The 108141-nt window shown below is 38.8% G+C and overlaps 1 protein-coding gene across 1 annotated transcript; it reads left to right on the top strand.

Annotated features, from left to right (window-relative positions):
* The first annotated feature begins 10159 nt into the window (after positions 1 to 10159).
* On the top strand, positions 10160 to 104612 carry LOC130558741 (uncharacterized). The gene is made up of 4 exons (XM_057341342.1): positions 10160 to 10499; positions 16117 to 16299; positions 99364 to 99441; positions 104047 to 104612. Exons 1-4 carry the CDS (start codon positions 10160 to 10162, stop codon positions 104304 to 104306), a joined length of 861 nt encoding a protein of 286 aa, XP_057197325.1. The 3' UTR covers positions 104307 to 104612.
* Positions 104613 to 108141: the final 3529 nt, after the last annotated feature.

Raw genomic sequence — 108141 nt, 5'->3', positions numbered from 1 at the left:
ACTACTAGCCATTAGCTCCGAGACGTCTGAAGTGTGAGGGAGAATCTCGACTGCTGGTCATCCATTCAGAGGTGTACGACAGACAGAGGCCATCTGGTTCATAACTGGGGCTACCCATCCCTATAATAATGTCCTCTGTGTTTAGATGAATGAATGTGAGACGGAGTGCTCCGTATACATTAACTGTTGACACGAACTATCTGTTCTCAGTAAAAGTGAGCGGGGGTTTGCATAAGCATTGCGGACCTTGTTTTGGTTTGACGTACTTTTTGTACAAGGATGCGTGGACTGTTTGTACCTTCCCTTTAGTTGGATTGGCAAAGAAGTATTTTATCTGAATTTTAAGTTACTTAAAGGTGCTGTGTGTAATATTTAGGAGGATCTGCTGACAGAAATGCAATATAATATACATAACTAGGTCTTCAGAGGTGTATAAAGACCTTACATCATGACGCATTATGTTTTTATTACCTTAGAATGAGCTATTTCTATCTACATACACTGTAAAAAGGAGATGTTCTAGATGTTAGATCTACTCAATAAAATTATGGCAACAGATTACAAGCAATTTTTTAAATTAAATACAAATTATTAGAAATGAGTAAATTTCAATCAATTTTATTGCTTAAAAGTTACACAATAAAATTGAGTAAATGCAAATTGTGACATAATAAAATTGACTTAAGGTTCCAAGGTCTACTTGATTAAATATTAATAAAAAATAATCAAAAAGAATAATTAAACTTTAAATATTATTCAGAGAAGGTAGAATTTACCTAAAAATGATCAGACACAACAGGTTCTGAGGTGAATTTATCTTGGTCAAAACTTTTGGAAGAAAAAGTCAATTTTATTATGTCACAATTTGCATTTACTCAATTTTATTGTGTCACTTTTAAGCAATAAAATTGATTGAAATTTACTAATTTCTAATAAATTGTATTTAATTTAAAAAATTGCTTGTAATCTGTTGCCATAAGTTTATTGAGTAGATCTAAGGTATTACTTTTTACAGTGTACGCCTTGTATGGAATTCACCATGTTTTTTTCTACAGTTGCCCTAAACTGACAAACTGCTCTAGAGAGCGTTTCGTAAATGTGTTATCTCCTTTGGCAAAGAAGCAAAAACGCAATGTCATCTTTGTCCTGTGAGAGCCGCGTAGTGCTTTGAAAGGGAGGGGTGGAGTGAGCTGTTGGTTGCAATTCGCAACATCACCGCTAGATGCCGCTGAAACCTCCACATTGCTCCTTCAATATTAACTTATAAAAAAGAAATATCACACCTACATGTGTGCAGTTATACGAATATCTGACCATCTCCAATCACCTTCAGACAAATCACAGCTTGCTACATTAACAGTGAGTGTGATTTTTTTTTATTAAAACTCAGTTTCATGTACAGATGGAACAAATGGATGGCATTAGTCTGTGTACAGTGGCATTGTCCATTCACTCAGTTACAGCTTTGCAACACTGGAATGCAATTTGGTTTAAATAAAAACAGAAAGTCTAAAAGATGACTAGATCTCGCACAGATGTGAGCACACAGTTAGAGGACTGTAAATGCTTTAAATCATAGACTTAGTCACTTTGGGCCAAAAGAGACATAAATCATATGTTACACAAGGAGCGAGTTTAGCAGGCACCAAGGACAAGGTTTACCAAGCTCCGAGTGGAAAGAACATTAGAAAGAGTGATGTTGTTTATGTACACTGCGAGCTGGTGTGTAAATGAATTGAGATTCTGTCGCCGCTGATTTTCTCATCTGACCAGAGGGGCGATTGTTGTTGTTTTCATTTCCATAAAACATCGTGTGAGGGAGAACGTATGTGTGTAAATGAATCGGTTAAGATGGATATTCGGCCTTGCTGTACTGCTGGACTTCTTTAGCATTATGTTTCTGTCCTCTTCTAAGCACAAATGTTCCTCATTTTCTTGGCAGCGAGCAAGGAAACAATGTGCTTCACTGCGTAAAGGGGGAGGAAAGAAAAGAAAATGCTGCGATAGTTGTGGTGTTGTTCTAGGTAATTGCAATTTCGCGGCTGTAGAAAAATACAATCACTGTAATTGTAAAATAAAAAAAACAGCCCTATTTTAATTGTTTGCAGGCCGGTTGGAGATGGAGTGATATTTCAGATGCATCTGTCTGTACATGTGTACATGTGTTGTAATCCCGCCACCTACTGTAACTTGACTTGAGTTTATCCCAAATTCAGCCATCCCTGGCAGGTTGCATTGATGGAAAACACTGTTTCGCATGGCTGATTGCATATTTTGTTGTGTTTTATGTTCGAGAAATTTGCTCTTAACTCTTATCAGATCCTTAGGTGGAGGCGTGAAATGCATTTTTAGATTGCATGGACAAAGATATCAGACAGTCAGTCTGGATGTAAGAATTTAGTTTTGGGCTGTAATGCTTTGCTGTTTGCTAATGTTTCAGAACAGTGATCAACTGATAAACAGTATAACCAGACTGGGCATCAACCAAATGTTAAAATAATATTTCATCCAAAAATGAAACTTCTGTTGTTGTTTATTCACCCTTTTGTTGTTTCAAAGCCATTTGTTGCTTTTTTTTAGTGGAACATAAAAAAACACATTTGTTAAGAAGGACTTGCCATGTAACAGCAATTTCCAAGAAGAATGAAAAAGTATCATATATTTTAAAGTATGATATACAGCCTTGGAAAAGATAAAGAGACCATTCCAAATTTATTTAGGTTAGGTAGGTTTTGAAGCATGGTAGCTGGTTTGTGCTGGTTTAGGCTGGTCATTTGCTGGTCATGTGCTGGTCCTAATGTCATGAACGTGGTGAAAGAACCCAGTTGCAGGCAGCGGGGATGAAGGGGTTAACAGAAAGCTTTATTTAACAGAAAATAAACACAAAACAAAGACCCACGATGGGGTAAATCAAGAAAACAGGAAACAACTCAAACAGAACATAGACTGACTAAAACTGGACTAAACTGAGAAACACTTGACAAACTATAACTAAACACTAAAAGACTTACTTGACTAGACTCACAATACAACAGGAACAGGCAATAATACTAACGCTGGACGAGAACAAGACAGCACATAGCACACGCACCAAACACAATGACCGAACACAGGACAAAGAAACATGAGGGTATATATAGGTAAGACAAACAAGGGATAATGACACGGGGCAGGTGTGGGTAATTAAACACTCAGGGGAAGATGACAAGGAAATGAGAGGAATGGGGCCAATGACAAGACACTGGAGAGAACGTATATTATTGTCAAACGGACAACAATATGTTTCTCTCCACACATAACCTAAGGACTCTGCCCCGATCCCACCACACGACTAGAATTTCATAAACAAGACGGTGGGACCGTGACACCTAAACTGGTCATGTGCTGGTTTAAGATGGTCTTGAGCTGGTTTAGGACCAGCTAAAACCAGCTCAGGACCATCTTAAACCAGCACATGACCAGCAAAGGACCAGCACATGACCAGCTTAAACCAGCTACCATGCTTCAAAACCTACCTAACCAGCATATGGTGTTTTTTTTCAACAGGTCAGTCCAATGTTTGTTTAATCAAACCTCAACAGCAATGTGAAAGACTGATGGCATGACAAGACACATGCAAACTATGATTTGAGAACCGAGGTTATCACATAATTTTTTGTCCAAATATTACTGTTTTGTTGCTTGAAAGTGAATATGAACTTGTTTTCTTTGCAGTATTTGAGGTCTGAAAAATCTAAAAAAAATCTGCTAATAAATGCAAATAGAAACAATATTTTTATTTGAAATTTGGTAGAAATATTGTTAGTAGTTCACAGAATAAAACAAAAATAATAATTTTACCTAAACACACAAATAGTAAATTCTGAAAAACTGAAAATGATTTGAAATGGTCTCTTATTTTTTCTGTCCTTTCATTCACTGATTCTCTAGACCTCCACACAACAATACATGTATGGGTTAGGAACAACACGATGGCCAATAAATAATGACAGAACTTACATTTTATGTGAACTGTTCCTTGAACCAATATTGAAAAATTCCAGCAACACGTTTTACTTAATTTATGACTAAAGTATCAGATGGAGGGAAGGCGAGGAAAAGTGAGATACTGGAGTATAACGTTGCCTGGCTACTGTTCAGGAGAAGTCCACTGCAACAGCTTGAACATGTAATAACATGCGTCAACGATATTAAAAACAACGGCCGGCTACTGCTGCTGATGACTTCTCTCATCCTTAGCGTGTTTACATCAGCCGGACTGTTCCCGCTCATTTCGGGCTTACGATTCATGAGAGGAACCGCCTCATTTTTCACTGCGTCCTCTGAGTTCATGTAAACGCTGTGGATGTTTGGAGAGTGGTGGTGGATGAGGTTCTTCCCCAGATCCTTCAATACTTGCGGCTGACATTGTGGAATGTCACACTTTATATGTTGTACGTTAGCCTCTGAAAGCAGTTAGGAGTTTTTGTGTAATCCTCTGTTTGTGTGAGGAGATACGGACCAAACTTAGGCCTGTAAACGTCTATGATTTAGCATAATACCACAGCATGCAATCATTTTTTTTAATGGTATGTTGCTATGCGGTGATATTCTTAAAGCATAAAAACACATTACTTTGTTTTTTACGTTATACATAATAGGTAAAATAACTCATTTCAATTACATGGAGCTGTATTAAAAGTCCAGTGTATGAAATTTAACATGGTAACCAAGGTCATGGGTTCGATCCCAGGGGATTGCACATAGTCAGAAACAAATGTATAATACAATGCAATGTAAGTCGCTTTGGATAAAAGCGTCTGCCAAATGCATAAATGTAAATGTACATGTAAACTTAAGAATTGAAGTGCACCTTTCAGTGGAGGCTTCGTGACGGGAATGCACCCTTTGATGCCTTGGAACAGAGCTTAAGTTTCAGTCTGGGCTTGTTAATATTTCTTAGGGCCATATTTCTGTATCTTTTGTTTCTGTCAGCAGTAATGCTCTCATTAAGTAATAAGTTGAACTGTTGCCCATTTAAATATAAGTAAAAAGAAGAAAAAAACATGACAAACAAAAGCGAAGGAAGCCTTTGGCTTTTCCAGCAGATGTAAAGAGGATTTATATCTCTGCTAAACTGCAGACAGAAAGCATAGAGCCAAGTCAGACTGTTGTGAGTAGTCTTAAGACCCAACTGACATGCCCCATCAAAGTCTCCAAAAACTGAACATAATACCGGGGGCTAAGACTGTCAGAACAAAATCTGCCTTCCTCTGTAAACCAGAGAGAGTGACACTGACGGACTCCGATGGAGGCCGACTCACATCTGAAACGCATTTAGCACATCTGAGATCCTATAAAACTGTAAGAGTTCGGCTAGTGAGCCATCACTCCTTAACGCGGTGCTCAGTGGAACCGTATCTTTCCTACCAGGCAAACCTGAGAGACAGAAGCCATCCGAAAATAACCCATCATTACAGCTTCTGTTTGCTAGCCCAGTTTCTTGCTGTAAAACACGGCAAGTGGGGAAATAAATGACCCATCCGCAAATAAAGAAAATGCATGGCTGATTTAGTACATTTGACTATATTTATACTGTCATTGAATCAAACTCATTAAAAACTCATTGAGTTGAAAAACACGCCTGTTTAATTTTCAGGGGTTTGATTGAAACGGAGCAATCATGGCATGAGTCTGCAGAGATTTCTTAATTACGTACTGTAGCTTTTAAACCGGGGTACTATATTTTGACCAAAGGAGTTCAGTCGAATCATGGATATTAAATTGATGTGACAGTCGAGTTTAAAGAAAACGATCCGTCTTCAGGTCAAGCCAAGTTGCCCTGTGGTTTGGGAGGCCTGTATTAGTTTCTAATGTGTATGTTAGCATCTGATGAGCGTCTGTCTCACGGTTCAGTGCCGATGTCAAACTCATTCTTCTGATCCAAGGTGCATGTGTCTTGGCTAGTCTCCTTCAGATTCTGGTCTGTCCTTTTTACTTTCCGTGTGCGAACATGATCCTTAATTAGAAGCAGCAGGCGTTAAACTGATGTTCAGGCGCTAGCGAAAACATGGCTAATCTTAGCCTGGAACATTAGATGTTAAGTACTCCGGGCTTGGAACGCGATGGCGGTTTTTATCTTTCGTGGGTCGTTCCTCGCACATCATGTCGGTGTAAACTGTTCTCGGGAATGAGGTAAATAATGCATGGGGTTCATAATTCAAGGACGTTAAATCGGAACAATTCCCTTCAAAGTAAAACCCCAAATAAATAAATGGCTCACAGTAATGATTGCTCGCCTTGCCGAGGAATTGCTTCTGTAAATACAAGGATTTTGGAAAACCCCTTTGCTCAGCAGAGAGGCTAACAGCTTGCCACCAGAACCGCAGGTCCATGTACTGTATATTAGGATAGATAGATAGATAGATAGATAGATAGATAGATAGATAGAATATGTTTATTTAGTAGGGTACTTTGATGTGTTTTCTTAAGGCCTCCGAGAGACCTTGACAGTCTCGAACCATCTTTTCTGCCATAACTCAAACTGAAGTGAACTGGTGCTGGTGTTTTTGTAAGGCCTTTATTCCACCTGTTCACCATTTCGGAACTGAGAACAATTAAAACTACAGAGAATACGAGCTCAGCGAACACATGCAGCCAGGCAGAAAAGAGCAGCGGGCGCATGAACACGAGACTTCCAAAAACAAAATGGCCTCCTATACAAGAAGTTATATTTACTCAGAAAACAAAAAGCCAACAAACATTTTGGTGGAGGGCGAACTTGCAGGGCTGCACTCGAAACGCTGAACAAATTATGATCAACTGGAAACAGCTGGTTGCCACGACATCTACACAGAACCAGCCACATCCAGATATTTCCGTTCATTTCCCCTGCACACAACACACTGCAGGCAATTAAAAGGCCCGATCTGAGTGAGGAAAATACGAATACGCTGTGAAAACAACACATTCATCATCTTTAACAGAGCTCATTAGACGGACCAAAAGACCTGCTCAAAAGCAAAAAAACGTGTCATGTATTTCACATTCATATTGGGAAATTATAACACATTCTGTTTGATCGGGGATCTCCTGGGCATCTTCAAGTCACAAGCAGTAGCGGGTGTTAAATAGAGTAATATGTGTTTGAGATGGACAGGCCCATGCGTGATGCTCTGTATTTTTAATAATAGCTGCTATCTGTACTTGAGGTTTGAATATGAAAACAAATATTCAGACTGAGATTGTGGCGACATCTAACTATAAACATACTGCCTTTCCACAGCTTCTTCGAGAAAGTTCTTAACTCAGCATTTATCTGCTGTAAAAGCGAAGACAATCGCATCCAGGTTTTGTTCTCGGGCCCAGCGTCTGTATGTAAAACGGCTCTGTTGTGAATTTTCTAAAATGTGATGACGGCTCCTGATTCAGTTTTGTTGATTAAAGCGAATAGCTCCATTGCGAATCCGACTGCGGCGCGTCTGGGGGCCACATGCCGGGAGCGCGTAACGTTTTTTGACTCGTCACTGTCTTTTGTGTTTTTCCTCTGTGTTTCCCTCTCTTTTCCTACAGCTACCCGTCGGCAAGTACTCGCTCTACTTCAAAGATCTTCTGTGTATGTTTTCTTAATCCTTGCTCTCCATGGAACCGTTGTTTTCTCTGCCGCTCCGGCCGGGGGTGTTGGGGGTGTTGGTATGGGCTCTGGCAGCTGTGGGCCTCTTAGAGTGCCACTCTGCCTCAGGCACCATGTGGCCCTCTGCCACGCCAGCTTCACGTGGGCCCGCTCCGATGAAGGGAAGCTGAATAAATACAAACTCTGTGTTTTAAGAGTCGGCTTTGCTGTTTTAGGTAAAAAATGGCCATCACGTAGCAGAAGCAGAAGCAGGTGAATAAATGAACTTGGACAAAATGACTTCCTGCTCCCAAAGGGAAGTGACACGAGGCACAGAGGTCAACAGGGTCAGCTCTGTGTTTGTGGATATTATCTTCTAGGAGACCTCGGTGCGCGCCGGTTTCTTGCAGCCGTTTGTGAACGTGAACTTGAACTAAAATGGACCTAATCTGAAGTGCTTTCTCCTTATGAAATCCCTGATTGATAGTCTAGAATTTACCCCCGGTGAGAATGGCTAATAGCCTGACTTCAGCATTGAAGCTCCAGGGAAGCATTTTTCATGCGTGATGTTTGAGGTTGACAGCTGGTTAGCTAGGATCATCAAGTAACTTGGATCATAATTAATGAGTTAGCACAGGTGTGTTTTAACGGGTGCTTTGCCATGTTCCCAGAACATTATGCTTGCTGAACCGTGCCCTGCTTATTTCAGCCCTTCATTTGTTAGGTATGTTGATCTGAGTTTTCTACAGGGCATTCAGCTGTAAAGGAATAGTTCACCCAAAACTCAAAGTTTCTGTCATCATTTACAGTACTCACTGGAGCTTTTTCTTGTCATTTTAGTGCTTGACAGCCCCAGTCCCTATTCACTTCCATTATATGGAGCTATTTTTCCCTCAAAATGATGACCAGCCTGTGTTAGGAGTTAAAAGAATAATTGGGTAAACTTTTCAAGTAATACGTTTTTGTCATCATTTATAGTACTGGTGCTTCTTTTGTCACTTTAGAGCTTGACAGCCCCAGTCCCTATTCACTTCCATTGTAGGGAATTTAATTTTTTTCCCTGAATGATGTGGCCTGTATATTCTTGAGATCTATAGGAGTAAAAGAATATTTGGATAAACTTTTCTGTCATCATTTATAGTGCTGGTGCTTCTTTTGTCATTAGAGCTTGACAGCCCCAGTCCCTTTTCACTTTAATTATGCAGAATACTTTTTTGGTGGCCTGTATATTACTGTGTTCTATAGGAGTAAAATAATTTTTGAATAAACGTTTTAAGTCATAAGTTTCTGTCGTCATTTACAGTACTCACTGGTAATTTTTCATTTTAGACCTTGACAGCCCCAGACCCCATTCACTTCCATTATATAGAACAGTGGCCTGTTTGCATTCTATTAAAAAACGTTTATTTAGATGAAGTTCCCCTTTAATGTTACAGTCTATTAATTTCTGTGCCACTAGCAGCATTAAAGGTAAAAAACGACAGAATTTTCATGTTTGGTTGAGCTGTTCCTTTTAATGATTGAAGTTTGCAATTTCCCCAAATAGGAAAATATGTTAACATTTACTCACCATATATTCTTTCTCCCACAGAACAGCACAAAACTCAGCCCATCAAGAATTGATTACGATGATTCCAGTCATGTGACACTTGCTTAGAACCCCCCACCATGCCATCCTTGAATGGATAAAAAGTAAACAAATAAAAAACGTTTCTCCCATCTGCTGTTCCGAGTCGGCTGCATCCTCTGAAGTCTCAGTAGGTGGAATCCTTGTGATCAGCAAGTAAACCGCACAAACAATGTAGCGGTCTGGGGTTGTGTGGCAGCTGAATCCTGTCCCCTGGGAATCGGTGTAAACACACACATACACACGCCACATGTGTCTGTCCTCTTAGGCAGCTGTGTTTTCAAAAGCTGTGGCCCCCGATGGGCATATGAAGTGTCCCCGGTTCAACAGGGGCTTCAGCACTGAGTTTCACACATTGCTTAAAAAGTCAAGTAGAAGATGAGAAGCATGTCAGTGAAAGGCTCTGATTTTCTGTTCATATTCTGTCAATTCTAATGTCGATTAAGATGCCTATGTGGCACGTTAATGCCCCAAACTCAAACTTATATTTCATGTTCTCAGATGCTTTGCTGTGAAAATATTCTGAAATGAACCAATCTAACAATTTACACCAAAGCAGCTCATCTGAGATCCAAATGCAAGGAGAATCGCCACCCCTTACCTAAACAGTTACGACACCCCAATACATTTGCTGTCTGGCATGAACCCCAGCGCCTGGTACCCACCAAACAGAAGCACGCACCACATACTGAATGAGATGTTTCATTCCCTCTTTCAATCTCACTCGTTCTTTCCATCTTTCTTCCCCTCTCTCCCTTTCACTGGTATTTCAGGCTTCTGGTTGTGGGGCTAATGCTTCTTTAATGAGTATCTCTTTTTAATGTATTCCCCTGCATCAGTGGCTCAGTGGAGGCTTGCGGCCGGACCCGTGTGAATGAGCATGTTAATGTAGCATGTAATGGATCCCGAGGGAGCCTGGTATCAACCGGAGGAATGTTGGGATGGCAAGCGCTCCCAACGCCGTGGACGAAAGCGAGGGGAACGTGTCCTGCAGGTGGCACATGACCGATGGAGGCTGGCACAGAATGCCATGCTGCACACCGACCACACTCATTCTGAATGCGCCGGGTGTCCTGGCACGATACGTTTGGCCTTCTTACTGTTTTTACATGAGGAGATCAAAGTTTCCACAGGAGTTCTTTTCATATGAAGCTGAGTGGGATTTCGGCACGTACTTCACCTTCAAACCTTTGGAATTCCCAAGTATCTATAGAGGAAATCGGACTGCCAACAGTTATTTATCCATAGAGAAAGCTGGAGGAGTAGAGTCCCCTGCACCCTGTTAGTCAAGCTCAACTACGTAGTGGTGCATTTACAATGGTATAGCATCTAACAGCTCTATAAATCTGCTCGCTGTCATTTTGTGTCATTATCATCGATCAAATGTCTGCACAGAATGTATAGTCAAGCTTTTCACCCCAGCCTTGCCTTTTTTGTTTTGTGGAAAGCTTTAAAATGTAACTGATGATGTTGATGTAAGAGCAATGTGGGCCGATGCGCTCCAGGGAAAAGCACTTGTCCGTTTCAGCCACCAGTTGAGGGCATCCTTTCCCATAGTTAGAGAAACCATCTGAGAATTACAATGACTGTATCCTCTGGGAATAAGCTTATCTCACGGTGTAATGAGAAATACAGATAGTAATCATGTTGATTCGTGTTGTATTCAACAAATGTTTCGAAAGCATCCTCAAAAGCTAATTGCTGTTTTTGTGTATAGAATAATGATGAGCCCCTTAGAGGAGAAGTGCTCGAATTGTTGTTAAAAGATCAAATAGAGACAGAACATCTCTTAAACTTCATCTTAGTCACTAGCATGGTGCCATGTCTCAACCCCTTAGTGATTTTCACTAGAGCCTGTGATGCCGGCATCCCAAACCACACTTGAGTTTACATAAAATAGTTAGAAGTTGATACTGTATAACAGCAATTTTAAATGCCAATTATCATCAATTATTGGTTATGCATCCTATAAGATTTAGTACAGTATGTTTAGTGTGTGCATGTTTTCAATTAGTATCATTTTTATTTAATAACAATATAATAATAATAGTTGTTGTTGTTTGCATTTATGTACAGAAAATCGAAATGGGACAAACTGGTCAAAATAATAAAAACGATACAAAGTTGGCAGCTCTTAAAGGTCCAGTGTGTTAATTTTTCGGAGGATCTATTGACAGATATGGAATATATTATACATAACTGTGTGTTCAGAGGTGTATAAAGACCTTAAATAATGAGGCGTTATGTTTTTATTACCTTAGAATGAGCTATTTTTATCTACATACACCGCGGGTCCCCTTGCATGGAATTCGTCATGTTGTTTCTACAGTAGCCCTAAACGGACAAGCTGCTCTACAGAGCGCGTTTCATAAATATGTTAAAATATATAAGATAAAATGTGACGACATAGTTCTGTGTCAGCCGCCGTAGTGCTTCGAAAGGGAGGGGTGGAGTGAGCCGCTGGTTGCAATTTGCAACCTCACCACTAGATGCCACTAAAATGTCCACATTGCTCCGTTAAATACTGCAAAGAAAGCAAGTCCATATTCATAAACAGCACAATACTAATGTATTTTACGATCAGTTCAAAAATGAATATACTGAATGATTTTTTCTCACAAGGAATAACCACAAAACTGCTGATTAAAGACAAAATCTCTTAATTTTTTTCACGGCTGTAAATGTAAACTTTTTTTGTAAACAAAATATCCAAACAGCAGTTTTTTACACTATGTACACAAATATTTGTTGGTCCTGATGGTTCACCTTGCTATTGTGGCAGGACTTGACAGCCAAGTTTAATCTCTCTCTCTTCCTAAATTACTGTGTATGTGTCACTGTAAATCCTCATAGTGTTGAAAGACAGCGTCAGAAAATTGCCCCGCTTGTTGAGGCCTCCAGGTTAAATAAGAATAGAAAAAGCGTGTTTCTTCACCTTTTCCTCCTCCCCCTCACTCTATCGCTCTGTAGAGATGAGCAGGGCAGCATGTGATCATCTTACCTGAGAGAGACGGATGAGGTGATGAGAGAGAGAAGGGAGTCGGCAGAGAAAGAGGAGTAGAGACGACCTCCCAGGAGAGAGACGGATGGAGAGATTCGGACCGAAAGATAGTGGCGGAGGAGGGGGCCAGTTACACCTCTTTAAGTGCGGTGATTACGTTAAAACAGTCGGGTTGTCTAAAGTTTCACATCAACAGCTTGACAAGATCAGAGAAATCTGAAGGGCGGCATGCTCATCTGTCAGTGACTGAATGTTTTCAAGAGAGTGCACACTCCCACTGTACCGCAAAGACGCACCTTTATTTTCCTCAGTCATAAATGATAAATGAAGCAAATATTTCCTGTTATAACCCATGATTAAATGCTGCAGGACTTGGATCTCTCATCATGTACGCTGCTTTTTCTGAAATTGTGGAAACAAGTCACTTGTTCCCTTTATTTTTGTTGAGGATTTTTAGAATTGTGCACTTGATTATTCAGTCATTTATCTTAATTTCTTCTTGTCAGTGAAGTGCTGTTAGTCTTGCCTTCCAGGGAAGGTTTTTGGAGCCTTCCGCCCTCTCTTCTGCTCATCATCAACGGATGATCTGTTCATTATGAGTTTAGATGTGATGAAGAACAAACTCCTTTTGTTCTTTTGGATTCACCATATTTTTAAAAATGTCTCTTGAGATGTTATGTTCAGATTGCTGCCAAATCCTATGATTCCTTTTGTGTTTGTGTGGAAAACTGAACAAGAGGCACTTCCCACCAATTCAATTTAGTGAGTTTAGTGACGTTTTTCTGAAGCATAAATTCAGAGATGTTAATCTTAGAGAAACTTACGTCTAGCATAAAATAGGCATAAACATAAAACAAACAAGCAAAACATGTACCCCAATGCTGAGTTCATTTGAACCATTTTTTATTCTCTAAAACCCTTACCAGAAATCCAAATGTATCATATAATAGTGTTTGACGTTTTGACGTCTGCTTTCACTGAACATTTTGTTAAAAAACGAAAAAAGTTTTAGGCCCTGTGTTGCATTCTTTTTGTTGAAAGTGTCAAGGAATGACTAAACCTCCTGATTGTAAATTAGTTCGAACAGATACTGTAGGGTGGAAAAGATTACTTCTGTCAGTTCGGTGTTTTGCTTTCACGATAGATTTATTCACATTTATAGTAGAAATATAACAACCTTGGCGGTTTCTGTGTTTTCATGTGTGTCTTGCGATTTTAATTGGTCTCATTTTCAAGTTCTGGTTTCCATATTCTTGTTTTGTTTCTTTCCCGTGATTGTACTCAAGTGTTTCTTGTTTGTTAATTACTCCATGTGTGTATGTACTGTATGGCCCTCTTGTGTGCGTTTGGCTTTGTCAGGTCTTCGCCGCTGAAGCGTTCGGTGACTCATTGTTTTTGTTTCTCAAGTTTCTAGCTTTAAAATGCTGCGTTTAAATCCTCTGCTTTACCAAGGTTAGTGCATGCCACAGTATAAACTTAACGGTGAAAAGAAGTAAACGTTAAGTAGTCAGGCATGGTCAGGGTACCACAAGGGTGGGCCTACCTCATGTGCAATGATGGAATCCTACAGTCAGCCTCATGTTCATGTTTGCCACCAGCTCAGCTTTAACTTCAGCTACTTCTTGATTCAACATTACAAAAAACAATTGACAGCATTGTAACTATCGTTTATACGTTTTTTATTTGTTTATCAATCACCCTTTTTGGCAGGACAATTTGCGGCGTTGCCTGCTCTGCATGTGTTGATGTTGAGTCCTGGGGTCTGACGTGTTGATGGATGCTCTGTGGAGAACAGTTTCTTCAGAACCAGGCAACTGGACTGTAAACACGGAACACCAGGCCAAGCAACAGAGACCGCTAGCTCAACACTTGAAAAAGTCTTTCAGCAGCATCATATGCAGCAATAGCAAACATCTGTCCACCCCACTTAACCAAGGCCAAATAAATCCTTGATCAACCAATACTGTAGCTGTGGCCTCTGGGTTAGGCTTAGGTTAGTTTTCTGGGTACAAGGACTTGATCTGAACGAGTATTTGTGGCCATCGTCTGTGTGAGGAGCCAACAGAAGTGCTGTATATTTATCTGAACACTTTGTTTAGTCTGTTCATCTTCCATTAGAGCTTTTTTCTTACCGTTAATGATGGTCTTGTTTACGTATGACGGTCATTTGCCTCTTTGGCAGACGGAGGGTTTGTATTAAAGACTACTGTAGTAAAGTCAATTTTACTGGAAATAAGAGGCTTTCTGAAAGATATGTTATGGAGTGGCATTAGATGGCTTCTGTAGATCAGATAGTGATGATACAAAGTTAATCAGGGATGTTTATGAAGGATAAAACACACATCAACAAGTGTGCATACATTTGGACTCTTTTAATACTGTTTAAACAATGCCCAGTGTGTGCTGTAATATAAACAAAGGGTGGCTAAAATGTTTATATCAATATGTGTAGATTATTTTGATGTGCGCGACACGTTTTTCTTATCTTATTTGTGTTAATGCAGTTAAAGGGATAGTTCACCCAAAAATGAAATTTCTGTTATCGTTTACTCAACCTCTTGTCATTTCAAACCTGTATGACTTACTTTCTTCTGCAGAACAGAAAAGAAAACATGTTGAAAAATGTACGGCAGTACCCATTTACTTGCGTTGCTTTCGTGTCACAATAGAAGTGAATGGGTACCTGAATGAGTACCTGGTCTGTTGTTCAGTTACCAACATTTTTCAAAATATCTTCTTTTGTGTTCTGCAGAAGAAAGTCATACAGGTTTGAAATGACAAGAGGGCGAGTAAATGATGATGGAATTTTTATTTTTGGGTGAACTATCCCTTTAATATGCATGCTAAGACTGTAACATCTACTTATTTATGTTCCAAAGTGAACAAAGTTCTCTCAGATCCTAAAGATGTTTCAAAATGTCCAACACGCTTGTGAAAGCTGTCGCTCACCTGCTTTGACAACAAGCTGTCCTCTACAGTTTGCATTGTCCTTCTGTGAGAACACAGAGCAAAGCATGGAAAAGGAAGAAAGAGTAAGTCATAACAGAAACCAGAGCTAAATTCTCTTTGTTCTTTGCTCTTTTTTTCTCATTCAAGATGAGTGCGGGTGGGTTCTCGAGTGTTTACGAGTCTTTGTTGTCAAGGACGACGAGGCCAGTGGCCGACAGATTTCACTGACAGTAACCCAGGCAGAAATGCCAGCCATAAAGGCTCCAAACATAACAAACCAAGCAGAAACAGCTGCACCGCACTCTCACAGTCTCTTTACTTCAGTCCAGAAACACCGCTAACGCATTTCTGACCATTACGGTCTGCGTAAACCAACCGCAGCCCAAAGAACCTCCTAATGAACTGTGCGAGCCAAAGGCAAGAGAATCGACACGTTTTCGAGCCCCCGGCCCAAAAAGACCCTCTTAATGCTGAGAACAGTGGATTCTAGGACGTGTTTGGGTCTCAATTCAACGGTCGTGGTGATTTGGTTTCAATTAGGCATTCAGTGAACATGACGTTTTTTCATCTTTGACTGGTTACAAGTCATTTTGAAACCTTAGTGAGTGTAACGGTTGTTCATTTAACAGCATGCATGCTGAATTAGTCTGCTCACCCGTCCATGCCCTATTGCATCTATCTTCTGTGCAACAGATTCCATAACTGTAGGTGTTCCTAATGTGAACATTTTTGCGAGGCCAAATTTGTTTTTAGGCTCATATTTTAACCGCTGGGTGAGAGATGAAGCAATGCTTGTCGGATAAGTCGCTTTGTACCGTTCCCTTAGAAGACAGTTACTCTGTGTTGATCAGCACACTGTGTATTCTTGACAGGGACCAGACCTATCTGGCTTTCTTTGAACAATAGTAAAGTATTGTCCAATAAAATCATGAAATGTGCTTTTCCTAGCTGGTGTCCTGAAGTGGGGTGGAGTGCACGCAAGAGATGGAGACAGGCCACTTTTAAGAGCACTTTACGACCCCCCGGAGACCCTTGATTGTACCGTGCCAGGGCAGAGGGCATCCAAGGAGCAAATCCAGATCCTTTTACAAAACTCCAGAGGTGCGGCCTACTGCAGTTACACGGGTTGGGGTAAGCATGCATGGCCATTATCTCAAATCCCTGTTATGCATCCTGGATTGTGTTCGTGTTTCGTGTACGGCTGTCAAATGAATATTCAAACATTGAATTGTAATAAATTCTATTTTTTAGTTTACTGAAGTAAGGTCAGTTTTAATGTAAGCATAATTGAATAATATTTAATGGAAATACATGTAGCTTGCAGGTCTATTTGTACAGATAATTAGGCTCAGCAATTTTCGTGGATGACATGCTTTATGATTATTACGCTTATTTTCAACTCATTGTTGGGTCAAAAAGGGTCGAACCCAACGGTTCGGTTGTAATTCATCCTATACTGGGTTGTTTTAGCCCATTGTTGGGTTAAATATAACATTTTTCTGGGATCATTTAAATAAGCGGCTGGGTTTGTCCCTTTTTGACCCAACGCTGGGTTGAATATTAAAGAGTATACAAAGAACGGCAACAACTTTGTGTTATATAAATAATGGCCTTTTTCCTTCATTTACTCATAAATCCATGCTCCCCGTTGTGTCTGTGAGACATTTGCTGTGGTTCTAACTTTATAACAGTTTCATTGTATTTTGTGTAACTACTATGTCAATTTATGAAATGAAAGAAATAGCAGCGGTAAAATGACTAGGCAATATTAAAAAATGTCAATGTGTGTTTAGCTTTAGTTTAGAGCAGAAAAAGCTATTTATATTTACTGTTCCCTTACGAGAATTAACCATGTTTTTTTATGGTAAAACTGTAACCATGGGTTTTTGGTGTATTGATTACCATTGGCAAAACCATGGGTTTACTACAGTAACCATGTTTTTTTGTTTTAACTGTACTGTAGTAAAACCATGGTTAATTTTCATAAGGGTATGTAGCTGTATTGCCTCTTGCATCCTGACGCTATAAAATCTCCCAAGAGTAGTTTTAAGAGAGCAGAAAAGTGTGCTTACTTCCTGTGTTTATAAACAGATGTCTGTGTCATCCCTTACAGCTCGTGACAGTTTAGAACAGCAGTGAAAAGCCAAGAATTAACTGAGTGTTAATTCAAGGAGGACTATACATGTTACAGTGTGGTTGAAGTCAGTGATTACAGTGAACATTTACTGCCAAACTCAACTTGAGTCTTATGCACTCTTTCCGCGCTCCACCTCTGTTGTTTCATAGAAGCACAGAAACACCAATTACTGTACTTGACTGTTCAATTAAAAAAGACACGACTATTCTGGTGTGCTGTTACACAGGGTGCTAGGTAGAGAAAGGAAATGGATACGAAGGTAGGATACGGGGGTTAGCGAAGGAAAAAAGGCAGTTTGTCAGGAAATGTATTCCACATGTAGCCATGCAGGAGTGCTCAGTCACGCAGTGACTGTCGAGCTGTGGTGGTCAGGGAACCCTGCTATTAACCTGAAGGGGTGATGGGTTGAACCACTTCCGTATGGGGGGGACGGGTGTGAGGTCTGTAACAGAAGCAGTTAGAGGGACAGATCAACAATTGGGGGAACCTCAGTTGCTGGAGAGATGAGATGATGTATGACGCATATTAAAAAAGACAGCTGTTGAGATGTGTTTTACAAAGACGTTACATCTTTTTTTGGTGTTTATAAATGATGTCATAGATGCAATAGTTTTATAAAGTACTAGAATGTGCAGTTTAATAGAAGTCAGCGAAGCAAGCCTTTAAAGAGATTTAGTGTAATCGTGAATGTCAACATTTGACAAAAACAGGCCATTGCAGCATCACGACACGCAACGCACGCAAATGATTAATTTGTTTGTTTAATTAAAGATAAAAGAAAGCATACGCTTCTGAAAGAATGCAGCGATAGTCGGGCGGAAGTGCTTTATGACTGGGAATCATTACTTTGGTTAGTGTCTCTGGTATGCAAACCACAGAGAAGGGCCTTTTACAGGACCAGAAACATGTTCTGTGCCACAGAAAGAGAGTGAGTCTCTCACAGACACACACACGCACACACACGCACACACGCACACACACACGCACGCACACGCACACGCACGCACGCGCGCACGCACGCACACACACACACACACACACACACGGAACCAGGTGACCAACGGCAACCACGGCCTTTGGTTGACTATCCCGTGGGACAGTCCATAGGCGTAATGTTTTTATACTGTACAAACTGTATATTCTATCCTATCACTCCTATCTAAACCTAAAGATCATAGAACACTTTTTGCATTTTTAGATTTGTAAAAAATATTGTTCTGTACAATTTATTAGCTGTTTTGCTGGGGACCTCAATTTTGGTCCCACGGTGACAGAGTCCACTGTGTTGGTGTGTTCTTAGGTTTGGTCCCCACCGGGATATACAAACATGAAACAACACCACACGCACACACACACACACACACACACACACACACGACGAGACAACACACCACACGCAACACACGCACACGCAACACACACCCACGCACTACACGAAGACAACAGCCACTACGCACGCACGCACGCACGCACGCACGCACGCACGCACACGCACACACACACACACACACACACAATCACAACCCCCAAAAACGCACCCAACTTCAAACACATTTTACAGAGTTTTTAATGAGATATTTATCTCGATAGTGATCTCGAATTTTCAGAACAGCACATATTTAAGGGGTCATTGTGATGTCATCCACACGTTCAGACAGAAATGATTGCGATTGGTGCGAAAGCGCCAGCTCACAGGTGCTCCGCTTTTCCAATCAGGTGCTGAAAAACTGAATTATGTGAAATGTTCACATCAATCATAAAATCTTGTTTCTCATTGGACACCTACGGGGTCAGCAGTGACTTGGTTTTTGGCTGTCGAAAATAAAGCTGGAAAAGTACTTATGCGTGATTATGAAGTCATTGCATAGGACCGTATCATCAGATCTTGAACATATTTCATCTGGATCTGCTGAATGCAAGACATGCTAAAATTTTGGATAATTTTAACAATTGATCAAATATTAATCAAAATGTATGGCCGTGTTTTGCATTAGGGGGAAAAAAGAGGAATGTTTAACCAAAGAGCAGTGTTTGGCCAGGCGGAGGAGATCTGTATTTAATTTAGAATTCCTCTGTGCTATAGACAACACAAAGGAAAAAAGGCCAAAGGCAAATGTTCGAGCAACCATCTTGTTGCTTTTCTACTCTACCATTAACCCACTTTATCCTGAGCCTGCTGAAAGGCACGGGAGAGCTGAAAACAGTGGGAAAACGGATCTGGTGTCCTGTTCTTTTCATCCGAAGGGCCTCGTGTTTAACAGAATGGTATAGGCACAGTATTTGCCCTGCCTGAAGTGTGCAGAACTACAGTTAGTTTATATTCTGAGAAACTGGAATTAATAGATGTTAATTTGAGCATTTATATATTGCTTTTCATTTATAGTAGTTTTTTTTTAAATGGACTAAACCAGACTCATTTAATATTTTTATGGAACTTGTTTTCATAGTTTGCTTGGAGTTTAGGGTTTTAACCCTTCATTGGTTCATTCCTTGATTTTTGGATCGATATTTGGGTCACAATATAGCACTATGTTTAGTGCATAGTTATTTAAAGCTCCATTTAAATCATATATTGCAATCTTTTATTCAGTTGTTTCTTTTTCATATGCATTTTGATCTCTCAGATTGGATTATTTATTAGATTTCATAGAAAAAGTGAGTCTGCCTGCATGGGTTGACCTAATGTTACCTTTTGTTAGTCTTTTTTCTAAAAATATAGTAATTGGAAATATTGATTCTTGGAATGGAAATTTTGATTATTAATAAAAAAGTATGTATGGAAAATTATACAGATTATAAAAATGTAGATATAAATATAGATTCCCCACCTCTACATCTGCGTCACATACAACGTCTGTGTGTATTCAGTGGTTGTGCATAAGCGTTAGTGCTTCCAGTCCTTCAAGAATGGAGGCAGACTCAAAGTGTTGATTGTAGTGTTGTCTGCTGTAGTTGGGGTCAAAGGTGACCAAGCAGTCTGAGCTTTACAGATGCTGTGTTGTGTTAAACGTAAGCATTGTGCTCCAAGTTTAACAACAGGAAATTCTGTTAAAACACAACGCACATCACATTTTTTCTTTCACACCATTTATAATGTAATCCAGGACGACTTCATATATCAGAGCTTGATGCCTTCCAGACGGAACACTAATGTGTGCGCCCACAGTCGGTAGTGAAACCAGCACCAGGCCGAAAGCGTCTTTATGGGATGTGGGGATAGATTTCACATCTGGAAATGAAAACCCTGCACAAGACATCTCCTAAAGGATATTTTAGTTACTACGCAACGGTCAGTTCCGGTTCTGTAATTTGATTGCCCGTGCAGCGTCCCAGGAATGCTAATATTTAGTATAACATCGCCGGGACTTTTAAAAGAGCTTTTTAATCTCTTAAAACTTAATTTTATTTAGTGTGACTGCTAAAGTTTTGTTGACAAGGTGGAGAGTTCAAACAAGAGAAGAACTTATCGTTGGGTTCACCAAAGTTGGCCAAGTTAGTGACATCAGATCTTTGAAAGAATTTCGCTTGAGGCACTAAAGCTTCTGCTTTTTAAAATAATGTCTGTAATAATTAGCTATTTTATATTGCACTGCGTATCTTTAAACTCTTAAACTCTCTGTATACTTTCCTCATGTCAGTCAGATGGATCTTCGTTAGTGTGTGAATCTTTCACAGAATTATAGCTTCAATGTGGACCAGACGTTCTGACGGTAAGTCAAAGGTCTGGCTACTATCCTAATAGGTCAGAGGTCTTTTGACTATCTTGATTTGATCTGGTCTTCACTTGACTGTCTGCTGTGACATCTCAAGTGCAGTGAAAGTCTTATTCAGGAGGTAGTGGAGGACTTCTGGTTCAGAAATAACACAAAGTGACCCCTGTGGTTGTCTGTGCTCTTGTTGCTCAGTTTAATCACTCTGTCAGTAGCTGCGCTTGTTCCAAAGTGGCCAGACTATTCTCATCATTTTTCTCAACTTCTGCTCCCTCGGCCCTGACCCGTGCAAACGCGTCTGAATCACAGGGACCTAATTAGTACATTTCTCTCTTTTCCCTCTTCCTCTGTGTTTTGCCGTAAAGAAAACAGTTGCATGCATTAGAGTTTTGCCTTTCATCAGTCCAAACACCCTGGAATGTGACCCCCATTATATTCATTTCAATTGCACTCTGCATCTTCAGCAAGCGTTCAGGAGGTATATGCGTAATTTCACGCAGTGGATGTGTGTCTGACAGCGTTTCTTTGAGTGGAAAATAGGCACCTCGGGCAAACGGATGGAGTTTAGTGTGACTGCCATGTGTTGTGTTGTGTTGTGTTATTTTAATCAGCTTTCATTATGAACGACTGTGCCTGAAACTGTTGTGTTTCACTGCTTGTCTGATTATTTTATGAGTTTTATTTGACAACATCTTAGATAAAATAGTCATGCAAGAACTTGTGCAAGTTCATTTCTGATACATTTTAGAATGATTTTCGAGTAGTTCTTTTTTTTGTTGTTGTTGCAAAAATGCACTCAAAGTTTATGGTAGAGTCGCAGCGTCTAGATATTTACTGTAAAAATAATGCAGACATGTTTTATGACATGTAATTTTGTCTATTGTTTTTTGGGACGTGAAATTGAATTGGAAATATAAGGTTTGTACATAACATTCATACATGATAAAACTACTAATGTCAGCCCTCAATGCTGAATAATTTGACCTTGATGGTGATTAGAGATTATATAAGTAGCTATTTGTGTTTAGTTTTTTTAAAAAGAGAACTACACGAGAACTGAATCCATATTCTAAATTCTTGTGCCTAGCGTTTAACTACTTTGCTATTTTTCTGCATATTTGTGTCTGCCTCAATCTACTGTGGTCTTCGCTCAAACTCAGGTAGCCTGTACATAAAACCCAACAGTCCATAACTATGCTAATCTGAACGCTTCACTGGTTTTTAATGAAGCCCATTAAACGTGTTCTGGGGGTCCTTCAGCACTGTGTTTTAGGGCCCCACAGCAGGGGGTTTAGTGGCTGATGCGTCCCCAGGCAGCCACACTGATCAACACAGCAGTTTTATGGGACTGGAAATTCTACAGAATGTACAGGAGAAGAAAGTGTTGGCTGTACTGTAGCTGTGAAACTATAAAGTCTGCAGTTGATTCAAGGTCTGACTGTTTTTCCCACCTTGGCATAGATAGATACAATAGATAGACAAACAGAGAGTCAGAAAAAATCTGTTGAATTGAGGGAATATGCACAATGGGAGTCAGATCTGTGCTGCCAACTTTTAAATAGATTAATGACTTTCAAACCCAAGGTGTGAGGTACTTGCTTTGTTTTGACAAGAGTTGTGAATAATTGTGATAAGTCAAATTACGCGTTTAAAACTTGTTTCACCCTTTGCAAATGATCCGTGCTTTACACGGTATAATTTTCCAGGCAATAAATGAACTTTAATGGGCGGCCTCTAGATGGCGCTGCACCAAGCACAACCGCTGTTAATGCAGAGCACCCGCACACTAATATTTCGAGATCAGTGTGGAATAAACACCAACAATAACTGAAATCATTTGCCATTTGTATAAACAAAACAGAACAAACAAACAAAAATAAATAAATAAAAATTAAAAAGCGCCACAGGTGCTCTCATTAGACCCACGGTTATGATGAGTTAGTGAACAACAGAGATCTATTCACTAAAGGCTGTGAAAGGAACAGATTTCAGTGTAACTCCTTGTGGTTTGCCAATTATCCCCATTTAAGGTAAATTAGGCTCTGCATACTTGTGCTCGATTCTAATTGCTGTAAATACCCTGCTCAAGATTCACCTGTAAAGGTTTGTATGATAATGATCTGTGAAAAAATAAAGACGAAAGCGGACAGGCAAACATGACAAATCCATTACTGTAGCCCATGTGTCACACATAAGAACAGCAAAGGAGGAAACAAGCAAGAGAGAGAGAGAGAGAGAGAGAGTTAAGGGCAAAGTGAGGGTATTGCAGGAGCATTTAAAGCCATTGGCCTTAATCATATAATTGTAGGATATCCTCTCTCAGAACTCTACCAGTCTAGTGGATGCTGGGCCTCCTAATGACCTCTGTGATCCACTGACCTTGAGAACGGGAGTTGGGGAAACAGCTTGGAGATGTCAAATCTGTGGCATTTATCCATCAGTGGTGCATTTAACCCTGGAACCGAGAGGGAGAATGTGTGTGCGTGCGTGCGTGCGTGCGTGTGTGTGTGTGGTTATCACCACATGTAGCCATTAATTAAATGAATTAGTGTTATTGTTTTTTTTTGTGTGTTACTTTCAGTGAACTTTACTTGCTCACTTGACTCATTTTAGTATTTATATCTCACAGTGCAAATCATCTGCCCCGTGTTTGCAATAACATTGCCATTTTTACCAGCTGTAGCCTTAGTACTTGACTTGTGTCCTTAGTAACCTGCTTTGGTAATGGTGATGTATTACTCAATACATGTACTCTCTTAAGAGTCACTTTGGTTAGACATTGTCTGCCAAGAACATAAACTTAAGCTAAATAAATGAAAGTGCCTGAACAAATCTGGCTCTTCGTCAGAGATCGCAGGATCTGGCAACCTCGCGCGTACCCCAAAATGTGATGGACTGTGTTAGAAAAGGAAATATTTGGGTAGATTCCGAGAACGTCCAGCGACGATTTGGGAATCCAAGCAAAATTGTTCTCTTTCTGCTGCGTGTTCTGTTCTGCTAATGGGAATAAAACGCGTTACTGTGAAGGGCAGATGACTTGGGAATAGTTGAGTCCAAAGCCACCCTGAGATATGTCCTCTGACAGTCCTCCAAAGGTCATGATATGAAACAATTAGCAATACTGCTTGTGACAGCGAAGTGTTTGTTTTGAAATGAACATTGGTTGGTAAAGAGCTGCCGCTTGTGGGAATATATATTATTTTAACAGCTTTGTTAAAAGCCTTTGGTGTTTCTGAGTGAAGCAAACTAACTCAGCGCACTTTTTCTCTTTTTGTCTCTTTCGTCTGTTTTATACCAGCCAAGCAACGTTTTCAAAACGCCCTGTTTATGACTTCCCAGAATGCTAGTATACCGAATTTAACACAATGTCCCTAGTTTTTAGGGTGACAAGTGATGAACAAGACTTTTATTGTTAGTCACTTTATTAGGTTGCATATTTAAGTCAAGTTTGTTTTTGTTGATTGTGGTTGTGTTGGTTAAGTAGAGCCAAAGATTCATATTATTTTATCGGGAATATAGACTGATTTATAAGCAGTGATCTTTCTCTCGTAATGATGAGTGTTCAGATAGATGCAGTTGTACGAGTCTGAGACTGAATCCTCTTGTTAATTCATAAAATGTAGGGGATACTTTTTCTCACAGTCCATGTTTGGCTTCTTTCATTTATTTTATTTTTGTTACTTTTTCTAAAGATAACAGTACGTTTGGGAGATAGAACTCAATGTTCAACATCCCCCTATGTTCATGCTCTCCGTTTATGTCTCTCTGTCTCTTTCTCTCTTCCTACCCATTTAACAGGATAAATAATTGTTATCTTCAAATTTTTCACATTTGAAATGTTGTGTTTGCATTGGCTTGTGTTTCTGGAAGCCCATTGCAGTCAGGGTAATATTTTTCAAAGGAGCATTTTTCAATGTAGAGTTCCAAAACGGCGATCTGCAGTAGTTATGCTGACCATCTTGGCCAGACGAGCAAATATGATTAACAAATTGAAATCATATGGCACGCGTTCAAAACATGGTTCCACTTTGATAACTGTGGGCCAATTTTGTTTTTCCAGCTAATTATAATGAAATACCATGCATAAGCAAGGCTTTTTTGGCACAAAGCTAAACCGTTTAAGGCATTTCAGACAAAAATATTTTTCTTTTGACTATTAACAGAAGAAATGGTGTTTAGGCAGCCTAACCTGAACTGTAATCAGCTCATGCAGTTTTCGGGCACTCGGGTTAAAGGTGCATTTAGAATGATCCTGTTTATGCTGTGCTGGCCAATATGGCAGCCGTTTGGATTTTTACTTAGAGCTAGCAGATCACTCAAAAGCAAACGTTTTGAGTTATCAAAGACAAAGTTTACACACGCTTGACATGCAAATACCACTTTTCCAGTAGTGTTCTAAAACAATGAAAATGTGACTGTTCTCATTATGTGGTTTAACACATCCAAGTGCATGAAATGGTGTGGTTAGCAAGAGATTAAGTGACAAGTTCTCAACATGGCAACCCCCATGAGACAGCCCAGCTTTGTGAAAAAAAAAAATTTCATTAGGCTACTGATATGAGTAGAAAAGCAAGTACATGAAGTAAAAGAGCCAAAGTGCTTTTTAGGGGTGAAACTTTGAATAAGACCTTTTAATGCACCTCGTTTCAGGTCCTAAACTGGAGCACAAAACTACTGTATAAATAGCATTGTGCGATATGGGACCTATAGAAATTGAATACGAAACAAAACAAAATGAGATGCATAAAGTTTGACTTGTCCAATCTTAAATTATTTTCTAGATGAAAACTTTGTCTCCTGCACTTTCCTCTGATGGATAGGGGAAAAGAGGAGGCCGGTCAACAGTGTTGTGCTGTGGGGAGTGAAGAGATGAGCCAGAATATGAACTGCTCTAAAAACAATAAAACTAGCCCTTATTCTCATTCTCCCACTACATAGAAAACAGTGTTTCATTCATGCTACTGTGTAAGACACATTGCCTTCAGAAGTGGGAATACTGACCCTGTTCATTTTTACATGTGGAAAAGGTTAAAGTAACTCTGTTACTGTTGAGCTGTTTTCTTCATTTAAGAAAAACGAGTACACGGTGCCAGAATAATGTCACAGCCCAAATCTGATGATTGTGCAGGCGGCGTTTTGTTTTGTGTGTGTGATCATGGTGTCTTTCAAATGTCCATTCAGTCATTTCTGCTTATTAAAAAACTGCCAAGTGTCAATAATGTTTAAGACCACTGAATCTGCATTGACACGTGTATGTTGTTTAGTGTTTCACTTGGTGGTTGTGTGTCGGTATGTGTCTTCTCGGGCACACTTGATCGGTTGATTCTGGTTTATTATTGTCAGAGGTCAATTAGGCAAACCTCTTGCCGACCATCCACTCCCTCTCTTGCTCTGATTGATCCTACTGTGTAAACACACACACATACACGCTCACACACACTTCTGTCAAGGGGCTTTAGTACGTGCCATTTTGCACTGACAAATTGGATTCTTACCACTGTGTATCCTTAACCTTTGCATACCGGTCAAGCACTCACTAGATCCCTCAGAGACATAATAAACACACACGAAAAGATTTCACAACCTGCAGTAGTTGCTGGCCTCTGATCTGTGGGTTTTGAAGCATAAAGCAGTAAATTGGGGAGGGTTATTTTTAGGCCCACAGTCTATTATCCAAAATGCACAGGTAATTGTGCAATCACATTTGTGGTGATAAATAGTGTGATTTATTTATTTTAACATGATTGTGACTTTTAATTCCTGTGGCTAGGGTTCACAAAAAATATTAAAATGAGAAAATGGACAGTGAAGGGACTGTGGGCTGTCTATGGGACTGCCATCGGATACTAAACAGTCCAAACCACACACTCTCAATTTTACATGGATTTTTTTTAATTTATAGAACCCACAGTAATCAAATGGTAAAAAAGTACTGTGTTTGCACTTTTGAAGTGTGGCGACCTATGAAAATTAAATATTATTTGCTTCTTCTGCGTCACAATTTATCTTAAGATTTTTTTAGCTACCTATGTGACAGTAGACAAATAAACCTGAAAGAGCACGGTGCTTAGAAGTTTGATGGTGACACATTTGACAGCCTTTGTTCAAAAATTCAAAGGCTTCTTGTAAGCACCCACCACATTCCTTTCTTCATGTTGGGTTAAATTTATTTTCTAATGGAGGAGGGAAAATCGCTAGCAAACATATTACCCAGCAACACGACTTCTGAACAAAACATCAAACGCATGTTGTGTTTGAAATATGACTAAGGAATATTTTCACATGATCCACAACACGGGAGTGCCAGCTTTGCGACCATTTTCATAAATCTCCGCTGGGAATTGTAGATGTGTATAAAACCAAGAAACAAGATCAACATCTATGAGTATCAGTAGTTTAATTGAATGTTTGTGTTACTCCACCCGATCACACTGTTTGGCTGTATTCACAGTGTACATATATTGTGTCAGTTTTTCCCTCACTGAACGTAATAACAGACTGATTTGGTGAGGGACATTTCTGGAAGCTGTTAAATTTGTTACAGCATGTTCTGTACTGCATTTACATATTTTAACGGCAAAGCTGTTATTCCCAAAATAAAATAACAAATTAGGTTTTTATAACTCTAAAATTGTTTCACCCAGACAGTAATGAGATTAGTAGAGCACATAGAGACAGCATATTACCGCTTCTCAGATTTCTCTAGTAACTTTCTATTTCACATGTGCTTCTCTAAAGTTTCAAAAGAGAAAAAATGGTCTCAGACTGCAATCAAAAGTCAGACATTGTAGTATGTTTTGAAACATGACATTTTAATAAACCAAACATTTCTCATAGCTTCAAGTTGTTGCTGTCCACATTATAGCTCTATACTCTTACTTTGTTTCATTTGTGTCTACTGTATGTATATTTCTTTAGATACATTTGAAGAGTTTGTTTGCAAAAACAGATTTTTTTAGTCGTTTTTACTGTTTTACCTGTTTTTTTATCTGTTTTTGCAAATAAACTCTTCATATTAGGAGAACCATTTGAGGCAAAGTTAATGTTTAAAATACGGTAATGCAGAACCCCAAATCTCCTTAGTGGTGAAAAAGCAACCCCTGGACAATACATTATTCCTCTGGAAAGTACTATTACAAAGAAACAACAGCCTAGTAAATTGTGGGATTTACTAAATCCCAATGCCCCAAACCCCAAACAAAAAAAAACATTGTCAAACTGATGGGCCACATGTTCTTCGCGGGTCAGACAATGCTGCACTGGGGTAATAATCTCTCCTAGATTAGCCCAGATTAAAGTGTTTATTTTTCACAACTGCTGAGATATTAACTACCTAATCACTAACAGATGTGTCCACCCCCTTTCTGTTTACAAAAAATTAGCAGAACCTTATAACCTAACTGTGGTACTTAAATGTCAAGTCCTTAGTTGTCTATCTTTCCCCCAAAGAAGGAAGAATGCTGTGTTGTTGGTTGATATTCCTAAATGGTTAACCAATTGCCTTGGAATGTTTTCCCACTCTGTTCTTTGCCAGATTCTTTAAATGAGCCCATTTTGAGATAGGGTCACTATGAACAATATTCATGGCATCCTACCATCTCATCTGTGTTGATTTGATTTTATACATAAATGATGACAGTTCTTGATGGGTTTGACCGTGTTTTATCTCTCAGTTTACTTTTCTAATGGAGAAATGATAGAAAAGTGCGCACACAATCTTTACACACTGATGTCATTGCTTAAGATTTAAAGGAGTGATGAACTGGGCTTGTTTATTGTTTTATACTGTTGTATGAGGTCTACTTATGACGTTCACGTGGTTTTTACATTCAAAAACATCAAGATCAATAAGTAATGGGCTATTTTCTACTCGGGTTTTGAGGCGGGCTTGACAAACGATCGGTTTGAATGGGCGTCTGCCATGAAGACTTGGAAGTAAACGCCCACTGCTATGTAGCAGTTTGTGTAGTAAACTTAGTTGGAGCCTTCTGTGAATTTGGTTAGAGACGTAATGTTAGGTTACACATATGAAGCGATCTCTAACAAAGCATAGTACAATAGTATAGTAGTGACGCATAGTACAAATATGTTGTACTCACATAAGATTGCGCCATTCCTATCGGATCCAATATTGACGGCACAGCACTGCTTTTTAATTTTAGTCTCTCCGCAAATCCATCGTCGACCTCTGCCTTGTTCACAAAGGAAACCACAGTAATGTTTTACCCACGTGAGCTGGAACCTCTTTAAAAATAAACTTCAACCACGCATTACTAATGTCGGAATCCGAAGGAAGGTTATGCAGCGACTGTGTTCTTCCACAACCAGGCACTGACTCCACAATATTTTGCGATCTTTAACGGCATGTTTATTGCTTGCTCGCTCTATCTGGTTCGCTCAACTTGTGTTACTTCAGTACTGTCATGCGCGAACTAGTGGGCGGGACTAGAGAAGTAGTCATTGATATTTTTCTGTGGAGGCGGTGTTCATCCTATCTATAGGTGCATTTCAGGACCTGGCATTCGCTGAGCCTGGTGTCAATAACAGTTGTAATTTCAGTAACAAGGGCGTTTTCAGTTCTGACACTTACAGGATGTTCACTTGAATGAGTGAAAGATCTTGTCAGGGATTGCTTGGAGAATGGCACCTACTGTAGGTTCATATCAAAAACTCCTCCGTGGCCTTTGATCCTTTAATATTCAGACAGGATAGAATAAGTGGCTGGAAGCAATACATTAGCAGCTTCTCTTAATCCCTCCTCATTCATCACGGTCTGCACAGATAGGTTATCTCAGGTGAGAAGATAAAGTTAGTATGAAGATTAATCTTCTGCAGTGACCCTCTTGTTTCTTCATGTTGCATGACGCTCATGGTCTGTGTGCAGAAGCCAAAGATTTCACAGGGTATCAGAAACAGGACAGATGATCAGTATCTTTGAGGTTTACTTTTTGCCAAGCCTTGGTTTCATATGCTGTCTGTTGGCACAGCCAAGACGCAGATCTTTTATTTATTTATATTTGGCCAGTTGAAGGCCGACAGCTTAGGGCTCCTCCAGACGACCACTGTTTTTGTGACATTGCCAACATCTTACCCAATGTTTTTTATTTTTTGATAGATGGAAACTGTAGCACATTGTATACGTGTTTTAAGGGCTACACGAGAAAGCAGATCGGCCGTTGTTGGAAATGGAAAGAACACTGTTATCTAAATGAAATATGTGGTTTTGGAGAATGTGTTTGGCTGTTTTTTTCTCTTTGGAGGAAACTGCAGGATAGAGTTTGACTAACAACACGGCAGGGAAACGATAAGTGAGAGAAAGTCTTAGAAAGTCTATTTCTGTCTAAGCACAGAAATAGTTTTAAATCTGCTCTTTTTGTCTGTCGTCTGCGAATCATCATTGTGAAACATATAGGCCTACTGTAAATCTTGTCGGAGGTGTAATGTTATTCAATAATAATTTGGTTGGCAAAGAAGCTTCACACCTGTTCTGTACATTTCAACAGGGGTGGAACATTTCATTTGAATAAATGACACAATCGGCATGTCATGTGCAGGTAAGCAAAACACCCAGAATTTGGTAATTTTACAGGAGTGACAGCTATGTTGTATACAGTCATTTAATCCATTCTTGAAGAATTTCACAGTGATGAACACAATTAAACTAGTTCAACTAGTAGGTCATGCCATAATGGTAATGTTTTGGACAGCTCCACAGAAACATGGGGCTAAAGTAAACACTCCTTGACTCATTTACAAAAGTTTGACACCAGTCTGTCAAGCTACAAACGCTGCAGTGTGTATGAGGTCAGTATGTCTTTTATCAAATGCTCAAAGGCTAACAGTTATCCTGAAAGCACTGGTCCTCTTCAAAATTTAAACAGTGTGATGTTTTGAAATCATAATGATGTCATTTTCTTTTCTTTGGCTGTGTGTATTGCCACTGCTCATTGGCAGACAGATATAAAATAAGTTCTGCAGAACGTTTAAATACACATTGTACTCATAGATATTGCTATTATTTTTTCGTTTTAAAAGCCAAGGAATGGTGAAACCACAGAGTTGACTAAAAATGTTTAAACCTGCATGTAAACTGGGAAAATATTGACCTATTGTTCAACTTCTGACATCAAGGACAAAATCTGCAATATGTTTTAATACATTTAAATCTCGCAACGTCCAGGAGATACATTTTACAATGTGTTAAGATTAAGTGTAATATTTAAACTTTTGTGTTTCCAACAAAAACTGGAGAACGGAATTATTATCTTACTCACAACTAGAGCGAAAGATTATGCGACTGGATTATCGCCAGGGAATAATCGCAATGACTCAGTATTAAGTGATATTCTGGTAGAAAGCCATCGACAGTCTTTTCTGAGTAGATACAGAATACCATGCACATTTATTTCAAGCAATGTTTGGATAACATCCTTGAGAAAATACTTTTCGAAAGGCATGTGTAAGGAATTGTATATATTACTTAACATTTGCGAAGCATAAGAACAACAACGTTTGTTTTAGCACCATAGCCATTAAAACCGTTAGTGTCCTAAAGTTTATATGACAGTTAATTCCATTCCTCTAATCTGATTGGACGGTACTAGGATGCATCACGGTTTGTATCCTTCTACGTTGCTTAGCAGCTCACGTCGGTTTATACTGTATTGGCTTTGTTTGGAAATGTTTTGTTTAGAGGAGCAAAAATGGGTGAAATACCTCGTATCTTGTTTTGAATGAGATGCACAATATTAATTTTGTAATCATAGACGTATTGTACGAACATGTGATGTTGCTTGATTATGATTCAATCAGTTCATATTCATACATCATCAATAATATACTGATAGGTATAGATAGATGGATAGATATTGTGTGTGTGTATGAGAGAGAGATCTGTGACCTGGTGAATCAGTGTTGGGAAAGGTTGAGCTGTTCTTGATCTGTTTACGTAAGGAGGAGTGTGAGATAAGACGGACACAGAAGAACGGCTATACAGCAGCTTCAGGTCTGAATCACAGAGGGGGGTGGACAACAAATAACAGCTCTATTCAGACTGATAAGAAACAGGAGAATGAGCTGTGTGGAGATCAGGGGAATGTTGATGACTTGGTTTCTATGGTGCATTTCAAGAGCTGTCGGACACGTTCACAACTGTTGACTATTGGACTCAACAAACAAGGCCCTTCGTTCTACACGCTTTATATTCAACGTAACTTCATGCCTTTGATTTTCCATTTCAGAGGATACGCATGTTTGTTTACACTTAGTGTGAGGGCTATAATGTGAGATGCACTTTTTTCAATCACTGATCAAACATTAGAAGACTTGACCTGGGGTGAAAAGCTAATATGTATCGTTTGCCTCCTGGTTTTTCTTTGCCCCCCAGTGTTTAATTGAGGGGATTTGGAAAGGGTTCCATATCTCCACATGCTGCTGAATGGTTGCCAGATAGGGCAATCGTTTTTGCTACCTTTACAGCAGTAGATTAGCAGGTGAAGAATCGGCCAGGCGTTCAGGGGTCACACTGCGCCGAGCTGGAAATTTCCAAAGTAAACAAATGCCTTAATAGCCACTCTTGAGGGAGTGGGTTATATTGTGTCTGCAATTTTCCATAAAACAAATATACTCTTTGCCTTTGTCAAATAGAGCTGTCCTGCAATCTTCTGTGTGGTTTCATTATAAGGGTCATTTGTCATTTGAGAGAAACGTTTGAAAGAATGATTTGCTCATCGATTTGTTTTGTGTTGTTGCCAGATTAAGGAGCTGAATATGAGCGATTCTGTTTACATAATGAAGCTCGCTGTAATAGATCGTATTATTTTATACTGACTATTAGGCTCATAAAGTTTCTATTAATGTTCCTAATTATGTTTGTAACTTGAATTTCTGTGATTTATAAGATACAGTTGTGTGTAAAAATAACATTTGAGTTACAGTCTGATCAAATATTTAAACAAATCTTTTGACTACAGATGATGAGTTGCCAGTCCTATGATGTCTAACATTTTGATCTATACGTGGAGACTGCATATAACACAGCCTAAAGTGAGAAAACATATTTTTCCTTCTCCCACTTATAATTCCCACAATAATTCCGTAATAGAAACAGAAACAGAAAAAGTGACTGCTGTGTATGAAATTTCATTACATTAAGTTAGACGTGACTCTGCTTTGACCCCGAGCATATGGCTAGTCCTACTGAACTGGCACCCGCAGCTGTGTGAGTGTGAGAGCCTTGTGCATGCTTCTCAGGAGGTTCATAATGCACAATGATGTCATAAAGGACCTCGAGTTTGGCTGTCCGACATTCATCCGTCAAACTTCCCATCCCGAGTGCCAGCACTTGGAGATATGACCTCACAATGCTACCCTTGGCCTGACCAAACTTCCCTCGACCAGTCCAGAACCCCAGCCCAATCACTTGTTGCCTGGCAACTCCACTGAAAATATTGCCTCAGTGTCTGCTTTATAAATACTTTTAATTAGTTGTCATTTGAGTAGAAATTATGGTTATGAGTCAAAATGGGGTTGCAGTGGACCGCAGGTTGTTGCCGTGTATGCCGCAGTGGCTTAGCTGGGTAAACGCCATGCGAGAAATGTTGCCCAGTCTGTAGAAATTTTCCCAGCTTCTCACACATGCTGGGAAAACATGCACCACATTTCAATGCTTGCTTTACTGTTCCAATGCCAGACCTAAGGTAAATACAACTCAGCACAGTTGACATTTCTTCAAGAGTATAGAATAGAATTTATAACAACAATGTCATCATTTACTCACCCCCTTGTCATTTCAAACCTTTATGACTTTCTTTCTTCTGCAGAACACAAAAGAAGATATTTTGAAGAAGGTCTGTAAAAAAACAACATTGGCCCCCTTTACTCATAGACACAAGAGACCACTGAGGCATTTCTCAGAATATCTTCTTTTGTGCTCTACAGAAGAGTTGTACAGTATACTGGTTGTGACCTACATGAAGGTAAATAAAAGATGACAGATTTTTATTATTATTAGGTGAACTATCGCAATTTACGGTTTATTTATGTTTATTTATCTTTAGATGTTCAGAAACAAGATTCCCTTTATGAGGACTTGATGTGCTGACAACTTTACTGGATTTCAACAACTTTAATATGCCTATATTTATTACTATGGGGATCATTGACTTGTAAGTATAACTAACCACTATGTAGTAAATATTTCTGTCTTCCAAATACAACAATAGAGATGTCAATCATATTGGGTTGGGAACTAGCATGTTGCTGAGAGAAAGATCCTAAAGTGTAGTCTCACATATGGTTTGTTTGCTGTCATTTACTGTATGTATCTGTAAGGCATCTTTCTTTGTAAAACTGCTTTGAAACAATTTGTAAAAAAATAACAATAAAATACATTGAATTAAGTGAGGTAGCCCCTCCCCTGAAATATGTGTTTCTTCAAGTTCCTTTTATAAGTGCACTAAGCAATGAATTTCAGGCCCTGGAGGTACCGTATCTGTATTGCACCTATGCTAGATTTGTAGTAGTGTGCTGCATTCTCCACAACCTAGCACTCAGAATCGACCTGCAAGATGTGCAAGTTGTATTTTTTGATTTTGTGAACATTTTTTATTTGCGTAATTTCTTTGGAGAAGCACTGCAGGCATGCAGACAGCACATGCATGTCCTATAAAAAGTTGGTGTTATCATTGGGCACAATTCAATCTAATTCCCTTTTGGGACTTCTAAATAAAAGAGGAGGTGCTGAATGAAAGGGAAGACTCGAACAAGCAGACATCACACACCTACGCATAGTGTGGTTTGCGGTGTTCTCCCCCTTTCTATTTCTGCTCAATCTCAGGTTTCATATCTGTCAGTTTTTACGAGCAGTAATTTGTTTAGGAGGGCTGGGGGAGGAGAGCAAGTGCTTAACACCTTTACAGCTGTGCAACCTGGGGGTTTCTGAGAAGTGCTTTAACTGATTTGTGCCCACGGACACAAGAATGAGCGTGTGATGTCATCAAAACGCGCCTGTGTCGTCTCAGGCGGATGGGGGCTGCTGACAGGGTTATCCTGTAGGTGTGGCCAACACGGGGTGCTCTGTTTTGTGTTGGCAATGTTCTGACAGCAAGCATTGCACCCCAAACCGGCATCGCCTCTGAGGAGACCGAGGGTCCCTTTACGTATTTAAAGTCAAATCTTTCCTTGATCCTACATTAGGGTAGGAAGCAGTATAGAAAGTGAGAGTGTGGGTCAGTTTTCGTTTGACTGATCTAATGGAGTTCTGGGAGAGAGGGAATCTGATGATGTCATCGCCTGAACGACATCACATAACAGCCCGTATTGTTTGGATGTGCCACCTCTGCTCAGAAATAGCCATCTACTGTATGTAAAACAGTTAGATTGTTGCCCATTAAAGCTCCGCAGTTTTGGACGCAAATCCATGCAAAATCGTTTTCAGTGCATTATGATGATGTCATAAGTACCTGTGGGGTGTCACTGTATCCAAACCAGCCCAGATCGCAAAAAGAACAGCACCTCCCAACAAAATCCTGTAAAGAATCAAGGGCAGCTCAGGATGTTTGGCTCGGGTACGCTTGGCCCAAGGTTGAATTATTGTTAAATGGAGCAGTTGGCGGTGAATCAGGGCAGTTTAAGAGTGTCTCTGACAGTCTAATGCCATTGTTGGAGCAAAGATGAGGAGTCGTGTTGTCTCTGGCTGGGTGCAGGGGAGCAGAGAGCAGGGCTTGGCATGTTTAATATAATATGTTTCAGCGTGGCCCACGGGGACCCGGCCTTCAACGGATCTCCTCTATAGGACCCCTACACAGTGGAGTATATACACTTTAGAGACGTACATAATGGCTAACTGGAAGAGTACAGAAAGCCAAGTCATGGTAATGATCATTATCTTGATAAGTTTGCATTTCTGTTGCACCATTTGGAGCCAGGATTGTTCTGAATGGTCAATAAATTGTCAGAGGATGAAAACTTAATTAGAACTTAATCTCTACTTTGTTTAAAAATCTTATTCTAAAATGGGGTATTTTACTGACGACCCTTGTCGAGCTTTCATGAAGCCAATATTTACAGAGTTAGCTGCCACTCGTTTAGCATTGCGCGCATTACCATCAGACAACAGTAAATCTATCAGACGACATTCTCCAAATGTGCATTGCGCTTGGTGAGATATCTTACCAAAAGGCAAAACCACATCATCCAACAATAGATCCCTCAACAGACAACGTCTGTAGCATTTCTTTATATCTGTTTGTTAGTCATTCATTAAAACAGAATTAAAGCAAGATTAGCAACAACAGTGATGCACATTCTCCACATTAATACACAGCTGCCTGGATGCAGGTTTGTAATTGGTGCAAAAATAGCAAGATATTGCGTTTTGTAAAAGTTCAAGCTTTGTGTTTTAATTAATGACAGTAGAACATTTCTAAAATGTAATCACATTGGCATAATATTTATTCCGAGACCTAGCAAGAAATGCCTTGTAGTTTGGATAGTTCACCCAAAAATTTAAATTCTGACCGCATTTATTCACCTTCTCATCATTTTATACCCGTATGACTTACTTTCTTCTGCAGGACACAAAAGAAGATATTTTGAAGAATGTTGGTAACCAAACAATGGCAGTCCCCACTCACTTCAATTGTATGTACACAAAACCAATGCAAGTCAATGGGTACCGCCGTTGTTCGGCTACCAACCTTCTTCAAAATATATTTTTTTGTGTTCTCCAAAAGAAAGAAAGCCATACAATTTAAGATGAAATATTTTACATATGTAGCTAAGTATATTTAGGTTTTTAGCCAAAATTGAGCAATCCAAAATCACTTTATTTACTAATGTCAGACCACTGTAGGGCACGTTGACCAATCAATACGTGAATATCAATCTAGTAATTTAAGTAATTTAAGTTCTAACGTTGGGATTTCTCTCCACATCCACCTGAGCATAGGAGACATGGCAAACTCTTTGAAGAGTCCCGTGGCAGCCCCAGCATGTGATGGATCGGCCGTATCCGGGTACATGCAGGGCCCAAAGGAGCCAGTTCAGTGTCCTGCGTAGTGTCTGCTCTCCACAGAACCTCCAGCTGCATAATTGAGCTGTAATTAGGACTGGCAAAAACAGCGCAGAAGTCTCCGAGTGGCCGGAGCTATGTGAAGATATGTTAAATGTAGCGATGTATCTGAGCCGAAGTTTAGAAGCCAGTGGAGAGGAAGCTGATGAGAAAGCATTGGTAATACGCTCTTAACAACATCCAGACATTTTAAAAATTAAAGGCAGACTCCTGTGCGAGAGTTTTTGCTGATGGCATGGAGCTGTATTGAAGCAAACTGCACTATTTTAAATCTGATGTAATGTATTAGACCTATGGCCTCGTATAGTTTTTGTTACAACCATTTTTAATTAAAGATAGTCTTTATAAAAATAGTTCTAATAATTAAAAAGCCTCATCACATTTTGTCAAAAGCAAGTAAACCCGCTGTCTAGAGCATGTGTCTTAGATGGTGTCCAAATATCCAGATTTTGACTCCCATCACCTTGTGTTCAAAATTCTCTTTATTCCCACAACTGCATCTGACAGAGGGAGTCAAGTGGTTCCAGCAAAGGCTTGTAAGCCGATTACATAGTGCCAAAATGGGGAAACAAGACACTAGCAGCCTATTACCTCAATCACGACAGAATTATGATATTTCCTTCAGTTCACTCCCTACTGGGATTTGCCAGTTTCTCTGCGTTTGCTGTTTGGTGTGGAGGCATGGAGCTGGTGGAACTTTAATCACTCTCAGATTAAAGTCATCTATTATCCGTCACAGGAAATGGTTTATGGTAATAGGACAATTGGCTGGTCTGTTCATAAAAGTTAATTACCCGCCATCATTAAAACATTTGAGGATTTTGTTATCAAGTCAATGGCCTTCTTTAAAGTTCAAATATGTTGAACATAATCATTTTATATATAAACATTAAAACATTGTTTATTAATTGTTTTGCGCAGTTGATACAATTACATCAAGACTTTATTATCATGTTTGTTATGTATGGATAAAGCATTTAATGGGTTTGTTTTGATGAATGAACCTTAATGACTGTAATAATTCTGATATTCTGCACTTGTTTAATGAAGTTTAGTCTAGTTTAGTTTGGGCGACCTGTTACAGATACTTTAAATAAATGGCCACAATGCTTCCTGCTATTTTTTCCCAGTGCAGATTATGGGTTTTAGAATCCTGATGAGGATTGACCTACAGTCACTTTGGTGATTACGTAAAGCTTTCAAATTTCTCTTTGGCTTCATTTGCGATAACAAAATCATCGGCCATGGAAATCACCCGAAGAAGAGGCTTCTGGATCACATCTCAGATCTCTTTGTCCCTGCCTTTGCTGTATAACCTTCCTCGCACTTCACACCTGGTTTTGTAGGCATTTTTCCCCCTGAAATTAAGTCTCCTATATTTATTTTAAAGCTGATTAAAAATTGGATATAAGTACGTTTGAGACCGCATTGGCCTGTCCTGTCAAGCTGTGGTTCTGTGTGATGTTGTTTTAGGAGAGAAAATGGGGAGGAGAGGAAGTGATGTCTAAAAATGATCTGTTAGATCCGTCCATCACCCATAATCTGGTAATCACATGAGTGGTGGTTAATTTCCTGTGAGCGCTCAGGGTCGTACTGACTCACACCTGCAGGGGGGCAGAAAGTCAAGAATACATCCACCAGCTAGCAGTGATTTACTCCCATCGAATATACACATCAAATGTACAAGCAAAATAAGCAGAAAGAAGGAAAATTTATGTTAGCAAGTTCACTTTCGGGCGTAAGATAAAACAAGTCATTTAGAGAAAGAAAAACTGTGTAACGCTGGTCGTGTCTGAGGTAAGGTTCAGGTGGTTTATTTGGTTTAACAGTCGCTGTGACATATGGAACGGTTTTTGGAGTACGGGAGAAGCTGGCCTTAAATTTGAAGTAAAGGGTGATGGAGGGAACCACCGAGTTTATGGTTTGATCGCTTTTGAAATAAGTGTGGATATCACCTTTATCTAATTGACTTGTTGACTGAACTGTATGCTAACAGCAGTATTTAATTTTTCAAAACCTACTTTTTGTAGGTGTCATCATAATGAATTGTATTGTTACATGTATAACTATAAAATATTTCTTTGTATCCTTGACTGCCACATACTTTTCTCACTGAGATACATAAAAACATTTATTTTCCATGAGACTTTGATTTATACTTGCCTTGTATTTATGTGTACGTGTTTTCCAGACAGTGAGTTTACTGTACACAGGCACTTGGCTAAAGTCAAGATATGTTAGTTGTGTTTTGCAGTCAAATGAATATTGATGTAGTTGTGGAGAACATCCATCTCTCGAGTCTGGTCATCAATCCTCTGCTTGCCTTTAACTGTAGTTGTTTTTGAAATAAAATCAAAGAAACATTCATATTGTTATAGCTATAAATGACTATAACACTGTGTTTTAAATGTAAGTAAAACATGTCCTTCTAGCACTGTTAAGATGGTATCCATGGTACTGTTCCATTCTCGGTTATGCATAGACTGTTATTGATACGTTTCTTTTACATGGTAACTGTCATCACTGTATTGTTAAAAAAACGCAAAATCGCATCTCGTCCAACGATGTGAGTATTATGTTAGACTGAATCTTGTACAGAATCTGTTTAGTTTTTCTCCGAGTACCTGATGAATGATACACTGTAGGGCTGTCCCATGTCAGGTTACGTCATCTTTCCCATTACTAACGGTGATGAGTCTAATGTGGAACTGCTTGTCTCAAAGTGATATTTGATTACAGTGTAGCTTTACCTTCCTGGCTCAGTCCTTAAAGCTCAAGACACGGCAAAGGGACAGAGCATGTGCACATGGAAGGTTTGGGAGCCGTGCGGAGGGAGAACAACACATGTTAACCATTAATTTCTGTATTACCATTTTTCACCCTGTCAGGGTGCACAGCTACATGGTGAGAGCTGTTCAGTGTACGAGGTAATGCAGGCTGAGTTAAACTAAGCAGGACAGAAGAAAATCAAGTGTATCGGAGAGAGAGAGAGAGAGAGAGAGAGAGAGAGAGAGAGAGAGAGAGAGCTGAAAGTGTATGAAAGAATGAGAGATGCGGGAAAACAGTAAACAATCAAATGTATTTCTCAGGACAAAAATGAAAACATTTACTCACCCCTGTCATTCCAAATCCACTTTTTTCTTTTTTAAGTGAGTTCTGGTCACTCATAAAGTGGTCTAAATAACTGTACATAAGAACTCTGTTACTGTTGCAATATTAAAGATCCAATGTGTGTTTTTTGGAGGATATTGACAGAAATGCAATATAAGATTCATAACTATGTCTTCAGAGGTGTATAAAGACCTTACATAATGAAGCGTTATGTTTTTATTACCTTAGAATGAGCTATTTCTATATGCATACACCGCGGGTCCCCTTGAATTGTATTGGCCATGTTGTTTCTATGGTAGCTCTAAATGGACAAACTGCTCTACAGAGCATGTTTTGTAAATACGTTATCTCCTTTGGCAAAGAAGCGAAAACGTGATGGCATCTTAGTGCTGTGTCAGCCACCGTAGTGCTTCGAAAGGGAAGGGCGAGCGGAGGAGTGAGCCGTTTGGTTGCTATTCGTAACCTCACAGCTAGATGCCGCTAGATTTCATACACGGGAACACTGGGACAATAGAGGCAGAATTGACCTGTTTTGTTCATAGAAAGATTTGGAATGAGCGTGAATAAATGAAACAATTTTCATTTCTGGATGAACTATTACTTTACCTTGCTCAATATATCTAAAGCTTAACTTCTTTCTCAACCAAAGAAAGCTTACATCATCCTATAAAAACCAAGATAATCCCTCTCTCTCCTATGCTCAATCTTTGATGGAATTTACAGTAATAGTGCCATTTTCTACAGCCCACTTCACAATGCGTGTGATCACGATGCTGGTCTGGATTTTTCATTATAATGGTGTCACCATTTCACTGCTCATTTCTTTGCACTATTTTATGGCACTTTTCCCAGGAGTCTTCACAATCCAAGCAAAATTTTTATATGTGCACTGTGCCCACATTATGTGTGTAAGGGTCTACCCTCCAAAACAGAACAGATCCAACACGTGTGTAGACTCTAGACAGTCTAGTGTCTTCTCTTTAAACAAATTTTTTGGCGTTATTTCAACCCATCGTTGTGTCAAAAATGGACAAACCCAACAGTTGGGTTATACTGTAAATTAACCTTTGCTGGGTTGTTTCAACCCATTGTTGTGTCAAATATAAACATTCTCTGGGTTAATTTAACCCAACAGTTGGATTTGTCCATTTTTGACCCAACGATGCCTGGAAATAACCCAGTATTTACTTATTTAACCCAGTGTTGTAGGGCACGGCCTTCTGAATGTCCATTATGTATTTGTGTTTTAGGATTTTTAAAAGGGATTTAACTGTATATATTATAAAATGCTTATGTCAAATATCAGAATTAATGTGATGAATGTTTAACATTAACATTATGCATGAAAGTCACAACACTAATGTACCAGGATAATAGTACAAATAATGTACTTTATACCGTATGTCAGTCATACAGTGCATAAATCTGAGCATGGCACAGCAAGTCGTTTTTTTGGACTGTGATATTTGAGAATTTGGACTGAAGTAAAAGGTTAGAGTATTTTTATTGGAATTGGGGGTGTCGAATGGAACCTTGATTGATATGACATTCAAACCCTTTTAAAAACTGAAATGTTTAGATTTAAATAGAGGTGCAAGTGAGTACAATTCAACCCTTCAAATGTACTTCATGTTCAGCCTATAATCTGTAATGACACTGTCTTTGACGCCCATTTACTGTAAATCAACACCAAAGCAAAGCCATAAAACGTCCAGTATCTTTTCATCTGCCAGGCTGGTGGAGACATTACCAGTTAATTTCTCTCTCTTCTCTCTCTCTCTCTCTCGCTCTCTCTCTCTCTCTCTCTCTCTCACTGACTCCAGTTTCAACTCGCACAGTAGTAGCTACCACGGAGGGACCGGTTAGTTCCAAATGAGCATTGAGTACTGAGAGGATGTCAGCCTGCCATGGCCTCCCATTCCCAGCCAAACCTCCTCTCCACTCTCCCTTTAGCGCCTGTGGCCTTTCTGTGTTTCAGTAATGGAAAACGGACCTTCCTCAGATTTTGATGGTTGATTGCAACCATATGGAGAATCTATTAAATTTTTTCCCTTTTCACTCTATTTTTAATAGCCATCTCGCATCGCCTGTCCAGTCAACTGGTGTTGTTGTTTATTTAGAAATTAGGTCGGAGAAAATTTCATTAGGGTTGAAAAGCTTGTGAGAATGAAGCTTATGGTTCTGCACACTGCTTTTATATTATATATATTAAGTTTCTCAGGTAACATTTTAAGTGCTGCAAAGGTATGATTGCAATTTTAGCAGAATTGCCAAACTCTCTCGGTTTTTCCTTTGAATACTAACAGAAGTGGAGAATTTAGGCCAGTGAAGGCACAGGGACGCGGTGAGAGTGTTTACAGCAGGATCTGAGAGGTGTCTGCCAGAGTAAATTTACTGGTGTGCTTGCGGGCCATGCTGTTCTGGGCTTTCTCACCCTTATGGGGCATTTGAGGGTCATTATACAATTACATATCTTTCAAATATAAGCAAAGTCGTAAAATATGATGACAGCTGCATATGTGACATTAAATCTGCTCTGGAAGACCCTGTGATATGCTTTAACACAGTTTTGCTTTCTGATGCTTTACTCTGCAGGACCCTAAAATAATATTGATTGATGGTGATAGGAAAATTTGATCTCTGAGCCTTTTTTGACATTTTGCAGTTAGGAAAAAGTGCATTTGGGATGCTTCTTGTACTAGGGAGTTTGTATTTTCACTTGTAGTCTGTAGAGTACACGAGATCCTAGCCTCCTGACTTAATAATACACTCATCCTGCTGAGATTTTATAGATAAATGTAAATGTAATGCAATGCAATGGACTAATTATTTGTGATTGAATGGATAGTTCATCCAAAAATGGAAAATCTTTCATTATCTACTCACTCTCATGTCATTCTGAATATGTTTGATAATCTTTCTTCTTTAGAACACAAAGTAAGACATTTTGAAGGATGCTGGTAACCAAAAAGCACTGGCCCCCATTGACCTCCATTGTATGGACACATTTCTGAAAATATCTTCTTTAGTGTTCCACAGAAAAATAGGAAATCATAGAGTTTTAGGATGACATTAGTGTGATTAAATGTTTATAGAATTTTTATTTTTGGGTAAACTATCCCTTTACAACATTTTTTGACTCCTTTTGTCGCCAGTGTCGCAAAGTTTAGCAGGTAAAAGTTCACGTGTTTATATTGAGACCAGACCACTGAAGTTCACTGTAAGACCTTTTTCCACTTACAGTCACCTGCCTTTGTTTTATTCAAAATCCACCTCGGCCACAGCAAAACTTTTATAGTCCTAATCGTTCAGCTTCACACTAGGGACGGAAATTGCTCTTTTGGCTGTATTTTCCATACGATCCTGAAACATTGCTCCAAATTATTCACATCCACCGATTTTTCACCTCAACCCTCCACCCACATGGCTTATTTTAGTCTCCGCTTCCCTAGCGTTTTATCATTGGGGAGTCGCCCTGACATCTTTCTTACCTCAACCTTTCTGTGCGCACAGCCTTCTGTGGATCCGTCCTCCTCCTTTAACGTGCTCTCCTCCGGTGAATCCCAGACATTTAGCCAGAGGGTCCATTACGAGCAACTGCGGGACTGAGTCTCCAACCCGTTTCTCCGGGGAAGTGCTGGTCATTCTGTGTTAGGGTAATGTACGTTACAAGTGGTGCAGCCATAAACCTTCAAACGCACATTGTGAGTTACAGCATGAATATGAGGCTTTGGGGACCAGAGTTGGAACCGAATCTGATTTACCTGCATGATTCGCGGTCTGGAGCAGGAAACTCTGTTGTATGGGTTAAGAGTGGAGAGTTCATTACTGTACCTCTAGTGCTGGTCCTGTTGGACGCTGTTCACGGTCTGTCTGAATGTTCTCGGTTCAAAGGTTGCACATGCAGGCTTACTGTACTGTATAACAAAATAACAAGTGATTTCTTTAACATAGAAAGAGAGTGGGTAAATACTGATGGAATTTTCATTTCTGTTGCTTTAAAGAAATCCATGAAAGAATGATAAAGTAAATGATGTGCTCATTCACAGTCTAAACAGCTCCAAACTTCCCAGTTGACAGCCGTTCCAAACTGCAGGGCGATTCCCAAGCTCTCCCCACCATTTATTAGGCTCTCTGAAAAGCAGGCTAATCCTAATGGAATTAAACAAATGCACTTTTAATGAAACTTCACATTCTGACTTCCTGCCTGGGTGTCATTTCTCTTAGTCTGACCCATCATCCTCTCCTCCTCACTTTAACATGGTCTCCTTGGAAACTATCTTCTAAACAGAAGCTCATGCACCTCTTCTCTGCCGTTGTGTTTTGGCTTTGGTTCATACTGATGGGAGGATGTGAGTGTCTTATTGCTGAACACCACGTCTGCATCCATTCAGAGCCCATTCCTGCAACAGTTTTACTTTCATTAATCTCTGCTGTTTCTTCTCACTCTCCTTTTTTTCCTGTTTTGCTTGTTCTCTGTCTCTTCTCTTTTCTGCTCCATTAAGTGCTCTTTAAGGTATATTTGGGATGGTGCCCGTGGGTTTTTCGATGCCAGGGAATGCGTTGTGTCTTATTTCTATGCTTCAGCCCACACCATTAACGGTCGTAATGAAGCATTTCTGAGCCTTGAAAGAAGAGATGAGCTCCTCTCCTTTGGGACCAAGTAAACAATATGTTTTCCAAGTGCCCCGTGGCCCACCCTAAGCACCAGCCTGTTAATTCTTTTAACAGGGACTCGCAGTACAACACGGGATGGAAATGTTATGATTGAATTCTAAATTTGACTTAGAAGCTTGACTCAATTTGTAACGCTATAAAGTCATTTTATGATTTGTTTACTAATTTCTGTCACCATTATTTATTGGTTGATTGATTTATCCGTTTATTTATTGATCCATACAGTGCTGCTGTGTATGTTAGGTGATGAGATCATGATGTTTTATGCGTTCTAGGTAATTCTCAGTTGAATAGAGATGATTAGCAAGAAGACATACAGTAATATGACGGATCCCTCATAGGAACCTGTTCGGTGTCACGTCTGGCCTGCAAAATTCTTGCAGATCCGTCACACGCTGATGAGCTGCCAGAGATGAGTATTCTTTAAGCCCTTTCTGCCGGGGAAGTTTGTGGTCCAGTTACTCAAACCAAGCAGTCGGGGGGCGAAACTCTCCGGGCCTCCCCGAGACCTCCAGACACACGCTCTCCCCTTTTCCATGCTGACCCAAAAATGAGGTCAAGCCTGCTGTCAAACAGATGAAAAGCATGATCTTCCCCAGGAGAAGAAACAATGTAAAGTGCATCCGCAGCACTCCCCTGCAGGAACGTGTTCAGCTCACATCCTCCGTGGAGGTGCTCATTATAGTGCCTGGATCTGGACAGCCAAAGCAGAAAATTCCTATTCTCTTGCCGCACAAGCTCATCTCTCTTTCTTTCTGCACTCTGGATTCCCCCTTTCTTCTGCTTCCATCTCCAGGGTCTTCTGCTCATCTGTATAAAGCTTCTGCGCTGGAGAAGAGATGAGCAGTCACAGGCAATTACGGTCTTAGATAGCCAAACCAACCGCGTGGCTAAACACACATCATAGGCAATTCTAGATCGTTTCAAAACCCCAGTGTTTCATTTTAGCTTCCCCTTTAAAACAATCTGTGATTTATGTGGTCTCTCTCTCTGTGTTTACTGACAACAGTGATGGCAGTAAATAATCGTGCATTATTTTAGACAGAGTTTGTCCCTTGCCAAAAGTAAAAAAAGAAATAAATAATCATTTACTTTTTATTACATTACTTATTGTCCTGGCATGTGGGACGTACGGATTTGCATTGAGTGCCTCTGTATACTTTCAGGGCAACATTTTTTAGTTTTATGGAGCTCAGCTCCCCCTTAAACTCCTAGGATTGCCCCTGACGCACACACACAGACGCACGCACACATAAATCACACACCACTGGATACTTACCACACACAAACACACTGCCGTGGTACAGATTTGACCACTGCTGCATATTTAAATTATAGGTATGTGTATTTTATTTGTTTTTATAGTGCATTTTATATTCACCAGATTGGGCTCGTGTTGTAGGGAAGGTTGAGGTGTGTGTGTGCAAGCATTAATGGGTCGGTGATGTATTGCTGTTTAGGTTTATTGTAAATGTAAAAAATGAACTATCATTAGCAATTAAAGTTGTTAATATACTACAGTTTCTTAAAACGTTTTAAAGCATGTTTCAAGATACTGACAATTAGCAATATGCAACACAGAGATGGAATGTGTCGTGTAGGAGCAGTGTATGTCAGTCCGCTATAGACAGATCATGATCAGATGTAGATGGTAGGTTAAAGTGATGAAAGTTGAAAAATGAAAGTTCTTTCATCATTTACTCGCCATCTTGTCATTTCAAACCCATGTGACTTTCTTTCTTACGCAGAACACAAAAGAAGATATTTTGAAAAAAGTTGGTAACCGAACAGCGCTGGCACCCATTCACTTCTACTGTATGTACACAAAACGATTGCAAGTTAACAACATTCTTCAAAATTTCTCAAAATATCTTCTTTTGTGTTCTGCGAAAAAAAAAGAAAGTCATACAGGTTTGCAATAAATGATGACAGAATTTTCAATTTTGGGAACTTTAATATGTTCATGTTCATAGATATAGTAATTTCTAATGACATTTTGTATTCTCTCCTCTTTTCTCCTCTAACATTGTTTACAAATGTGTATGGCATTCCACTATTTCTTCTAACCTCTCCATTGACCATACAGGTCATGATCTCCATGATCTTTTTGTCTCCCCTCACCACATGACTGTCCATTGCTCTCAGTACAGCCAAGCACTGCTCTCACCCCTGAGTGAGTCACCTGCCCCACACAAATCCTCAGAGTAATGATGACTTCAGCATCTGTCAGCGTTATCAGACTTTTCTTCCATGTTCTCTCCTTTATCTCTCACTTCTGTTTCTCCCCTTCAGTGTCTTAATCACCTTCTTCTCTCTTCAGGATGATTCTGCATGGGAAACGTTTTTACTGCATATACAGTTAATCATCTAATTCAGTCAAAAATAATACAAGTTAATTGTTTTATTATTATTATTAGCCATATTAAAAATGTGAACAGCTTTGTTTTATTTTTGGTTCATGAAAAGCTGAGAAAGTAAATGTTTTCTGACATTATTTTCAATGTATCTCAAAAACTGTATTTGACAACATAAATCTGCTGTAAACAGAAATGTGCCATAGAAGTGTGTTATATAAAGATAGTGTGATGATGAATTAAAGCCCTAGAAAGAACATCCAAAGCTAGCACAGCTACTCGGCAGGCTACTCCATAGTCCCGTAAACCATTTCTGACGGCCTCTGCCATCCAACACCAACAATTACCTCAAAGGTGGTTGTTTGTGCTAGTGGTTTGTCTGGTTTTAACTTTTTCTCCCATACGGTCATGGAAATCTCTGGCAAACCAGTGTAGAAATGTGACATAAATCTAAGTCTAGAGTATAAGCGAAAGCCGCAGAGAAAGCAGGAGAAGCCAATTACAGTAACTGCCTTGGAGGCATTTTTCGCCGAGAAGCGAAAGCGAGTAGGTCTCAGACGCTTGTAAGGGTGAGGGTCAGCCCTTATAGAAGTGATTAGAAGTGACTAAACCACTGTGAGGAGGTTTTGGTTATACAAAGGCCTCACTTAATGGATGAAAGGCATTTGAAAATGTACAAAATGAGCCTCTTAAGCCTTAAGGAACTGGGAACTAATGGTTGTCAGTAGTTTAACCGCAGTGAATAGCACCCATCAATGGCATTGCCATTATGTCTCCTTCTGAAGTGGCTCCATCCATGTGTTCTCATGTACAAGATCTGTGCAGGCCAGTGACACCTGTGAAGGAAACAGAAGGACTGTATGCACTCAGTCACAAGTGTGCAGCCATGAAACACACATCTGAATATTGCATGTTTATAGAAACAATACTGTTTACACGGTTTTAGTAGCAACAACATGAACAAACGTAATGCGGCCCAAACTTAAAGTGATAGTTCACTCAAAAATGAAAATTCGGTCATCATTTACTCACCCTCTTCTCATATTTTGATGAATGTTGTTAACTGGAACCTGTTCACTTGCATTGGTTTTGTGTCCATAGAAGTGAATGGGTGTCGACACTGTTCGGTTACCTACTTTCTTCAAAATATCGTCGCACAGGTTTGAAATGAAAGAGGGTGAGTAAATGAGGGTAGCATTTTCATTTTTGGGTGAGCTATCGCTTTAACTTCTGGTAGACCCCTGCAGAAAATCTATAAATGTTAAGTAGTTTAAATTGAATTTACTACAATTAATATACCATGAAATATTAATATAAATTGATTAATAAAATAAAATAATTTTTAAATAAAATAATTAGTTATATTATGGCCAAACAGACCGGAAGTTAACTTTGGCCATGCTTATTTCAGCGTTTATATGTGTTCTTATATGTGTGTGCTATACATGATCGAAGTCATCACATGTTGGTTCAAGACAAACCGGTTTTGTGGGCTTTTCTACTTATTTTATTATATAGTTAGCTTCTTTTGAATCCTCATATAATAGGCAAAGTTTATAACCCTTGTTTTGGCTGTATGCATGAATGATTGTTGAGAATACATCATTGCAGGATCGATCTTGGTCAGTTCTAGAAATTGTAAAAAAACATCACCATCTTCTACAATCTCGGCCTGGAATGTTTTTTTTTACTTGGACCGTCAGCTGCAAAATTTCAGAAACATTGCTGTTTTTTCTCAAAAACGTCTTAGTATCGCAACAATAAATAAATGTCTGCTACTGATAACTTTTATGTCATGTAAATGATGCGGTCATTGTGTGAGTCTGCCATGGTACACAAGGACTTGCCAAAGAGCACATTTATTATGCCTCTGTTAATGAGACAGCTGTTTGTTATTTAAGTAAATATGGCAATTACCAGCTGCTCAAAAGAATCACTGCAGGCGTTAAACCCACTTTGCTGTGTTTTTTTTTAATTTCTGAAACACACCATGTTCTGCATTCTTCCCTGTTCAATATTTGAAGAGTTTGGTTCCAAAATGAGATAACTCCATTTTTTTTATTGTGCATTCCAATTAATATCAACCAAACTGCAGTTGGTTTGTTTTGATTTAAGCCACAATAACAAAAAAATACAGCTAACTAACACAAAAACTCTTCATATGCAATACTCTATCTTGGGCAGATGTTACAATCAGCAGCGCACGCATTGCTGTCCGTTTAACAATGCAAACTTGTCCAGTTAATGACCTCATAGTTCTTAAACACAGAGAGGGAGTACGAGGGAGTGAGAGAGCGCAAAGCCCACGGGAGAGCTTGCAGGTGCGTTGGGACGGCTCCAAAACCATCGCGGGTACATTTCTACGCCGCTGCTTCACCACTAAATGGCGTCCAACCTTGCTGTAAAAAACAGCTTTGTGATCAGAGACTATTTAAGAGCAGGTCTCCTTCCCCACCACAGCAGCTCTGCCAACTGGCCACAGGAAAAACACGTGGGGCGTCTCCTCAAAGCCGAGTAGCCTGTTTTACTGAAGCCAAACAGAATGGAATTGCAGCTGAGGGACGCTTAAATTAAACAGTGTTTGAGAGACCTGCGCTTACTGCAGACACACCTTACGTCAGTCTGTCCGGATGACACAAGTCCATGGGTCACAGTAATCGTCTAGTCACCAACAACAATCTACAGTACTTGATGATAAGTAAGATTGACTAGTTGATTTTTTTATGTTTTATACTTTAGCTGTTGGACAGTTTATACAATAAAACACTCCCAGAAAAAAATGCAGACCGACGTTTTGAGCATCCCATTATCAAGTTACAAATTGATGGTAATGGAACTCCAGACTAGCTGCATCTTCTTAGGGTCAGGGTACATCTAAACAGTCATATTAGGCTTACATGGATGTATCCACATCCATAATTCTGGTAGTAACGTTTGATTTGAAAAATGTAGTTCTGCAGAGGTGAAAGTTACACGACAATACAAGAATTCTCCTTTAAATTTCAGTTCAGTGTTTGTTAGCTTATAGGGAATTCTTACCAAGTTAGCAAGGGTGGGTGTGGCATAGCTAACGGCCAGTTGTTGGGCGAGGAGCGTGTGATTGTTTATGGGAAGTGTGTGTGCCATTTGAAATATGTTCTGGTGTTTTTATGTTGCCAGTGCTGCTGATTCAGAACTGAATCATTAGCGGTCAGTGGTTGAATTTGTTAAATTTCATTCTTTCAACATGAAATGCCAAGAGTTTACTGTTGAAAGCAGACAAATGAGTCACTTATTCGGAAGAATCATTCGTTGGCTGAGAGAAATCCTAAATTGTGGCTGAGACTCTGCACATATGACATGATGTTGTGTACGTGGTGGGGATGAGATTCTGACGTAATAAACTATGAAACTGTTGCAGGTTTTACATTTGAACATAATTTCTTTATCCTTTAACCAGTACATTATATCTTCTTTTCTCCTCATCTTCATATAAACAGTATATGATGCCACATGGTTCTCTCTCTCTCTCTCTCACGCACGCACCCGCACGCACACAGTAACTTATTTTGTTGGACAATCAGAAGCAGACATACAATCGGTCTCTCCTCTGCTTTTTTCTGTTTAGACCGATTTCATGGATTGTGTGAGAGGTGTGTGTTAACAAAAAGCAACCTGATCATCATTTCTTCTTTCATTTGGCAGGATCATACCAAACCATATAATGCATTATGCTTTTAACAAGAACCTGCTGTCTTGCGAATGCATTTTCTCATTTGTAACATTCTAATTTGTTACATTTGTGACAATGACTCTTTCTCTCTCATTGCCTTGTTGAAAGCAATTGCCAAGATGTAAATTCACAAATTGGGAGTCATCCAAGTGCCATTAGCCATACACACTGCTGCAGAAAACAATGGATTGTCAAATGTAAAGAAAATCTTGTTATTAGATTTGAGAAGCAGGCTGATCTACATTATGTAGCCAAAGGAGTGAGAAAAGGAAAGATTTGGTCAAATATTCAATAAAAAATACAAAATGTTAAAAGATAACCTTCCCACAACCCTGTTCGTCAGTCTTGGGAAATCCCTGGTGTCATTTAATAGAGAAAGGGCTAAAACCACATGATTGGAATGGCAGTCTGGGAGATTGTTTCAGAAATATGTCCAATTCCTCAAACTTGGTCTGACTACAGAGTTCTCCAGACTCTTATGAATCTCGGGCAGTGTCGGTTTTAAAAAGTGGAACCCAAGAGTGTTCATATGTTGAAAAGCAGGAGTTGCTGTTGACAGCATCTTCAAGTGTCTTTTTAATCAATTTGTTGAAGGCAACTGTTGGATCCCAAGCCAAAAGAATGTAAAATGCATCTTCCGTCAACAGACTGTTATTTGTCTGAGGGTCATTGGAAATTTACAAGGCATTGTTTCATTATTCGGTACAAAAAAGGGCTGCGATTCAAAAACGAAGTCTCAGTTGCTGTTGTTGTTTTTTTTGATGGATTGATTATTTGGTTTGGCTGGTGTTTACTCTCTGCTGTCGAATGCGTCTCCGATTTTACCATTGATGGTGTTTCCTTCTAGAGTAAAACATTCCTTAAGCATAGAGCTAAGTGCTGATTCTAAACTAGGAGACATCAGAGTTCTTCTCTGTGTGAGACCTTCAGCAAACTAGGTTTTTCTTCAGGTGACTCAGATGAAACCCTGAACTATTTTATAGTAGTTGCTCCCTTAGGTCAAAGGCGTCGGGTGACTTCATCAGGTCACTCATTTTTGGTTTCTGTTGTCTGGGAAATCTCGTAAACCTCTCTATTTAAACGAAATTATTATTAATAAAGCTTGCATTCTAGTGCAGTTATTAAGACGCTACAGCTGGGATTTGCATGCGTTTGTTCTGTACACATGCTAGATGAAGCAAGCTGCAAAAAATGATGATGGTTTGTTATTCTGACTTCTCTTAAAGCATTTAGATGACATCTTAAAAAGACGAATGATTGTTATAGCCGAGTGCATGCAGGTTAAGCGCATGTAGATGTAACGATTGACCTGTACAGTTACGCTTTATGATTGGATTAAACAGACACATTCATCAAAATGTGACAAAGCAAGCGCTCTCGTAATGTTTCATGGTTGCTTGGAGTTTAAGAGACCGAAAACAGGAACAAACATTTGGAGACAGAACTCTCGTAACCTCTGACCTCTGCCAACACAAATCTGAAACGTGAAAAGACAGACTGCGTCTTCCTTTCTTCTTGAGGGTGATTACATGACAGATATTGCTAATAAATGTTAAATGACAGATTCAGGGATGGAGTCTCTCTTTTCTTTGCTCATTTCCCATGTTGCGGTGTTCTTTGTTTTGTACAGCCACGCAGTGACATGGTCCATTTCAGGAGGGCTGGTGTTGACGCTACGCAGGGACTTTCCTCATCCTGTTGGGCTGCGGTTCAAACGCTCGCTCTCCATTTTTTCTCTTTCCTTTTCTCTCTCTCTTTTTTCCAAGGAGCTGGACATACTTAATATACATTATCTCTCACATCCATCACCCAGTTACGTGCAAAATGACATCACCCGGGCAACCAAACTCCATGTAAAGACAAAGAAAAAGAGAGAGGAACATAACCTGAAGATGTGCCTGCTGCTTATAACCTCTCAATCAGGTTGAATGTTACTTTCATATAAACTAATTTAAGATATGTCAAAATTGTTTGAAGTCCAAGATCCTAAATAGACATTTCTGATTATGCGTTTTAGTAACAAACAGCATTCTGGATTTTGAGAACTGTTTGTTCAAATGAGCAATTCAAACAACCACCAAATTAAATTGACAGTTTGTTTCTTTGTACTGGACTTGATTTGGTTCCTCTGGCTGTGCGATGGTTTGGCCTATACTGTGCTGAACGCTCTGCCACTTTATTGTCTCACATTTTTTACGAGTGAGAAACACCCTACGTGATCTCTCTGGAGGGTTTCAGATGAGGGGTGTTGCCCTGAAAGTCAAGCTCAGTCAGAAGCACCGATTCTGGGCAAAAGACTGCTGTTGTTCCCCTTCCCAGCTTGTCAGGATCAAACCCTGATCTCACCAAGGCAGTGCACAGACCCCGGCATCTCAAAAGAACCCTGTGAGGCGAGCGGAGAGTCAAACAGGCTAAAGACACCAGATCTGACCAATCAGAGGTAAAAAAAAAATGCAAGTTCCACATTTAAGAGATACAGTAGTCTACCCCAAAAAAACAAAATTCTGTCATTTATTCATCCTCATGTGATTGTAATCCTGTATATGACTCTTTCTTCTGTGGAACACAAAATGTCTTAGTGGTTTTGTGTTCATACAGTGGAAATCAGTGAGGTTTCGTATTGTTTGGTTATTAACGTTCTTCAAAATATCTTCTGTGTTTTCTAGAAAAAAATTCATACAGGTTTTACATAAAAGTGAATAAATAGGCTTACTGACAGATTTTTTTATTTTTTGGGTGAACTCGCCACTTTATTTTCTCCTATAGCTGTGGTCACAAAACGCCAATTTTTGTTTGTTATATACTTTTGTTTGTTATATAGACCGTTTTAGTGGCATCAACATAAACAAACGCTGCCAAACTTAACTTCCGTTATACCTCCGCAAAGAATCTATAACTGTTGAGTAGTTTAATTGAATACAAAACAATTGACAATAAAATACATTATACAAAATTATAATATTAATTAATATTAATGTAAATAAATATAAATGTTATATTATAACCAAACACAGACCGGACATTAACTTCGGGCCAGTGCATGCGTCCAATGAAACCGTCTAGGTCTACACACGTTTATGTTAAATGATGATACACTGTATTATAATAACCTAACAGTATCCATAAACAATTTATTTTAATGTCTTTAATCATTTTTCCATTTAAGGATATCCTTAAATGAAGTTATGTGTAACTTCTGGGTACAAAATGGAAACACACACACACTGCAGCCCCAGTGTGGTTAAAGTGGAAAGCACCCGAATAATACTGGAATGAATGAAATGGCTCTGATGTCCCCTTTGTCATGCTATAAGGATTTTAGTACATCGTTTCTTCAGAGAACTGCTATTGTCATCCACTGTGTCATGTATGAAATACGGCGCTGTTGTGAAGAACAGAGCCATTAGCAGCTTCTGGCTGCGCATCAGAGAGGCTTTAGCTCCAACCGCTACACCGTAGGGGCTTCGAACGCGTTTCGCGTGTGAAAAAATCACACGAACTGTTGATGAATGCGCTAAAGCAGCGAGAGCGACTGTAGCAAGCTGAATATTAGCCTCTGTGGCACCATAACAAAATTATGGCAGAACGTTTGCTAAACGCTCACTCAAAGGACCCCCATAATGCCAGAGGCTCCAAAACTCTCCCTGCAGCTTCCCAGCAGGAAAACACCGCTTCTCTGGCCAAGCTGCATTCCTCATAATGGATTTTTACCTTCCAGACTTACAACCACAGAGCTGCAAATATGACTTTCTAATCATAAGACGCCATTTTTCAAAGCGTTCTGCTGCACAATTAAAAAATATAAAAATCACCGCCTCTCTGGTTTTACTGGGGTGAAAACGCAGCCTCTGTGTGTGGGGGAATCGAGTCTGTTTGGTAAGTCTGTTCTGGTTATGGCTCTGTAAATATCAATGGTTTGTTGTGATTTCAAAGCAATGACATTATTTGGCCACAGAGAGAGAGATAAAATTGCCGTTGTTAAGTTTTTTTATGGAGCATGGTTCTGTTTTAGATCTTTTGGTGAGGTGGTGAGGGAGGGGACCACGTTCAATAGCCTGCTGAATTGCAGTTCTTAGAACGCAGATAAGGTCTGTCAACAGACTCGTCTTGACCCTGCTCATTGGCGTTTGACTATGCGTAAAGCCATACATCATCATTCCAGACCATGAGTGATTAGAATGGGGATTAAATAGTGATCAGATCTTCAATCTTTGGTCAGATCGTTCCCTCTCATGTATGTACACTACAGTAAGCATCTTTGGTAAAAGGCATCTGGCAGGAATATAAATCTAAATGTAAACAATGTCATTAAAAAACATAATGAAACACGCAATAGGATCGGCTTCCGCTCATTACATCAACAGCGGAGTTGTGTGCTAGCACACTGGGCTCTGACCTCTCTGGTACCCAGAACACACCACATAAAACCTCGCCAACCAGAATCTTTTCACTCACCAACTCCATAAAACTCCAGTTCACCCCTTACAAATACCCCCCCCACACACACACACACAAGTCTCTCTTTCTGACTCTCTCTTCCTTTGCTTTACACAAACCACTGAACACACACTTCATTACTGAAGTCTTTAAAGATCGCTGCTGACTGGTTGCACTCTGCAGATGAGTCAAATCACCAGATAATGCTAAATATGACAGACTGAGGCAGGTGATAGTTAAGACAAAGACTAATGAGGCTTAGTTAAAGATTCTGGGCTTATTGAATGACTTTTAAGGGCCAGCACCAACAGTGCCCCCTAGTGGGCTATGCTTAAACCTTACTGATGGAGGTCAGGATATGTGCTGCTATAGAGAGCTCCTTCCTGGACTTTGGCCAATAAAAACATTTGCTTTCTTACATATCTGTATTCTAATGTAGTAAAAGATAGGCAAGTGATTATGGTTACAGCAATACATGCGCTATTTTATGTGATGGAGCTTACCATAGTTTATGTTTAGTTTCTCACTTTGTAAATTTTAAAGGAGTGCTCTCATTACAGTCTGTCAATCTTTTTCATTTTGGCCAGCACAGTGCATGCATAGCACATCGTGTAGATTTTTAACATAGAAATAAGACGGATGGTTAAATTTGACTTTGTCATAGTGAGTTATGGCAGAGGTTTTATGCCACGTTCAAAGTGACATAAAATTGCAAATAGAGGGAATGCTAATATTTACATATATGATTGAGGTTATGTCACCTTACTTAGAAGAAATCGTATAGCCACGATTAGCCTTGCTAGTTGTAACTGGTGAAGCTGGTCTCCAAGCTGGGTCAACCTGGATTTTGCTTGTTTAGCTGTTTATCCCAAAGACCTGTCCGTTTTTTCTAACACTGAGACAGAGTTTCCCAGCCAAGACACAGACCTCGGACCCCATGTCATTTAAGTCAAGCTACTGTATGAATACAGAAGAACCTCTCAAGTCAAAAGTTAACAGCACACACACAAACACACTTTTGGATGGTCCGGTCATCTGTAACAGCAGAGAAAAAGAGGTCTACTCTGCAAAATCACTCACTCGCCACACACACAACACTGTCCCAGCAGTGACCAAATAGTTCTGTGGTCCATGTAACACAGACCGCTCCATAGTGCACAACCTGCTAGAGGACCACAGAAGATAGACACACAGAAAGGCACACGAACAAACACACATTTACTCATATTCAAACTCTCATACATACACACGCTGTGACACGGCCCAGCTGGAGGCAACACACCGCGGTTGGCCTGTCGCTATGGAGCTTCCTTCTCTGTGCTGTGCTTGGCAACCGATCACAGCACCCCCCACATGCTGCCGAACTGGATCTCTGCCTTACAAACACACACAATCACACGAACAACATCTCTGCATGTATTGACCATTGCATTCTGGGATAAAACTGATAGAACTTCATTTTACTACATTTAAAAAAATAATAATTAATGTTATTTTTCAAATATAATATTATGTTTCTGCTGTCCTTCTGAAATTATCTCCATATTATTTTTTGCCATAAATCATTATTATGCCCATAAGTCTGCCTTTATGTTTGTCACAGAGTTCTGCAAACATCTAACCAATGAATAGTATTAAAAAGTGCTTGATAACTTTGATAACGCAGTATTTAAAAAGTAAAGTGTTTTTTCTTTTTCCTGAAAAACAGTGAATTTGAACATCCAAGGTTTTGGAAGGACAGCACCAGATTTATAAAATAAAACTGATATACGTTTTGAATAGCCGTATCTTACTAAAATCAGTACATACTTATTTACTGCACAATAACAATAGAAATGAGATTAAATGAAACATGACTTAGAAAAAAAAGAGTTTTATTTATTTGTAAAACGATAAAAATATTTTGTTATGAATAAAATTGTCATTTACTAAAATAGTATTATTTTATTACTACATTTTTATTATATTATAATGTATTGTATTATATTATTATTTTATATGAATTACTTATATCATAATGTATAAAAACTATAGCATATAAGAAACTGTATAGAAACTAAATATACAATATTTAATTGTATTACATTATTTAGTCAAATATAATACATACTACTTCAGATACTAAAACTTAGAGCTGTGTCAGGTAAGGCTTGGATTTTGTGCACATATCAGCAGGTTATGTCAAGGTGATAGCTGAGCTTGGTTAGGCTAAAACAAAAGCATGCTGCTTTCGACTGGATTAAAGTGATTTTTTCTAACTAAAGTCGGTAACTAACCAATTGTCATATGAATTTGGTGATCATTTAGTAGACATTATTTATCAAGGTACCATATAACCACCTAAAACCATCATTAAACATTACTTCCACAGTAGTTTTACTGTAAGGGATGAGTAAGACAGGCTAGCGGAACTGGTGGACCAATCAGGGAGGAAAGCCTTTCGCATCTCAGAAATCTGTTTATAAAAGTGGGCATTAACTCATTTTCCTTCGCAGTATCTGTAATCAGACGTTCAGAGTTCAAGCCATTGTATATGAGTGAGAGTTTGATCAAAGCTGATTTTCATTTGCCGGATTTGCTTCACCCTGTAGGCCCTGGAGCAGAGGATGAGAAGCAAATCATGCTGAAATCTCACAGGGGTGTTCTGTCTTTTCCCCTCCTTTCGGCCTCTATTATCTCTCTCTCTTACCCATGAGAAGGTAACGGAGCAGGAATACACACAAGCAAACAGAGGGAGGAACAGAGCCTCCTCCTCCTCTCTCTCTCTGTGGGGAGAGTAGCTTTAGGGCTACATTCAGCCCTTGTGGCTTCTCCTAAACACTTGCACGCCTGTCAGTGGAGAGAGAGAGAATTCAGAATAAGGGAAAAAGAAGATATAAAGATGCAACTGATATCCCTTCGAGGCATTGGGTGTTTGTTTTTCGTTGTGGGTGTCTTGTTTCCGAAAGCTATGATTCTGTAGACTGCGGCCGCTCCTTACAAGCGTCCGTTGTTTGAATCACATTTTTCTGCAGATACATGGAAGGGTTTGTCCACATACAGGAGTCACATGAGGAGGTCGGGTACACAGCAGAGCCAAATTCATTGAGACCAAACTGCCAGGAAAGAATAGTGCATGACAGCGACGGGACTGATTTTTCTCTGTTCATCTGTTGAATCAAGCGGAGAAACAGCCTTGGGTTGGTTTACTTTAGAAAACATGATGGCAAAGGAATTTCATAACAAGAAATGAGGCACTTTGAAACAGTGTTTGTTACAGTTTTGGCGCTGGTTGCAAAAAGGCCAAAGTGTTTGGGTAGCTACTTTGAAACGCGTTGTTTGAAAAACTACACTTTTACTTTTAACTTTTAATTGAACAATACTCTGGACCTTTGAAAAAGTAGGTAGCTACATTACAAATTATATGAACAAAATATATACCTACTCTGTTAAAGTTCTTTAAGGCAAAATTGTTTAAAACATGTGGCCTCACAAATCAAATTATAGAATGCGTTTTAGTGTGTGAATAGGACTTGTCAAAATAGATTTTAAAATGTTCTTTGAAATGATTAATAATTGTTATAACCATCGAGTTTGACAACCTAAATGTATAGGATCTGTGACATCTTCTACCTGAAATAACTTACAATCTTAAAAAACAGATGTCTTTGGAACACTCATTCTCATTTTATAGCATTCTTTCACAAGTGCTAGAAATTTTCACTGTATTGGAGTTTCCAGGTTCAACTGTATGATTTCGTAAAGGTGCGGCATGGAAGAGAACTGTTCTTAACAAGAAATAAGGCCCAGTAAATATTCGTCCCTCTCAGACATTTATCCATGAATAATGCCGGATGTGCAAATCTCAGCTGCCATGACGGCTGTTTTATTTCATTAGTCTCTCAGTTCCTGCCAAAGCGGGCCCTGATGCTTAGATTTAGCTGCAATTGGGCGGAGAACAGCATGGGGAGGGCATAAGCCGAAACCTGTCCTATCCCAGCATTCCTTGTCAGGAAATGTAGACTTGACTGGTTTATTCGAGTGGCCAGCACAAAATCCTTACCATCTGCACCTTTCAGGCAGTAAACTGTTCCTGCTTTATTTTTAATGGGGAAATAGAAGACAGTCCCTTTGGGAACAGAGCGAAAACACACACACACACACAAGCATAAAAGCATTCTGCACATAAACACATTCATACTAACACTCAGACACACACAAACATGAATAAACACACTCATACAAACACTGGGGCACAAATAGACATTCATAAACACACTCCCAACCACTCACAAAGAACATGTGCTTAGACACACACACACACACACACACACACACACACACACACACACACACACACACACACACGCACGCACACACACACACGCAGTCTATTGCACACATCTGTAGAGAGTGCTTCTTTTCTGTGCCATGTGCTCTGGCACGCAATGCCATCTCCTATTAGTGTGTTTTCAGTTCAACTTGAACTTTGGGCTTTATTTACTTTAGGTCTGATTGGTGAAATCAACCATTTGTGACATTTATGCGTTTTCAGATGGAACTCATAAATAAGGAATATCTGAGAGCTTTGGAGAGAGCAAAGGAAAAATATCCTGATATCAGTGAAGCAGGATACAAGCCTCTATTTTAGAACTCTTTCAGGGAATATGGATTGGCATGATTTTCTATCGTACGCTGATTGTGTCCTATTAGAACCCGGATCATCAGCGTGTAATTTGAACACTGTGTCCCTGAAGAGATCAGAGCGAGGGGGACATATAAAAAGACACAGGGAAAGAAACAATTCAGAAATGAGAATTCTGTCAATATTTACTGACCCACAAAGCCGTATGCTGTTTTTCTTCCCTCTTTTCCTTCTGGATCCACACACACGAAAAAGTTATTAAAGAATCTTCACATAAAGCTTTTACATTTACCAACAGCTCATAGAGACCACAGGCTGTAAAACTATAAAAGCTTTCTCTTGTCTGATGTCAAAATGACCTCTCTTGTTTTTTGTGCTGCACATAAATTGAAGATCACAGGAGCTTCAATCAGATGCCATTGATTATGAATACTGTAGAGTAACTTGGTTTATAAACTAACAGAGTTAACCTTTATACAGTAGGTTGTCTTTGCCTCACTGTGTGCGCGTGTGTGTTGGTATAGATTTGAAGAGTGTGGGCTGTCTGAACAGGATGTGAATTCAGAAGCAATGATAAACTCAGAACATCTTTTGAAGCGTTCAGTCTAGACCAGTGGTTCTCGATAGCGGGGCCATGGCCCACAAGCAGGGGCGGATTAACCATATGGGCAATTGGGCAAGTGCCCAGGGGCACCAAGACTTTAGGGGCACCAAATAAACCCGCAATACAAAATATATATTTTTTATAAATGTACATAAGCACTTGTTTTTTAAGACTTAAGTCACGCATCTGCGCTAAATAGGCGTGGCACCATGTGTGGGAATACCCCCACTTTCAGATAAAAATGGTTCTGTCCTCCGCACTTCATCGGCACACCTCCGCCAATATTCCCGCCCATGTTATCTGGTTAGTTACATAGATTTGAGTGAATTAACATTCAGCCAATCACAAGTGAGTGTTATGAGGCGAGTCGTCTTTCGTGTAGCCTACACTTTAATCTTCAAACAGATGGAAGCGGGAACGACGCAGAGCGCATTGTTGTAGCGGCGACTAAAAATTCGGGGATTAGCACTGATTAATAAATGTATATATACATGGCATGCTTCAGAAATAAGATGTTATAGTGCCGACAATGTATGCTAATAGTACGTGGAGGTAAGGCCACTATTTAAGGTCCAAACCTGGGTTTTAAAGTGAAAGTGAAGAACGGTGTCATCACTATAGCAATCAATTCATACGTGTCCTTTTTAGTGGATTACACTTTTATTTTAGTACTTATGTGATCGTTTAGTAAGAAGAATATACACATACTGTGCTTAAAAAGAGCGTTTGAATAGCTGTAGAGCAGTTAAAATAGTAACAATAACGTTTCATGTTATTTTTATGAATAACCTTGCTATACATTGTAATCTGGTGAATGCCACTTTGGTGAATTAAAGTCCCAATGTCCTGAAAATCTGTACATTGTTCCATTGTCCCCTTAATGTGAACATACATGCAAACTATAGTGTGTGTATGTGTGTGTTGTGGGACGCACAACATTTACACTTGTTAAAAAAATGTTAGTGATTTTTTTTCACTACATCAAAACCTGAAATGTAACATTACAACACAAAGCAGGTGCCCCTTAACTACAGTAGGCCTAATTGTTAAAAATGCTTGATGAAAAGAGTTGTTTTTTGTGTTCTTTTCTACAAAAGTGTCATGTTAATGTGTAATTCTTGTAAAATAGTATATTGTAAATTGCTGAGTTTCATTCTTATAAAATCTTTTAATATATAAATCTTTTAATGAGTGGATTCTTGCGTGTGGGTAGGTGGGTTCATGGGGGGAACCTCTGGGGCTGTTGCCCAGGGGCACCATGAGGTCTTAATACGCCTCTGCCCACAAGGGAGACCCAGTTGACTTCCAAGGGGGCCTCAAGACGAGGCGTTTAAAAAAAAAAGATTTTTCTTATTATTTAGACATTTTGCTAATTAATAATTGTTTTCCAGTTAATGTCAAGCTCTAAAATATTTTATAGGGTAGAATTTTTGAGTTTATGTCAGTGGAAAGGGGTCTTTGAATATTATTGAATACAATGGGGGGCCTTGGAGTCAAAAAGGTCTAGACTGAGTCGTCATATCAGCACTGTCAGAACCCTGAAACATCCAACCAATTTTTGTTATAATGTGCTGTATTCATGAATAGATCTAAATTCATTTCCCTGGCCCCATGTTATTTTTTATATTTTGTGAAACATAAAGTCAGATGTTAGGTTAATAATAAAGTCCAACCCGGAATTGCGTATAAATAACACGCTGTTGCATTATCGTGTAATACGTACGCCAAAGTTAGATTTTGCGTGCATATGATACGCCAATGTTTGCGTGCACCTCGCTGGAGAGCAGCCATTTTGAAACATACATGAAGAGGAAACGCTGAAATAATTAAAATAATACTGTTAGGTTTAGGGTTTGGGTTAGGGTAGAGGTTATAATATGCACGCACGCTAACATTAGGTTTAGGGTTTGGGTTAGGGGACAGGTTAATAAGACAAATTGCTGGTTAATATGCACGCGCGCTAAATTGGCGTATCATATGCACGCAAAAATAGGCGTATCATATGCACGCAAAATCTAACTTTGGCGTACATATTTCACGATAATGCAACGCGCGTGTTATTTATATGCAATTCATGAGACTGGGCTCTAAAGTCATATGCTTTGTATAAGGAATGGACCAAAGTTAAATTTATTGAATGATAATCCATAGCTTTAAATTCTCATTCGTGAAACTTGCCCGCAATCAGTCAAGTGACACAAGATAGCCATTGTTGTTTGGCAATAACGTTAAATGCCATTTTAGATTTGAGAGCTTTGGCAGAGGGGACGAAAAATTGGAGTGGAGCGATTTTGGCCTGTTTCTCGCAAAAAGCTATCAGATTGCTTTAGAAGACTTGGAACAGAAGCTAAAACATTCTGCCTTCTGCTGCAAAAGAAATAATACAAGATGAATAAATAATTACAAAACTTATTTTTAGGTGAATTGTTCCATTACTATCAACACAATAATGACATATTGAGGGACTACAGTATGATCAACTCCACACAATCAATTGGAAATAAACTCAGTGTTTTGTGAAGTACGGTATATTGTTAATTCATTCTGAATGGAACGTTTCATCAAATGTTCGAATCATAAGCAGCAGAGCTGAATGATAAACACACGGGTTACATTAACACCATTATGTTCTCCTCTCCCTGGAAATGATTTCTAAACACTGTCCTAAATCCCAACACTTGTCACGGAGGCCAGATGAGAGCCCTCTCTTACTTTAGTCTCAGATAAACACTTCAAAGGGGACGGGCCGCTGAATTGGTGAGTGGTATTATGTGTAAGGCACGTTAGGTTTACTTTGCCACTGAAACTCAAACAGACTGTACACAGAGAGAGGTGTGCGTGCGTGTATTAATATTACCGCCACCCACGTGCTAATGGCTTCTGCCATCTCTACCGTCATTGACTCAGTCGGCTCTACTGTTAAAGCTGCTCTTAAACTGCGTACGTCTCTTGAGTAAACAAAGCCAGGGGAGAAGAGCGATGACATGACACACTGAAGTACGGGAGGTTTCCTTTACTCTGCAGTCAATAGCGTCAGTGTCTACGCATCCATCATGCGGGTGCAGGGATCGGCAGACACGGAGGACATGCACGTACGGATACGGGTAGGGCTCGCCAGACCTTTGGCTCTCTGGGGGCGAATTAGCCATTCTGAGCCTTCCGCCGATTTTCCCACCCATGGAATTATGAATGTTGTGGCAATCAAACATCACCAGAGAACACTGTTTCCCAGAGTTCCCAGAGGTCAGTGCACATCTCTTCGGGATTATTTCACTTCTGGAGAAGTGATCAAGTTTTCCTCCAAAGTTATTAATAATGTCATTAATAATTGCTAATAATTGCTAAGACGGTATATGCATTACAAAAACGGAAACTCTAATGCAAATCCCAGATTTGGTTAAAAAAATGAGGTTTCGCCAACGAGGGAAGGAACACCGGATCACGGTTAAAGCACTTTTGACAATTCCACGGAAAAATGAGCTGTCATTTTAAAGAGTTAGGGCTGTTTGCCTGGTTGTTGCCCAGTGGCATGAAGCAAAAAAGTTTAAGCTTACTAATATTACCACAAAGGGCATTTCCATTCAGAAAGGGTTCCATTCTATTCTTCCACAGGTGACACTAATGATGTGGTCGACTTGGCAGGGTGTTTTTCTTTGAAATTGCACGGTCATGGTAACTTTAGATTCGAACAACAGGCTTACGGACTGTGGCTGAGAGAGATCGATCCACAGGCCAGTGAGTGGAGCACTTTCACATGAATTTTAGGCTGAATCTCCTTAGTCACCTGGGGAAAGAGAATAACATGAAGATTCGATCCAACATCTCTGCAGGAGATGAGCGTGATCCTCCCTTTCTTCCATCTCTTTCTCTCTGAGTTGCTTGTTTCTCTCCGGGGAGCCATATGCTAGCAGAGGAGGGAAGCGAACATGAACCAACCAAATGAAACACATGAAATAGGAGGGAAAGAGTTGTCATAGCATCCTAATGGGTCAATGAAAACTGTACGGTTTTATTGAGTTAAAACTCTGAGCTTTTGATGTCAAGTGGTCGATATTACATACTGTAAATTAAATATGTTTTATTAAAATTGTAAGAGGTATACATTACTGTACATTTGAGAGATGTAGACTTTTAGGAGGTTATAAATGACTTGTTTTCTTTTTTGAATGTTACATCATTGTCTTACCCAACGACTATATTCTGGCCCATTAACAATCCCATTCTTTTTATTTTATGTCTCTTATAGTTGTGCATGAACATATAATCAGTAGTTACTATGGAGGCAGAGGTTTTTAACTGCCTCAATCCATCAACGTAAGGATGTGTTATTAGTTCTTCAAGATGGTGGTTCCCCTCAGCAGTCAGCAATGAGCAGCGAACAGGAACACTGAATGTTTCCCATCGTTTTGACCCTGAACTTCTCTTGTCCTCAGGTCGGTGTGCTAGCAAAGTAACCTTTGAATGGTTTTCCATATGTTTGTAGCCTAATGGCAGTCTTTATCCTATAAAACGTCTTTGCTGACCACTGAAGGAAGTTTCCTTACTATTGGTACTATTTAATGTTTAGTGACTCTACACTGGGGACAAATATATCAAATCGCTTGAACTTCATTAGCATACCTGTGTCAATATGTCACCATACTGTGCAGCTGGAGTTTTAAATATAAGTTGTTGCTATGTTATTAGGATTGTGCTTTAGTGTGCCGTGTGGTCAGCGCTTATGTAAGATGGACAGTAATAGAGCATTGGGGTCTATGGGAGCTACAGGTCTGGGGTCAGAAATGGAAATAGGCAGCTAAGAATTAGATGAAACATTACAGACTAAAAAGAAAGATTGGAGAGTGTCACAGGAAAAATCCAAATGGATTTGGCTCATTAGAAGGTGAAATGGCTAAATGGATTGTCTTGATTTAGATGATTTTATCTTCATAATTAACAAATGTCTGTTTAAAGAAAACAAATGGAAAAAATAATAGTCCTATTAACTTTTGTCATGTCTTTGCACCTTTCAAGAGTTAATCCAGAAGTTTAGTTTTTGAGAAAGAACAATAAGTGCTAACAAAAAGTGCAATTAAAGCCAAAATCAATATATCACACAACCCCCTACAGTTTCCCCCACTGCTGGAATATGTCAACAATTTGGCAAGTGCTTCCAAACCTCTCAAAATTATACAAAATCCCTGACCTCTACTGACCTGACCATATCATTTTTAATTGATAAATGGGAAAAAGATCTCAATATCATGACCAATAATGACTTCTGGACACAAATCTGTAATATACCTTCAACCTGTCCAAGAATACAAACATGCGGCTAATCCAATATAAATCTGTTACCAGAATAAATAACACCGAGCACAAGATACGCATCTTGGGATGCAATGATTCAGATGAATGTATACAGTTTTCACTTAATGCTATTAACAATTGCACTCTGGTTCTGCCCTCCCATGTATCTCTTTCGGAACGAAATCCTCTGTTTCAGATGATCTATCTAAACTAAACCACACATTTTGAATAATAGAATATATTGTTGTCTACTGTAGAGGCCCTTTACCCCAAAGATGGGGTTTTCTGATACACTGTAAAAAAAATGTTGTTTCAACTTAAAAAATAAGTTACCTGGCTGCTTTAAAATTTTGAATTAGATCAACTTAAAAATATCACTTAATGTCACATATTTTTTTGAAACAACAAAAAGCGACAATTATAACTTTTACATGTGCTAATGTTTATTTGACATCAGTACATGTTCAATGATACTGTATGAGGTTGGTTCTAAAGAAGAGTGCAAAATATTAACATTTTAAAATCTGTGTTGAGTTACCTAAACTCAAAACCGGCCTTTATAGTTTCAGTTATGTTCCATTGAACACAAATGTTTCACCTGCTAGTGCCAAATCGAACCGAGTCCCCACTGTTTTAAGCGGAGGACATTACTCTGCAGGAGCGGTCTACACTTTGGGGAGGGTTTCAGTGAATGATTTGGGCGTCTCTGAGTTTTGCTTGGCTTCGGCCGATCGCTGTTTTGCTGCTTTGATGACTTGCTTGTGTGTAAGGGGTCAGCACTCAACGGAGAGCTTTGCGAAGGAAATGAAACATTGGTCATTAGGAAGAGATCCAGTTTCACTCCCTCTCAGCTGATACATTACCAAGTGATTAGTGAATAAATTCATCTTTAATAATCATTTGCATGAGCAATCTGGTTACGTCCATTTATTGCACTGCTCGGGTCAAGAGCATTCATATACATTGTGAATGCGCATAATTCTTAGACTCGAGAGATTCCATGACTTGACACCATCAGGGTACTTAATCTTCAGTATGTATGGTTGGGATTGGCAACACAGTACTGTAAAAGTGTAGATAGATATTCATCTCTTCAGAGAGTCCATAGGCTGACACAAGAGAGCTAGTATTGTGTTTCCATTGTCTCACAAGGCAAGGAACTGAGTTCATCTTAAAGGCATAGTTCACCTAAAAATGAAAATTCTGTCATAATTGACTCACCCTCTTGTCATTTCAAACCTATATGACTTTCTTTCTTCTGCATAACACAGAAGAAGATATTTTGAAGGAAGTTGGTAACCGAACAGCGCTGCACCCATTCACTTCTGAATGTACACAAAATCAATGCAAGTCAGTAGGTGCCGGTTAACAACATTTTTCCAAATATCATTCAGGTTTGAAATTAGAAGAGGGTAAGTAAATGATGACAAAATTTACACTTTAAGTCACCTTTTCAAAAAGTGATGATCCAAAGTCATTTCTGTCACAAACCAAACATAGTTGTCGGTTAATGTTACTGCATTGTTGGAGATGAAAAGCAGAAAGCTTAAAGCAACAGTTTACCCAAAAATGAAAAAAGAAAAAGTTTAAATAGACTGTTTCAAATTATATTAACAAATATAACGGTTAATTTCCTTATTATATAAAATACATTTAAACAGTGGAATGTGTTCAAACAAATCAATAGTAATAAGTGTGACACATTTATTGCTGTAAAGACCGCAATAAGTCCAATCTATGAACAATCAGTGAACTTTGACATCACATCCATGGGGAGTTTAATGTGGATTGGGAGGCTTGGCTATGGCATAGTGGGAAATATGTTTTATGTTTATGCGCTTTGCTAAGCCCTGCTTGTGGTGGATTGCATGTATTTGGTTTAAAATTTGTCAGCAGGTCTAAAATTTAGCAAATGTGTCGAAAGCTATTTTCTGCTTTGAAATACAATTGAATGAGTCGCTTAGCCAGACAATGTGGAGACCCAAACTTTTGTCACTTGCATATCAATCCAACACAGAGCAGACAGGGTCGGACATCAGGTCTCAACCAGAATCTGTTGCATTTGCCAGAAGTCTTGTGGTTGCTTTGAGAATGACAGTGTCTGGTTTCTCTCTGCCTGATATGAAGCCACTTCACAGTTTCTGGGGCTGGACTAAGATCAAATCTGGACTGAGGCCAAAATGGAACTACGGTTAAACCTCAACATCCAAGATTTCCTATGTAACTCCCAAGGGTTTAGCGTCCTCTGACAGACAGATTTAGACTCTAGAGAACATAGATTATGTTGTGAAGCATTTGCTTTAATAGTTAATATTAACCATTATAAAATATGTTATTGGGACAACATACCTCTCTTCACCTCTGAATGACTTGTTGAGATCTTTAAAAAATAGGGACTTGAACCTCAGCCCTCCCATATGGGCCACATGTGCTTCTCATGGGGTTCTACTAGTGCCGCCCAAACCCTTCTGCCATCGGCCGCCATAAAACCACCGCATAAATGACACAATCTTTACATTTTAATACGCCACTCAAATGTCAACTGTAGACTCAATCAATAAAATAATGTGACTCATTGAATCATAAAATGGATGAAACGACCGAATAATTAGATGCAGATAATCTACTTTCTCATTATGAGTGTGAATAAACAAATCCAGCTGCCCATGAGACAGCTGCCCTTTCTCCAGCTCTCTGTATGCTTTAAAACTCTCATCAACTGTAGTGAGTTACTATATATGAAAGAGATACAACTGGTCACAGATATTTGGGTGTCTATAATTTATCTTCAGTTGTATATAAACTGAAATGTTAAAGGCATAGTGATTTAACAAAGGTTTTTGAGAAGTGGACACAGAAAAACAAGTGCATAGGATTTCAAAAGTTGCCACATTACAACATGTTCTGTGTGGAGAATCCAGCTCATGACAAGTTATGAAACACATAATATATATTTTTTTGTGTGTTGAACTTCAATAGTTTCAAATTATAACGTTAAAACGTAAAGTAAACTTTAAGGGATAGTTTACAGAAAAATAAAAATTCTATCATCATTAATTCACAGTCATGTTGTTCAGAATCTTTATATGACTGTATGTTTTGTAGAACACAAAAGAAGATATTTTGAGAAATTTCTTGGTGGTTCTGTGTCCATACAATAGAAGTGAGTGGTGTTCAATGTTGATGGGTTACAAACGTTCTTTAAAATATTTTCTTTTGTGTTCTGCAGAAAGTCAGAAAGTTTTTAAATGAAAGTAAATGCTAAAAAAAATTGGGGAGGAATGGAATCTCATACAGTGTCATTCAACAACAGTAAACTACAGTGCATCCTCATGAGCTTTTTAGGCACCTGTTTTTTATGTTTTTTAAGTGCATGTTTCTCCATCTATATTTCTAACATTTCTGTCGGGACCACTGTCGTCAATTATTTAACGATAGCATATATTTAGTTTGGCGGAATGAAACTGTTCTGGGCAAACTCTCTGCCCATCCATGCAGCCTTGCATGGACATAGCAGGAGCGCAGCAATACATGTCCCCCCACCTGGGGAACCAGAACAGTTCCTGATGCGTACATGATTAAAAGATCCAAAGATACAGGCAGATAAGGAGGAGATGGGGATGGAGGTGGGTTTTAGGTGCAACATGATTAAGCAGCTGATAAGGAGCAAAGAAATGCAACTTAAATAGGACGCAGTCTAGTGTGTGTTGTATGACTATTGGTTAACGTTGATTAGCTGCACCTGATGTGATCAGCTGATGCAAGCTGAACTCACGCGACCTGCCAGAACTAACGCTACGCTTGATTTTCACAACATCTAACATTTTTAGCATTGAAAAATATATTACCATCTCCAATTGAATCCACTGTTTTGTTTGGGTACAAAAATGCGAATAAAGGCAAATAATAATTATAAATCGTATTGTTTCAAACATGTACTGTATGCATGTTTTTGTTTCATGACGTTCGTTTCCAGGTGTTATCATTGACGTCTTTCAAATAATGCCAAGGCTTTTTATTGGACATTTATAATGTTTGCTAGGTCACTGGAGAAGCAGATAGGTGTATCGCATTTCTCTGTACTGTACTATACATATCCTTTAAACCCTTAAGATCACGTAAACAGAGAAAAGAAAACAAATTGGCATACTATAATAAGTTTTGCATTTTGTAAAATCGACTAGTTAAAAAGATTTGGGTATAGCAGATGAGATGACACAGTAGAAGGCACACACAGTAGGTCTTAAATGCGTACAGTGCTTGACACATACATATATAATGCTAAGTACCGTATGTGATGCAAATATGGCTTCTAGATAAACTTCCCTGTCATAACACTACAGTCCCTGACACAAACCGGCCGGATGTACTGTAAGTGTCCTCCTGTAAAACCCACACACTAAGCCAGAATGTCTACACACCAGCACATGCACATATTTCCACTAAAGTTACTGTTCAGCTTCTTTGTCCTTTTTACCTCGTTTGTTCCTTCTCAGTCTCCTCTGCTTGGATCTGTGCCCATTCTACCGACAGAGATCCTGTATCTCTTCCTGTTTACATTGCGGCCTGTGGACTGCATGGCCTGTTCAGCACTATAGGAATGTAGCTCCGAGCAAGTCCTAAAAGCAAAAGTAAAAGGACAAAATAACCTACTCTCATACCGTTGAGGTATGTTGTGGTGGTTGTATTCAGTGTGGTCTTCAATTAGTTTCAATACACGGTCAATAAAGTCAATCATGAGCATGATTATGGTTCGAAAAAATTAAAACAGATCTGGGATTAGGAAACATACTGGTCAATTAATCCCACAATTCCCTGCACAAGCCTGTCATTCATCCTCAATAGGGAATACCTCCCACACCTGTATTTATCAGCAATACAGTATGATGATGACTTCATTGGTTGCATCTGGAATGAATGGAATGGGAAGAATCCTAATGAGACTCTCTGCCCGCTGCTCTTGAGTTGATTTTGGGGCGAAACGTCTTATGTTTGAATGCATGTCATGTTTCCATAAGACACCAGAGCGGACCGATGCTCCACTCTGGCCTTTAATCTGTGTTTCAGAGAGTGTGGATTCCCCTCCGCTCTCTCCTGGATAAACACCATTACAGGCAGATGCTGAGGAGCTCAAAGTTGAGTCAATATTATCCCGAGCAATAAAGTCCTGCACAGTGCGCATCGCTCCCCCTGTGAGACCAGGATGAGTTCATCTCTAAACTGCCGAGGTCCATGAGGAACTGTATTCAATGGAGGTGGCACACGCGAGTGTGAAGATAGCTTGCTGTTGTTTCTAATGCCAGATTTGGGTCAGAACATTTCAAATTCCATAAACCTGTTACGTAAACTCATGAAATTCTGTTTGCTTAGTGATGAGCTAATGCTGACAGTCTATCCTACAGATCTTTCATGCCAGGCCTATACACTATCCAAGGTGCTTAATATTCCTCATAACAAACTCGGCTGTTATTCCACATTATCTCTGTATGGACTTTGATCGTGTCTCCCTCCTTTGACAGCAGGATATCCAGGATCAGCTAAAGGTCATCAAAGCCTGGTTCAACAGTGTGAACCCATCCCTGGCAAAACTTCTGTGTGAGTTCAGATCAAGCCCGTCATCCAATTCCCCCAGTGGACCTCGCTTCTTGCCCTACTGCTCAAACCTGTGCACACTTGTTTGTTCAAATATCTTACATTCACAGCAGGAGCATTTTTCCCCATCTTACCTTGGGCGGGCAGGCCAACAGAAACATGGCTGAGCCCTGAAATAACACCCAGTGAAAGCTGCTGGTGTGTCTTAATTGGACCGAAGTCTTTCAACGTTGAATTATTTTGAACTGAAACAGCTAAACCACAATACAACTTCTGTGCTGCTCACAACAATGGGCTGTTGTGTTATCTTCCTGTTGGCGTAGGTAATATTGCCCCAGGACTGAACACTTATTCTGTCAGTTTTAACGCTGTTTAAATATACAAAGACGTTACAGTAAAAAATGTCAGGGAACTTCTGGTTGGCAGTTGTTATCTTGATTGAATGTTCTGTCACAAAATAAAGAATGTTTCTCATACTAAATGAGCAGAATGCTGATAATATTACATATAATATAACATTATCACATTAACACAATATTACTCTTATTACAGGTCAAATGTTGGGCCTATAATTTGTTGTTTTTACAACTTTGCAATGATATAACTTTATATATATATATATTGCTTACATGTAACATTTGGCATCTGGGCTTTTCCCCTAGTAGCTTCCTAGATGAGTCATAGAATTTACAGTTTGTGTCTTTCTCTCTCAGTGTGTGTGCGCGCATGTGTGTGTGTGTGTGTGAGAGAGAGAGAGAGAGAGAGCCACATCTTCTGACAGGGGTCCTTCATATGGGCTTAAAAGCCAGCAGTCATCTATTATGATAACAAACACACCAATCCAGCCCATCACTGTGTGTGAGAGAGAGAGAAACTTTAAACACCCTTCCTTTGTGTTTTCTTTAGCGAGAAATACACGACTGAACACGTTGAACACGTCTTTCAATAACACGTCACAAGATCTGTCTGGTATGTTCTTTGGGAAATATTAATTTTCAGCAACAGAGCAGCATATATTTATGGTGTCTTATCACTGGAACACTAAAGACTGAAGAGTATGAAGTGTTCTTTTTATTATTTAATAAGGAATGGAATTACGTTTTTAACATTAGCCAATCCAACTGAATTACAGTATGTGATTTTTATTTTACATTTGTGACACATTTACATTGTGATCTGCTCATTTAGAGGTATTTTAAAATGCATGTGGGTTTTATATTTGTTTGTCCTTTCCGATGCGTCCTACAGTAAATTGAAATGCAAAAAAATGCATTTCATAGAGCTTTTTTGGGCCTTGTTGACACTTTATCTGAATACCAGTGGAAAAGAGGGCCAAAGACACACACACATCAGTGCACCTGGTTATGTGCTATAATTCTGTAGCCAGTTTTGGTTAAAAGATACTTGTAGTAGCTGTGAGATCATTGTTTGTGTACCCGAATGTACTGTATATGCAGCTCTGTTGTCATATGGGGCTAGGAGATTAAATGTGCATTTACTGGTAATTAAATACATGGAGAAAATACATGTTTGGTTATATATTCCCCCCAAATCCTTTGCCGATATCATCTTTAATAAGATGACCAGCTGCGCTGCAACATGTGGATGTTTTGTGACACCACCCTGCATTTGCCTATGAAGCAGTTTAGACGTTCACCTGATAGACGATGCAAAACGCTGTGCTCTATCTTTTCATCTGTTATCAGACTCTAGATCTAAGTGGAGAGGAGATATAGATCCTGGAAACAAAAGCAATATTGTCCATTCGCTGGCAGCTGACCACAATTCCAAGACCTACGAAAGAATGAGCGGTGTTTTCCAAACACAACACGCACAATTCCGCATTGTCTGCGATTTGGCAACCATGCGTTGAAGATGTTGTAAAAAAGAAAAACAGTTTAACATACCTCTCCTTTTGTTACTCCCTTTTTTCATACACTTCATCATCGGTTATTAAAGCTGTAAATTTCGTAAAGACATTACGGGTCATTTGCTCTTTATGAACGTAAAAATGTAAACAGTCAAAGTGGTGTACTTATCTAATTTCTAATCTGATTCATGTGCTTCATTATCGCTAGTTTGTAAGAGGCTCTGTATAGAGAATTATTAATATTATTATTTAGTTTTAGATTTAATGCAAACATTCCTGTATTCAAGACACTCTTTCTCTTTTTGGTTTTATATTTTTTATACTTCTTCTCTGCACAGCTGCTCAGGCTCTGATAATGTTATGTAAATATAAACAGTGGTTCTTCATGTCTTTTTCTTTTGATTTCAGATTGTACATCAAGTGGAAACCCAATAGAGCTTTAAAATTGTTTACCATAGTCCCATTAAATCAAACCAAAACATTGTTTAAATATGACAGTGTACTGCAAAGGCCCCAAGATATGGAAAATTGCTATTACTCCTAATTTATTAAATTATAATATTTTAATTTTTAATCTTTTGCAGTAATTGTCTTTTAAAGGGATAGTTCAACCAAAAATAAAAATTCTGTCATCATTTACTCACCTTTGAGGTGTTCCAAATCTGTATAAATGTATTTGTTCTGATGAACACAAAATAAGATATTTTGAAGAATGTAGGAAAACAAACAGATCTGGGGAAATGTAATTGTTCCTTCTATAGTAGTCAGTTGGGTCCAAGAACTGTTTGGTTAAGCATTCGTCCAATTCTCTGTGTTCAACCAATGAAATTTATACAGGTTTGGAAAAACTAGAGAGTGCGTAATTCATGACAGAATTTTCATTTTGGGTGAACTATCCCTTTATTTTTTTTGTATTTTAGCAAATGATTGATAAATATGCCATGCCACATATATCACACCAACAACAACCAATTTGAAAAGCATTTGTCATTTAGTAATTTTACTACCCTAACTATAAACGATTAGCAAATTATTATTTGCTTTTAGCATTGCTTTTCCCCACTATGACCATAGCAGACTTGCAATCCACCAGTTGTCTTATATGTGTCAGTAATTTGCTAAAAAGTAAAATTAAGATGAAGTCTACACCCACACTCCTCATTGATGACATCATTGATTTTGCTGGCAAGTTTCCCTAAGGCCACTGCAGTCCCTGAACCCTGCATCCCACTGCTTTTATGAACACTCACACAGGCCTGGATCTCTGCATCCTCACCATTTTTATTAACACACACACACACACACACACACGCACACGCACGCACACACACACGCACACACACACACACACACACACACACACACAAATGCAACACAGGCCTGGCCACCACTGTTCTTAGTTACCCTATTTTTATCTGTTCATAAATTTGAAATGCAATACAGCTGCCACGGTGTGTGTCCATGCATGTGCGCGTGAGTTTCATCTATGATGTGAATCATTTTCTACCTCACTGATATTAAATAATCTGGTAAAATAGGATCACAATAGAACAGGACTAGGCTTGGTTATTCATAAACAGAATCTGAGTATAAAGGAATTCGGGAGCCAAGACAATTTCTTAGTCCAAATGTAGTTCTCACGATTCGTGGGTTGGGTATCTTTTTAGAGCTCTATCATGTGAAAGTAACACAGTCTTTATATTTTATGTTGAATTCCTGTCTTGTGATGCTGGATATACTAAAGGTTCATGTTCTACAGCACTTGGCAGGTGAATGTTTTTATAAGCAATTAATTATGGCTCTGTCTGGCCTGGATATATGCTATCAAATATTTTCACGTCTTATGTTGCCATGGCGAAAAATCAAGCTAAACAGAGCAGCGTCTTAGCCCGAGCAAATGACAGAGTCGAACCTGTCTTTAGCAGTTAGACGGCTTATCAGCTCATCTTCACTGTCAGGTCAAACTTTCCTTCCATCAACACAAGCTGAAATAGTTTGATGTTTTTGAAGTCCATAACCTCTCACTCAAACTGACCTGTAAGATTTGTACCATGCCAGTTTTGTTCAAAACTATTTATTGGACGGTTTTGTGTTGTTACATGATTTGCATAATTTGCTCCTGTCTTTCCCACTTCACATTCTTTCTTGTATCTTAGTTTTAATATTACCATAACATCACAAACTTTGTCACGTTTACTCATTTCTGCTCGTGTGAATCAACTTTGAGCATATGACACATCGTTTCCTTTGCTTATGAGACCAAATATGTTAATGTCTCCTCTGTGCTTCATCTGTTTAAATGCACATTTTTGGTTATATATGAGGCGTCTCATGTGGCTTTTGTACCCTCTCATTTTAGTTCGCTGGTTCTATTCCTGGTAGACATTTATTTGTAAAAGCAATTCCAAAAAATGCAATTACATCTGTGATTATTGGCTTAGCAGGTAGTTAGGATACAGATACAGGAATACTGAGACAAACTTTAGTTTAAAGAGCACGAGTTATATATACAGATTCTGATTGCTACGGGCTGAGTCTGGTAACTTAAATATCTGATCAGATCTGATAAGGTGTCACCATCTTTCTGGACTGGAATATGCTTGACATGCATCTGACCCCATATTTCCGTGATTTATAAACCAGGAAGAGGAAGTCGGTATGATTCTCACAAATGAGTTACAGCAGAAAGATCCGCCCTTCAGAGTGAGAAAGATTTAAGCTATCCCTTGGGAATAACATCCCCTTGAACGGAATTACGTTAATAGAAAATAACAGGTTCAGATCAGATCAGTGGTTCACAGAAAGTTCCACCGCAAACACTCATCCTAACCCTGCACTGACTTTTTACCGTAATTAAAAACGGACATTTTCTTTTAATTGACAGTGTGCCCACAGTAAAAAAAACAAGAAAATTTCTGTTTTTTAATGGTATAACTACTGTAAAAAACTAAACATTTTCTATTATTTAAAAGTTTATGTATATTAAAAAAACTGTTATTTTCTGGTTTTTAATGGTATACCTATAGTAGAAAAGTGGACATTTTCTGTGTTTTAATGGTATACCTACAATAAATAAACAGGGCAATTTCACTCGTTTAATGGTATGCCAACACTCACTGACTTTCCCCTGTAATTAAAAAATGGAAAAATACTCTTAATGTATAGTTTACCTACAGCAAAACAAAACCCTTTTTTTCTACAGTATACATAAGTGTGAAGAAGCAGTAAAGAATTGTTAGTTAACTGTGTACTTACAGTGATTATATTAATTATTATTAAAAACAACAACAACTTTGTAATAAAAACAGATTCTTTAATGAATACAAATAATTTGTTATTACAAATAATTACTAAATAAGTAATAATGACTAAAATAGAAAAACATACTTTAAGAGGACTTACTTGAGTAAACAACTTCTTTGGAAATTGGCTTAAAATTTTACTTTAAGGTGCATGTGTAAGGACAAGTGGGCAAATTACAAATACATTTCAAGAAACCAAGTTATCTCCAAGATGGCAAGAAAACTGGGAACATCTTCAACAGTCAACTTTGAGATGCAATGTAATTCCAGACCTAAACCAGGACTGAACCACTGAAAGGCATCCAAATGAAAAGTTAAAAACACTTAACCTTCAACTACTATAGTTACAATTACATTTAACAATGATGAACATGCATAAGGATATGTTGTAATACACATCCACGTCTTTCGTCTTCTTTCTCTCCATAACTGGTACTTATATGGCTGTAAAACAAAAAGTAAACATCAGCAATAATACAAACTAATATTTAACTTACAACTGTTGTGATTACTTGCATGTCAATAGTTTACCCAAAAAAGAAAATTCTGTCATCATTTACTCACCCTCTTGTCATTTCAAACCTGTATGACTGACTTTCTTCCGCAGAACACAAAAGGAGATATTTTGAAGAATGCTGGTAACCGAACAGTGGCAACACCCATTCTCTCGCAGTTCAAGTGAATGGGTGCCGCCACTCTTCGGTGATGATAGAATTTTCATTGTTAGGTGAACTATCACTATAAGATTTTACCAAATAAAGTGTAGGTACTTTTGACAACAATATAGGTGGCAAAAGAGAAGCAGTATGATGAAAAAAATGTGCTTAATTACCTTTAAATCTTCCAAGGATTCTGAAAGTAATTCGGGTCTGACAGGGATCGAAGGAGTTTAGGTGGTATGTTGTATGCTTGGCGCCCTTTTTTGCTGCTTTGGACCCATGTTTTGGACTGCTGAGAAGATCATTGGTGCTCCCCTGCCCACCCTCCAAGAACTGTATACATCCAGAGTGAGGAAAAGGGCTCAGAAAATCACCCTGGACCTCTCACATCCAAGCCATCAGCTCTTCACAATGCTGCCGTCTGGTCGGCGCTACAAAGCACTGAGCACCAAAACAACCAGACTCAAAAACAGCTTCTTCCCTCAGGCCATCTACCTCTTGAACAGTTAAATATTTTTACACACCGTGCAATTAATAACTCTGTGCAATAATAATTAAGTGCAATATTAATTATATCCTCCAGATAATACACTATCTATTATATTATTATACTATTATACACTATACTATTAATTATATTTCATTCATTCTGCTGTATATAGCACATACCTTGTACTATAGTCTATTCTTATTTTTTACTTGTACATATTTACATACATACATAGCTTTATTCTCTATATCTTTATCTTTATTTTTTATACCCATAGGCCCTTATTTAAATCATTGTGTACTGTATTCTATTGTGTTATGGTCTCTGTGTACTGTTGTTGCTGTTTCTGTGTACTGGATGCTCCTGTCACCAAAACAAATTCCTTGTATGTGCAAACATACTTGGCAATAAAGCTCTTCCTGATGTTCTGGATTTATACCCGGCAGGCTCCTGTTCTAAACACAACAAAAATGTATCACCTTACTTAGCTTGGAAAAATTAAATAAACTTTAAAATGTTAGAGCTGCAGAAAGTGTGTGTGAGTGTGTGTGTGTACGTGTGTGTGCGTGCGTGTGTGTTAGAGATGCAGAAAGTGAGTGTGCGGGTGTGCATGTGTGAGAGAGAGTGTGTCTGGTGTCAGTAGCCATCAAGTCTTCAATGCTGATCCTGATCATTTGTCTTCTGTCTTTGGTAGTGGTCTCCTCTTCTCCTTTAGAAGAGAACTATTAGTAAGAGAGTAAGAAAGAAAAATAATAAGTTCTCACTCATGATATGGCAAGTAGCTGTTTAATAGACTGATTTCACTCCGCTGCCTTTTTGGTTTGGACTAACGTTACCATCAGGTGTCTGTGACATGAATAAACAAATGATGCGTTTACTTTAAGAACAACGTTACAGTAAATATGCGCGCGAATGAAGCCCGTTTATGGCAGTTTAAACAGTCACTAATATTGGCTTAAGTGGTCAAGTAAAACAGTTCGTGTGACACGCATCCTATGCTTATATTGTCACATTTAAGATTTTAGGTTGGTTGTACAAACCATTGCAGCCTCTGTCTTTCCGATTTTCTTCCCACCTCTGCCTCGCTTTCCATTTCAACATGGCGGTGGCGTGAAATCAGTCTATAAGCGGGATAACCGTAACCTTACTAAAGTTACCTGCCGTGGTTGTTGCATAAAACACCCACTCGCTCCCGATTCGCCTCGATGTCTGATCATCCTGTCAGGTTTTTGTTATAACCGTCTGGATGTATATTAACCTTACATGTGTGGATTTTCCTCATATAGCGTTACACAGTGGCTACTGTATAGATACATATATAAAATAAGTTATTAATATGTAAACAGAAACACAGAAGGCCAGATGTTACGTTTAAAATAGCCCCAGCAAACACAGAACGTTCACCTAATATTTCCATAAAGAAAACTTTCCTGGAGAACCAAAAACGAACCTTAGAAAATAACGTTCAGGGAACCAAAAACTAACGTTAGGGGAACGTTCTGGGAACCAAAAATTATTAGCTGGGGCGTTAATTGTAAATTCATTTGAAATACACCACGATAACCAAACTATACAATATCACTAACTTACCGTTGAATGTTAGCCCTTGTTAATTGTACAGTACAAAGAAAACAGTAATTTTATATTTCCATTAAATAATTAACATACCTTTTACAGACAGAGCGGAGCTGAAGTTCACCAGTGTCTGTCACACAGTGCAGCGGGGATGGGACGTTACTTCCCGCGCACCAAGCAGGTTAAAAATACTGACAAATAAACTGTAAATTAACAGATAGCATATTCACTGATGAGGAGAAGGCAAAAACAAGTAAAAACCAATAAGTATTACAAATAATCACTCATAGTTCAGTTTGTACTTGATAAAACATCGGTTCTTGTTAAAAATATCCAACGAAATTCACTGTTGTACTTTACATGGCCGGTTCAGTAATAATGGTAATAAAGTCATTTAATGTCGTGTTAATATTTTATTAAAAGTTCTTACCAGTGGAAAAACTTGGGTAAAATGTTGTGTTACGGCTGTGCTTACACGTCCATGACCATCAAAAGTTGTCGGAGCCGCGATCACGGTCCCATAATGCAATTCGAAAATGTATATAAACGGAAGTGCACCCGTAACGCATGTTGTATGGAACATTTCCGTTAAAATATACAGTCTTTTAACTGTCAATGTACAGGTTTTTTTACAGTGTGGAGATTGGTTGGTTAATGTATATCACCACGTTGTCCAACAGTATGTTATACTGTATGAATTATGATTTTAACAGCAGAGTATCTGTCAGAAACGCAATGATAAAGAGTTCCCAATTGAACACAGATGTGTTTATTTCATTTGTTGTGAGCAGAGTTCATTCACGGTGGATTCAAATTTGACCACTTAGGATAGCTGTCACGTGTCATTCACAAATCTATCCTCTCACTCACCCGCTGAACTGCCCGGCATCCCCTGCTGTGGCTTTTCCATGTTCCTGTCTGCCTTTTTTAGTAGCAGTGCGGATGTCATTTCGTTGTTGAGTGGTTTTCCCCTCTGTGTTACACATGTAATCAAATCGCCATCCAAACCACACACCTCACCACAATGTCAGCGAATCGCCAACACTGCCTACCAGAGCTGTGACCAATCACATCAGGCCTGTCCGTCACATAAGGGGTGAACTGCAGGGCGAGGCATCCATATTAATCATACCTGACAGGGTTAATGGATGTCTGACGTCTGCTCTTCAATTACCAGACGCAGGTTGTGATAGAAGAACTTTATTTTCTTAACCGTAGTTCGTCCAGTAATGTTATATCTGGACTGGATTCAGTAAATTCACTTGTTTGATTTTATTTTTATTATGTTCTTTGTTTATGAATGTGCAAGTAATACATATTAAAGAAACAAGTACAACTTGGGACACAATTCAGTTGAAGACAATATTAACATTTTGCGTGTTTGAACATGATGTTGACATCCAGTTTTATTTGTATAAATAAGTTATTTGTTTCCGAATCATAAGTTAATGCATGTAATTCTTTTGCTTATATTTAGCATAATTACCTAATTCAAATCGTAATCTCACATGGGACGTACGACACCAGATACATGAAGTACATTTTAATGTTGATGGATTTGTTTAAATTTGGGGTCATTGGGTAATGCGGCACACATTTTCATGCAGAAAAGTCTTTGGTGCAGTAATTGCTCGAAAATTTGACCTTGTTCCTGGCTTGCGGGGTTTTCATCTGTGTTGGACCAGGTATCCAGTCATTTCACTGTGTCTCTGGAGAAGAGCTCCAGGAACGTGCCAGTCTGAATTTAGCCTTAACCGAACAAATGTCTAGAGCTCCATGTTGGGGTACTCGATGTTCTGCACAAAATTAACATTTGGAAGCGATGACACAAAAACATATTGACACAATACACTTCCCACAAACTGAGTTTAAAACGGGGTATAAAACACATTTTTATTTTTAATTGTATGAGCTGTTTTTATTATATATGGTTTGCAATTTATGCATCCAGGTTAACAAAAAATGTAATGTATAAGTATGGTTTATTAGGAATATGGTTTGAAGTTTCTCAAACTTTCTCAAAATTTGTTCTGCTCTATTCTATTGTATTCGTCTAGTCTAGTCTAGTCTAGTCTAGTCTAGTCCAGTCCAGTCCAGTTAGAAAACATTTACATTTTATATTATCATATTATCAGTATGGGCTAACTAGTTTTGGGACCAAATGTTGGTTCTCTATCTAATAGTTTTTAGCTCTATAAAACTATTAGATAGCTCTATCTAATACTATTCTATTCTATTCTATTCTATTCTATTCTATTAGTCTAGTCTAGTCTAGTCTAGTCTAGTCTAGTCTAGTCCAGTCCAGTCCAGTCCAGTCCAGTCCAGTTAGAAAACATTTACATTTTATATTATCATATTATCAGTATGGGCTAACTAGTTTTGGGACAAAATGTTGGTTCTCTATCGAATAGTTCTCTCCAAAAAGCCATGGGATTTGGGCCTCTGTATACCGTAAAGGGGACCCCAAAGTTTACCATATTCATGTAAAGTGCCAGAACAGCTCTGTTCTGCACAGATAAATACACCTTGTGAAATATGTAAGCACAGATGTGTGTTTCAAAGGAAATGGGTTGCTCTAAACAGTGATCAGTTTGAGTTTAGACTATATAATGTGTACAGTGGAAGTCTGTCAGGCCCTCATACTGTAGCCATTATACTGCATATGTTAACATTCAAAAGAACTTCCTAAACATTTCCCATAATTGACCTTAAAGGCAGTGCTACTATAACCTGACAGGAACCATACTGCATTCACCGTGGCACTAGACTGGATGTCAGTTACAGGGAGGAGTGTCAAATTCACACACAGTACCACACATGTGGTACCTTACGCTGTGGAGTTTCATGTATACTCAATCAGTGAGTTTGGTGTTTGCTCTTAAACAAACAAGAGTAAACTAAACCGTGATTGCGGTTCCATCAAGACATCGCACTTTTGTTTACATCCCAGTGTATTTTATTCATCAGGGTTTCAGCTATCTTTGAAAAGAATGTGAAAGTTAGACTCGTGAAAGTTTGGGTTGGTGGATGGTATTTTGGCTCTGTATGGTTTACCCATCCTTTCATTTCCCTTCATCTGCTCAGAGAAGAACCTTCTAACGCTCTTAGAACACACCCCTCCACCCCTTCCTCCTCAACTCAAAACATATGCGGGTTTGATTTCCATGCCCTCGGCAAACCTCTCCACCGGGAGCTTTTGTGGAAAACTTCATACTTTTAGCAATCATTTGTGGCCGACTAATTTGCTCCCTAGTTTGAGTTTACATTCCGGAGTGTGACATGATCTATTTTTGAGGAGATCCAGAGTGAGAGAGCGCTTCCATGTAATGTTTGGCTTCTCGAGGCGTAGATATAAAAGGAGCGAGGTATTTACATTTTAAATGCATAGTTCTAACACATGCCTAACTAAATCAGGAGCGTAATCTCTCTTTCTCTCTCTTTAACTCAGTGTGTATGTATTATGGAAGGCCCCCCTCTCTTTTACCAGCAGCTGTACCAAATGGTGACATGAACTTGAGTCAGTTCAAATCAAATGAATCATCGGAATTGTACTTGACCTTATAGATATCGTCACTCCAGCTGAAACGAACATCTTAGATCTGTCAAGCTGGTATATGTGGAAGATGCTGATGCTGTTTGATGCTGGTGAAGTTGTTATTCATAATTATTTGTATTTTTTGGATGAACGCAAGTCTTGCTAGTTGAAAAAAACTACTTGGGACACCAGCAGGTGTTTCGAAGAACATTGGTAACCAAACAACATTGGTCTCCATTGACTTCTATTGTATGGACACAAAACCACAAAGACATTTCACAAAATATCTTCTTTTGTGTCCCACAGAAGAAAGAGTCATAAACGGGTTATATACGAGCCTATATTTAAGATATGTACACACCAACTTTACGTGTATTTACACTGGAGAAGATGCTTTAGTTCAATGTTTAAACCCTGCATGGTTTGTGAATTCTTTGCCTCTCGTCATTTGCCACCCTCGGTCCAGAACTTGTGCAACGGGAGTTTTTGTTGGATTCTTTCATCCATCCACAACAACAGCGGGAGATTATTACTTACCTCCTTCTTTAAATCCTATTAGAGAATATTGAATGTCCACCGTTTCGTTTCCATTTTTTATGGCATGTGGATGTGTCCATTTGTAAGGTCACTGGCAGACCTCACATGTCCTACCGTCTCAGGAGTTTCGTACTGGAAAGAGGCTCGTCCTGGCCAAGCCAAACGGGATGACGTACGTTTATTTGTTATGGTCAGTAATCCATTTATCCTGTCATCCCAAACCGCACACACGCCCACCCCCGAAACCTCAGAACTCTGTACGCTTTCTTTTGGCAAAGTTTAAGCAAATATCAGTGCAGGCTGGGTCCCCTTGTTAAACAGTCTCTCTGATCTGTGTATTTTCTTACCCCCTTTCTTTTTAACTTTCTCTTTGTTCATCTCTTGCTCCAGCATCTAGACCTATTGTCAACTTTTAACATTTTGCAAAAGATGCAGTGACCAGAGGCTGCACGGCATATGTCCTCTTTTGATTTTTTAGATTACTTTGAAATTATTTGAAGTTATTGTAGATAAAGTGTTCACTCATTCACATTTGTAAAACTTCCAGTTTAGTTTATTGGTCAGTCCAAACGATTTGTTCATTCCAGTTCCACATATCTTTTCCCTTAAACAGCATGATGTTCTACCCACGCTCATGTTGATTGTAACCTATGACTTTTTCCCCGTGTAACACGAAATGTTATCAAAATGTCAAGGCAGCTTTTTCCATACAACAAAAATGCACTGGCTGTCAAATTCAATCGCAATATTTTTGTGCATTTGAAAAACAAGGAAAGGTCAGGATTTGAACGCAGAACTCCACTTATCACTTGTGTATTCCATCTCTCTATGACTGATGTTTTAAAAGTTCAGAGTTTGCCTCTTTTCTCTAAATGTGCACGATCTCTCACCCGCTGAGGTAACATTTTTGCATAATCACCAGGGTGTCTCTTCAGAAGTCACACAGGTATTTGTTTTAAGGTGGCAGTGCGTTTTACATTCACCTTCCTGCTGTGCTCAAGCGTGTCCCCTGCAGCTCTGTTGCTCTCTTGAATCTCTTGTGATTAACCGCAGTGTGTGTATATTTTTTAATCTCATCTTTACACAATTTCATCTGCAAGACATCTTTATTTTCATCTTGCTACGATAAAATCTGTTTTAATTACTTGTATATAAATCTTCTATATCTTCTATCTTTAAGGTTAATTGCAAGACATGCATGTTTTTTTCATTTAAATCTGCCTTTTTAGGATTTAAAATACATTTTATGATTATAAATAATTTACGTAAAGAAGTTATATTGATATTCTGCACTGTGTCGTGGTCATTAATCACAGCAGTATTAAAGATATTAAACCAGAAAGATTTATTATAATAAATGCCGCAGCCCACGGCTCCAGCCAGAAGGATGGAACAAGTTTTATTGTACCTTAAGGTGAGGAGCACAAGGAACATGAGCTACTGATTTTATCTGAACCATTTGGTGTCTTACTCTCAATGGGGTTCAGAATCACCCTCAGCGGGCGTCTCCTACTCAGTTGGTTTATTTGTCGGCGTGTGTTAAATGTTCTAGCTCAGTCCTTTTGCTTGTACTGTGCTGAATTAGTCAGTGTGAGCTGGGCTCAACTACCATGATAACAGAGGTGAAAGATCACAGTGGAAGCGTGAAACAGGGTGACACTGTGACGGTATAGCCCGTGATTTTTGTACAACCTGACACGTTTTTTGGACAGTAGCGCCCAATTATCCCACAGAAGAGAGAGACATTCACCATCAATCTGTCATTTCCTGCGTTGGGAGAGCTACGTACAAATGTAAACTTTAACACACTACCATGATTAAAATTACTTTTGCTGGTTTAACCAAATTTAGAGTAAAACAATAAGTATTCATTTTGATTTGAAGAAAACCAGGTGATTAGATATCATACAGGTAAATAAACGCTTAATACATTACTTAATAAAATTCCTTGCTGCAGTATTTTTATTTGCTTTTTTTTATCACTGAAGAGATTGACAAAGCTATAATTTATTTAAGCTGCACTTTAAATAAAGTATACTATTTAACAGCGCTACTGGCATGCTACTTACAAATATTACTCTGGATACTTTTAAGTTTGTTACTTCCCAACACTAACTACTTCCAAACTAACTCTCTTGCGCGCTCTCTCTCTCTCTCTCTCTCTCTCTCTCTCTCTCTCTCTCTCTCTCTCTCTCTCTCTCTCTCTCTCTCTTGCGCTCTCTCTCTCTCTCTCTCTCTCAGTCTCTCTGGAGGAAACGGTTGACTGCTCAGGATGAATCTCTAAATAAATTCAACGTACTGTAGAGTCAGACAAGGACAAAGAGCACCGAACAACCTTGACACCCTATCCTTCATTGTGTCCTGTCCCTGCAGGGATGAGGGTGACGACTGGCAGAACCAGGCGAGGGAGGTGTGTGAGCATTTGTGTTTAAACTGACAGATGTAAAAGTGTATGTGTGTGAGAAAGACACAGGGCTCTTATCATCTAAGTAATTATAAAGCTATATTGTCATGCCTTTACATTGCTAGATCATAGAAACATTAATACTTACAAAAATATGCATGCTAGAAATGAAAAAGTGTGTGAGAATCTACATATACATCAATATAGACTGTATAAGTACTTTTAAAAAAACTACAGTTCAAAAAATAACACTTTTTGTGACTTGATTGATTTAAAGGGATACTGGGAAAATGAAAAGTGTCATCATTTACTCACCACCAGATTGTTCCAAACCTGCATTAAAGGAACAATACGGCATTTTTAGGAGGATCTATTGACAGAAATGCAATATAATATACAAAACTATTTCTTCAGAGGTGTATAAAGACCTTACGTAATGAACCATTATGTTTGTAATACCTTAGAATAAGCTATTTATATCTACATACAGAGCGGCCCTACATACATTATTCCAAATACTTTAATGTATGTTTAGCAGAACAAAGAAATGTATACAGGTTCCCAACAATCTGAGCGTGAGTAAATGATGACATAATTTTTAAAGATATGTTGAAAGATCTATCCTTAAGATGATAGACAGCTCTAAAATAAAACCATGCTGCCGGTTTTAACCTTTGGCGGTTGCCTAGTGAATATGGTATACTGATTCACGTCAAAGGTTTGAAATGAGGTGGCACAGCCCACAGTCCCTGTCTGGTAGGGGTGAGGTCAGCAAAACTGGTGTTTTTTCTTGGTTAACGGTTACTGTGAATAGGACTTCTGTCATGTTTTTTTTCGCGTGGGTGCAACAAAATTAAATAAATCAAATAAACTATCATTGTGCTGCTTGCCACACCTACTCTAAAATAACAACGGTTCAGTTGCGTTCCACGCATAGGCTTGTCTTCGCCCCCTCTGAACCCGGGTCACACAGGCGTCAGTTGGCTCTTGGGTTATTAGCTTCATATTGGCTCTTTATATCGATGGCGTCTGGAAGCTTCTGTTTGAACAGGGTCCCTGCAGAATGAAAGGACGGTATGTTGACTGCAAAGAAGGTTGCGATAATTGCTGCTTTTGACAATCAGATGATAGAGTGCTTTAACCGAGACCTACAAGCTCTGCAGCTTTCTCGCGCACCTCCGTTGAAACAGTCGCGTGCTGACGCACACAAGCACAGGCACGGACCTGATGTCTGCCCTGCGTGCTGTCTGTTAAGAGATGACAAAAGGGTTTAGATGTGGGACCCGGGTGGAGAGATGTTGACACACATGCTGAGCGTGTGAAGAACTCGCAATTAAACCCTGTGCACACATAAAGGCTTGGAGAGAGTGGATATGTTGTGCAGTGGCATGCACCAAAATATATTTGGACACATTTTAGTGATAAAAATACAACAATGTTGTATTGTTTGGGCATTTCAAGCTACCAAACGGAAATGTTTCTGTGTACCTGTGCTATTTCTTTTGTTTGATATTTTCTTATTTAGTGTGATTAAATGCAAACATTGTTTTTTATCATGGCATAAGCATGCAAAATCGTTTTGGGGCACTGTGATCTGTTTAGTAAACTCAAACTGAAACTTAATGAAATCACACGATGAGCACAATTTCCTTTCCTGTGTTGAAGCATTTTTTTTTTAAAAATAGCCAATTGACTGGTTGTGTTTCTTAGACCACATGAATGAGGAATGAATTATTGTGTCTAAATGTCTATGAGGAAATTAAAGAGAAAGATGAATCACTGCTCTGAAGTGAGAGAATCCCAATATTATGCTAGTTAGTATGTGAAGAGTGTCACAGACATTCTTGGCAAATTATTACAGAATCCTATTGGAATTTCATGTGGCCACAAACATCAAGCAGACATCTTTTTAAATGTTTGTTTTATTCAGATTGTTTTTGAGTGTCTGGGAGCCACCCTGTGGCACATCTGTCCAGACTGTAGCTCAGTGGGTGCGTTAGTTGTGAGCACTCTTGCGGTTTACAGATTCGGGGGATTAAATAACGCTGGAAGAGGAAGACGAACACCTCTCTCTAGCATTCGACAGTCTCAAGAGATCTGCATGACACTTCTGAAAGAGAGAGAGAGAGCCAGACAGAACCTCCATTCTTTCCATTGTCTGTTTAAGACACATTTCTTCAAGGAAATGAGAGGGAGATCAGGGTTTATTCAGACAGATCAGCGCATCTGTCATCGGCTTACATTACATGAAGAGTTTTGTGATAGTGGTATGTGTTCGGCACAGCTTATGAACTCCAGATATTACATATTAAATTAAAAACCCGATGCATCATTTTTTAAACAGCATTGATTGTATTTGTACTTATAAATTAAGAGGTATACATGCCCATGAATTTTTGATCAACTTTCAAAGAATGTTTCGTAGTTCCTTTTTCTTATGGAACAAAAATGTCAAAGCTACTAAATACAATGCATGGTGATCACTCACCATCAAGTTCATTTGCAATTTTGTTTAGTTACATTGGGATTTGTATCCTGAACAAATTTGTTCTACTTGACTATCCTGTTTTTCTCTTGGACTGTGTTTTTTTTCTTGTTGATCATGTCTTATCCTGCTTGAGGGCATCAAGTGAGCCAGGACTGTCCCTGGTGCCCCATCAAAAAAATCAAAAAAATAAAGTAGGTGCATGACGCCCTGTGTTTGAGTATCAACAGTGTTGTATGCTCTTTAGGGAAAACAGTTTCTCAACACCCTTTTTATGAACCGGGAGAGAAACAGTGTGTTCTCCGCAGTTCTGAGAAATAGAGAAGTTTGCTTACACAATGAAGATGTGTGAGTCAAATGTACCGCCGACCAAGTAGAAGCCAATTTCTTAAAATACTGTATATAATTGCTAAATCTATGTTTTATCAAAATTACAGTCTAACTTAAGAGACTTGGTTTCTATGAAATCAATCCGCTTTTGATTGTGTACGTCACACTATTCTCCCTCTTTCTTTCTTTCTTTCTTTCTTTCTTTCTTTCTTTCTTTCTTTCTTTCTTTCTTTCTTTCTTTCTTTCTTTCTTTCTTTCTTTCTTTCTTTGTCATATCTTCGATAAATAAACATTTAATGAGATTGTTTTAAGTTTATATTCACATTTGTGATTACAGACTTTGATGTCTAAGCACATCTGAGCAGTCTGGAATATTCTTGAGACATTTAATGAAATTCTAGCAGAGACACGTGTGAGAGTACTGTAGTTGTCCCCCTTTTTTCTTTCTAATGTATTTTTGCTTTTGTGTTCTTTTAGCACATTTTCAAACTTCTCAACGCAAACACAAACATCATTTCCACTGGAGGAAAACTCTGCGTTTTATTTATTTATTTAGGTTTCCAGGAAAGCTGTGTTATCCGAGTAATTCGTCACAATTAATGACATTAGGGTTGGTATTTTTATTCAGATTAATTTGATTTTCCTGTCTGAGATAGGTTAATACGAATACAGGGAAGCGGACAGTGTACACACATCGAGGCCAAGAACAGATGCGCAGATGAACTTCTGCACAATAGCAGCAGGGAAAGGTAATCTTTGCCAGTTGATGGAGCTGACAACGTTGAAACCGTACACAGCATGGCGGAAACCTCTCAAGATGGAATGCAGCAAATTATATTCCCTTGTGCAATGAAAACACAAAGTTATTGCCACATGAGAGGTTTGAACAAAGGTCTGGACGACCGAACCTGTCTAAAATGATGATTAAGTTTTCTATGAGCCACATTTGCTCCCCCACTTTCGAGCCTGTTTCGAATTTACAAAAGACAAATTCTTACCCTGTCTGATAACACGCCTCAACATTGCAGTTCTTGAAAACTATTGATGCTCCAACATATAAGCTCTGCAGGCCGTTGGTTTGCTGCGCGTTTTAAGGAAAGCACTGTTATCATTTCCAGATGTGGCTATGGAACAAAACGCAATATTTATCAAGGACAATTTATTAATCAGGCGTGCCTGCAGAGGCAGTGGTGTGGACAGAGAGCTATGGCATAGCACGACGGGAAGATGAAAGCTTGTGTTTGATACGGGGGCCACTGTTAGCCAATCTGGCCGGCATTATAAGATCAGGTTTCTGTATATGAGCTGGCTTTTAATGAACAGGTTCATTTTACTCAGTGCTCATCAAATGCCTCTTTGGTTTTTAAAGCAAACTTTGTGTCAAACTTTATTATGGTCCAAATTATTCAAACGAGAAAGAGAGAGAGAGAGAGAGAGAGAAAGAGAGACTCAGTGGGTATTTGTTTAGTAGTAAACTCTCTTCTGTTATACAGTATGTGATTTGAGTCTAGAGTCTCCTTGCTTGTGAGACAATAAACAGTACATTTAAATGACAACTTATAAATTCTCATATGAATTAAAGTAAACTACTTGCTCACGCGCACACCCAACCAAATGAAATCTTAACCCCATGTTAGAATCAGCTTTCTTGTATGAAATCTCAGTAACACTTTGGGACCAATTCTCACTATTAACAAGTTGCTTATTAGCATGCATATTATTAGAATATTGGCTGTTTATTAGCACTTATAAAACACATATTCTGCATGACCATATCCTACATCCCTAATCCTACCCAATACCTAAAGCTAACAACTATTATACAAACTATTAATAAGAACCAAATTAGGAGTTTATTGAGGCAAAAGTCGTAGTTAATGGTTTGTTAATAGCGAGAATTGTACCTTTAAATAAAGTGTGACCGAATTCCCCAACTTCTCCAAACTGATGATTTTAGCATGTGTGTTTTGACCTTTATGATTATCTTTTAGAATCACTGATCTAATTATCCAATCAGATCAAAGCTCCCGGGTTCCAGGGTGGCTGTTGCCGTTGTACATCTAAGTGGCTTGAACACGCAGTTGCGTCACACCTAAGGTGTGTGACCTCACACAGGGACATGACAAACAACATGTCAAGGTGACACATTCTCACCCCAGTCACTTCTCTAAAGAGCCAACAGACTAATAACATTACTGTTAGTGCCCCGATGCTAACATCGCTCCTGAAAGCTGCCCCTGTTATTTTAACTAATTAGATAGACATTGAGAAACCTTTCTCTAGAAACGTTCAAATTTCCAAATATCTGAGCCGCCAGTCAGTCATTCGTTATGATAATATGCATTTGCAACACAGGAGATATTAAGTATTTGAATATAAAATCTAAACTTGTTCCTTCATCATGTCGACTAACTTGAGTTCTATTTTTAAGAAAGCGCCACAGCTATTAAATCAGTCAGTCTCCTTTTATAAACTAACCGTCCATTTGGAAGTGAAATTTCAAAGACCAGAAACAGAACAGCCATGTCCGGTCCAACCACTGATAAATTTGCAGTCCGTACAATTTGTTGCTCGAATACTATTTTATGTCCGTGTCAGCCCCTGCTGCAGCCAGAAAACAGCAGAAACCTGTAACTCGGATTGTACAACATCATGTATAGCATTCAATTGAAATCAAAACTTTATACCTATGTAGGCTGTTTCTCGTGTATTCTTCTTTATTCATCCCACTCTGTTTTATTACGTAAACGATTTACATTTAGTCATTTAGCAGACGCCTTTATCCAAAGCGACTTACTGAGAGTTCAGGGAGCAATAAAGCGATATGTCATATCGGAGCAATAATTCAATAGGTGCTAATACCAATAGTTTCCTAAGTAGCCTATGCTTTAAAATGCTTTAAACGCTTTAAAATTAGGGCAAGTAATGGGTAGCATACTAACAACAACAGTAGGTAAAAACAAGCAGCTCTACTGAATAATTACACGCCGTGTCATTAATAAACATTCCTCGGTAAACACTTATGTAATTGCACTCTAAAATAAGCATTGTGATGTAAAGTGTGACCATACAATGAAAATACAGTTTTTGGGGCTTGGCAGATGAATAGACGGAAGCTCTCACAAAACAACAACATATTCATTTTATTGTTATTACTCATCATGTCTCGGGAGCAGTAATGAAAACTATCTCTTTATTAAATGATGAATGAGACAAAGCCCTTACTTTTATGCAGCTGTCAATCAAAACGGTAGGGAAAGTATGCGAGACACATCCCAGACACACACCCATGTTCTGTCATGAATCAGTTCCTGTCATGTTTGTGTATATGGTTGTGTCCTTGAGTAGTTGCATTCTCATGTATCTCTGTAGCTCTGCCTCGGTCTGGTATGCAGAAAAAGATTTTTGTTCCTCGTGGTTTATTTTGATGACTGTCTTTGCTTTCCAGCGCGTTAATCCTTCAGCAGTTTCTAACCCTGATGAAATTTCTAAACATTTATAACCGGATCATTTTTTTGATGTCGTCCGTGATGGGATTTGGGTGTCTTGTTTCCATCTGTTTACATTCAATACATCCATTGAGGGGCCCCGATAATTTAATAATATCAAATACCAAAGTTATCACTGTAAAAATAGCCTTGAATTTTTGCAGTAATTCTTTTAAAATATACTCCTTCTTAGTCAAAGCGGAACATTTCTCTTCACTCCCCGGTGTCCAGGGAGCTTCCGTTAAGAAATGAAAGAGCGATTAATTAAAAGTGGTTTTGGAAAATAAAAGAGGTATTTTTTAGCAGCAGGCTGAATCCAAGTAAAACCTTCGGTGCGATAACTGTTGTATGTTGTAAAAGTGAACATTTAAGTGATTAGACCACAGGTATGTACACTGTGGCAGATGCTGCTGGATTCTGGGTGCGCTACAGAACACGGTTTCTAGGGTGAGGAAAAAGCTCTACAATGTTTTGAAAATTAGTTGTTTTTTATGAATAATGATGAGTGAAAACAGAAACTCCCATCACAAATAGGGTTTCATTACATATATATGTATGCATTTTGCCGTTTTTTCAAAGAGACTTCCATATTAAAGTCAAAAGTGCCCCAGAACTGTTTGGTTTCTTAAACTATACAAAATAACAAAAAAATTATAAAGTAACTTTTCCTACTATGGTAGTCAAGGGTGGCCAAGATCTGTTTAGTTACAAGCATTCTTCCAAATATCTTCCTCTGTGTTCATCAGAACAAAGACATATATACAGATTTGGAACAACACGTTTTTTATACAGTTTCTTAGCTAAGAGAAAGCAGAACCGTCCATTTTTTCCCAAAGGAGAGGCTCATTTTTACAGTAACACTCTGGGGTAAAATCTTCTGAATGTCTGCCTTCAGATAGTATCAGAAAACAGGCCAGATCCGATACACTGCTAGAGCGACATATTAAAGCTCTAGCTTTGAATAACATGTCACCACGGATGATATCTTTATCACAAATCTCTGATCATTTTGGGTTTTTAGATGTAAAATGTTTCCACTGTCTTGGGCTGGTGCATCTTCAGAACATTTGACAGAAATCAAATTTCCAGGGTCATTTCATTTTCCTGTTAAAGATGAGGAAGCTCATCATTCCCTTGTTTTGATAGGTGGATGGAATATCTGTAAATGTTATTTCTCACACGGTGCCCACGGAGACTCGTGTAATTAGATGTCTGACAGGGATTTTACGGTTCGTTGTGAGGAAGGTCAACAAGTAAGATTTTCCAAATGTATTTTGGATCGGAACATGGCACTTTAAGGGGGAATTTTCAAACTTTGTATATTCACACGGCTCGGAAAGGTGGGCTCCCATTTCGGACACCTGTAACAAGATTTCCCATCACGTTTAAATAATACAGCTGTATGTTTCCATTTCGGTTCTGCGGTATGACAGCTTGATCTTTACAAAAACATTTCCACGGAGCGGTGCGACCACAACAAAGAGCCAAAGGTTTCCACACCAACGTCAGTGCCACCCCACCTCTGACAAAACAACACGCTGACAAGTGTTTTGTCTAGAACTTCAGGCATTTAACTTCACTTGAGAGCGTAGAAGGGACATTTTCAAGTGTGTGTGTCTTGGGGGGGTGTTGGTTTTGGAGGACAATCAAGCTGGCGTGAGGCATCAGTGGTCTTCATTGTCGTACGGTACATCCCGCCAGTTTTATTGTGGTTAGAGTTTAAGATAAACTCCCGCTCCAGTGGAGGCGCGACTGCTCGCTGTGAATGCTTTTTTCTTTATTTACTCTCTGGTGTATCTTTTGAAAGGCTTTCAAAAAGGAGATGAGAGGCGACTTGAGATAGAAAGAACGGTTTTATTCTAACATCACGCATTCCTCCGTGGCCTCTGGAGTCTGATGGTTGGGTTGAGACATTTGGAGACCTGGATGGAGATTTCCTCTTCTTCCAAAAGTTGAATGTGAGTAAGTGTGCGTTTAATCTCACCTGTAGTATGGAATATAATATTCAGTCATTTTAAACAAGAAAAGCCTTTCTTCTGTTTTCATAAAAACATCTCTCTCTCTCTTAAAAAAAGAGGAATTCCTTTTCTCCTGCCCTGTGTTAATCCAATTACCCAACACCTGCAGAGTACACTCATCTGCCAAATCCTCCCTTCCTCCACCACCTCTCGCTCCCTCTATCATCCTCCCTTTAAAAATGGTTCTGGAGAGGAATGGAATAATCTGTCATTCTGTAAACGTGGGTCCGGTTACACACCTGCCAAGTTTTAAGCTGAAAGAATAACACCAAACTGTTTTGAGGTATTTGAGAATGGATTAGAGGGAATTCAGGTACAAATCCAGAAACGCACCAAAATCCGGGCCCTTGTGTTGTATGATTCACTCAGTGTGCTTTCCCATGTACGTTAATGTCTTTTTTGGGGGGTTTCAAGATGTTTGAAGTTTATATGAAACTCGGCTGTCTGCCATTTTCAGCAGAGGATAAAAAGGTGTCACACGGTGTTCTCCGATAACTTCTGTCCGCCATGGTTCATTTCACTGGAAATCGTTGTTATGATGATTGGTGCTGGAACTGCTTTCAGAAAAGCAAATTTACGGAAAAAACTTGGGGCGACTGTTTGAGCTCACAGAGACGTAAACCCTTCTGCCGAGACATCTTTTATCCTGAGTTGTTCCTGAAATCTGTCGTGAGAAAATGGGGCGATCACTCAAAACAGAAGTTCCTGCATCTACTGAAGGACGAAAACCAGAACAATCCAAATGCACCTTGTAGGCCTCTGTTTGACTTCCTGTTTAATGTACAGCAGACAGGTGACAACCTAACTCTGTCCATTTAGCCTTTTAATTTAGAGTTTCTTCCTTTCAGAGCAGATCTACTGAAACAGGGTTTGTGTTGTTTAAGATACAATGTGACCTTATGGCACATCTCACGCTCTTGAAGACCAAACAGATGTAGCCTACCTTTAGTATGAAACAGTATTCGCCTCTCACAGGAAGGAAAGATATCTCACTTGTTTCTCCTACACTGTAAAATTTTATACAGATTTTTTTCTGGGCTTTTTTTTACAGATTTTCCACGTATAATGTAATGGAAGATGGAATTAAATTGGTAAAATAAAGGTAAAATTTCAGGAAAAAAAAATGCTAATTTACAAGAAAAACAGGGTTATTTTAGAGGGGAAAACTGTGATTTTCCATTTTTTTACAGAATCTTTTTTACAGTGTAGACAAAAATGAGAATGGAGAATTTTAAAATGTTTTTCACATTTTAGAGTTTCAGAACATATCTGTGTTTGAGTTAGGGATGCACCGATATGTAAATGTTGGCCTATAACCGATAATTATTTAACATTGGGATCCGATAACCGATATATTGGCCGATATAAAGTATATAAATATTACTATAAAATTCTGTAAGACTGAAACAAAAGCCAAAAAGTGGACAACTGCTTTTATTTGAAACCATTGACTGCAGAACACAAGGTAACCATTAGTTCTCTTTTTCCCCCTGAAAATCATGTACCAAGCCTACTTTACACTAGTTAAAGATTCTTTAACTTTTTATTTAATAAACAAATTATAGATGTTCTTCCAGAGCAACCCAGAAAATGTTCTTAAAAGCCACATGTTTAACAGGTCTCAAGATAGAAAGCATTCAGACAGTAGTCTGATTCCAACAATATGCAGTTACTATTCCTACATCAACAATGTTTTGCTACTAGCAGTATGAATGATCACGAAAGAAGAAAGTAGCATACTGTACAGTGTTTTAACTGTGAGCAGTGTGAGGCTGAAGAAGTATAACCGGAGGAAATGATTTATGATTTATCAGCTGTAATATATCGGCCTAAATTTTATAATCGGCCGATACGATAACATTAAAAATGACCATTTATCGGCCGATACCGATATGCCGATAATTTATCGTGCATCCCTAATTTGGGTGTTAAGTGTTCAGATTCTAGTCTTGTTGTATTCATACTCTTTAGAGACTCCAAAGCTAAGAAATCGCAACCTCTGACTAATAAAAAATTCTCCGGGAACCATTACACTTCAACCATAATCAAAAATTGTTTGACGAGAAAATGTTGTGACAGTATTAAAACTGCCTAGGTTGATTCTGTGAACTAAACCAAAGGAATGAGGTGCGCATAAAATCAATTTACTGTAATATAATGAAAGTCAGAGGTCATTCCCAAGTCACAGAGTATTTTTATGCTTCGGGGGTGTTCATGACAAAGTAAAGCCATATGATTACTCACACCATGCTCTCACAGTCGGTAATAAGCTAAATAAAATACTACTTGGAAAATAACATTAAAACTCACGTAGGGGATTACAGAGATTGTTCCATTATACATTCGTATGAAAAATGTGCGTAATTACAGCGAAACCTGTCATAATCGACCCACGTCTTTGAATGATGTTTGGGATTGTTGAAGTGAATTTATGCGTTTTCGTGACACACCCTAGTGACTGTGTTTTGTGTGCCTGCAGCAGCAGAGGAACGTACAATCTTCTGTTTTCCTCAATCTTGGGCTGAATCACTTGATGAAGCAGGATGGAGAAAGTTAGTCTTTCAAAGCCTGACATCAGAGAGCTTTACTCTTCCGAGCACCAGGCCCAGGAACATCAAAGCAGAGACCCCTGTGTTTGTGTGTGCGTTTATGTGCCTTCTCTTGCTATGTCCCATTTGACTCGCTCTTTGTTGCATTAACGTAACATGTCATCAGTAATTTGATGTCGTGAAGTAGCTGACTGCGTCTCTCTCGCTGGGAAGAAAAACAATAAAAAAATTTAAGAGCAATGGAGAAAAAGAAAGCAAAGAAGAAAAGATCTCCCCCTCAAAGAAAATGGCCATCAACCCTCGTGCCATCTGTATTACCCTCTTTTGATTCAAACTCCGTCGACTGAAATCAGAAACAGACTGGCTGGAGCACTTAAAAACAGTGAAATTGAAAAGCCTTTTTACAGAAGGAGTAGTTTAAAGTCTCCGCTAGAGGCCTTTAATTCACAAGCTTTGAAAAAACCAACAGTTATGAAATAAGCAGAACCTCGTTTCAAAAGGAATAAAAACGGCTTGCTCCACAGTCTTCGCAGGGTGATGCGAAAACTAAGAACGCAAAAGCGGATGGAGCGGATGCGTGGAAAGTCAAATCCCTTCAAACACGAGCAGAGGTAAAGCACGGTCCCGTTTGCTCTAATTATGTTAAAGATGATTGACCCTGGCAGACCATGTTTCTTCCTCATGGTGTTACGGTTCAACTTACGCGGTTTCAGGACATAAACATTGTATTCACTTTCGAGGATGTAGATTTACTTTACTGTCATTTTCTATTAAACAGAAACCAAACAATACTTAAATCAGGTCTCCGGCTGTATGAGAGCAGGGACCGATGATGAATAGTCGGTCCTGAGGCGCTCATAAGCTGATTAATACATGTGTATCGCGGCTGGCAGTGAGGGGGAACTAAATTCACCCAGCACACCTGCCCTAAGACGAAGTATCAACATAACAGGGTAATGGAACACTAAAGAAAGCACACAGACACACACGCATAGTCTTACAAACGCACTTGAAATATTCCCGTTCAAAGCAGCACACTGTGTCCAAAAAATGCTCCGAACTATGAGAAGGAAAAGATGATGAAGGAAAAAATGAAAATGACTTGAAAATTGTGGAGGGCAGAACAAAAGTCATCGTGTTACATTTATATTCTGGCTCTGAATGTCTTCGATGACGGTGTTTGTATTTTATGACCCTGAGAACTTTAGTCAATTAGAACTCCCACCTTTGTGAACGTAGAACTTGGAGCGCAAGGGATCCTCGAACGTCCTTGCATGATCCACGGCGCACGCAGATGCGCACTTACTCATAACAATAAAACACACAATGCTGTTTCATCTTCACGCATAAGCCAATAATGCTATAAGTAAAAACATACTCAAAGAGAAATTGAAGAAACATTGCATATAGATGGGCAGTGTTAGACTTTTGGTCTTAAAGGGAAAGTTTACCCAAAAATGAAAATTCTGTCATCATTTACTTGGCCTGAGATTTTTCCAAACCTTTATACATTTCTTTGTTCTGCTGAACACAGAAAAAGATATTTGGAAGAATGTCAATTACCAAACAGATCTCATCCCCCATAGATCTGTTTGTTTACCGACATTCTTCCAAATATCTTTCTTTGTATCTTCCTTGCTTTCCTTTGTGCAACCTCGCAGAACATTGAGAGGAACATTTGAGCATTTTAGTGTTGTCTGGGAATCGAACCCATATGTATGTACTGTACTGTATGTCCTTTGACACCTGTGACCTTGCTCACCACAGGAGTTAACAATAATTCTTAATGTGCCTATTTTTAAAGGTGCTGACGGATGGGTTCATCACAGATTTTTATATACATAACATATTTTCATTGCATATCCTGAGCTCAAAACCCGTTATTCCCTTTGCTCTCAATTGAACGGTTCTGTATTCAAATAGTCAGCGGGGGGCCCTCCTCACGACCCCACCGGCACCTATGTGTGTGTGGAGTGAAATATCAACGCTTTGATACTGAATCCCTCTTGTCTGTTAACTTTGGCCAAGCTGAAGGATTCTGGGGATGCTTGCCTGTATGTTCCAGTACCCCACTCTCATATCCACCTACACATGGTGCACACGAATATTTATTTACGTATATAGGAACACACGCACACACACACACACACACACACACACACACACACACACACACACACACACACACACACACACACACACACACACGCACACACGCACACACACAGTACAGTATATGAACCTCTTCCTAGTTTCAGGTCACACAGAGGGATGGTAAAAAAGAAAGTAAAAAAAGATAAAGATAAAGAAAGCGAGATTCCAAGTGAAGATGGTGTGAAGGGCTCTTGACTTGTGATGAGCAGCAAACATGTATCTGATAGAAATGAAGGAAACAGCCTTGTTCTCTTGCAGTCGCTTTTAGGAAAGAAAGTGTATTTTACGGTGACTGAATTGTTTTAGAAAGTTGAAATTGTTTTGCTTTATTGTATATTAGGCAGAGTTAACAATAAACATTATAAGGGGGTTGGGTGTCGTGGGGGGTATGAGGGTAAGTGGATTGTAGGACATTCATTTGTTTGGGTGGGGGGTCCTGTAATGGAAGTTGTATAAACAAACACCTCCTTCTTTCTTCAGAAACCATCAGGGGGTCAGAGCCAGACTACGAGCTCCTGGGAGGTCACACCACCCCAGTCAGACTGCCACTTACCCAAGGTATCACAGCAGTTAAACTCTGACATAATTATCTCATAAAATAGTAGTTAGAGGTATATTATGATGTATGCATGTGCTTATTTGTTTATATTCCTTCTTAGACAGGCAGGAGATTTTTTGAGTTTGTGTGGATATCGGGGTCTACCAAACGCTTGTAATCTGGCTGACTCTTCCCTCACCTCTGTCTTATCAGTGCAGAATTACTGCTGAAGGGAGAGAGGGCACTCGTCTCAAATAACAGTTCATACTGCACACACATTTACTCGTAGAATCTGACAAAACCAATAAATTGGAAGTGCGGATCAGAAGTGGACACGAGGAGAAACTTCCTGTGCGTTTGCTCATGCTTACTGAAGCATGCGAACACCTGAGGCTATTGCATTCCATTGGTTAAATTGCTATGAAGAAAATTATTTATTCTACCATAAATATATCTGCAAACATATCTTGCATTACTTTTTTATTGTTGATGGTCAGTGTGTTAAACTTCTACCCTATACAGGATTTGTACCTGTTGTAAAGGAATCTAATGTTTGAATAACATTGTCTAAAGTAAATTGAAGTGAAGTAAAGTAAAGTAAAATGAAATGAAATAATAAAAAAGTAACCTTTTAACGCATGACATATATTACAGTGGATGGATTTTTATCAATATTACTTTGGACACATATTAATAATTCTTTATGACTGACTTCTATATAATTTTCAGGAAGCAACTGTGAAATATTGATGCTACCTTTTATTGTACACAGATGTCCAAATGTCAAAGTATACATTAAAAAAGTTTGGGCCTGATTTTTTATTATTTTTAAATCAGAAGCAATGGAGGAAACATTTATATGTGATTTAATAATTCAGTGGGTCAAAAGAAACCCTAAGCCATAAATTTGATAAGAACTCCCCCACCGTCAGCAACCTTCCCCCATCCCCTCCTTGTGTCCCATTATCTGAATGCTACCAATCCAAGGCAGGAACTTGTGAACTGTGTTGACATCAAAGTGTCATTAGAACCTCCAATCATCATTAGAACATCATCTGATTAGTTTTGCTTATCTGCTCACCCGCTGAGCTACACAACCCCCGTCATGGCAATTTCACAAAATGAAACAAAACCCTGCAGAGCATTCTCAGTCTTATTCTCCATGTCCTGAGAAGTGCAATCCTATCAGGAAATCATCATGTATGTTTCATTTCAAGTTCTTGGGCTGACCCAGTGGTATTTCCTCGATCAGGAGTAGCGGGTACAGGTCCGGACGGCTATTTTTAGTCCAGCAGGAGAAAAGCTCTGAGATGACTCAAAATTAGGGTAGCAGCCAACATTCTGATCAAACCGTAGGAAATCCAAAACCATCTCGAGCATGTCCATAACTGGAGCGGCCGAATGCCCGCGAGGAACGGCCTTTTAAAATGACAAAGCACAGAATCAGAAACAAGCAACGTGGATGCCAGGTCTTCAAACAGCAGCCGTACAATCAATCTCTGTCACATGCTAGCAGAGCCAGTAGGACTTCTTCATTTATGTATTTATTGAAGGATGATTATCACTAAGCAGACCTGATTAGCAGGAAGCTATTATTTGTCTGTAAGAGGAAGCATTAAGATTTTCCTGCACCTATTCCAGGTATTTACTGAAATGTTTAGGCTGGTAGCATTTGGGTGGCTATTAACATCATGGAAAGTCGTAGAATTGTAGGTGGTTTTTATTTTGAATCTTGTTAGCGGGTGGATGAATCATTGGAATGCCAACAAGTTGGTAGCATTTAGATGTCGTCCATGGTACTGGCAAGCTGTCGTATATTCAACATGGCTGATGAAAGCACTCCAGGCCATCTGTCGACCCTCCAAGATTCAGTCAAGACTTTGGAATATAAAGCAGAAGACACGCATGCAGTCAAATAAACTGTGTATTAAGTTAATAAAATACCAAAAAATCTATAAAAAACATAGATTATTAAAAAGAAAATAAGGATTTTATTTAAAAATAAAATATACAATAAAAAGCTGTTTTTATCGACATGAATGTATAGGCCTACTACCTGTATGTCTATTAAAGGATAATTCACTCAAAAATAACAATTCTGTATTCTTCACCCTCATGTGGTTCGAAATCTTTATATGACTTTTTTCTTCTGTGGATCACAGAATAAGCTATTTTAAGAAATGTTTTAGTGGATTTTGAAAGTCAAACACGTTTGTAATGACATGAGGGTGAGTAAATGATGAAAGAATTTACTTTTTTGGACTAGTCTTGGAAGCCATTTCCCTCCATGTCCTTATATTGTATCCTCATAAACTCTGAGGGAGTTTATTCTCATCCTCAGTAAAGCCCAGTTTTATCTCACACAGTCTGTTTTTCAAAGCATTCTGAACAAGATGACTCCACAGGTCCCACTATTTACTTTATTAAGGGGTGAAAATGACCTCCAGGTCAAACCTACCCAAACATCTGAACTTAGATCAGAACGACTGATATCACAGAACTTTATGGGATGTCCTGAGAACACTTTCCCAACTCTGCCCCCACCTTACAAATCACTGTCTTCACTCAACCAAGAGAAATAAGGCTCGGCTTCCTGCACCACAGTCCCAGAGGCATTTCTCCTGTAACAAATGTTTCCTCTTTAAAATAGCATTTGTTTGTATCGGGTGTCCGATGGGGAAAGATAGTCATAGATGGCCTCTTCTTAAAACTCATTACTGTGAACAACATCACCTGCCCCTCATACTGCTCACAAGCCAAAGAAATCTGATCCCAAATGCTTCAGAAAGGCCGGTTTGTTAACAACAAAGATCAGTCACTGTAATTCTTGCATGTGCATGAATTTAAGGATTTCCAGCAGAGGGATGGTTTTCATATACAGTAAGAAAATATATCATGTTTACTGTAACTTGTAACAGTTCACTAAAACTTAACTTAAAAAACACAGAATAAGTAAATACGATAAAAGTTAAAAAAAAGTTGGATGCTAGATGCTTTAAAATTTACGGTGAAAATGGATATTAATAAATAGACAATATATTAGTTGTTAAAATTGTTGTTTTTTAATAAATAAGGTAGGAATCATCTTATAATCATCTTATACACAGAAATATAAAACACAGCAGCCTTTAAAAGGGTACTAATATATCATTTATGTATAGATATTAATATGCACTCAGCACGCAATTTTTGAAAGGGTACTGCCCCAGTAATAGCTTTTACACTTTTTTCGGAGAGTGTACAATTTAACATTTAGTTATAATTTTCTTTTGTCTTTATTTCGTTATTAGTTACTGTATATGCACTGGGTGTTGTAGGTTACATTTATGTTGCTTAGATAATGTTTTTTGCTTTTTAGTGCCATGTGTGCTGTCCTGATAGTGTTTTTGTGTGTAACACCATGCTAACACTGTTTTACAGCTATTGTTTGATTCATTGACAGATACATTTTGGTTATCAGTACATTTTAAAAGAGAAAATAGAATAGTTTTAAAAAGAATATGAATTATTAATCTGGAAAATAGATTTTTTCCAAAAAGGCAAAGAGATTCCAAATCCAGGCACAGACATAGATATTTTGGTATTTAAAAAGCCTTTATTTGCAGGACTTAAACTAAAAACACCAACGCGTATCGGCCTCAACAGGCCATCGTTTTTTTGCAGTACTGTGTTTTGAGTACCAGTTTCTTGTTGCAAGAATATGAATGATATTTTATAGAAAGAATAAACAGGAATTATATTTATAGTAATTATAAATAGGTATATATTTTCTATATATTTACAGTATATAAGTTGATGTGATATGTACAGTTCAAGCATCAAACCGCATCTCAAATTTTTGGGTGTTCAAGTTTTTGCAGTGCAGAGAAAGGCTTTCTTTTGAACTCCAGTTTGATGTAGTATGTTTTTTTTTTATTTACATTTACATTCAGGCATTTAGAAGACTTGCAAAAAGTGCTTTAAACATCAACAAAAAGTGATTTATATACTAAGAGTGGTGCTTTGAGTGAACTGTAGCACAGTATCAGTGTAATTAATTAGAAATTAGCTGCATGGTAAAAGCACTATCGTACATAGTAATTTGACGTATGTTTTTTTATTTGATTTGTAATGTGTTAATGGATGTAAAATGACAGCACTGCTATTATCTGAACTAGCCTGAACATACAGGGCAGGTTGTAACATCACTTTTCAAAGCCCCACAAAGATTAGACAAAAAAGCACAATGTGTACATTAGCGAGAATTGTAAAATAGACTAAAACACCCACCCACCAAACTGTATGTTTTAGGGGTTGTTGTTGGCTTAGGTTCTATGTATTTGATTTCCATTTGTTGCTGTTTTCAATGAAAAAATGTTTTTGATATGTTTACTACAGTGAATGAAAACTCTTGATGGGGGGGTGTGATGGGTGATGGGAAATGGCATAGCAATTATTTACAACAAGTAAATTTGATTAAGACAACAAATTCATGTACAAAATGTTACTTAATGTCCATGTTTTCTATTACAGTTCCGAACCACCCCAGTAGTGCGGTAGTTTGTAACAACAGTGCTCTTTGTTCTTGACAGTAATTTTGTTTTGGGATAAGTAGTGGATTTCTAAACTACTTTAATTTGTTGCAGATAAATATGGGAATGTTATATCAAAGCACATCAACAACATCATGGAGTTACAAACGCACTCCAGTCTCCCCCTACCTTTTTGGATCGGCGAAAGTGTCTTCCAACTTTCTCTGTCTCATCATCTCATCCGATCTGAAGCTATCTCTGCTCAGCAAGTGTCCTCCGCCCATAGCGCCCTGCTTGCTATTATGTGTGTAACCCTGTCCAGCTGTCTTGCATTCGCACAACACAAACTGGACGTCTCAGCACGAATATCATAGGCCCATGACGTTTAACAGCGGTGAGGGAAGGAGACATACGGAACAGTTTCAGAGCTCTGATGAACAGAGAAATATAAAAACTGCTCAGATTTATGGACTGAGGAACGCCAGAGCAGCTTCTGATGGGAGCAGGCCACTCGTGACTTCTCAGATCTCTGGAAGTTCTGGGTGGATGATCAATGGCAAAGTTTGAATTCGCTAAACAGAAACTGATGGTTGCGGTGATTGAAATCGTCCCTTTTCTTGGTGTCTCTGGACTATTAGCGTGTATGGTATGTTCTGGCTGTACGCTGACTCTGCTAGGTAGAATTCTGTCTTCTGTCTTTGAAAGACCTGTCCAGACCTTTTCCCACACTTTCTCTTTTTTTGTATGCTTTTTTATCTCTAGTTCCTGGTGTTGGGAAGTGTGCCAGCGTGGCTGATGTAGTGCCAGACTTCACTGAAGTGAACGAGAGAGAAAAGGGGATGTAGGAATAGGAAAGTTCGCTCAGATATTTGAGGAGGAGGAAAAAGAATAACTTACAATAATAGTAAAAATGATAATAGCAATTATGTGGTTATTAAAATCTGATTTGTGTTCTGCTGCGATAATCTTTCCCTCTCTTTAATCTCTCTCTCTCTCTCTCTCATTCTGTACTGTGGTCTGCATTTCGCTGTTTTGGGGTCTTTGATCTTTTACAGAGCTCTCATCACAGTCCCCCCTTTCTTCACATTCTCCCTCTGTCTCTCTCTCTATTTCTCTCTCGTTCTTTGAATAAGTAAACTGTCTTTATCTTCCTTCTACCATTCCTGTCTTCCTTCTTTTAATGGGTCTCTCCCTTTTCCCTTCCTGCTCTTTGGTTTGTTCTAGAGTTAAGACTTGGCAAAGCAGTGCAACTCTTAGGAACACGGAACACTTTATCATCTTTCTTGATGAAAAGATGAAGTTCTGTATAAAAGATGTTGTGCTTCCTTTGATTATCTGAATTTAAAAAGTTAATGTCTCAATGAAGTGAAAAACAGAATGAGGTGACTTGGCGGACACCTTTTCTGAAAAGAATTACTTGGGGGTCATGATGTCACTGTATGGAGGCAAATTGTTAGGATGAGAAGTTATTCATTCTACATTTGGTAGAATGTTAGCAACTGAAAATTCTTTGGTATCATTGACTACCATAGCAGAAAAAATATAATGGTAGTTAAAGGTGACCCAGAATTGTTTGCTTTCCTAAATCCCCCAAAACATATTTTGAGTTCATCAGAAAAATATATATATACAATAGTAAACCATTCAGATAAGTAAATATAGCAATAGAAATGTCTTTTGGCAGTTGTTAACTTTGATTTGACACCGGAAAATAATTGGGCTAGTTTTCATTCCTTTTGGGTGGGTTTTGAGGGGTCATTGGGCTGCTTTCAGGAAGCTAGTTAGCAAGATCCCTGTGACCAGCAGCAATGCTAACGTTTACATGATGACTAGCTAGAGTTCTATAATCTAGTTCAGTGATGAAATGGGACTATTTTTTATTTAAATACCTTTGAATTTTTTTATTGTATTTTGTATTTAAATGTTTAATCTTAGTATTTTTGTATTTTCAAACTGAAATACTTTTTGCCAATCAACCTCCTTATAAGACTGCATGGATGGGCAGTGTTTCAAATACATCCATTTGAAATACAAAATACTATTATTTTGTAATAGTATTTTGAATTGAAATGCATTTAATCTAGTATTTTTTGTATTTATTTGTGTATAGCCTAGTTAATTCAAGAAATCAGCAGTCTAAAGAGGTTGATTGGCAAAACGTATTTTGTATTTTGAAAATACAAAGACTTATTTCAGAATGTTAAGTTCTACTTCTGTAGTTATTTTGGTGAAAGTAACTCAAAAGTAATACAGGAGTCATGTAACGTATTACAAATCAGAGACAGTAATATTGTAAGGTAAGGGATTACTTTTAAATAACAGTAACAAGTAATCTGTAATGTATTACAGTTTGGAAGTAACTTGCACAACACTGTTTATAAATTATATAAAATAATACAATTATAATCTTGTCCTCAGAACACAGTTCAACTTTTGAGTTTATTTACTTATTTAGTTGATAAATAAACTGCACGTGTTCTATAGTGTGCCATAATTTTGGAAAATTTGGAAAAAGATAGATAAATCTCTCTTGTGTTATTTTAAACTATAAATATAAATATTCATAATATAAAATTATATATTATTAATCGTTTGTTTTCTACATTTTTGCTGTCGCACCATAGGACACATGGTACGGTTTATTTGTCAACTACCCATTTATAATATAATTTGCCAATGTATATCGATGTGGCTTACATCGTGTATGATGTTATCAGAATTTCCGTTTGGAGGATGTTGAATTCCAAACAGTGTCCTCTAATTTGTGACTAAATGATTAAAACCATTTGTTTAATTGGACTTTTGACTGCCAACTAGCCATCTGAATATCAATATTCTTGTTTACACGTAAAAGCTCTGAAGCTGCCTGTTTATTTACTGAGAATATCTTTTCTCATCCAGGCCTTGAGTTCAGTTGTGTGATAATCAGACAGTAATTACTCACATCTTTTCACCACCCCCCACCCCATGTTTTCTCTTTAAACTCTACAGGAGCAGCCCAGAGTCCCGGCAGAGGTGGAGGGGGATGTCAGCGGGGAAGCATCCCTACCGTCGACCCCAATCAGGCAAATCACAGAGAAGCCCTAAATCATACACACACACACAGAAGCAGACACTCGGAGCCAGAGATATCCCTCAAACATTAGGGGTCGTATTTACATTTAAACTGTACCTACAAAAACACGCAAACACGCCCCACTAGGAGGGCAGAACTCTCCTAGTGAATAGCAGCAAGGAAAACATTCCCCTGTGGTTCAATGGGGCGGCTGTGTCTTTTTGCTGGATCTGCTTCTAATTTAAAAATGAAAATGCAATCTGCTCTGTACATACATGAATTCACCAGAGAGAAACAGTAAGATACAGACGAATCATATCAATTGTGACAGCAGTAGGTTTGTTCGGTCTGTGAAGGTGCAGCCATTTCCATCGGCTTCAATGCTCAGAATGAGATGATGGAGATTTTCGCTATGGTTCTGTTAAAACGTGCTGACACACATGCTCGCATAGAGAAGAAACACACATCTGTAGATGAGGGATGCTGAGATCTTGTGTTACCAGCACCAGCCGCATTCAGGCGAAAGTATTTATTTGTTGGTAGTTTTCTCTTTATTTAGTTTCAAAAACAGCACATATTCCTGGCACAGATCGGCTTCCTGTACTTTTAAACGTAATTAAACAAACATGTCGGTATTGCAGTAATCTGTCCACTGCTAGCCAACTTCCAAACCTGCAGAATGTCAGGCTCAATTCTGTTCAGATCACCCCGCAGGACTTCAACAGCGCACTACGTTCAATGGAAACATTTAAATAGAACCATTTCAGGGTGACCCTTTATGACCCTTATATTCAATCCCACCTGTTTTACAGTCTGCAAAGAGAAAAACTTTGACTGTTCATGTTTTGAGGAGCAGACAATAAACAAGGAAATGTGAAATTTAATAACAAAATAAAATGAATTCTGTTCTGTTCTGTTCTGTTCTGTTCTGTTCTGTTCTGTTGTTCTATTCTGTTCTATTCTATTCTATTCTAAACAACAGAAAGCAAGTGGGTGCAGTACAGTAATATTTATACCCTAGAAACAGTTGGAGGTTTTAGAAAAAAAATCATAACTTAATGCAACAGTCATATTCCAGCATAATGAAAGCTTCATTGACGTGTTTCATATTTTTTATTATGACTGACAGATCTCCATCCGCAGCTCGCTGTAAT

This window comes from Triplophysa rosa, linkage group LG9 (assembly GCF_024868665.1).
Source record: "Triplophysa rosa linkage group LG9, Trosa_1v2, whole genome shotgun sequence".
NCBI lineage: Eukaryota > Metazoa > Chordata > Actinopteri > Cypriniformes > Nemacheilidae > Triplophysa > Triplophysa rosa.
The sequence above is the reverse complement of the archived record's forward strand: the minus strand, read 5'-3'. Positions and strand labels throughout refer to the sequence as shown.

Excerpts from the sequence above, each read along its gene's own strand:
- LOC130558741 (XM_057341342.1), top strand. The coding sequence starts at position 10,160 with ATGGCAAGCGCTCCCAACGCCGTGGACGAAAGCGAGGGGAACGTGTCC. Across the intron at positions 10,500-16,116 it reads AGTAGAGTCCCCTGCACCCT|CTGGTGTCCTGAAGTGGGGT; the intron begins GTTAGTCAAGCT and ends TGCTTTTCCTAG. Across the intron at positions 16,300-99,363 it reads CTGCAGTTACACGGGTTGGG|AAACCATCAGGGGGTCAGAG; the intron begins GTAAGCATGCAT and ends TTCTTTCTTCAG.